The sequence below is a fragment of the Rousettus aegyptiacus genome, unplaced genomic scaffold, assembly GCF_014176215.1.
Source record: "Rousettus aegyptiacus isolate mRouAeg1 unplaced genomic scaffold, mRouAeg1.p scaffold_m13_p_2, whole genome shotgun sequence".
Lineage (NCBI taxonomy): Eukaryota > Metazoa > Chordata > Mammalia > Chiroptera > Pteropodidae > Rousettus > Rousettus aegyptiacus.
This window is the reverse complement of record NW_023416295.1, coordinates 55,532,062-55,676,240: the sequence shown is the minus strand read 5'-3', so window position 1 is coordinate 55,676,240 and position 144,179 is coordinate 55,532,062. Positions and strand designations below refer to the sequence as shown.

The 144,179-nt window shown below is 35.3% G+C and overlaps 1 protein-coding gene across 15 annotated transcripts; it reads left to right on the top strand.

Moving 5' to 3' along the window:
• Positions 1-58,780: 58,780 nt before the first annotated feature.
• On the top strand, positions 58,781-138,502 carry TANK (TRAF family member associated NFKB activator). 15 transcript variants are annotated; one of them, XM_016124460.2, is made up of 10 exons: positions 75,539-75,639; positions 76,099-76,253; positions 78,582-78,684; positions 92,938-93,085; positions 109,180-109,288; positions 110,391-110,509; positions 128,924-129,000; positions 129,632-129,747; positions 133,689-134,269; positions 137,728-138,502. In XM_016124460.2, exons 4-10 carry the CDS (start codon positions 92,987-92,989, stop codon positions 137,902-137,904), a joined length of 1,278 nt encoding a protein of 425 aa, XP_015979946.2. In that variant the 5' UTR covers positions 75,539-75,639; positions 76,099-76,253; positions 78,582-78,684; positions 92,938-92,986; the 3' UTR covers positions 137,905-138,502. The 15 variants fall into 15 exon arrangements, 12 of the variants coding, with proteins under 12 accessions (XP_036092307.1, XP_015979950.2, XP_015979949.2 ...); XM_036236414.1 differs by lacking the exons at positions 75,539-75,639; positions 78,582-78,684 and adding an exon at positions 58,781-58,917; XM_036236415.1 differs by lacking the exon at positions 78,582-78,684 and having other exon boundaries at positions 76,099-76,249.
• The last annotated feature ends 5,677 nt before the right edge of the window (positions 138,503-144,179 follow it).

Here is a 144,179-nt window from a genome sequence, read left to right as displayed (position 1 = left end):
AATATTACAAAATGTTTTTAATTTTACCATATACATAACTATTGCTTATATTACATTTTTTATCATCTCTTAAAGCAATGTGTAGAGCCATTCAGTCACGTAAAGAATCAACGTTCTTTACATGCTTCATGCATTTTAAGTTTATACCTAAATACATACACATTTGAGTAACATAAATTATTTAACATTGCAGAATTTCTGTAGCCTTGGGCAACTGTTTCAAATATTGCGCCAATTTATGAGTACTTCTGGAGCCACGAACTGGAACAAGAAGTGAAGCAAGAAAATAGACTCTTGGTGCTGCTGGGAAACTTTATCATGTAAGAGTCTATTTTGTTCATACTAATTAAGGGGAAGAATTTGACAAAAACATTTTTTTTTCTTTCCTTAGTGTTTCCACACCTTAATTACCCCTAACTCTAAGTAATGTATATTTCCCATGTCGATGGTGGTTCAGCACGTATATCTTCATGCCATTTGAACAGTTGACTGTTGTTTTGAGGACATCAGGCAGATTTAGAGACGTGCTCTCTCTGGGGCCTGAATGGTGTTGAATTGTGAGAACAAATGATTAGCATCACCGAGTGATAGAGGCACCCATGTATTCTTTAATGACTTTATTTTATGTGTAATACAAGGTTCCCTCTAAGGTGTAGGACATGAGAAGAGGCTTCTTTTGCCTGGGCTGAGAGCTGTACTGCTGAAGATCCATTGCAGCAATGCTGAGGGCCATTGCAAAAGGGATAAGCCACTTCTGTAAATGCCAGCCCCCTTTGCACTTTCTCTGTTCATTATCAATTATTTGTGGCTAAGAATATGAAAGAAAAATAACATAACAATAGCAATATTTAGCACATATAAGCACATATATTCTCAAGCATCAATACATGCTTTTTACGTGCATTATTACATTTAGTCCTGACAACGACAAATGGGGTAGATAGTCTGACTCTTCCCTTTCTTATAAATGAGAAAATTGAGACACACAACAGTTGAGCAAACTGCCTCAGGTCACAGAGCCAGTAATGTGGAGCTGATACTTAAGGAAACTTGCTTCCAGAGCCTTCACTTATACGACATAAATTAGTCCTGATCCTTTTATTTGGAGACTTCCTCCTTTTTCAGTTCTTAATATTGGATTGCTTTTGATCACTTACAGTAATTATTCAAAAAAGTGCATGTAGATGAGCATGCAGAGAATGTTGAAAGTGTTTGAATTCAAATCCTAACTCTACCACTTACCAACTACCTGACCTTGGAAGTCACATTCTGCAAAGCAAAGAGAGTCGTAGTATAAACAGCATTGTGTTTATATAAGGAATGAATGAATACTAATGCAAAGCATTCATAATGTAAAGCACTCATAATAGTAGTGCCATGTAAATGTAAATATTTTCTTTTGTTGGTGTTGTTATATATGGTTTATTTTCTGAGATCTCCAATAGGGATAAAAATAGTACCTTCTTCAGAGGTTTGTTGAGTATTAGATGACTGGAAATAGGAAAGGCACTTAGAGCAATGCCTGACACAGAGGAAATGCTGTGTTTGCTAATTATATCATCATTACTTATGATGATGATGTGTAGCGTATTTTCTGAGCCTTCCAGCACATGACAAAAATTTTTTCATTTCTTTTACTCTGGTATGAAAATTCAGCTCAATATAAATAGTTGGGTCATTGCTTTCTGTGCCTCAAGACTTTTCATATCAGTGGCACTCATCTCAAACATTTTTCCCCCCCGAGCACTGAGGCGTGAAGCTATTAAGATATTTTGAAACTATTTAAATGGTGAGCAGTTAAGAACAAATAAAGAGTGGGATAGGGGAAACTTAAAAATGATTTGAAACTATTTAAATGGTGAGCACTTAAGAACAAATAAAGAAAGAGTGGGACAAGGGAAACTTAAAAAGGAAAAAAAAAAAAGAACAATAAAAAGAGTGAGTCCTTGGAGGACCTGGGAGGAACAAAATTTTAAGCAGTTATTAAGGAATGAACCTTAAGAAAGAAGAGGAGCACGTCTTCATTTGCGACACGAAATAACAAAGAAAGGGTTGTGAGAATGCAATTGATAGACTTGTTGATGGAATGAAGGAAAATTTCTCTCTGGTGAACTCACTTTTCCCCACAAAATAGGAAGTGAAGTCATCTGCTGGTAATGAAAGTGGGATGGTGATGTTTGGGTCTTGAAGAAGAGGAAGTTTAAAATAATAATTGTGGAGAAGGGGAGAGATGATGGACAATATTGAGGGCCTAAATAACTTTAGTATAGTACAGCAGATGTAGTGTGGTTGTGTGGTTTCCTTTAGCAGTGTTCGGAATTGCTGTATGGGCACAGGAAAAACAGACAGCTTGCAGGGGATGTTGGAGGTTGCAAGACTGTTACAATGGAAGGAAAATAAAAGCCTGAAGGTATTGACAAGACATAGGATAGAATGATAAACCATAACATCTAGATTAAATTGAGAAGGGAAAAGGCAGGAGGGAATGGGAAGGGAGAAAGGGGGTTTATCTTGGGGATATCAGTGAGATTAAGAACGGATAAAGTGGAAGCAGCCTTGTGAGAAGGTTGCAAAGCAGTATAACTATGGTCAGAGATTGGCAAACAATACAGATTTGAATATACTCTTTCAGAAGTTAGCAGTTCTGGATTATGACGTCAGGGTGCTGCCCAGAGTTGGGAGAGAGTGTACTAAAGAGGAACAAAGGTGAAGGTCATGGAGATGAGAAAATAAAGAAACTGAGAGTCCAGGCAGTTGAATGGTATACTAGTTTTAAGACTGCCATAACACAGTGCCACAGACTGGGCAGCTTAAACAACAGAAATTTATTTCCTCATACTTCTGGAGGCTAGAAATCTGAGACCAAGATGCCACGAAGATTGATTTCTTTTGAAGCCTCTCTCCTCCACTTTGTAGGTGGCTGTCTTCTCCCTGTGCCTTCACATCATTATTCTATGCATGTCTGTGTCCTAACGGCCTTCTCATGAAGACACCAATCATTTCATTCCCAATTTCAGTAATCTCATTTTACTCTTTGAAAACCCTATCTCAAGTAAAATTATATCTGAAACACCAGAGGTTAAGACATCAACATATAAACTTTGGAAGGACCCAATTCAGCCTATAACAGATGGGTCACCCTGGAATAGGGTAAAGGTACTTGGAATGATGGTAGAACGCAAGGTAGAGATGAAGAAGGTGAGTGAGGGGCTACGCACTTCAGTGATTGAGGGGACTGACTGACTAATCAGTTTTCTGCTGTTTCATAGAGGTCTTGTCTTCTATTTAGGATTCCAAACCATTTTCTTCTTGTAGTATTTTTCATAGACCCATAATTCATGTGCATTTTTTGTTGCAGCATTAGTTTCTATCTTTTACCAAAAGACAGGGTGTGTGGTTTCACAGCCTTAACCACTTGTGCATTTTGGTGAGATTCCCTCATTGGCCACACAGCTGAAGATCCAGCTGATGGGGAGAGTCCCTGGCGGTGCCCAGTATCTGACAGACATTCATCTTATGTGACAGTGCAAGACTGAACTAGAACTCTTTTTCATTCCGTGACCAGATTCTTTGATACACTGAATATAGAGAGAGGGCATAAAAGAAAGCTAAATCTTCAACACACGCACACACACATGCACACACACACACACACACGCATACACACATGCACATACACACACTGCTAGAACTGCTAAAACTCCCATTTTCTGCCCTTCTTTGTCATAATAAAAATAATATCTATCATTCATTGAACAAAGCATTGTATCAGGCTTGGTTCTTTGAGCTCTACATTTATTATCTAATTTAATACTTATAGCAGTCCCAGATGAGGAAATTGAGTAAAAAAGAGGTTAAAAAAACAACCCAGAGTCACCCAGCTGGTAAATGGCAAGTCTATCTGGTTCTCAAGTACTGCATTCAACAACAATACTTTATTTGTTGGGACCAAATCTTCCCAGATACATGACATACCACGAATCCCATTTCTTGCCAAGATGTTAATGAATTAATATAGAAAGTGGGAATAAAGGAAAACAGTATGCGTCTAAAAAATATTTTTATGCAGTCTTTTTTTTTCCTATTGTACTAAACCCTGAATCAACTCATCAGGGGTCAATAGAAAAATACATGTTGTTGGAGTTTTTTAGCTTTCAGCTTAGATAGCCTGTTTTATTTCAGGAGGCAAAGATTAGTTAGGTCACAAATTATTTTTCTCAATCTACTTTTATTTGGCTTGTGGTAACGGGTAAATTCTTCACAGACTTTTAGTAATGGATTATCTAACAGTGTTCGTTTTCAGCATGAGATAATGGGAGGCTTTGTCATTTGTCAATGTTTTATAGACATTTTAGTGTGAGATTCGAAGAAACTGAATCTGGGACTAATATTTTTATTTGTATTATAGAATTTGTATTCTTGTGTTTTCATCCTCTTCCTTTATTAAACTTTCTATCATCTCAGAAAATCATTGGTGTCATTGACATTTTGGCTTTTGAAGATGCTGAACTAATGCTGGGGGGGAGACCTCCATGTTAAATCATAATGCGAATACACCTACTCATTAATTAAGTCGTTTTTTCTCTTTGTAGACACTTTGGGATTTAGGGATTGGGGATAGAAGGATTCAGGCAAAATACAAAGAGTAATTTCTTGCTATGGAAATTTGCCTTTGCAACACCCACTCTACTTAACTTGGGTTCAGATTAATGACGGAACTCATGAGACAAAAAAAACTTCACCCTCTCCAAATTTACTGTGTTTTAAGAAAGAATCAGAACAAATAACAGCACAGGAGCAGGCTTCCTCCGACAAAATGAAGGACAGTGTAATAGAGGTATCGTGACTCCCAGGCACAGCTCCCAATGTACCAGTTCCTACATACTAGGGATTTGCGTGGTCACAATGGATGAAGTTAGGTGGACACAGACCCACTCAGCCCAAGGAAGCCATCAGTTCTGGGGTACTTTAAGCTTTTATACTTAGCTAGTCATGCAACCCCATTCTTTGATGCAGCTACCTCTCATCAATACAGGTTACTCCTTATTTGATAAACAATCACAGCCATGAGGTGCAAGCTCTTGGTTTGGTATGTTGCAGGATTCTCATTTACTTTGGATCCGGTATAGGACAGCTCCTAGCAGTTCATTGAACTGTGTTGTAAGAAGGATAGACAGAAGGAGACTAGACTATGGGTGGTAAGTACACAATGCAATATACAGATGATGTATTATAGAGTTGTACGCTTATGTAATGTTATTAACCAAGGTGTAATTTGTTTAAAAATAGACCAAGGGTCAAATTCTCAGGCATCCTGCAGCCAATGAGCCAGAACTGAATGTGAACTTTTCCCTTGTGCCTGCAAAGCCAACTATAAAAACAGGCTTCCATTACCCAAAGTTCACTTTACAAGGGAGCACTTTTCATTTTTCGAAAGACAAATGGACCTTTTAAAAAACAGGGAGACAGGAGAATTTCAATTCCTAAAAATTCTTTTTCTTTTTTAAAAAAATAAATACTGGCTCTCTAAACCAAAACATGTTTTATTATAACCAGTGTTCTATCAAGTGAACATCCAGTAACATAGTAGTAATTGCATTAAAGCTTGAGGGAATCTAATTGATCAGAAAACTCTATCAAAAATCGGACACATACATTTATGGATAACTCATTTCTGCTATATTGCTGATCTTGCACAAAGAAAGATATTGCCCATGATGTACATACTTTTATTTCTATACTCATTTACTGTAGGAGAGTATGTGCACGGGATATTATATTGTATAGTCTATAAGGCATATAATAATAGCTTTCTTTTATATCCTCTTGTCCTCAACCATCTGTTACAGTTATTTATCCTAAAAAATATATGTAATTAAAATTTTACGCAATATATAAATAAATATATATAACCTGAATTTTAAAACATTCTTAGGGAAAACTTTATTATGCCTTTAAAATCTTTATTATTTTGACACATTTTATTGCTAAATAAAACTGTTTTAATTTAAGCTAAGAAAACTAATTGGCATCAGATACTAAAAGTTCTTGTAAGTTGTTGGAAGTGTTAGTTCTGGGAATAGCATTTTTATATTTTCTGTATTGATTTGCCTTTGAGACAAACTGCAACCAGAAAGCAGGTGATAAGCCTTTGTTAATGCCTCCGGGAGAAAATGCTGTAGCTACAGACTACTGTTGATAAACAGATTTTGAATTAATTAGTTCTGCATAATTATGTGAGCCATCAAGTCTCTAAAACCAAATGCAACTGGTCTTATATTGCTTTATATATAAACAAGGAAGGGGAAAATATATTGCTTCATAACTTACCGCTTTTATAATTTTAATTTTTTAAAAGCAATGATAGAAAATTTTAAATGGCATATGTTCAAGGCATATTTAATTTTTTTTTTAGATTTATAAAATGAGATAAGAAAGGATTCACTTTTTATAAATTGTCACTATTAGTGACCGAACTGGGACTCAGAGTATGCTGTTATTCCTGCTTCATATTTAGTGGATGTTATATTTTGTTACCAGAAAATGCCAAGGCAAATATCTTGAGAAAAATAACCTGAGAATAAAAGGAAAGAGCTTTCACAAAGACACTAAGAATTTTGCCCACACACCTACAATAGCAACTACAAAAAAATTTTAAAGAAAATGCTAATAAAGTAATAAATAGGAAAAAGCTGCAAATATTTCTGACATAAAAGAAACTTCAGTAAATGGAGAGATATATGAGGAAATGACATAAAAAAATTTAATAGTGTAGAGATGTTAATTATTACCAAATCAATATATACATTTAATACGACTTAATCAAAAGTTTACCTTGATTTTTTCAACTTTTGGCCAATTTTTAAAGAAAGTATCTAGGAGAAAAAAATGAGAATAAGAAATATATTTCAAAGAAGATTTGTGTGGGGTAACTGCTCTATTATAAACTAACATGTCATAAACTACAATAATTTTAAAGAAGTGATACTGACTGATGTTAGAATATGCAGAAAAATCAATGAAACAAAATAGATAGCCCAAAGACAGACTAGCACAAATTAAAATTTACCTTAAGGACATAATCCAACGTTTGTACACAAAAATATGTTTTAATATTTTCTTAAATAACAAAAATCTTAAGGAATCCCTGAAATAGCCAACCAAAAGAAATGATTAAACAAAGATGGCTATCTGGGTGATGGAATATTGTATAATCATTTGAAAGCATAGTTTTGACAAATAAGTAATTGCATGGGAAAATGTTCATAAAAAATATTAAGTGAATTACACATGATTCAAGGCTATGTATATACTTATATATTTTTATATATGAATATATTAAATGAAAAGTAAATATATGTTCATTTGTATTAGACACATTTGATTTAAAGGAAACTGATTATTAAACTTATTAAAATTAACCATGTATAATAGAATATGTTACTTTTTACTTTCTTTTTTACATTTATTTGTATTTTTCAATTTTCCTATAATCATTAGCATCTAGTAGACTTTGTGTCTACCTCTACCTCAATAAAAGAATGAGATACATAAAATATTTTAAAAGCTGTTTTATTGTATTTTATTTTATTTTTATACTTAGGCTATGGTTTATTCAACTCTGTAGATACTGACTTTAGCAACTTAAAATAAAAAATCTCATTTCTCTCATTTGATACACAAGTATCAAATGTCATATTTTCCTTTGGGTACAACCAAACAACCCAACAAGAGCATATAAATAACATATATGCCAATGTAAGGCAATAATAATTTGCCATTCTAGATCTGATTATTGTACAATTATAGTAAGTCCACTGTTATACTTCTCAGTAGAACAGGATCATAGTTCTCAGTAAAACAAGACCTAATTGTAATTTGTCTTTGAATCATTTCATATGTATTAAGCTATAAATAACAGAGATCTCTAACTCAAATTTATTTGAAAAATGAGAAAATTTATTATCCCATATAAGAAGTCTGGAGCTTGGGTGGGCCCCAAGTGGTATGATCAATGGCTTAGTTAAGCCAAAAAAGGGCCCAAGTCCTTTACACTTCTCCACTCAGACATTGTTAATGTGTCAGCTTTGTTCCCTGGCTGGTTCCCTTCATGGGAACAAAAGGCTACAGTGGTTTAGTTATAAAAATGTCAAGAAGAATAAAATGGACCATCTCTTTCTGCTTCTGTTTCTTAGAAGCAAGGAAATCTTTAAGGAAGCCCTCATCAGACTACGCTACAAATCTCCTTGGCAAGAACACAGTCATGTGGCCATTCTGAAACCAACATCAAGGGGAAGGAGATTAACATAATTGTTAAAGACTTGAGATCAAGCCTGGGAGTCAACTTCCCTGGAAACACTTGAAGGATGGATAAATGAACACAATCCAGGTTCTACTGTGAAAAAAAGAAGGTTGAGTGTTGAAGGCAGGGGCAGGGGTGAAAGTAAGGGTGGGAGGTGGCATGAATGTTGGGTAAGCAATCTCTTCTACTCCCATCCATGTTGTTAATGACATAAGAATAGAGAAACTTCTTTTTTAATTAAAGATACTAACAGACACTGTGATCACTGCTCAGGATGTAATGGTGGACAGGATCTCATCTCTCTCCTCCAGGAGTACAGTTTTAAGAGAGAAGATACACAAGTAAACAGACAATTACAATATACAGTGTTACATCACAGTGCCAAGGAAGCTCCTTGGACGGAGCACTTAAGCAGCTTTGAGTCCCAAAGAAAGCAACATATGAGCTGGGTACTGAAAGATGAGGAGCCAGTCCTGTGGCAATCAAAAGCATGGCATATCTAGGGAACCAGAAAGCATTGAGGCTAAAGAAGTAAGCAGAATAGAGACCATATAAACATTTCAAGGCCATGCTAAGAATTTTACATTTTTATCTTGAAGACAACAGGACTCCAACAGAAAATTATAAACAAGAAATAACATAATCTGATTCCCTTTTTAGAGCATTTGCTCCATCTTCAGAAGAGAAAATGAATTGGAGGGGTCAAGCTGAGATTTGGACAGATCAATTGGATTTTTTACGGTAATCCAGACCAGAGATCCAAAAAGTAGAGGATGATTTGAGTTTATGGTTTAGGCAACTAAATGGACGCTGGCACTATACACAGAGTTGGGAAACTCAGAGTTAAAGCAAATACAGGAAAAGATCATGCATTTAGTTTGGGACATTGTGTGTTTGAAGTGCTTATGAGACATCTAAGTGGATATGTTCAGTAGCTAGTACTGTTTGGTTAGACTTCTAAAAATTATAACTAACATTATTAAATTGCTATTAAATATCCACGAAAATCTCATCAAATAATATTAGTAATCACCAGATTATCCAGGCAATTTTTTTCTTTCTAGCTGACACGATTTGAGTGATACGATGAGAAAAAGTCATAGCAAATGTTTTACATGCTGACAATTTAAACTAATAGATATTTTTAGATGTTGTGTAAGAAAAGAGCTCTGGGCTAAAAATGATGCTGACATTTAAAGCTTTCTGTAAACTTCAGAAATGTGTAGCCTTAGACTCCAAGGCTAGTAATTTAGAAATAATGTTTAGCATCTAAACTTAATGCTTTTCCAACTTTGCTTTCTGTCTTGGGCTCAGATGTTCCCACCCCTGTGCACTTTTAAGATGTTTACTCTTCTTGGGCCTTAGGAACCTCACTTTTTGGGGGGTTCAGGTCTGACCTTTATAACAAGGTCCATTGTCCCTCTTCAAATCCCTCTGGAGAGCAGAAAGTCTGGGTCTTATTCCCCATTTGAGACAAATGTTTCTTCGTATAAAGAATATGAATATAAACCTACTTGATGTTCATCTAAATTATGTTTTCAATAATATTTTGTTTTGCATATTTATGTTATAAAGGTTCATGGTAGAAATTTGAAAAATACTGAAATGTATGAAGAAAGTAAAATTGAATCATAATGGAACCACCCAGAGATAACAATGGTTAATGTTTGGTTATCTATTTTTATAATCTTCTTTCCACATCAATGCATAAATATATTGTTTCTAATAAATTGGGATTATATCCTACATAATATTTTTGCAAACCTTATTTTTGTTTACCATTCATCATGACCATCTTTAAATATCTTTAAGTGTGCTTCAAAAATATTATTATTTAAATGGCTAAATTATATTTCATCATATTACATTATAGAAACAGTATTTTACCAAGCAATCCCCACTTCTATGGACATTTAGACAATTTCCAATTTTTTATAATGTAAATAAATGCTGGTTGAATGTTACAAGTCTTTGTGATTTTCTCTGGTTATTAGGAAAATTCCCCAAAACTGAATTACTGTGAACATTTTTAAAGTTTTTGGTACATATTGCCAAATGCTTATTTCCGGGAAGTCTATACAAATCTATAGTCACACCACTAATTTATAAAACCATCTAGTTCAGAGTAAATGACTTGTATTTTTTGCTTTTTAATAAATACTATATAAACAAGTCTTCTTTGATCTTTTCATAGTTCAGCTTTCTTAAACTGTGAGATTAACCAGTGAGATTCTTTGTTTCGTTCTGCAACTGTAACCACCTGGGAGGAGGAAAGAGCCAAGGATTTGGGGCTGAGGAGACAGGTTCCAGTCTTAGCTCTTTAACAAACTTACAGTATTGATTCTGGCATCTTAACTTCCCTGAGCCTTGGTTTTCTCCGTCCCACAGATAAGACTGTATGTACTAAAGATCTTTATAGTCTCTTTCAACTAAGTAGAACGACAATGACAACATTTTTATAAGTAGAACAACAAAAATTTTGCAAACACATGAATAGTATTGGTAAGTAATGTAGAATCTGATCTATGAACATGGCCTAATGGTCTTCTCCAAGTAAATATTTACTTTTTGACAACCTAGTATGCTTCCTCTGCAAGTAGATTCTGAGGCTTAGACATGGCTAAACTTGGAAGTAGTGGAGCAGTCAACCACCTAGGTAATATGATGTGGGTAGACCCCGAAATCTCCACCCCACCTCCTTTATTCCACCGTTAGAGCTTTACTCTTTACATCTTCAGGGCAAATAATCCTAGGAGAAAATTCATAATCAAGGCCTTGAAGAGGCTTCTCTGCTACTTGGAGTAGGAATCCTGGGTCCATTTAAACTAGGCTGTAGTGAGAACCAGTGATATAAAAACAATACTAAAATCCCTTAGAAATTATAAGACGATGTGTATAAACATTCAAGAGGGTTTGATAGTACAATCAAAAATCATTTCATTCTATTTCTTCCCTTTTTCTACATCATCACCCAGGGGCAACCAAAAGTGTTTTCCAGCATTTTTATTCTTGCCAGATTTTCAAAGCTTTTAGCTCATCCATATTTAAATCCTAAGAGGCAATGTATCTGTTGAGCAAAATATTTCAGTTATGTTTAGTTGACAGATTTTGGATAAGTCATTATTTTTCAGGAAAAGGAAAAGCAAAGCATTAACAACAACACAAAAAATCTCAAAAGATTCAATGAACTATCAAGTAATCTTATAGATAATAAGGTACCATAGCTATCTTTGGTTCCTAAGAATCTCTGCTTTGCCCATTATTTACTCATAATAAGCAAGCAGATATGCAATCACCAAGTATCTCGTGACTACGATGAGAGAATGTAGGATTATTACAAGTGTTTATGGTGAAAGGCAAGCAAGCATCATCATGCCAAGGCTACTCAGACTGGAACCCAGAGGGAACCTGACCCTGGGTTGTTACTATGTCTCAAACATGCACCGCTTAACTCTTGAACCTTGGTAGCATTGAACCCTATAATGCTAGTATAAAGCTAAAATGGATTTTTTTTACCTTCTTAAAGAAAGTGAGTTTCAATATTTTTGCTTAAATAGACTCAATGAAGGTTATAAGCAGTGGTTTTCAACCTTAGAATCATCTGTAGAGCTTTTCAAAGTCCCAAAGCCTGTGTTGTACTCCTAACCGATTAAATCAACACTTCTAAGAGTAAGACCCACACATCAGTATTTTTTAAGTCTGCCCAGGTGATTCCAATAAGTAGTCAAGGCTGAGACCCACTAATATAAGATTTATTCCAAGTAATTATGTTATATACTTGAGCTTATTATGTTTATTTGACCAATATATAGCCAGAAATAGCGAGAATAATTAATGAAATGATTCCCCCTCCCATCCCAACTATTTTTGGTTCTCACCTTCTTTACAGGGTATCAGCTGTGGTGTTTGTCATATCCTAACCTGAATCCTCAATGCCCTGCTTGGGAGTCCTGAGGTTATCCCAGGGGTTCTAACATACCTTATAACATTTTTTTGACATTTTTACAGCTTACTTACTCTAAAATCACTTAACTCCTGAGAGGGCCCAGAACCGTCTCTACCCCTGAGATGCTAAAGTCAGTTAAGATGGATAAAAGCAAATGGATGTAAATCTTCTGGGCTTTTTCAGTTCTATGAAGCCTTTAGAAAAGTATAGGTCACGGCAACTTCAGGAAATAATTGGGTAAGAGGGGACAATGAAGGAGAATCTCTAGACCTTTCCCAGTCTTCTCTCCTCTATTCTTTGATATGAACAACTCAGATTTTCTCTACATCTTATATATTGCATATAAGGTTTCATAAGAGTACAGCTTCTAAGTGCTAGAATGAGTCACTTGGCAAAAAGACAAGAACGCACCCAACCTCTCTACTTAGTCACCTATGCTCTCTGCATAGATGTACACAGGTGTGGCAGTTCCAAACAAACAAACAAAAAAGTGTATTTGAATTATTTTGTTAGGACTTTTTTCTCATGACCTATTTATAAATATTCACTTTGATTTCTGTACAATTGGCCTTCCAAACTCAAGGCCAGAAATTTTAAATGTTGTAGGTTATTTTTTTAACTTAGAATGACTACAGTTACACCCGCACATTTAGGAAGTAGATAAATGTTGTTGGTATGCTGCAATTGTGGTGAGCATATTAGATACGATGATTGTCAAGCAAAATTTCCAAGTGCAGTATCAGACAATAGACTCCAAAATGTGACCATATACATAACCACTCCTTTTCTACTGAGTTATGACAAAGCAGGTAGTTAAAAATCATGTTTAGACTTGTCTCTTTATCTCAGACAATAGGAATCTTCTTAGCAAAAATCGGTTTTTATTAAAGAACAACTTCAGTTTCCTGGAAGAGTCACCCAGATTTATAGTTCAAACACAGCAACTCTCTATTTCTATCCAGCCTTTCGTTTTTCCTAGCTTTGTTTGTAGGCAGTGGTCACTGCAATTAGGTCTTCTCGCCTCATCCTTTAGTTTTATACATTGTATATACACTGAATCCTCTGGCAATAAAACACCAAGTTAGTCAAGTTCCTGACAATTTACCTATTATGTCCGTTTGCTGAATTTTGTGCTTCCATGCTTATGACTCGACAAAATTACAGCTCAGTTCAGATCTCAACAATATGGAAAGAGGTTTGCAGGGTTTATTTACAAGTAAGGATGCCATATGCTCTTCTAAGAAAAAAAAAAAATGCCAATTACCAAGCAAGAAATGAGGTAAGAAAACACAGAATTGCTGCAGACCTACTAAGTAAACAAGAAAGATACTTGCTGTGCAACAGGAATGAATATGATGAATTCATCATTTCGTGTTTTCTTGTTTTGTTGAATTTACACGGAAAATGTTAAAGACCAAGGAAAAGGCACTTCTAGGGGTTATGTAGTATATTTGTAGATTGATTAGTTCATGTTTTAAGATGAAACTGCCTCACATCCTAACTTTAAATATAAAGTATTGAAAAAATATCTTTAAAAATCTGTGTAAAGAATAACCTGAACCTAGAAATTACAACCGACCAAACAGAAGTAGGTTTTTCTCCTTCACTCCATGCTGCTTTCTCCAAGGTTTGTCTTCACACTAGAACTTGTTTCCGACAGGAAAATGTTAAGTTCAGTCAACCACTTGCTTTCAAAATTTTGTTTGCATTCAAGCCATCAGAGTCTTTTTCTTTCCTTCAGCTGCTTTGTGATTATGGGTAAAGCTTTGTTTAAGGGGAAAAGAAAAGAATAAACCACACAGATTTTTTTTCTTTTTATGCCTACAGCACTTGGTCTTCGTAGGTGGTCTCCCATCCAAGTACTAACGATGGCCCAACCCTGTTTAGCTTCACAAGATCACACATCAGGCTTGTTCAGAGCGGCATGGCTGTAGACCATGAACTGTTGCTCCACTGGGGTGTGAACCCAGGACCTTCTGCATGTAAAGCAGACATGCTCACCGCTACACTATGGAATTACATCCACAAACAGATTTTTTATTCAACACATTGGCAGAAAAATCTGGCTCAGTGAGCTCTGCCTTCAAGTAGAGTTTTCATACCAAGGAACCTTTATCCATGATATACGCACTACCCAAATCCCTCTCTTCAAACATGGCGTCCACACAGAACTTCCTCCAGAAGTAAATCCAGGCACCGTGTCTTAATCATTTATAATTGGTATCCCCACAAGTTAGGACTTGCATGCTGGCAGTCTATAGCAAGAGCCAGCCCTCAGCAATTTTGTAAAGCAGGCAAATAGGCATGTAGGTTTTGTCTTTTTTTGCTGGTAGAACTAAAATTTAAAAAAAAAACTACAGGCAAGCCTTTAGTAAGTGGCCCCTAATGAGGAAAAAAATTATGAGTGTTAACTCCACTTCCAGTCAATTTTGCCTAATATTATGTGAATTCCGAAGGGGCAAACCCTTAATAGTAAGCCATGAGGTTTCCCAGGAGACACAATACTTCCCATCTTCCTAGCTCTTAATATTTTATCCACCAAGGAGTCAGGAAGATATATAAACCCTATGTGTCTTGGAACCATATAGACCCTACTTCAAGCCCTCTAAGTAGGTCTCAGCCTCAGTTTCCTCATCTTCAAATGAAGATGATAATTTTAAACTAGCATCATGAGTGTTTGGGGGATATTTGCTCAGCACTTATTTGCCTCTGCCTAGAGGGAGGATATAACATTCAGCATGCTCTCTGTCTTCAACAAGAGAGTAAGTGTTGTGAGGAACAAATATTGCTGTTGGCAAATTCAACCATAGTGTATGGAGTCTTCTGCATGGGAATTTTCAATAGGTTCGGTGACACAGTAAGAAATAAAGTACAAAAGAAGATAACTGTGGCAGGGCAAGACTTTGTTTTATATGGGAATAGAGTGGAGCCTTAAGTACTGTCATGAGGTCAGCCCATAATGCCATCCTAAATTAGGGCAGAGAATCCACATTTCTGGCCTACTTTGATTTTGTGGGGTCCTCACTCTGCCCAGATTGCTGAGATCTCCAAATTTCAGTACACATCTGTTTGCCAGTCAGAAAATAAAACAGAGCAAAAGTGACCTTAAACAATTTCGAGTCATTATTCTAGCCAGTTCTCAAATATGACTGAATTTTGTGGTTAGGAGTCACTGTTCATGAAATTCTCTGTCCCAGTAGCCAATGAAGTGGCTTTGTCATTGCCCCTTTTACAGATGAAAAATGTGGCAGAAATTGAGGGGTCCAATGGAGATTCGATACTCACTAAAATGTAAGTTCTTTAAGGATGGGAACCATGTGCTATTTACCACTGTATTCCATACGTATATCATAGTGCCTGGCTCATAGTAGGTGTTCAATATTTAGTTTTCAGCTAATGAATGAACTAATGATTGAATGAACAAACTGTCATCGCTTTCTCTCTTCTAAGCTCGGGTAGGGTGGGTAACCAGTAGCACTGGAACTATAATCTAAGGAAAGGACACTGGACATTCCTGGCTCAACACTTATTTTATTTTTTTAATTTAGATAGTTAATGCCTTAAAAATGTTGTGGAGTTTTTTATAAAGTAAAATGTATACCTATACTATAGCCTAGCAATTCCATTCTTAAGCATTTACACAAGATATATGACTAGAATTTTAAATCTTTAACAATGAACAGAGCCTTATGATTACTGGTATAAATGCAAACCTGATGTTCATAGCATTTTTGTGCAAGAATGTTCATTTAAAATAGCCCAAAACTGGAAATAAGCAAAATCTTCATCAGCAGGTAAATGGGTAAACAGAGGAATACTACTTGGCAATCAGATAGAACATACCTCTGTTATATGTAATACGATGTCTCAATCTTCATATAAATGAAACAATACAGTGTGTACTCTGGCTTCTTTGGCTCAACACAATGATTTTGACGTCCATCTAGGGATTGCTAGAGTTTATTAGAAACAGTTTACAGCTGCCGATTGTGCACATCTCTTCCCAACTCTATATGCAGTGGTGTCACGTTGGCAGTTTGAAATTGTCAATGCTGGGAGCATTTACATCATGAAAACTGGCAAATGTTATGCAAACTCAAGCTTTCTTGGGGTGGTGGAGGGGAGTGGGGAAGAACCAGAGGAAACTAATATTTTATTTCAATATTTTTAAGTTAAAAAGAAAAAAGATACAGAAGTCCTGAAATCTTTCCACTCGCTCATCCTGTGATGTTTGCACATTTAAGCCATCTCTGAAAATACAGTGCCTTGCCTAGGATCCAGTGAGTACTCTTAGGTGCCTTTTGCATAGTGGAGTTATAGTCGCAAACTCTCAACCAAGCTGCTCATCCAGGATGTGTGCCTGGTTTACAACGCCATGCTCCTAAAGATACCTAAAGGCTTAAAAACACAGATGCTTCAGACACTAGTTCCTAATTGTATGAGCTAGGCCCTTTAGAAGCAGCTTTTGTGTTTTGCCACTGGGACCCCCAGCAGCGGAAACTTCTCAATGATGAAGGAAATCACCTTCCTGACTGCTTTGCCTATCAGCTTACACTTTGACCTCTTTATACTTTGGTCCTCGAAGCCTTGATTCCATAACTTCAACCTGGACCCAAACTCTAGTCCCAGACTTATTGTTCACCCTAGCTGTCACTCCTGGATTTTTAGACATTGGATCGCTCTAGAAACTGGGATTTGGCTCACACCAAGCCAAGTCACATCTTTTCCTTTTTTCCTCAGTAATTCACCCAATAAGTCATATGATGAGTCACAGTACAACTTCCTACACTATTGCTCTAAATACTAACAAATTCCTATTTGTGTGATTCCTAAGGCCTTGTTATTAATGATTAATGGTTAAGCATCACTTCGCATCTTACAGAATGCTTCTGTATTTATCTCTTTTAGCCCTCATACAACCCATAGAAATAAGTATTATTATTGCATTCTCCCTTAAAAGATAAAGAAACTGAGGCTGAATCATTTAACTGGTAAGAGGTAGACCTATGACCAAGGCACTCAACACAGTTCCTTTTATTTACCACGTAGCTGATCTTAAAAAATGTAGAATGGATTCAACTTTGTGAAGAACATATACTGGTTTCAATGTTATGAAGTATGTATGGTGACTTCAACCCTATAATTTTGAAACATCTCCAAAGCTTAAAGGCAATTGAATAATTAAAGTTTCTAAACTTTATTACAATGAAATTGTGAGGAGATAGTGGAGAGGTTCTTTGTAACTTTATTTCAACACTTTTTATTACAAAATAATGATATTAATCATCATAAAGTAAATGTAACAGAACTCCCTGCTTCAGTTCCCTTTTCGTGTATCGTTACAGAAAGTGTATTTGCATATATAAGTCCATATGTGAGAAGGTGGTGCTGTGTCACTGGCCAGGCCGGCCAAAGTACATCTGCTGAGCTTTCCCTTCCTGACTTTCAGTGCCCTTATGCACATTGAAGACCTTGCACTACATTTCTAGGAGGGAGGAAACCACATGGGACAATCAGATGGGGCTGCACAAAGTATCAGACCACAGATAAGGGCGCAACTGCTGAACAGTCCACACACCATGTGCAGGCAACTTTCCATGCAAGACCTTTGCCAGAACAATAATATAGAAACAGCCAAACAGTCTGTCAGCGCAGGCTATGGGTGGTGTTCTCTGGATGGCGACAGATAGTCTACACTGGCTAGCTGCCATGGGAGTCCCTGCTGCCTGTGACTGGCAGTACTCGGCTGCCTGATGGTAGTGACTCTGCTAATCTTTGTATGGTTCCCAAAAGTCCAGTCACTTCACCTTAGGTCCCACCAACCTATTTCAAAGTTCTTTTCCACGTGCTTTTTTCCTACCTCTCCTGTCCTGGGTGACTCTCCCCTGCTCATGTCCATTGCCTACTTTTCTATTGGGCATCTTTTTCTTATTGATTTGCAAGCATTCTTTGTGTATTAAAGGAATGAGTTTCTATTTGCCACAATTGCTGAAATGATTTTTCCCAGTATTTGTCTCTTAGTTTTTTAACAGTGTGGGGTTTTTTTTCTATTTAGAAATCTTAAATTTTTGCTCATCAAATGTAAGACTTTTCCTTTATAATTTCCGTCATGCCTACAAAAGCCCTCCTTGCTCCGAGATTTTTTTATTACCCATGTTTTTGTCCAGTATTTTTTACAATTTCAGTTTTTACATTCAATATTTGAATTGTCTGCAATTTATTTCAACTATAGAGTAAATTAGGGATACAACTTTATATTTTTCAGATGGCTAGCCAGAACCTCAACATTTTTGCTGAATAAAAGATATTTGTTCCTCTAATTTTAAATACCAACATACCGAATTCCTTACACATTTGAGTCTATTTCTAGACTCCCATTTCTATTCCATTGGTCTGTCTAGTTTCAAATTTTTTCAATTGCTATAACCATAAAATATATTTTTTGGTGTGGCTGTTCACTTCTGGCCCCTCCCCAATCATTACTCTTTTGTTTCATAATTTGCCTAGTTCTTTCCCGACCCCAACACTGAGATAAACTTCAGTATCATTTTGCATGATGTCTGACCATAGGAATGCAACAAGATGTGGAAAATAAGAGATTAGTGCCTGCTAGTGAGGTATCATATAGACTGCAGACCTTGACCCATGAACTGTAACTAGTTTCCCTTATACAGTTTCTGAACAGCAGGGCTAGCGCTCAAAATTGAACCTGAGCAATAATTCACTGGCCAGTCCAAGCACGTGATATAACTGCTCCTCCAATTGCTGGCAAACAAGGAGACTATATTGAAATCAGCTCTTAGCTAGATTACAGGCTGCAGGTAAGTCTGAGTGTATTGCTTCTGCCACTGCAACGCTGGCGGGAAACACAAGTGAGTGTGAGAAAAGATAGGCAATGAAAATTATGTTTGCCATTCAAAGACCATAGTGTTAAGAGAAACTATATTCTTGTTCTTAAATCCAAGACAAGGGAACCAGGTCATTGCCTTGCTTTCTACAACAAAGAGGAAACAGATGGTCATCCTATGGAGTCACAATGGTATAAAGCAAGTTGGAGTGGAGAAAGTGGAGAATTTAACATGCACACTACTATGTAAATCTGGTGTACATTTCGTAGGACTTGAAACCCTGCTAGAAAGTCATCTTCTCTCCTACGACAGATAGCATTTACAGTGATTAGAATAATACAATCTTACTAATCAGAAGACTTCTCAGAAAAAAATAAAAATATTTTTTTGTGAAGTGTGGTTGGAAAAGCTCATCGTGAAATCTACATCGAATTTGGTTCTGCAAATTATAATCTAAAATAAGGAAAAAAATTTTAGAGTAGGAGCTAATGGCACGTCTGTATCATAGAAACAGCAATGCCTTCCCCAGGCTATAGATTTTATCTGTGAAACTGAAGCCTCCAGACAGTCACTAATGTTGTTATGGGCTACTAGAACTAGGGCTGCTTCTGCCACATTGAGCTAAGTTTTACTTAGGTTTTCTCATCAGAGTAAAACAGAAGTTCTAAGCCAAGGCTATGCTCCCTTTATTCCCTAACACAGACAACACTAAAAAATATTCAAATAATACTTCACAACTTCTAGGCCTCTGTAGACAATGGGCTACTTCACAGCCTAAGGCCCACTCTGGACAGCCACTCTGGGTTTTGGGAGTAAATGCCAGGAAAGCTTTTGACCTCAGACTACAGCCAACCTCCAAGGTAGCAAGTGGGCAATTGCTTTAAATCGAAAGAGGTTATTTCCCCTATTATCGCCTTCACTGAAGCAGAAATTGTGCGATTGCAGGGGTCTTACTTATGTAAGCCAAGATCCATGGTGATAGTAATCTCAATTTTTTTTTATTTATTCGATGCACTGAAGGTCCCACTCTATTCTCTAGTGGGAACGTTAAAGCATAAACAAGAGTAATTTCTTGATAATGAGGTACTTTTCGTGATCCTTGTACAAAGGTTACATGATCCTTTCCTTTGCTGCCATACATATAATTTATCTTTGGAGAAGAGACTCACAGATTCATCCCTAGCATCTCACAGTTGTGGTCGCAGTTCATTAAACCCAAAAATATTTCGAGCATCTTTAAAATGCTCATGCCTTTTGACCTAGTAATTCCACATCTAGCATTTTATCCAAAGTACAAAATTATTAAGTCAAAGTAAAGAAAAAGTTATATGTACCACAAATTATTTCTAATAAAATCGAAAACAACTAAAATGTTCAATAAATAACTACTTATCCATATGATAAATTATTTATAACAGTTAAAGAGCATACTTTCAAAGAATAATTAATGATAGAGATATATAACAAAACTAATATACTTATTAAAATATTTACAGAGTATTTATACATGTATAAAGTATTTATAAAAATATTAATATATAAATCTAAAATCTCCTAAATCCCATCAGCTTGTTTGTTAAGAAAGGCCATCGAATCCAAGAGATCATCAGCTCTTAACTTCCAAGTTACAAACCGTCAGGCTTCCTTTTTGCCTAGTACCTCTTTGGAGTCCTCAAAGGGCATGTATGTTCTCTAAGATGAAGAACATGGGCAGGACCCAGGCTATGATGGATGCGTGTTCCATTTCCCACTTAGCTTGGAACTTCTGCTTCCTCCTAACGACCAAGTCCTGTGAATGGGAATATAACAGAGAAGCAGACCCCCAACAATCACCTTACCGAAAATGACTCAAAATTGCACGTAAGACTTCTGTTCATCTCATTGGTAGGAAGTTTGCCACATGCCCACACTCTGCCTCAAGGGAACCTGGGAAATGTAGATTTTAGTTGGATGATCATGTATCCAGGAAGAAGAGCAGAATGAATTTTGAAGTCAACCAGTAGTGTACCACATCACATCATATACACTTAAAAAAATGCAGAAAGGAAATATACTCAAATGTTCACAGTGGCTGTCTCTAACTAGTAGGGTTTGGTGCAATATTTCTCTTTACCCTTTATGAATTGTCTAAGCTTTCTACAGTGACTGTCTATGTCCTTCATAAGATAATGAGAAACATTGTTAATTTAAAAAAAAAAAAACTAGAAATAAATATTCTAAAATATTATCAGCAGTTGTCTTTAGGAAAAGAAACTACATATAATTTTTTCTTTATATTTTCTGAAATTGTTGTAATTTATTTGGAATTTCAGAAAGCAGTTCATCAAATGATTTAGTTCCTTCAGGGGCGGGTAGAAATGACATTATGGCCTATTTCTAGGTTTCATACAAGGTCACAATTACAGTATGCTCTTTCAAAGCTCTCTGTTTTCTTTGTTTTAAAATAGAAAATAAGCCTGTTTGTATATGACTTTCAGTAAAAGTGTGAATGACATGAAATTCTTCAACCTGCCCCTCAAAGAAATTTATGTAAATTATCTGTTCGATTCTAGAATGGAAGTTATATTCGACTGCTAGCTAGTTCTCTTCATAGCAAGTTACAACACTCCTTATCTACAACAATTTCCCACCTCCTGGCTCAGCTGTCCTCTTAGAACATTGCTGTCTCTTCTATCCTCACGCTCAGACTATATTACATTCAAACAGGTTGATCTCACTGAACTAAGTCAATCCCCACCCACTCACCCTGGTTTCCACTGTTAGAAGATCAAGATGTTATCTTCCCCAGTATAATTAAATCAATAGTTAAACCATAGAGATTGAAAGAATAAGAAAATAAAATATTTCAGAAGGAATAGGATTCTCCTAGGAACTCTTAAACCCTACTATAAGGTAACATCCCACTCAAGGATAGTTCTGTTTAGGAGCATGTACAACAAAGAGAAATCCATTAAAGCAAACTTAAAAAAAAAAAGTAGGCATCAGTACTCTGGAAATGTTACAAAATTGTAAAATATTTCTATTTTTTTCTTTCCTGCCCATCCTTTCATCTATCTTCCTATCTTTTAATACTCAGTATTTGAATATCATACAGAATACAAGTATTATTGCAGTACTTACAAGCACAAAACTCTACCTTTACGTTTTTAGAGGACAAGTGATATAGTTCATAATGTGGCATTTAACCCTGATGCCTACCAAAAGATTCAGTTAAATAGCGAATGTGTATTTACTCAAGCATATTTATCAAAATCACTCTGAATAAGGATGCTGGCATCATGGATGACTGGTATACATCATCATGAGAAACTCGTCCAGATTGACTGGTTTCACTGACCTTCAACACGATAATTTGGTGGAGAGGAAGGAAGTGAGGAGACAGACTGACAGAAAGAAATATGGTTCTATTTCACTTTTCTTCTTACATTGTTTCCAAAATGTTTCTTTCTTTATTACCTTTCCGCCTTCAAACCCTACTGACCGCTTTACTCTTCAGCAATTTTTATTTTCTCATTCAATTGTTCTGATACTACAGTTCTTTTGAACGTCACAGTGTTGTAATTTCTTAATCATTTGACCTGGCATAGTTCTTATTTCCTTCAATTTTTCTTCTTGTTCCCTGAGACTCACAGATTACACTGATTCCTGGCAGCTGTTCTGAATCTCTCTTTGTAAAGACTGAGACAAAGAATTAGCTAGGTCCGATACAATTGTCAGTAAAATTATCCTGAGATTTTCACTAATAACTAGTATTTCATTTATAATATAAAAAGAATAAACTTTCTATTGATTTCCCTACTTCCAGCTTCCATTTTCCTGAGCTAGGCTATCATTTGGGAAATACAACAAAGAACTAAAACAGAGGTTGAGAATCTACTTATTTAAAAAAGAAGAAGAAAAGGAAGAGGAAGAGGAGGAGAGCCTTACTTGAAACATCTAGTAACTCAGGACTTTGTGGAATAAAACAAAGATTACTGATGTCTTTGTAGACATAGCATTTTATAATTCCTAATCCTTTGGACTCTTCAGGTCTTAAACCTTTTTGACTTCCTGAATTAGAAATTATTATAATGTTTGCATCCATACCAGTAAATACCCTTTACAAATGTTGTTCCAGGTAACTGTGCTAGTTAAAGTCATCATTGTCTAGAAAATATTTTTAAGAGCCTTTTTTGCAGTCTTTTTAGCATAAACTGACACGCCGGGTCACTGCCAAGTTTTGACTGAACTAGGAACCCTTTCTTTCCAGCAAATGGATCTTCAGCAGAGAATGGCGCACCCAGAATGAGGTGTGTGATGCTAATGAAACATACTTCTTTGTTTCAACAGAGCCCTTTTCCATTGTTTCCCCCAAAGGAAAACAGTCACCACAGGTTCCAGGGCAGCAGAAGAACAGAGCGCTAAGACATGGAAAAAGGCCAAGTCATTTAAGTGGTGGACTCCTTTCTAAAATAAAAAACATCATTGCCATTCCTTTTGTAATAGGGAAGAAGAGCATTCTTGAGGTAAATTTTGTCAAATCTGTGACCTGATAATAAATCGTTAATCAGGGTTAAGAAATTTTTTTAAAAGATAAGCTCTATGAAATTATGAATACAGAACATGTGGAGGGAAGTCAGTTGCTACTGCCATCTGGAAGGCAAACTAGGGAGCTCGAAGATATCTAAGGCCTAGAGAAATGTAGATGAGCCAACAAGATGAATAGCTGGTCCTTTTGGGAAGCTGTTGATTTTCTCAACAATTAGAAATTCTAGACTTTTTATTAGATGCTTTATTGATTGTTGTTTATAGTAGCATACAATGAAAAAATAGAAATATGCAGACAGGTTCTGAACAGTGAAATGCAGGGGGGTGGGAATATAAAAATTTTAAAATAAATCTGAATAGGGAACATAAAAGAGAGAATTCATTTTTGACATCTAAAACATATTCCACATTATGAAATAAAATAAAATTCACATTTGCCTTCATGTGATAAATGCTGCCCAGATTTGCATGGCCCTTATACAATAAGATTAAGAATATTTTATCATTGTTTATCCTTTGTGATCAGTTGTTTATCCCGTGTTAAACAAATATTGTGGGAAGAATAAATGGGAACAGGCTCAAAAGTATTCCTTGGATCCCCATCAACAGAAACACAAAGAGACAGCCTAGCTTAGAACTTGGACAGATAAAATCCAACAAGAAAACAGACTAGAATTTTAAATTTTTAACAATGAACAGAGTCATAGGATTACTGATATAAATGCAAACCTGATGCTGCATAAAATAACTTTGGATTTTTATTTTAAAAAAATAAATATATCAACTTGCTTTTCCAAGGAGATCCTTAATGATACAAGTGCCAGGGTAATGTATGCATGTATATATATATAAAGTGTGTGTTTTATATATAGTCTTTTTTGAAAAAAGCAGGATAAAAAAAAAAGCACGAAGAACATATAACATATGGCATTCCCTATCGCCTCAGCTGGTGTTTGCCATTTCCTGCTTGTAACTTTCTTAATTTTACATCTTCTCCTCAATTTCAATATACTAGACATTTTAATCAGATTTGCAAGTTGGCCTTCCCGGTTTCTTCATTTGCTGCCCCTGCTCCTATTAATCTTTTCAGTTATATGACTAAGCCTATTCGGGTTGAAGGAAAACTAATAATTACAATGCCCAGGGTGTTTTCATGAATAATCAATAATGTGCTCATTGTGATGTGGCTATCTGGGTAAGCCATGCTCAGATGCAAAAGATAATAAAATAAAAACATATCGTAATATTTTAATCAAATTTTATAGGCTTAACATATGTGATGTTAGTGAGAATAAAAATCAATGAGTGGTGTGGAGGCGACCCATGAAACAAAGAAATATAACTTATTTCAGGTAGCCCCTCAAAGTTGGACCTCAATTTTATTAACTTCTAGCACCAGCCAAAGCTAGGCTACATAATGAAGCAGTTCTCCTTAAGAAAGACAGGAAAACAAAAATGGCCATTTACCCTTAGGCAAATAGGTTGACTGTCTACCACCCCAAAGCAACTAGTAATGATACCCGGCCATTAGGATCCTATCCATGGCTGGCAAAACCTTCCTCATCGATTCCAAAGCCAAAAGTGAAAGCAAAACAAAACAAAAGCTGAAAGCTGTTCCACGGTTGTTCTCTACTATAAATCAGAGTTATTGAGAAAAGTTAGCAACTCAAGGTGATTCCCCATTCCAAAGTTTTTATTAAAGGCCTGAGAACTTTATATAGTCCTCAGAATTCTTGTAGTTTGCTTTAGCGATTAACTGTGCTTCTAGACACCCCCAGAACTGTTACTGGCAAATGCAGAAAGAAACCCACCCCAAATGCATTATTTCACATTCTGGCAGCAATGCCTACGGTTAGACAATATGAATTAAGGAATTAATATGACCCACCAAGTTTCATTGGTGACATCTCAGATGTTAGAATTTTCCTAAGGGACTCTGAGCTAATTTCCTAAAAGCATACATTTATGTATAAGGATTCCAGCACATTTTCTCGGCTTCAATAATCAAAATGGTTATTAGAGAGCTGGGACTTTACATTATACTAAATTTCCCAGCACACATGATTGCAAATTCACCCCAGTACCTTCCTTGTGTACCTTCTCATAAGATTATCTAATGATTACCTCTTCATAGGTCCTTCGTTCCATGAAGATGATCAGGTATTAACAAAATTCTTTGAGATAATGTTGAAGGAATCTATAAAATTTGAGAAGTGGAAGATAAGAGAAAAAAAGATACACCATCTCTAGGCAACCAGTTGTAGTGTGTTACTGTCAATAGATCTTTATCATCTAGCCCTCGATGTAAAAAGTACATAGGTCAAATCATAAGTCTTCAAAAACAGAACCAGGATTCCATATATTAAAAAGTATAGACATACTTCCTCAATTATAAAAACAAAAACTCTTTTTTGATCATAAATATCCAGTTTAGAATTTTAAAATTTACTCACAAAAAGAGCCTTCATTACCTTATATCAATGTAAAATTAATTTCTCTACAAAACAAAATTGACAAATTCAAAATTAAAACATCTCAGATATCACATGGATAAGAGTTCCACAACCAGTAGCTGTAATTAAGACTAGAAGTGTCAGAATGAAGTTCTAAGGGAAGAAAATCTTCAAATCTTTAAGAAATCATGTCTAAATAATGCTAGATATAAGGATTTACGTTAACAAACAAAACAGGCAAAAGGATAAAAATTACACATTTAAAGAAAGCTAAAATGTAGCCCATCCTCAAATAAAATATAGTATGTCTATCTCTGTCCCTCTGGCCTTACCCAAGCCTAGAGAATTCATAAAAAACTGAGACCTAAGGAAATTAGGTACAACCATCCCCAAATCACCCAGAGAATGATTGAAAGTGTAATATCAAAAGACTGACAAGAAGGAAACTCTTATGATGAGAATTTACAGCATTCAAGAAAAAATAAAGCAGTGAAGCCAGATGTCAAAATATGTATTTAGTGACTCATAAAATTTCATTGCCCCAAAGTGAAAAAAAAATACCACACTTAGGCAATGTTTTCAGCAGATGCCCCTAAAATACTTCTATCTTTAAAATAGTTTCTTAAATCTTCTTGAAGTGCTTCTTATTTATTGAAATTTCTCATACTTTATAGAGATTTTCTTACCATTGTTTTACAGGATTAAGAGTGAATCCAGGAGCACAAGAAATTGAGATAAACTAAATGTCAAATTCTCCATCCTCTGCTTATCTGCATTTAACTAAAACTTGTACTAAACATGTCATCATATGGGTTAAGATGGGGGATGCAAAGAGAGAAAAAAATGAATTCATTTTAATCATATTCCTCTCCTTATAAAAGGCAATCTACAAGATATATCTCCTACATTAAATGTTTTAACATTGGTTTAAAAAAAGTCAAAAAGAAAATAGTACTGAGTATTTCTTCAAACTGAAGAAAACTCCAGGCAGATGCATCTCCCTAACACCTTCAAGCTCCAGAAGGCTTTATGTGCAGGTGAAATTGTAGATCCAAGGGCCAAACCTGTCCACAAATGTGTTTTGTTAACTGGGATGACTTTCAGTAGAACTTCACCTTTTAATTTGCCACAATCCCCACCACTACCTATTATATTTCATAGAGCCACATTACACATTCATCTTACCTATTAGTCCCTGCATACATTTCAGATTTTGACCCCTGCGAATGAAGATTTCTTTTCATACACTCATATAAGCTCAACAATGGTGGGGCCTTAAAGTTTGTCTTCTAATACAATCATCCATTAGGTAATTAAAGTTTCCAATACATTTCTGCCTAGCTTTTTGCACATCAGAAACACCAGAAAACCTTCCTACAAATATATGTAAGCCCCACCCCTGATCTAAGGAATTAAAATATCCAAAGGTGGAGGTGAGGATGGTGGTGGGGGAATCCTAAGCATTTCTACCAGTGAATCTGATGAGGAACTAGGATTACAAACCATTTCTTTATTATATTCAGTGAGAAGAACTCACTGCCTCCCAACAGTTTTTTTTTTGGATTACAATGTAAGAAAGTTCTTTCCTCAGGCAAGTCTTTGTGTTCAGACTAGAGATAGAGAAGAGTTACCTGCCTTTCAGCCCTCGGGTGGTTTGACAGTATATCAGAGAGCCTTGTCAAAACTCGCAGAGGTTTGTTATAGAAACGAGTCTTCACTTCTTCTACTTCCTGCCATATGTTTCATTCCCTGCTGGCTCCATTCTGAGAAATTTTTCCATCTCTACATCCACGTGAAAGCTAAAGCTACCTATTCAGGTGTTGCAGCTGTCACCAACAATATCCTGGTGATGGATGAAATAGATTTTGCTTCAAGAATTATGAAAAGAAAGTCAGTGTGCAGAAATGACATGTTATGAAATGATGAAATACAACATCTGTCTCAAAAGTGAGTCATACAGGTGTCATTAACAAGACAAACAGGAAACTTCTTTGTTAAATAGCAAAGTTAAATTTCCAGGCTATTTTGGACTTTCTCTACACAGGCTTATTAATCAATCCAGTCAAAACAACATTACAATGGATTCAACCAGATATTTGGCTGAAGTAGGTTATTATAACGTAACAAAGATTCGTCCACATAATTTCCAACAGAAATTTGATAGCTATAGATGAAAAAAATACATCTTTATAATACCAAGTCAAAACTGTTCAACACCTTATACCTTTCAAAGCACTTGCTTACAAACAGTCTCTTTGAAACTTTAAAGAAATCCTTTGTCAGGTGATAATAAACCCATATGATAGATAAAAAAACAGACTTCTGTCAAATGACTTACTCAACTTTATTCAATTAGGATCAGAACCTGCACAGATCCCAGATTCCCCAAATCTAGGACCATGCTTAAGTTCTGAAAACCATTTTAGAGTATAGAGGAAGCTTAAAAATAAACAAATAATAGAAGATAAATAATAGATGATAGATGATAGATAGATAGATAGATAGATAGATAGATAGATAGATAGATAATCATGATTTGGTAAAACATATAATGAAGCAGGAAGAATTGCAATAAAGAAAAAAAATGTGAGAATCATCCATCCATAGCTGCCAGGGGATCATGTCAGTTTTCAAACTAAGTCCTAAGGTACTGCTGGTGACATAAACATCTGCCATCAATTCTCAGACACATCAGGAGACAGCTGTCAAAGGCACAGATGTAGAGCAGAAACAGAAGAACGAAACAACCTTACAGTTCTATAGAATTTTGTACAGTTACATGGAAGAGATGAGACCCATTTTCTTGCCAGGTAAATACTGGAGGCACAGGAACATTTGGGGGAAGAACATGTGAAGTACAGCTGAAAGGGCTATTTCAACCTCATCCTGAAAATGCTTTCTGATGGTCAACCATGATGAGAGGTGAAACTGGGGTCAAAGACAGATACTTTACTAGGTAAAAACATAACTTTGAAAACATAGTACAGGACGCATTATTTGATCCTAATGCCCTAAATGATTAAACCCCTAGGTCATAAGCTAAGAAAAAAAGAAATTGAAGTGAAAACAGCAGGGGATGGGTGGGGATAAAATTAAATGTGGATAATTCCTTGCTATTTAGGAAATTTTATTAGAACCCTGCTATGAAATTGTTAGCAGATTGACATTTTCTTATGGGTATGGGTTTAATTTCTTTTTACTCTCTGAATCTTATTTTCAGTGTTAATTTTTAGAAAGGGAGAACTAACTCAAAATGTTATATATCACTATACTAATTTTTCTTAATGGGATATACTTCTATTTTAGGAAAAGCCAATTTAATTATATACATATGTATTCCAATTTAAGGGATAAAACAAGGTAATAAAATTCAAACAATAAAATGGAACATTAAGAGTGATTATTTGCCATCATTTCAACATATATTTATTAAGAACTTGTATCAGATACTATGTGAGATATAAAAATGCAAAGATGACTAATACAGGACTCTGCCCTCAAAACGTTTACTATAGGAGGAGAAGCAACTTAATACTAAACGGGAAAAAATGGTTTAGGGTATAGTAGAGATGCAAACCAGTAATCAAAACTCAGATGGTAAATAACCTAATATTCTGCACTCTAGAATCTAGACTTTGTGTTGTAGGCAAGCCATCTGAAAGTTTTAATCAGTGAGGAACTGTTAAAATAATGTTTTGTAATAACAACACTCCAGCAACAGGGAACGGGATAATTTGAAATGATCAAGACCAAAGATGGGAAAACCAAGTTGAAGACTTTGCAAGAGTTCACATGAAAGATGATAAGGTCTTAAAGTAGAATCATAGTAGTGAAGATGGAAGTTACGTGAGAGCAGAGTGGAGAGTAGGAAATAAATGCCATTAAGATATTATACTGAATATTCTTTTCCAAGAACCATAGTATAGGAGAGGTAAAAGTGTTCACAATGGGAATTTCCTGACCCAGGATAGTGAGACTTCTTCCACTAGGTGAGAGAAGATGTCCACAAAAAGAAGAAAAGAAAAATGGGGGAAGGACTAGAATAGATATTTTCAAAGAAGATATACGAATGTCCAACATGCATGTGAAAAGATGCACAGCATCACTAATCATCAGAGAAATGTAAATCAGGACCACAGTGAGATATCACCTCACACCCATGAGGGCAGCTACTATAAAAAGAAAGAAAAAAAATAGAAAATAACAAATATTGGCAAGAAAATGGAGAAATTGGAACTCTTTCTTGTGCACTATTGGTTCCGATTATAAAATGATGCAAATTTATGCAGAACGACATAGAGGTTCCCCCCAAAATTAAAAATGTGAGCCAGCGATGTCACCTCTGGCTATATATCCAAAAGAATCGCAAGCAGGGTCTCAAGGAGACATTTGTGCACCCATCTTCATAGCAGCACTATTCACAATAGCCAACAAGAGATAGAATCTAACTGTCTAATACAGATGATTAGATAAAGAAAGTGTGGTCTATACACACAATGGAGTATCATTCAGCCTTAAAAAGGAAGGCAGTCCTGCCACATACCACAACATGGATGAACCTTGAGGACATTATGCTGAGTAAAATAAGCCAGTAACAGAAAACTGCATATTGTATACTTACATTTATATGAAGTAACTAGAGTAGTCAAATTTATAGAGACAGAAAGTAGAATCGTGGTTGCTAAGGGGTTAGAGCACAGGAAAAGGGGAGTTGCTATTTATGGGTACGGGGTTTCAGATTTGCTAGATGAAAAATCTCTGGCAATCTGTTAACACCACTGAACTGTACACTTCAGAAATGGTTAAGATGTTTTTTAAAAAAGGAAGAAGGAGGGGGAGGGGAAGAAGAAGAGAGCAAGGGATCAGATCAAATGTGCTCACTTCTCTCTTACTTTCTCAGCATTAAACTGTACACGGGCTATGTGGTTGACACACTCAAATTGGTTGAGGAGAGCAGGTTTCCTGAGCAGGAGCATTTCTCCTGGACAGGTGATAAGCCTCTCAGAGAAGCCCCATAGTCACATGGGGCCTTGCCCACATGGCACCTGAGCAATAGAGGAGAAATAACTAGACAAGACGGGCCTAGGAGAGTACCTTGTTCCTTAGACCCAGCACATGTATGGAGAGGTCAGGGTGTTTGCTGTCAAGCTCATGAGAAGTTCACCAGGATCATGGGTGAAGAGACTGTAATGGAGCCACTACTAAGCCAGGGATTACAGCCAGACCTCAGGTATTTCTCACTGTAACTAGGTGAGGGCCAAGCCAGCAAAGAAAGATGTTACACCATAGTTACCAGGGCCAAGGGCACTTCAGAAGCTCATTCGGTAACAATCCAAAGTATAGCACAAGGGCAGATATCCCTCTCCCATTGCCAAAAGGATAACTAGCATTTCCTCTCACCTAGATGTCATTTTGAAAAGAGGAAAGGAGAAAGAGAGGGACTCTTGAAAAGGGGAAGGGAGAAGCAAATTCAGATTTTGCAATACCTGAAGCTTGTACAATTTAAGGGCTCATCTTTAGGAAAAAAGAACACAAATTAAAATAGAAAATTTCTAGAACCCCTCCCAGGAACTTTAAAGGGTCCCAGGCAAATGAGGGTCCTGAAACATAAGGTACCCTTAATTTGCTTCTGAAAAACTGAGTAATTGCTGAAAAGAGTGTTTTGAACTTGCAGAGATGAAGTATGTGTTACTGACATGACCAGTGAATTCTGCCATTATTTGGAATGGGGTCTCCAGAATACAGTGAAATCAGTTGTAGAAAATAAAGTGAAAATATGAGTTTTAGCATGTAAATTTTTACACCTGCTTCATTTTCTGTGTTTGGAGATTTAAAAGTCACTTTGTAAATTGCTCAAGAAGGAATAAGCTACTGAAAGTCAGATTTCAGTTTTATTACTACCTGAGCTTTAACCCCATGCATGCTTATAACAATGAGAGATATAACACCCATGAAAGTAATAAATATGAGGATGTTTAGGATCACCAGGTATCTAATTCCCATGAATAGTTTTCACTTTTCCTGGATTCATAACATAGACACACTCTGCTAAAAGCTACTCTGTGACAGTGGATTCTTAGAGGGCACATGAGGTCTCCCCTTTTCCAATTACAAAGCTGTGTCAGGCTGGATTTTTTAAAATATACACTTCAACCAAAACAAAATTTCACAACAGATTGAATGCAGTAGCAAACATGCGAATCCAGCTGTCTTCCATTCAGCCAAAAAAAGATGGAGATTTGCAAAAATGTAAAACAATATCACTCTCCTCATGAATTTTTTTGATTTAAAAAATAATGATATATATGAATGTGTAATATGTAACATAAATTATATTATCTATGTTAATAATAATAAACATCACATATTTTTTAAAAATTAATACATATGTTTAATTTTCTCTAATTGCTAATATGGCAAATATTAATATAACCAAAGCTCTTTGAGACACTCAACAATTAGTAAAAGTTCAAAGGTATCCTGGGAACCACTGGTCTATGAAAAAGAAGATGTGTGTTATGTAGCAAGCTTTATTCCAAAGGAATCAATAATGAAATATCGTTCTACTTTTACTGTTTAAGAGAACCAGTAGAGAGTAAGCAACACATAAATAACACAGATATTATATTAAGTGTCTTCCATTCTTTTAGAAAAGTCTTCCCTGACCACCTTGTCCAAAGTGGCCTCTTCCAGTCTGTGTGTGTGTGTGTGTGTGTGTGTGTGTGTGTGTGTGTGTGTGTGTACCAATTCTTACCCTACTTATATCTGGGTCTGGGTCTGCATAGATCTGAATAGTGTAGGTGCTACGAAGTTAAACCACTTGGTGCATGTCCTATATCCACTTGACCTTGCTTAAATCACTGAACTCTGTGCTGTGGTGTTTTTATTTGCAAAACATAGATAGTAATACCTGTCTGTCCCAGGCACTCACCCTATAAGGATGTTCTAAAGACAGATGTGATTAATGATGGCAAAGTTTTGTTTGAAAGGTACTATTTAAATCACAAGTACTATTATTAGGGCTCTTTGCAATTTCTTTGCTAATGGACTATACAACAGATGGGGCCTAGAAGACGTTTGATATTATTGATATTTCCCATGGAATTTTTTTCCTCTTCCCACCTCTCTAATTTATTAAAATTCTAGCTCTGATCTACATAACAAGAAAGAAAAATAAAAAACAGAAGGCTTCTGTGTTGGGGCTGAGTTTGTGAAGATCACCTTATCCAGGCAGTTTAAAATGTATTACTCCTGTGCCTTTGTAAATGCATGGAGGTCTTATCTGCGGAAACAACTGATCCAGTTGCATTAAACAGTTATGGATGTGCTAGGATTTAATGCATGTGAGTGGATGAATTATGAGTTATTTTTCTTTTGTTTAAAACACTCCTTTTTTGGTGTTTGATGTTTGTAAAAAAAAATTTAAGTTCTACCAATACTAAAATGCTTATTTAGGAAGTCCAACATGAATACTTAAAACTAAACTAATAGAGTAGCATTAACTACTGACCAGAGACACATCAGTCATTTACAGTTTCCACAAAGGGGGTTCAGAAAGACTCAGTGATGCAGGCACTGGCCACACAGAAACAAGAGGAGAAGAAGAAAAGGTAAAGAGTTAAATCTGGCAGGTGGAGGTGTGACAGCAGAGATACAAAGGTTTTTTCAAAACAGCCTGATTCATAGACCCAACGTAATCACAGTCTTATGCCCAGCAGCCTCTACCACAAACTTTCTTTCTGCTCAATATCACCTCTGGCCAAACCAATTCCATTTTGAGTGTGATTTAGTCTTTCTTTTAATACAAGTTATTTCAACAGTCAACTCACTGCCATGATGCAACTTTAAACTGAAAAAATACATCTAAGATTTGAGAGAGAGAGAGATGCCTAGCAAGACACTTTATTTGGCCCCAATGTGGTTTAACTCAGCCACCTAAAGGATGCCAATGATGAAGCAAGTCTCCAATAAGCAGGCTGCTGCTGGGCAGAATAAGAGAGAAAGGAACAGGGTGTGCCTGTTTATTGCTGCTTGGTGTTGTTCCCAAATAAATGGAAGCTAATTGAGAGGGAGTGTGGCTCCATATTTTATGAAGCCCCCAGTATATGTTAGGAAGTCTCAGGATGGCTGCTTTAAATTAAAGCTAATGTTAAACTCTGCTTAATTAGCATTGCTATAGCAAGTTTCACTTTCCCATGTTAGGAGAAGAATGTGCTATATTACAGTTTTCCTGTTACAAAATACTAAACTATATGATAGAGGTGAAGTGAGTTGGGAACTGAATAACTTGCTGGCAAGGGAGAACCAGACAGGATGGCATTTTACTAATTAAGATGAGTGGTGTACTAACCAGATGGGAGAAATATAGATGGGAACAATGGAAAGACATTCTCAGATTAAGACCATTATTTTGGAAACTATTATATATCAGTTGGGGTTGGGGACCTATAAGCAATTTCCAATAAAAAATGAGCCAGTCATTCTTGAATATTTTGTGGTAGAAAGCATTAAGAATGCGAGGACTAAAACTCCTGAATTCCATGTAAATCATCTGCACCTGGTGGGAGTATAATAGGAATACTAGAGGAGGGAATAGCCCCTCCTTTTGCCAAATATCACTGCCAATCAGTACACTGATTCCTCTACCTTTCACTTTTCTTAAGCTCATCTCGGACACTTGTTTTTGCTTTGCTCTCATTTACCCATAAGCTGTGTGCAAACTTTATGCATTAGTTCAAGCTCCTTCCTTGAGTGCCAGAGCAAGAGGTGCCACACTGGCTGCTAGTCCCCCAATCTGAAGATGACTTCATCTGCAGCAGATGTGGAAGTGCAAGTTTAGTTGTTTCTGCACTGGCCACCAGACACTAAGCTCTGACCATTGTATAAGACACAGCCAGGCCAGAGGGGCTTTCACAGGTTGATAGAGTGCTAAGTTGGCCAGAAAAAGAAATCCAAGCTTGCAGTTATACCTAAAATGGTTTATTAAGTAGACTGTCCTGCTCACAGTCTCAGGAGAAAGTTTCTGAAGATGACCAATACACAGCTGCCTACCTCTAGCCAAAGAAGACTACTGTCATCCCAGAATAAAGAGATGATTATTCAGCTCTTGATGCAGATCAAAACACTCACATCTCCTGCTCACATGGAGCCAGCACAAAATGGGTATTGAGCTGGGAGAACAGGTGTGTTTGCACTTGGAGGAAGCAGCTAGGGATATGAAAATGACTTAGCAGCTGGTGAAAAAAAGATTGAAGTTGTGCCAGGCAAAGGGTGTTTTTCCCCTAATTGTGCAAAAAGCCTTCATTTCATTGATCATGTTGTTCTCTTCTTTCTCCATCTAAATAATGTGAAATCTATGTAACAACTCTTTTAGGAAGTCAAAAACATGACCAGGGATGCTTATTAAGGGAATGAAGGTCAAGAAACACTCTTTAGTGGATAACCTTGCCATTTTCACAGGGTGTGTGAACGACAGTAAGCTTAATTAGGAAAAATAAAACATGTAATAAAGTGAGATGCAGTCATTAGAGCTAAAAAAAAATGGCATAGAATGATCTTGAAAAACAAAACTCAAGAAATGTGAAAGGTTCTTTTTTTTTTAATTTGCACTGTTATTTAATTGTTGGTTGGCATTTATTCCTTCAGTCAGTTGAAAAAGAATTTATCAAACATGTATTTTGTGCCAGGCACTGAGCCACACTTTCAGAATACAAGGATAAAAAATGTGTTTTCTGCCGTCAGCAATGGTTCACAATCCAGAGGTGAAAAAATGATTCACCCTAATTTAACTGAGGTGGTGCTTGGGGCAGCCGCTTAGATAGAACTTTATTCTGAGTAGGAAGGTTACTCTGACCTTTCATTGTAGGTGCAAATTCCATTTTTTAAAGTTGAGTCTTAGTTGAAGTCTTCAAATGATTTGTGAGAAACTTAGCAAATGATTTGAATTGAGGACAAGGACCTTGCTCACCCAAATATGACCATGTGACTCAGAAGGCCCACGTCTCCCCATGGCTTGCTCTGTGACCCTGTAAGTGGTCCCACATGAGCATGTAACTCAGATATTCTCATCTTTTCCAAACCCAAATAAAGTAAATGACCAAAAACAACAAAAGAAGAAAACAGCCCCAATGTTTACACATGAAAGAAATGCTCAAAAATGTGTAAGTGCCATCACTGCCCTTTGCCTCGGTTCTCTCCCAGTCAAGGAAGCAACCTGTGCCAAGCAGCCAAGGTGCTGAGGCTACCTTCTCACTCTACAGCTTGTAGTTGTGAACCAACATTACACATCTTTCCACACTGTCAGAAACTGTATCAGCAGTCCTCAGAGCTGGAAACAGCCGTGGCAGTATGAGGTTCCATGTCTCTCTGTTTGACTTACAAAGTGTCAATCATTGTGTGGTCTCAAATACATTGACTTGCTCACTGTTTGGTAACATTGAAATGACAATGTGTTTTAAATATATGCTGGAAGGACAATTTAAACACTTGACAGCAGTGAGAGTCAAGACAGACCATATTTTCCTTTCTGAATCTAGTATGCAAGAGAATCTGCACATACTGCCAGTGTTTTATTGTCATTTACATAGTCTTCAAATGTAAAAGTGTTGGCTGAGCAGTCATTTTGCTGGTTAGTTTTACCTTGAGAGTCTAATTGAAGAAGGAAATTTTGCCAGTTGAGAACAAAGAGGGTGGGAGCCTAAGGCATCAACCAACCTCCAGGTTTCCGATTCATTTTGTGGCTCTCTGGATGTAGCACCTCTTTCCTTAAACCCACTCCTACCTCCCAGGCTAGTTTCCTGGAACTTACACTCTAAAAAGTGTCATCTGTTTTTATTAGGGAAAGAAATCCAAAGAGAATGTAAAGAAAGAAAAGATGTAAAACACAGTGTGGCGGGATAATTCGTTGAGATATTAAATCATGCTTTATTCTCAAATTACTTTTCTGTCTTCAGTTCCCTTCCAGAAAAAGAGCTATGCCCTTTGGACTCTTTTGTTCCAGAAGTCCAAATATTTTCTTCTTGACTTCGTTTTCCAAAAATTGTGAGTTCCTTGAAGGTATTATGTTATGAGGATAATGAAAAAGAAGTTGACTTGATAGAAAAGATTTAACCTCCTCTGGAAGGAGAATGAGGAGTCTGCCACCTGCAACTTCCTCCTTATGTAGAAGAGCTTCATCAGAGATGTCCACAATCAGGTCATCATAGAATGAGCAAGGTCAGCTGCTTCAAAGGGACTTCACTGACTTAAACAAAGAACACATAAATGGTGACCATAATGGACCATCCTGGCTGTGCCTCATATTCTGAGCAAATTTAGAACTCTGGCAGGAAGGAAATGAAGCACAATAATGACAAAGATTGGATTTCCTACCAGTTCAGTAACTTACAGAAAATAAATATGACATTTCTTGATCACAGAAGTTTATGATTCTAAATTCAACAGTTTCAAATACAAACAAGTAGATGAACCACATTTGTTAGCAGTTCATTCTACTAGGTGTCTTTTCCTGCTAGGAAATGTGTAACTGCTATTATTCCTTTTTGGCTGTACTTTGTAGGAAAATGCTGACTTATCCAAGGGCCATAAATTTATGGTCTGAAGACCTTTAGTCTATTATTTGGGTCTTGATTCTAAGCCACAATGTTTAATTAAACATCATATTGTGGTTGTCAAGAACTGTTAGAGGCTGTGAGTTTTAGCCTATTGATCATATAACTAGTTAGCCCATCTCAGTCTAATGGATGTTGGCTGATAACATGAGACTCTTGGGGCAAAGACAAAGGACTTTATTACTCATGGCATGGCAAGCAGCATGAGTAACATATTTTTGTCAGTCCTTCCTTATCTTCAAGTCCTAGAGAGGCAATGTAGATGGGCCAGATGAATGCCTGCACATGCAGTGGCTTGCATTTCAGGAATGAAACCTTAAAATTAGGGAATTGAATCTTTTATACTGGACAGCAAGCATGCTTATCTTTTGCTCTAGATGGAAACACCATCTCCATCTTCAAAGACTGTTTGCTATTCAAATATCCTTGAAAAGACATTCCCGAGCAAAGGACAGTTCACGTCTCTGCTCCCAAGATATGCAGAAATGTGAGAAACATATGGAAAATCATCTCCCCTCAGTGCTAGAGACGTCTGTAGCACTTATAAAAGCTAAAGAAATATGACCTCTACCCTCAGAGAATCCAATAAAATAGATCAATTAGCTGGTGTGGGACTACAAGCAAAGAAATTCACTTTTCGGTGCTTCTCTTTCTGTGATTATAAAATAGGAATGATATCTTCCCACTCACTGCTTATTTTGAGAAATAAAGGAAAAAGAACAGTCTGACAAATTCTGAGTTTCATGATGGACACTCTAAAATAGAAGACATCATATAAAAAACATACTGAGTTCTAATCACACTTTTATTCTCTGATGCCTTTGCAGGATGTGTGATAAACATACAGATATTTATTCTGATAAGGTGGAGATACTGATTTTTTTTAAATGGTAAATGTGAGTTTAAGTCATTAATTTCATCAAAACTATAAAGCTGACTAGATTTGTTTAAATACTCTGATCTTATTAAAATCACCATTTAGATTTCTTAAGAAATCGAATAGGTTTGCTGTCTCTATATAAGATCACTTAGCAGCTGGAAAAGAGTATTGATCCGTGATCCCAGAGTCCTTCTTACAGCATGTTCCCCACACCTCTCACCATCTCACACAACACATTTGGCAGGACTGCCTCTGAGTCTCTCTCCCAGCTTAGGCGTCATTGATCTCTCTGTTCCCCCAATTTTAACTTCCTCTTTGCTGCCTGGTTTTGACATAAAATTAAAACTAGACTTTATACTTATAGATAAAAGACTCATTATACTATGCAGGCTGTCTTTAAAATTTACTTAAATTAAAATATAGAACCTACAGCATTCTGTGGTTAATTCTACAACAATTGTGTTAAAAGATAACCTAAATTTCCCTGAAGACAGTGTTTATCACCTGTGCTCCATAATCCTTACAAGAGAATACCTAGGCCCACACCTCAGATCTAATCAGAATATTTAAGGACAGAACCCAGAAATATGCATTTTAACAAGTACTACAGGTGATTTTCATAGCTACTAAAGTTCGAGAACCACTCTTTTAACATAACCACCACTAGAACTCCAATAATTATGTTTATCTTCTAAATTTTAGAATATAAGACAGAGGCATAGGCCATTCATTAAAAGGCAGGAAAAAAAAAAAGCAAGAGAAAAAATATTTTTTAGTTAAATAGAATGATTTCTAAAGACCAATTGTATTTTAATAATATACATAAATAGCCTGATTTTCTTTATTAAAAGGCAGAGTCTAAAAAGATTAAAATCCAACAATAAGAAAATAGTTAATCAAAGCCCCACTCCATGGAATATTTTGCAGTTGTTATAAATTATCATTATGAAAACTATTGAGCAATATAAAAGTATCCATAATAAAATAAAAACACAGAGCACAAAATTGCATGTATATAATGATTACAAATTAATATATGTGTATTTCAAAAAAAACTAAGGGAGAAAAGGTCGGATTATGGGTTGTTTCCCTCCCTCCAGTTTTTTTTTTTTTTTTTTGAAAAATATATTTAATGTTGTATTTACAGAAAAGTTAGATTGTGATAGAGCTTGGAAATCCAAATGCAGCATCTGGAAATTCTACCAAATAAATTACAAATCTATTTTTTTAAGTACTACGAAATAAGGAAATAGATGAATGTTTCACTTTAATGTTAAGATCTTTTCATTTCCCATCATTTCCCACTAATATCCAAACTAGAAATCAAATACTCTCCCTCTTCTCTCTCCCTAACAGCCTCAAGTGTCTGCATCTGCTCACTGTCTCTCAAGGGGCAGCACAAAGACCCGCCCTCCATTCCTCTCTCTAAAAATTTACAGATCATCTAGCCAAACTTAGAATTCACAATAAATTGGATTCTGCAGTGCAAAATCCACTGACTGGCCTGTCAAAATTGGACATATTTGAGTTTTGGTTGCAATTGTTCTTAGTTTCAACTTAGAATTTTTTCCCTTCTACTTACAAGTTGAAAATGATATTGAGGATCCCAAGACAAAATACTTGTATTAAACCATCTTCTTATTTCAGAAGCAGTAAAATAACACTAATAAAATAAAATCTTGTGTCAGAGATGCCATGAAAGTCTGGCCATTCAGGAGGTGCACTACATAAGAGGTCAGGCAAGGGATTGAGTGGAGGTCAATATCTAGCCTGAATTTTGCTCAACAGATCTGCTCTTTCGTTGATATAACACCAGGAAAGGTGTATACATTTCTCCTGGAAGAAGAAACCTGTTATATGATTGTTTATTTTTATTTATTTATTTGTTTATTTATTTATTTTTACACCTACAGCACATGGTCTTCCTAGGTGGCCTCCCGTCCAAGTACTAACCAGGCCTGACCCTGCTTAGCTTCTGAGATCAGACAGAATCTGGCTTGTTCAGGATGGCATGGCCATAGTGATTATTTATTTTTAAAGCTCCTTGATTCCTTTTTCTTAGTGCTTTTACTTTTCCTGCTCTTTTTACTATACTGGGAAATGAAGGAGCTAAATCAGACCTTGCCCAGACTACTCCTAGTGCTCAATTTCTTCCAGGCACACAGACTCTTGAACAGAGTATGACTTGTACACATTTCCCTGACTTAGAGAAAATAATCCTCAATTCTAGCATCTGTCCTGCCAAGCACAATTTCAAGGAAACTCAATAATAGTGAGGCTGGTGTCTCTGAAAATGGCACAGCTCCTTCAGGATATGGAGTAAAAATGTAAGCTGGCACTATGTGCCCACCACAAGTCCTCTCTCTTTATGAGCTTTGACATCAGAGCTAATGTATATCAGTGCCTAACAATACCTAAGAAAGTTGTGCACCTAATGAATTATTAACATTATTATCATCATTATCGTTTCATCTAAACTCCAGAGTGGAGAGGAAATCAGTCAAACATTAAATTGGAGGTGGGGAGATTCCAAAGTAATGCACTGAGTAAATTTCAGACCAGTTATAAAACTGTATTTCCTGCTTAGCTAACCCTTACCCAATTAATAAATGCTCATGCCATACTTAGTACTGAAACCATAACTTGTGACAGTCATGTGCCCATATAGCTGTCCCAAAACACCATGAGACCGTTTCTATCACCAAATCCATTTACAACTGTTATTAATTCTTCAGTCACTGGGTTTTTTTTTTAATAGAATAGCTCAGTTTTAGTACTTTCTCTAGTTCAAATCCACCAAAAATTACAGCTTTCATTTTAATAATTTAATATTTAGTGTCTATTTTGTGGAGTTATCAAAAAAAATTTTTCCATAAGCTCAGCTTTAGTGATTCAAGTAGTCTTGAATACGTCAAATTATAGAGAAGAGCCAGCCTCAGAATTAACCTTTAAGGACAGCTTTATTCTATCCCATTAGTAATTTAGAAATACATAGCGTTTCAGAAACCTATACATTAACTATTGAGAGTGTTAAGCCTAATCTCTGAAATGAGGTGTTCAAAGCTATATCTATTCTACCTGGGTCTAACTCAGATCAAGGCTCCAGCAGCTCACTGGATTATCTTGGGTGTCTCCAGGCTTGGGCCAATCTGATCCTTTCAGACAGTCAGGCCAGAATCAGCAGCTACAGGATTTATAAAGAGTCTAGGAGTCAGGCTGGCAGTTTGTTCTTCAACTCTGCAGGGAGAGAAGAAGCGTATCCTAGGATGGGAATAGTTGATCATCAGAAAGAGAATGATGGGTGGTAATAAGAAGTGAGAGGAACCAGATCACAGCCCACTGGCACAATGGGAAGCACAGCTGTGCACATTTCCCTCTCACAATCAATGCAATTGTTGATTCTGAAAGAAATAATCGTCAGCCAACTATCATGTGTAGGAAATAGATGGATATAAAAAAATGATCTAACAGGCACCCTCTGCCATCTGGGGAAAGAGCATGTGTGCAGTACAAAGACCCTAGGCCCTGGAGACAGACATACCTGAGTTCAAATCCTGATCTGCCACTTACTATATATGTCCAAGTTACTTAGTCTTAGTCTGCTTTATCCTCTGAAAAATATCTAATTCATAAGGTAGTTGTGAAAATGAAATGAGAAAGCCTATCTCAGCATAGAATAGGCACCCAATAAAAGTTACCTTCTTATCTTCATAGGAAGATAAAGTAATAAAAGGAATCTCCTTGTTTCCAAGATTAGCCTTTTGTGGAGCTGCTCCACTTCAAGACAGTCTAATTAACACCCATTCTTCACCTTCACCCACATGTTCATCAACTTCAACAATGGTTAATCGGTCAGTCGGTCAGTCGCTAGCAGGAGACCACAGAGCAGATCCAGGCCTCCTAATTCTTAATCACAATGTATACGTCTGAGTATCTGTTTGTGACAGAAATTTTAAATAAAATGAAAACACAATACTTTATTTGTAGTTTTAAAGAACATATATAGATCTTCTCATTTATGGTCCCCCTCACCCTTCTATGTTCTAACACAATAAAATGATTTCTAATTAAATATTTACTCTACCTTTCATATTAATTTATATAGAGTATATTTATGCTATGGTAGAGCTGCTTTTTTATAAAGTGTAAATACTTATTTTTTCCCCTGAAGTTCTTCATTTTAAAAGTCTTTAAAGAAATAAAATATCACAGACTTTGCAATGCTGTTTGCACATAACAATCATCTAGGGAAATTTTTCGAATACCAATGCTTGGGACAAACCTCAGACCAATTAAATCAGACTCTTGGGGTGGTACCCAGACTCTGGAGGATTTCAAAGACTCCCAAGATGATTTTAATGAGCAGCCCGAGAGAAGCAGGATGGAGGAGACACACTACTTCTCCTTTTGTTTATTACACCTCAGAGTCCTACTTTCCACTGATTAATCTCTGAGTGCCAACTCCAGCCAAGACACTGGTTGGAATTTTAGAAGGGGCACATCATCTCTTCCTAGGAAGAAGCCTGTGAGTTTGCATTGACTTTCCAGGCCCAGCCTGGCAGCATTTCCTATGATGCAGCGGTTTTTTTCAACCCTTCAGATAACTTGGCCTGGCCCTGTCCCTATAACACTGGGCTTTTCTCCTAGTCTTGTGCTAACAATGTACCCCCAATCCATATTGTGGTTATAAGAGACTTCTTCTGTCTGCTAGTCCCGCAGGTCCTGGTTTCCTAGAGAGAGCAAGAACCCCATAGGGATTTTGTTAAAATGCAGATTCATCAGTTTTAGATTGAGAAATGGAGAGGTAGTGCCCTGAAATTCTGCATTTATAATAATTTAATGGTGCCGATACTGCTAATATGCCAACCACACTTAGTTAGCAAAACCATAGGTGGTCTTTTTTATCTCTAAATTCTAGGGCAGAACATAACTCTACTATTTAAGGCCCTTTTTTCTTCTGCAAGACATACTCTGCCATTTTTGGTATATTCCATTTTTGGTGGAAATGCATCCCAAAATTAAGGCATTATCCCTATGGAAAATCACAATCAATTTTATTACTCAGTTCATAGGAGGCATCATGATGAAAAGGGAGAGTTTCTTGTATAAATAGACTGATAACTACCCTGGAGCAGCATTTGCTGAGTACTGACTTTAGATGGCAAATACATAACCACCAGAAATATGACCCACTATCTTCCTTCTGGAGCCCTTGGCAGACATCAATGACCGTTCATAACATTCTTTCTCTTCGGGCTCCCAGTTAGCCTTAGAATCCTTCCTAACATAGCAACCTACCCAATACTCAACATTGGCATCCCTGATGTGGATACAATGAGAGCTCAGAGGAGAAAACGATCAGCTCCAAAGTAGGAGCATTTCCCTCATGGGGTTTTGATTCAGCCTGAACAGGCAATTTAATAGCATCCCTTTCATTGTGACACCAACCTCCAGTGATAATAAACAAAAATGTTTAAGCATTCACACACTTAAGATAACATTAACTATTCATTTTATCTGTAACTATGTAATTATAATGGGTGCTTTACAGATACTTCTCAAGAAATCCTCGAGCTTCCTGATATACTTTTAATAATAACAAAACAATGACATTTTCAAATGATATTCAGAAGTAGCATTGATAGAAAACCCATAGGTGACATTTATGATAGGCTCAGCTCCTGGGGCTGGAATTTGATGCCACTCTTGTTCCACAATCTGTTTGCAACCATCCAAAGAACATGGTCCGTTCCTGATTAGGTTCCCTGTGTCCTTTGTCAATTGGTGTATCACTCACTGTACAGTGTGTGGCTTACATCAGAAGTTCCAAAATGTTTGGATTTTATGAACTAGTAATACTTTCAAAAATATTTTGGGGACCAGTGCAAGGTTGTTGATCTTTAATTTGCTAAACAAAGATATAAAATCAAATAACTAATACTGTTGTTTTATTTCTAAAAAACACATACTAATACCAAAAAAGTAGGAGGAAACTAATCTCAGAATAAAGAGCAGTTCTTTAAAATGAATAAATTTAGCTTTAGAGGAAAAAAATCACTACATTATCCTTCTCATTTCATTTTACATGAAAACTTTATCATAGACAACAATCCAAACACGCTCCTTTGAGTACTACAGGCTTAAGTAACTGGAACTTTTGGCAGCAGGTAATGTTTTCCTCATCAACAATAAAAATGAATGGCTTTGCTCAGAGAATGAATTGAAATCAGCCTTGAAGATCAGTACCTGCTAATTACTCTTGCACATATTGTACATTTTGTGCTCTTTGCAGTAGACACCCAGCTGTCCCTGGAAGGCCAGTTTCTATTTCCATTTGTTCCATCTCAGCTTCCTTCTCCTACCTGCTGGTCCATTATGATAGGAACCATCAAGCCCAAGTTGTGGCAATCCTTTCTCCAATCTATTGAGGAAATGCCAGGCTTGGACAAAAAGAACTTTTCCTTTTTTTCGCTTCTTCCAGAATGTGAATCACTGATTTCCATCAACTTGCCACAGACTGATTTACCCTGAATGCACTGCATTTATAAACCTATCTACGAGCAGCCCACACAATACAAGTACCTAGAAAAGGAACAGGTGTCTGAGTCTCTGTCAGGATTTAATTCTGCCACTGTTTTTAAGAAGTTGTGTTGCTTTTGAAAAGAAGGCAAAACTATGCTTTCTCCCATATCTTAAAAGTCGCTTCAATAACATTAGGTGAAATCAAAGAAAAGACTTTTCCAATTACAGATATGTTAACTTTTGAAATCTTTATTAGTCAGCAAGCTATGGAAGCAATGGCAGGATCCTTCCTTCTGAATCATGATGAATCACAGTGAAGCAAATTCAAGGCCATAGATACCAGAACTCAAGCAAGGAGGAGTATAAATCAGGCCCAAATTGGAAATATGATCAATGAAATCTAAATAAAGCAGAAATAGCACAGAAACACAGGCTGTTGGAGACTGGTGATTATACAAAAGTTAGTAATACAGTAGGAGAATTGGGTCATTATTTGAGGATCGGGAACACAATAAACCAGAGATAGTCAAATGTGAAGTGAAGAGCCTTGAGTCAGGCTTTCTGGGAAAGAAAGCAGAAAGACCTTAAATCTACCTCTTGGAAATCTTCTCTGTCAGCTCTTGCTTACAAATAATTCCCATTTGCTCAGTCTACTCATTCGCCGGTCTGTAGGAACCGCCCTGAAAGAACAACGAAAGTCACTGAGACTAATTCTACACACCAAACTGGTCTGACCATATTGACTGAAGCAATACATAGAGAAAACAACTCCATAAATTAAGCCATCTTGTTCTGTTCATAGATATATGCTGATTGAAACTTTGTGTTTAAATTATCTCAATAGTAAAATTACTGATGTGTATAATAGTATAAGTAGACTTATTCCTGTTGCCTCTGATTTTTATTTGAAGCCCTAGAGCAGAGAACAATGTTAAGAGCTCATGTTATCCATAAATTTGCTCGGGGGTCACCCAAAAAGGTGATCCAAAAATTCAACAAAAAAATAAATAAAAGGATGCAAGGTGATGAGTCCCAGCAAGATTATAATAGGGGAGTTGTTCAGAGAGAGTAATCAGAGTATAAGGTATTTTCTTTACCTGTCTCATTGTAGAATCTTGGAGAATAGTCACAAATACACAACCCATGCAGCCAAATAACAGGGAGAGGGAGCCAGTCCTGTGTCCACTAAAGTGAGTGGGGTACAAAGACTCTTAACTGGACTTGACCTTGGAAACAGAGCAAGGAGAGAGGGTTGTTGAAGTGACCCACACTTCTACAGTTGAGCAGAGCAATGACACAGGTTTTCTGGTGGTCTGAGTGGACACCATAGGAGGGAAACGGGTCTAAGTCAAGATCCCAAAACAAAGAGTCTGTGTAGGAGATACTGTTGCAACAGGAACTGAGGAGCAATAGTGAGAAGTCACAGAGTGCATTGTTTACGCCGAGAACAGGACAAGAGTCTCACAGACAATAGGGCACCCACACTACTCAGAGGCCTCCTAAGTCAGATTAACACTCTAGCCAACCAGCAGCACATCTTCTGTCCCACACCTCTCCTCAATGCCCACAATCCCACACCCATGTCTGTAAGACACAGATGTAACATAGTGAGATGGGGATCAGGGAGCTAATGAGTAAGATGGAAAAAAAATGAAGATGCCTACCATGCCCCTTTTTTCTTCTTCGCTCATTGAAGATTCTGAGCCCAAGTCTGGCCCATACTGGGAGAAAAATTAGTACTTATTTAGATAGAACAAGACTTTTAAAACTTGAAACAAGACCATACATTAAAAATAGCAAGGAAGCTGGAGATATTTTGGAATTTACCTAGACTCCATCAAGGGTCAAGGGGAAATACAAATAGCACAGGTAAAAGGCAATGGTGAGAAAATAAATTATATTGTTTTCTACTTTTACCATGCCAAGTTCAGTTCATGTAATGTTATGAGCTAAATCGTGTCCCATCAAATTTATATGCTGAAGTCCTAAGCCCCAGTACCTCAGAATGTGACTGCATTTAGAGATAGGACCTTTAAAGAGGCGACTAAGTTAAAATGAATCCATTAAGGTAGACCCTAGTCCAACCTGACTGGTGTCCTTAAAAAAGAAGAAATGGGACAAACAGAGACTCATGGACATGGACAATAGATTAGAGGTTACCAGAGGGTGGGGGGGGGAGGGGGAGAGGGGAGGTAGATGGGGTAAAAGGGGTCACAAATGTGTGACAGAAATAAATCTAACTATGGGAAGTAAACACACAATGCAATACACACACACACACACACACGCACACACACACACACACACCTTACTGTTAAATTGTACACCTGAACCTTACTGGATTTCATTAACCAATGTCACCATTAATTAATTAATTAGTTAAAATTAAAGAGGAAATGTTAACACACAAAGAGACACCAAGGGCATGCCTGCATGGTGGGACCTCCATGTGAAGAGAGAGCAAAAAGGCAGTCATCTGTAAGCCAAGGTGAGAGGTCTAAAACGAACCCTCTGATTCTTGGGAAATCACCTCTACCAGCACCTTGATCTTAATCCTCCAGGTTTTCTCCAGAACTATGAGAAAATAAATTTTTGATGTTTAAGTGAGCAGTCCCCAACCTTTTTAGCATAGGAGCACGGGGACTGGTGCTCCTATGAGAATCAAATGCCTGATGATCTGAGGTGGAGCTAAGGCGGTGATGTTAGCACTGGGGAGTAGCTACAAATACAGATGAAGCTTTGACTGCTTGCCTGCTGCTCACCTCCTGCTGTGAGGACTGGTTTCTAACAGGCCATTGACAGGTACCTGTCCACAGCCTGGCGGTTGGAGACCCCTGATTTAAGCCACATCGCTTGCGGTATTTTGTTACAGCAGTCCTAGCAAACTAATATATCTAATAAGCTACTTAATGAAGAGAAAAAAATCTTCTGCATCTTAAATGCTACTTATCTTATAGCTGCACAAAACTTCTAAACCATACTTTTACTAGATTTAAAATTAGTCTAGTAAGTCAAATTAGAATTCAATTCAGTATCTTTTTAGAGATTTTACCATCTTTCTAGGAGTGAACTCTATCTTCAAATCTTCTAACACATAATGTCTGAAATATTTTAGCCTCATATTGCATCATATCACATGTCAGAAAAATAAACAATTTACCCCCTACACACCATAAGTGAACTTTGTTCATTAACATAAACATATGTTTAGACAAGAGTGCTACCTTCGAGGCTTTAATCTTGCTTTTGTAGCTAGAAAAGAAGGAGAATATTCTGAGAGCTCAGCTTGAAAGCATTTGTTCAAAAGATTGAAAAAGCAATGATGATTAAGATACAAATCTTTTGTGAAAGCCTTCTTTCTCCTCAGACTCTTGGTAGTATATACCATCCTAAGACTTTGTGGGTATACTGAAGTCCCGATAGACCCAAGTCCAACTACTTGCTAGCTTTCTCTACATGAATATTCTACTAGTTCCTGAACACCACTTTTATAAAACTAAACGTCTTTTCTTCACCACCACGGTCCTATTCTCTCTACCTTTCATCTAGGTTCTAGTGTGGTTGAGAAAATTCAGTGAAATAACAGTTTTCTGTGCAGCAGCTAGAACAGTGCTTGGCACAGTAGTTGCTCTCACAGTCACTGGCTGTGACACCAACTTTCCAGTTACCCAAACTAGAAACCCAATAGCATCATCAAAAACTTTGTTTCCTTGGTTTCCCACATTTAAGCATCCTTCATATTCTGACATTTTTATAGTCAAATAATTATCCCTAACTGATCTCCCTTCATTTACTCTCTCCATTTCATCAGATTAGATTATAATGTTTTATTCTTCTCTGTATCCCACATAGTAATACAAAGTAATTTATTCTACCCAATTAGAGTTTTCGACTATTAAATAATCATTTCCTCATAAGCTTCAGAAAGGTATGTGTACACAATAGGTGCCTCTTCTAGTTGAGAGAAATCAAAAATAAAAACATAATAGGAAACTCCAAGAAATAAATATTTAAGGTACTTTTATCTTCAAAAACTTACAAGGCTCCAAAGCTATCCCAGCTGTGTCACCACCTGTTTCTAAATCATGTCCCCTCGCCTTAACGAGGAGCACCCAACTGGAGAAAATCTTCACCAGCACACCTTTCTGGGCCGCCAGATGAACTAATGCTGTGGTTCTTGTCTGGGCAGCTTTTCTGACTAGCCCCAACTCTACTCTGGCTAATTTCATTCAAAGCTACAAACTCAGTTCCCATGAAAATTTTCTCTGCTTTTAGAGTAAACTAGTAAGTAAATTTTTCACTCATTCTGAAGTCTCTTCCTAAAAGAGACTGTGTCATGTGGTAGAAAGAACACGGGCTCCAGAGTTAGACAGGTCCCACATTAGTAGCTATATAACCCCCCACCTCTCTTTTCTCATCAATAGAATGAGAACAAAATCTACATCATGTGGTCGAAATGGTTCAGTAAGATAATGTATTCGTATATAGCAACTAGTATGATACTTGGCACAATGAAGTTACTTAATAAATATGTTTCTCTATCTTCTTTAGTGATATTTATTTTTGGCTCTCTCATCTTGTGCCTTGAATTACTTTGAGGATCTTGGAAGAAAGACTAGAGTCATGCCAATGACTTTAGCTTGGACAGGGTATTGTCACAAGGCTCTTTTGTTTAATACTTGGACTACAATTTTCATAGGTGGGAAGAGCCAAGGTATTAATTGGGTAGTTTACTCAAGTTTCTGTGTGGGACTCAATTCAAGAGAAGAGTGAATGCCCAAATCGTTTAGCCTCTTGTTTCTTCGAATAAAAGTCGTGTTGCTATAGGGAGTTTTTCTTTACATATGATACCAAATAGGAAATTATTCCTTTAGTAACATAAACTCATCTTGTGTGGCCATTTTTTTCAGTAGTGATAGAGAATGTCATGTCTCAAACCCTAATCCTATATTCCTTCATGTACTAGATATATCATTAATTATTAAATGCCTACTACAGCACTTCTAAGTGCTGTCAGGATACGAATTGTGTGCTAGTCATGGCCTCTGCTCTCAAAAGTACTGGAATGATTCTACAACAATGAAGGAATAGATGAGATATAGCTAACCGTGTGTTTCAGAGTCTCAGTTCTAGAAAAGTTCCAAAGAGACAGGAAAGTCTTCTGACTAATGGTAGGGGAAAGTTTCATGGGACAAAAAAAAGACATCTAATGCAAGAAAAGAATATCTACAATGAATGTGCCATCAAATACTAAATACATTGTATTTGTTCCCAGTTGAATAACCTTATTTTTCTTCACAAGAACCCCAAACTCAGACTTCCACACTGAGCAATAGCCCATCTCTCTGCAGTCCACCTGCAAGCAACCATCCTTATGCACATTCTTCCTTCTCCCACATTTACCTTCACTCCACTTTATTTCGTTCTCAATTTTCTCCTGTGTCCCATCCCCTCATAAGTAAGCTCTGTGTAAGAAATTTAATCATGGCAAAAAAACAGAATCACAAATTATTGGTATGTTAGAGGTGGACGGCATCTTAATCATCATAGAGTTACCTTTCCCTTCATTTGTTGTATGCAGCAAGGATTTTTGATCTTCTATTATCTTGCAGTCATTCATTATTTTCCTTAAAAATATATGTCACCTATCATATACAAAATTCCCACTAATTATATATTTCTGGTAAATTTCTTTTGTTCTGAAGAACCTTATCTTCTGCCTCTTCTCCATGTAATCAGTTTAGTTGAACTGATTAAGGAAAGGGCAAAACTGTCTTTTGTACTCGTAGCCTTTTCATTTTTAGACCACATTCCTCTTCAGTGATCATTCTCATTTTAGTTCCTTAAAAATTTCTTATTTCTCTCATCAATGGTTATCATTAGAGTCTCAGTCACCTTAAGTTGAATGGCTCATAATGGTATAATTGTTCTCCTTTGTGAGGTAGTTACATTTTAATAATGGTCAAACTCTTATATTACAAATAAAGGTCTAATCTATTTCAGACATCAGTCAAGGAAGATTTGGGGAGCCTAAAATTTTGGTGGGGATCACACCTGGCATGACATTTTATAGTTAACACTTGCTTTACCTAATTTCAAGTAATATAGATGATATACTAATATAAAAGTTACTGTTGAATACTGACATAAAAAGGTATGAAAATCAGTTCCTTATATTCAAAAGTGTGCCAGCTAAAAATGTATTGTCTTCCAGTTCCAAAGCCATCCTTTGTTGTCTGCCCTGAAAAAAATGGAGCTCAAAATATTTCTCTTTTGCAGTGCACATGATGTAAAGCTTTGTCAGTGTAAGAAACTGGAAAGATACTACAAGAGGAACAGGACTTCTCTTCCCAATTCTGGGTTTTCCATTTGCTTCTTCTTTTTCCTGTCTCATGGCTTCCAGCTTCATGTGTGGAGTTCATCCGGTGGCGACCACCTCCAACAAGTTTTTGTGCTATCCCTATTGAAAGTTTCCCAATCAGTCCCACAGATAATCCCAGAAGTCAGTTTCCCATCCTTGGCCCACCTGCATTTTGGGAAGGGTGTTTCCTGCTTGCCCAGTATCTGTGGATCAGTTCCAGCCCAGGCAACTCAGTAAAATTCTCTGAAATCCAAGCATTTATAGCCATATCTTTTCCAATGTGGCCTTAGTCCCAGCCTCAAGGGGGAGGGCTCTTTTCCCTATTTGTTCCTTACTTGGGTACCCTCTCTGAGCCATAAGTCATTCTTTTAAGTTATCTTTACCCTTTATAGATAGATTACCACCTATTATAATTAACAATTCTTTATATTAAACTTTCCTTATTCAAATTACTATGTGGAATCTGTCTCCTGATTGGTCCCTGGCTGATATAAGAGGGGAAAGAGAAGATTATCATTCCTTAGGAATAAATCTTCAAAGCATTTGTTTAAAAACCAAAGTGTACAAACAACCCAACCGGAGAGATAGTTTGACTTTCTGCCAGAGTAATGCATGCAAATGAGCCTAATATCTTGGTTACAATAAATAAGATAGGGTGGGAAAAAAGGCAGTGAGCATTCAAATCTTAGAAAAATAGAATCTCATATTAAACCTGCAACTAAAAATACAATAAAGCAAAATAAATAAACTAAAAAATTCAAACCTAAATATACAAAAGCCTTAATCGATTGTCATTTTTCAATATTGTTATGCCCAAATAAATATCTTCTTTATTTAGTTTTAAAAATTATCTGGGGGATAAAGGATAAGGAAGCCTGACTTAATTAGGCTTTTACATTTGCTTTCTGCAAAAATATTAGCACAAAATAGGTCACAAACAGGCCAAGTTGGAAGTATCTTGCTTAAAAAATTTAATTTCCCTCTCTCTAGTTTTTCTGCAATACTTATATAAATTCACATTATGATTTTAAAGGGACAGTGAATAAAAATATAACAAGGAATAAAGAACAACTTCTTATACAGCCTCGCCATGTGCTCAGTGTTTTAAATGCTTTACATATACTTACCCATTCAGTCTTCAAACTACCATAAGATTTAGGCAAGGAGCTATTCAAGAATGGAGTCAGGATTTGGAAGCTGGGAAATATGGTTCCAGCACCTTTTGCTAGACTGCCTCTCAACAGAGGTGATTTTTAATTCCCCTGATGTGCTTGGTTCTGTGGCGCCCTCTTCTAAGGGGCAATCAACACAGAACAATTGATGACATGGAAAAGAGGTGTTCCTAGGTTATTTATTTTCATTCAAACAACATTTTAAAATCTGAAACCCAATGACAAGAGAAGAGACAGGCCTTTCACCAACAGAGTAATTAAAAAAGTTCTCCAATCACACCACACTCAGCTTCCAAATCTTAATGGCATCCTCAAATTATAAAAACTGAAACCTGATGACAAGGAAAGAGACAGGCCTTTCACAATAGAGTAATTAGAAAAAGTTCTCCAATCACCACCCTCAACCCCTTAGCTTCCAAACCTTAACATCGTTCTCAAATTATAAAGTCAGAGGTGATAGATACTTTGGAGGTAGGCTCTCTAAGCCAGTGGAAATCTGTTGACACCATCAATCAGCTATTTGATATTAAGAAAATCTCTCTCTTCGCGTCTCAGTTTCTTGCCCTTTGAAATGAAGGTATTCGATCCAGGTTATCTAAAGAATAGCATGTGCATGCAATTATTACACTTCTAGCACTACTTCAATTTTTCTCCCTCAAATAATACCTTACGATTTCACTTGGAATGAATGTTTACTGAATCTTTCATGATGTCTTTGTCATCCCTCCAAATATGATCAAATTAAAAGGAAACTTAAGTGGTAAACCAAAGAATAAATAACACAAAAGGAACCCTGAAATCTCTGTGAGCTTCAGCTACTCAAACTTCCCAACCACTTCCCCCACCCCACCCCCTACCACCCCCGGAGTCAAGCTAAACAGTTTTCAAAGGTCAAATCTTTTTGAAAGTCTGACTTACTTTATTAAAGTCATAGAAAAACTCAGAATTTATGGATTATCATTTCTGTAGCTCCCTCTTTTTTCTTCTCTCTAATTTACCTCTTGCTGTCATTGCTATAGATGGGCTCACATGTTCGCTCATCATTTATAGAGAATTACAAGTATGAACTATTAATCCTACTAATATGAGAAACCATATCAGGACTAAATTACTATACTGTGTGTGTTCACATAGAAAATTATTGATGGCTTTAAGCATCTCACAGCAATTTCAATTTCATGACTTTATAAATCCAAAAGGAATATGTTTTACATAATGCAGATTTGTTTTCTACCATTTATAAATTCTGGACCTCTGTGAGGAAGCCAAGTAATTTCTATTTTCTTTATTCTAATATCTAAATCACTTTCCTCTGTTTCACAGTTTACAAAGAAAATGCCTGTGAGACTCATTCTTTTGGTTGGTGTTTCTCATTAACCTTTCACAGGAGAAATCCTAGTTCATAAATCAAAATAAAAGGACTATTTGGCAATAAACTAAATGTATTGCTACCTTGGCCACTAAAAGAAAAAGAATGCATTGTACCTGAAGCGTACCTTTCTATAGTGAGGTGCCTTCATTCCCTGATGAAATTCTGTCAACTTACAGAAATTTTTTATGGAGCCTTAGATAGTTCACCTTGTACCCTGAAGAAAGTATCATGTTTATGTGTGTGTGTGTGTGTGTGTGTGTGTGTGTGTGTGTGTTTTGATGCAACTTACTAAGCTATACATAACAGATTGAAAAGGAAAAAATTGAAAGGTAAGTAAATCCACATAAACAAAATGTGCACTGTCATCTTCCTTAACTAATAGTATTGAATGTGCTCCAAGGCTGCCCTATTTCCTAAATTGATATTTGAGGAATGGCAAGAAGTCTAGTTCCCTCCTCCTCTTCTCAACACAGGCCCCATTGTCTGCATCACTTCTCTTTTTCCTTTCCCATCCTCTCGCTGTCTCCAGTCATAATACCATCCTAATACCAGACTGACAGATGTTGAGCAGGTATTAGAGGTGCATACTTTCAGTTCACTAACTTCTTGACAGGCTGTAAGCTTTCAAAATCTGGCATAAGCGATAGAGTAAACATCTGAATTTCTTTTCATCTTCTCTAAAATTCCATGCTCTCAGTGAATGAGGGAATCTGTATTTGATAGAGCACACTGTGACGGACATCCCACCTGCATGTTGTTAGGGGCGTGTTGTTTGGAGACAGATGCCTGGTTTTCCACTGACTACCTGCATGTGCTTGGTTAAGTTAGGTTCTTTCTGCCTTAGTTTTTGCATCTACAAAAGAGCACAGTCCTCAAAGTGTACTTATAAGGATTAAATGTAGTGATATGTATAAAGTACTTAGAATTGTGCCGGAATCACATTAAATGTTAATTAGTTATTAGTCATTATTATTTCATCTGAGATGTTAATACTCTTTCAACATTCCAAGCAGTGGTCATTTATCTTATACTTGATTTTTCCTGGGAATATGGATCTCATTACCTCACAAGGTGACTTAGTATTGTTCTTACTAGAGGAATGCTGATCTTTCTATAGTGAACTAAAACTTGTTTTCCTTTTAGTTTCCTTTTAGATCTGAGGTCTCCCTTTTAGCAATATAGAATGTAACTGATATCTGAATACTGTTATTTCTGCTCATTTTCTCTAAGCTAAACGTCCTCTATTATTGCAATCACATACATGTAATATGGATGAGTATTTAATAACTAGTTTGTCTATGGTCTTCTTAAAGTGTGGTACCCAGAAAGAGAGTCTGAAAGCAGGATTACTGTTTTCTTCATTCTAGAGAGAATTTTAAGTTCCAATTAATTTTAGAATTTTTTAACATCTGCCTATTACCACCTCAGGCAAAACTCATTTTTGTATAACTACTACTAAATTGCTTCTCATCAACCCTTTCTGTGCTTATGCAACATTTTCGTACTTTTTGTTTGTTTATAGGATGGTAGATGGGTGTGGGATGGTTGTAGAATGGTGTAGGATGTAGGATGGGAGTGACAACTTTATAATTACTCCTTTTAAATTTCATGTTGTATCAACCTTCTTTTCATCATATATCACTGTGTTCTCTTTTCTTTTGAGAGCCAAAAATAGGTAGCCATCATACATTGAGGATAGCAGAATGCTGGGGAAACCAGGATGCTACCTTTATTCCTCGTCTCAAAAATAACAGGCCTAAGGTACTTCTTAACTGCTCAGGCTATCTGTGCACCTCACAGATCTGTTTTTTAAGAATAGATGCCAAGAACACTGAAACGATGTCTATTTAACTATCATCAAGAATATAAATAATCCTCTACAATGTTAAAAAAGGAAATTAAGATTTTTAGAAAAATGTTACTCATAAAGCTATAGAAATGAGCAAAAAGCCACAAGTTTAGCCTAAAAGAAATCAGAGTGAATTTACCGAGAATAAATAAAAAGGTATAAAATAAATATTTAACCCTTGATTATTTTGTTCGTTCAGCTCCTGGATGTCTAGGCATCTCTTCATGAGTCACTCCAGCAGAGAACTGCCTCTCTGCCCACACAGCACCTTGCATATATCTCTGCTCTTGTTTTTGGCAATGGTCACGCAAAACGTTGTTGCAAATCTGTCTCTTCCTCAATATCATGAGCTCCTCAAGGGTAAGAAAAAGCATTTTAATAATCCCTACATCAAGCATAGAACCTAATACATAACAGGAAATAAATGTTTCTTGAATAAATAATTGATTGAGCAAGCATACTAATTACATGTTCCTACTGATATAAGGCCAGTCATTAATTTAGGTTACACCTTAAGTAGAAGAATTATAAGGAGTAAGGACATTTTCTCTTCCTTACCCTATGCCTACTTCCACCAAATCCCCTTCTCCCATTCCCTGGCCAGAAATTTCCTTAAATGAGGACACCTTTAAATCTACACCTAAGACATAAAATTCAACTATCCCCAATGAAGAAGCGATACTTCGGTGTAAATTTACATTAGCTTGCAAATTTGTGATATCAGCTACTCACCCAATGCAGTCTGCTGCTCCTACAAATACAATGTCTGGAACATAGATTCATCCTGTGTGAATATCACCCACCCATGCAGCCTGGCTGCCTAACTAATTTCTTGGCCTAAGTTGCATCTACTTGGGTTCCCTCCTGAAGGAGAAACCCCATCCCTGAATCCCAATCAGCAATTAAAAGCCCTGGCTTTCTTGCCCTCCACTGTCTCCAGGGAAGACTTTGCTTTCCAAAAATTCTTCTTGGGGAGGCCTATAACCAGACCTGCCCTGAGAACCCTGCTGCCCATGATGGTGATCTTTTTGTTCTTTGCTTGGCAATCCCTTGGCCATTCACCTCTGCCTGAATGGAGACCTGACTTTTGCCTCCCATTCTCTAATTTGGGCTTGCAGCACCCTCCCTAGTCACTGCACCTTAACTCTTGCCAGTTCTAGCTTGGTGCCAGTTTACACCTACTTCCACTGTAAGAATCTCTGCACTTCTACCTGCCTTGGTCACATGGTTTATGATTCTAAGAGGATGAAGAAGGGGGAGGGAATAGAAAAAGGAACCACTAGACACAACAAGGATAAAACTTCTATTTGGCTCACATGTTTTGGGAAGAGCCAGAACTGTTTGATGGCACTGGATTTAAATTCCATGTACTCAGAGAGGATTTCCTCAAAAAGATCTCTAACTATAGCTTCTCTGTCTTGGCCTGAGAACCCTCTTGCAAGCAGTGACCCTACAGGTTAAGGCCAAATACTCAGGACTAGCCAGTTCCACTGGAGCGTGGGCATCAGCCAAGCTCACATGCCAAAGCAAATAGAAGAGGGAAGGGACGCAAATGGAGAGATCAAAAGGGCATTTCCCAATTCAGACAACAGCACCACTTTTTTAAAGGGCTGTGTTTTTAAAATTCTGCTCATTCAAAAATGTAAACGCTTGAGAAGAATGTTTTTCTTTCACCTGTAGCTATCTCAATTTTTGTTTTGTTTTGCTATATTTACAATATTAGGCTTTATTTTTCTGTTGCACATAAGAAAATTTCATGTTTGATATCAGTAAGATACTTATAAAACACAAGGCACTGAAGGAAATTAATTCTTCATATGTCAGGTGAGTAAATGGAATGTTTTTAATCATAAGCTTATTTACTATTTTAAACACTTTTAAAATTATTTCCCTTTGTAGAATAATTTTATCATAAGTAGAAATATCTAATTTAAGAGAGAGTAGTGTTTTAAAGTGGAAAGGAAACTAGACTCAGAGTCAGAATTTCTAAATTCTAATCCTTTTACCTACTATGAACTTTGAGTAAGGGTTCAGACTCCTCATCTACAGAATGTAGAAATAGAACCAGGAGACTCAATCTTTTCTTTAGTTACAGTCTTTTTTCTGTTTAATAACTTGATATACTGAGAGTATAGTTCAGCAAAAAAAGAAATGCACTCAGATTCAAAAATTCAGATTTTAATTTAAATTTTGCCTCTAACTTTCTTTGTGACTTTGAGCATTTACCCTCTTTCCTCATCTGAATAAAAAGGAAATGGAACAAATGGTGACTAAGGATATTTCCAGCTAAAATTTTATAACAAAAAAAATCTGTGGTATGTATGCTGACTTTCATTTGCACATTATATTTTATGTTTAGCTCAAGGTAGTCTTAGAAGAATCCATGCATTTGTAAAGCACTTGCCCAGTGTGCGGGAACATACCCTTATCCACATGAACCTCAGTTCCCAAAGAGAAAAGCTATCTTAAGAGCATCTTCACCTCTCTTCCAAGTACCGGAGGTCAGGCTCTAGAATCCAGCATAAACATTATTGTTTTATTCCAGGGACCTCTGTAGTCCATGAAGCAAAGATAACTACACTCGAATCTAGTCTTTGTCTTCGGTTTACAAATAGATTGTTTGGGGGAGAGGGAGAGTGACGTCTAAAAAGCTTTTTAAAAAAACCATCGAATAAACTTACTTTTACATTTTCTCACATGAAAATGTGCTTAATCCAAAAATATTATTGTGATTATGATTTCTGGATTTTTGTTAAAATGACCTAAGTATTTAAGTAAAGTATCTTTGCTTCAAAAGGAAGTCAGAGTTACAGTCATGGGTGGTTTACAGAACATTTTCTGGTAGTCTTTGCTTCATTTCAATATTTTGCCACGATTGGCTGTTGATAGCTACAAATAAGGAAGTCTTCAAGTCAGGGGATTTCTCAGTGGAAGTTCCCAGTTCAACACAAGAGAGAGCTCAGGGAGTTTTGAGTGACATTGCTAGAGCTGTAGATAAAGCTTCCAGACCTTGTAATCGCCTACGTCTTTGAAAGAGCAATATTTTGTGAAGGAAGACTTGTAACCCGGAGAAGAGGTAACCAAAACTTCAGTAGTTCCTACTGATTCTCACTCAGCCTAACAAGGTTGCCTGGATGTCTTAAACTAAAGTGTGGCTGATTTGTTCTTCTCTTGCTTCTGCTAAGTGAGTAATTTATGACATGATTCAATAATGCCTTTGTATTCACTGTCACATTTGGAAATTTGACCTTTAAAAAGTGGAGTCCCAGCTAAGTAAGACCAAAGGATAATTTAAGATACTATGATCTTTTTATATTCTTCCCAACTTTTAAGACAGAAGTTGTGTCTTTACTCAAAATGATTTTTTTTAAGTTTATGTCTGGAATATGAGCCTTCTCTAATGAGTGGTTTTTATAACATAATGTTAACACTTTTAAAATGTATGTATTTAGCATAAGTTAATTTCTATATAACTTACTAGATTGAAAAGTACACTAAAACTGTATATATTCATGTTTATTTTTGGCTAAAATCTTAAAGATCAATTTTGGTCTGATCCAGTGCATCTATTCAAACATTAACTCAAGTTTAGTATTTTTCCATTTCCTATGAGACACATATTAATGAATATATCTTTACAGTAAAATATTAACCCATACACACCTTTGCATAGCCTATCTTGAAACATTTAAACTTATACAATTAAAATAATCTAGTCTTATTCTATTACCAATTGGCTTTTATGTTCACAATCAAAAATGAATACTAAAGATTGTGTAGTATTTTCTTAAAGATTTTCTTAAGGATAATCCTAGGAAGTATTGATTAAATATCAAGAGTCATTATCACTATTATTATATTAGTATGAGTGTATGCTGGAGGAAAACAATCACAAGACCTTCCAGCTAGTGGCAAAGACAGGACTTAAACATGAATTCACATCACTTCTTTTTTCATGGCTCTTGTTAACACTGCCCTGCCTTCTTACAACATTAAAACAGTATTTTGAGATGCCTTATCCAAATGCAAAATGTTGGGGAGGTGGGGTGAGGTTAGGAGATGACTTGGCCAAGGTCACAGAGAGCCAAGTCATTCACAGAAGCTTAGAAGTAATTCAGTCCTAGGTCTCCTTTCTCCTCACTCAACCACCACATCTCCTCAATCCCTGTGCTCAGGTAAAACTACACATGAGTCTGCCTCCATGCAGGGGCAGGGTCAGAGGTGGGGGATGGGGGGACATGGACTGTATACCAGGTCCAACCTGACTGAGGTTCCTGCTAGCAGTAACATCCTGTTATTTCTCTTAAACATTTGTTTAAGAGAAATGAAAGAGATGGCCAACTTGAAAATTTAAATGAATTGTTAAATTCCTCCAAAAAAGTTCTGGTTGGAATTTCATGAAACTTATGCACTAATTTGAGGGAAATGGTTGTCCTTGTAGTAGGGAAACTTCTTGTCAGCAAACATTCTTTCTCTCCATGTATTTGAGAGCTCAGGAAATATATAGGTTCTTTGTTTATTGTCAAATGTATTCCAGTATTCCTTGTTTTATCTTCTTTGTGTGTGTTATTTGATATGGGCATTCTTTCCACTGTACTTTCTACTAAATACTGTTGGTATTTACGGAACTTCTTGAGTTTATAACTTTATCTTGCCTCCACCATTGTATTGATTCTTTATTTGTTCTAAATTATTTTAGGTAATTCTCATGTGATGCCTAGACAGGATAAATATAATTTTTCTCCTCTTTTTTTCCTTCTCACTACATGGGCTAGAACTTCTAAAACAATGTTTAATAAGAGAGAAGATAGCAGCCAATCTTGTCTTGTTCTTACCTCAGTGGGGATTTCCCTAGCGGTTAACATTAAAGATAACATTTGCTGTTGGTTTCAGATAAATAAATTTATCATAAAAACCAAATAACTGCCAAATGTACTTCTAACCCTAGTTTACTAAAGGTGTATCAAGATTTCAGGTTAAACTATATTTACTGTCTTTTCAGTATCATTAGAGACAACTGTACAGTTTTCTGCTTTAAATTATATAGTGCTCTGCTGTTACACAATACAGTAATTGCATTTTCTAAAATTTCTATGTCATCAAAAATCATGTCTCAGTAATAAAGGTAGGTTTATAGTTAAAAAGTATATTTTGTTTTTGCTCTGGTTAAAATAATAAATTGCTTGCTAAAAACAAACCAAACCAAACCTATACATTTCCTTACTTTCTCTTCAATTCACATGCTTAGATACCTGTCTTCTATTATTTCAGCTTCACAATTCAATTCACAATTCATATTAACAGAAAAGAATGAAAACAATATGACATAGGCAAGAAACCCTATCCAGGCAGAGTAACCTGATACAAAAACAAAGCAGCTGCTCTTGCACTTTGTTCAAAAAGTTTTTTTCCCCTATTATGGCAGTGCTAGTTGCAGATCACAATTAAGTTACAACTAACAGTGATATGCAAAATGTGTGTCTAGCTTAATTAATCTTATACTAATTTATATTAAGAATACGTATGCTGAAAAAGAAATGTCTATAATTTACTGAGAATTTTTACTTTCATATTCATAAGTGAAATTAATCTGTATTTTTATTTTCTGATAAAAATATGAAAATTTTCCATAATCTAAAAAAGTTTAATGGGTGTTATTTGCTCCTCGAAATGTTTAAAGAACAAAGCTTAACACTGCTTGTTTTTGGCACTCACTTTTTGAAATAATTCTTCAAAAATTTTCTAATGTTTTCTGTTGTTGATCTGTTCAAATTTTTTGCTATTTTTTTCACACAGTGTAAGTTATTCGTTTTGTTTATAAATGATCCTTTCATCAAGATTTTCAAATGTATTACCATACATAGTATTCTCTTGTACTTTTTTATAATCTTTGTAACTATATGAATAACCTTTTTGTGTGTGTGTGTGCATTTATGTTTTCTCTCTCTCTTTTTTCCTGATTGGACATGTCAAAGAGTTAATGTCTTATATGTATCACTTTTATGGTTAATTCTTTTAAAAAATTTTTGTTCTCATCTTTATTACTCTCTTAATGATGTTTTAGAATATTTTACTTTTCTTTTTTTCAGTTTTTGAGTTGAATGCTTAGTTCATTTATTTTTATTCTTTCTTGTTTTGAAATGAAAGTATTTAAGTCTACGAATTTTTTCTAAGAACACATTTTAATTGAATTTTTGGTTTTCTTTTCTTGTGGTGTCTTTGTCTGGCTTTGGTACACATTAATCCTGGCTTCAAAGAATGAGTTAGAAAGTATTTTTCCTTCCCCTATTTTTTCAAGAGTTTGAGAAGAATTGGTGTTAGCTAATCTCTAAGTAGTTGATAGAATTCTTCAATGAAACCATGCAGTCCTGAGCTTTTCTTTGGTGGGGATTTTCGAGTACTGATTCAATTTCTTTATTTGTTATAGGTTTGTTCAGATTTTCTATTTCTTCTAGATTCAGTTTGATATCACTTTTACATTACCATTATTTTATGAGTTTTAATTGCAATTTTATGTCCTCTTTGATTGAAGTTATTTAGTTAATAGACTTTATTTTTTAGAACAGTATGAGATTTATAGAAAAATTGAGCAAACACTAGAGAAAGTTTGCATCTACCACCCTGCCTCGCCCTACCCCCCATCACACAGTTTTCCCTATTATTAACGTCTTACATTAGTATGGTATATTTGTTATAATTAAGGAAACAGTATACATACAGTTTTATTAACTCACTCCATAGTTAATTCAGATTTCCTTATTTTTGCCTTTTTTCACTTTTTAAAAAATTGAAGTAAAATTCAAATAACAAAATTCTTTTAGATACTATTATAAATTGAATTGTTTCCTTAATTTCCATTTTGAATTATTTATCGACGGTGTGTTGAAACACAGCTGATAATTTTGAGTGTTAATCATCTATCCTGCAACTTTGGTAAATTCATTTATTAGATCTAGTAGTTTTCTTGTGGATTCTTTGGGATTTTCCATATATAGAATAATGTCATCTGCAAACAGAGATATTTCACTTCTTCCTTTCTAATTTGGATGGCTTTTATTTCTTTTTCTTGTTTAATTGCTCTGACTAGAACTTCAGTACAATTTTGAAGAGCAGTGGTCAAAGAGCATTCTTCTCTCATTTCTGGTCTTAGAGGGAAATCTTTCAGTCTTTTCATCACCGAGTAGCATGTTAGCTGTGGGTTTTTCATAAATTATCATGTTGAGAAAGTTCCCTTTTATTTGCGGTTTTCTGAGTCTTTTTTTTTTTTATTTTATCATGAGAGGACGTTGGATTTTGTCAAATGTCAATAAAGAGGGGAGAAAAAAAATGGCGTAGATTATAGAGGCTCTTTTCATCCCTCTGGCGACCAAAACAAAGTTGTGATGGAAACAAGGAGCAGCAGCAAAGAAAAACCACCTGGGGTCTAGATGAACAAGCCATACAACTACAGAGAAATCCAAGAAAGCACCCTGCAACAGCAGAAAGTAGGACAGAGCGAGGATGCGGGGTGACTTGATCTCAAGCAGCTGAGTGAGATGGAGCCTGAAGCCTCTTAAAGGGGCTGTGTCCATGAGCAGATTTTCATAGTGACGGACCTGCTCTCTCTGAGCACCAGTGCCAATTTGGCTGTGTGCAGGGGACACGAGGGACTTACAGAGAGATATTGTCAGTATGAGAATCAGGTAGAGCTCTCTGAGTATAGAAGTGCCGGCAGTATCCGTTGTTCCCTGTTGAGCCCTCCATGCTCCCAGTGCACGGACACAGACCACCATAGCTGTGACATCATCAAACTGGATAACAGAGGTCGCTCTGCCCAGAGGATTCCCTGAAACCCTGCTTTCTCCAACCTGGGTCCCACCCAAGCCACATCCAGGCATATCCTCAGCAAGTCGGATGTGCCTTTCTGAGTAGCGCCTAGACACACACTAGAGGCAGCTGGCCTCAGTTTCTGGTGTGGCCTTTTGAGGCAACTGTAAGTACAGCATCTGTGGATTGCTTGCTGAATCTTGACAGGTGACCCTGGAGTGGTAGAGGCTTGGGCTAATTTGGCCTGTAGCTGAACCCCTCTCAGGACTGTGCCACTGGACGATTACTTCACAAATCTACACTAATAAGACCAGTAGACTTAGGAGCTTTGCTTAGTACATAAAAACAGACACAGAAAGGAAGCCAAAATGGGAACACAAAGAAGCAGAAATCATATGACAAAATAGAACAGAGATCCAGATATAATGGAGACAAGTAAGTTAACAGATGCAGAGTTCAAAATACTGGTTATAAAGATGCTCAATGAACTTTTGGGAAATGTAGAGAACTTTAACAAAGAGATAAAAATAGAGATGGAGATTATAAGAGGGGAACCAGTCTGAAATGGAGAACACATTATCTGAAATGAGAAGTATATAAAATGGAATAAACAAAGTGAATAAAGAAGAGGATTGTATGCCCTATCTAGAGGACGAGAAAGCCAATCAGGACATTCAAACAGAATGGGAAGAAAAAAGAAGCCAAGACTATAAAGATGATTTAAGGAGGATATGGGACACTATTAAGGCTCCAAGTATTTGTCTGATTGGTATAAGTGAAGAAAATCAAGATGTTGAACAGTTATTTGAAGAAATAATGATAGAAAACTTCCCTAACCTGGTGAAGGAAATGGATGTAAAACCCCAAGAAGCTCAGGGATCCAAAGAGACCCACATCAAGACACATAATAATTAAAATGCCAAAGTTTAAATATAAAGAAAACATTGTTAAAGCAGCAAGAGAAGGACAAATAATTACATATAAGGGAACACCCATGAGACTGGCAGCTGGTTTCTCAAGAGGGACTATGCAGAAGTGCTTGGCAAAAAATATTTGAAAGAATGAAGACCCAGGATATACAACCAAGAATAATTTATCCAGTAAAGCTATCATTTAGAGCTGAAGGACAGATAGAGCTTCCCAGACAAAAATAAACTAAAGGAATTATCACCACCAAGCCAGAATTACAGGAAATGTTGGAGGGACTTTTAAAGAAGAAAAAACATGTATCAAAAACAGGAATAAAGAATGGTAACTACATTCCTATCAATAAGTACCTTAAATGGAAAAGAATTAAGTGCTCCAACCAAAGGATGAAGTGGCTAAAAGGATAAGAAAACAAGGCCCCTACATATAAAAAGGAAGAGAATGGAAAAAGACATTGCTGTGATGAACCTAGACAGTATTTAGGTCAGATAGAGAAAGATAAACACCATATGATTTCACTTATATGCAAAATTTAAGGCATGAAAAGAACAAACTAATCAAAAACAGACTCACAAATATAGTGGACAATTTGATGGTGGACAGAGGGGAGGGGGGTTGGGGCGGCTGGGAAAATGGGGTGAAGGGTTAAAGAAGTACAAATTAGTAGCTGACAGATGGTCATGGAGATGGGAAGCACGGTATAAGTAATGTAATTAGCATTAATACATTGGAAGGTCAGGGAAGGGAGGGAACAATTGGGGGTATCATTTTGCTAACTATATAGATGTCTAACCAATGTACTGTGTACTTGGAACTAATTAAAATTTAAAAATAAATAAATAAATAAATAAATAAATAAATCAGCACACATGGCTTAAAAGAAAATGTCAATGGAGACGATCATGTAGGATTTTTTTTTGTTCTATAATGTAGTAGACTGCATTGAATAATTTTCTTATGTTTAACCACCTTTACATTCCAGGGATAAATTATACTTGATCATAATGCATAATTCATTTAATATACTATTGAATTCAGTTTATTAGTATTTTGTGGAGAATTTTTGCATCTTTATCTAAGTTGTGAATATTGTTTTTTAGTATTCTTTTCCTGCGATGTCTTTGTATGGCCCTGGTATCACAGTAATCCTGGCTTCATAGAAGGAGTTAGGAAGTGTTTTTCCCTCCTCTATTTTTTCAAGAGTTTGAGGAGGATTGGTGTTAGTTATTCTCTAAATGGTAGAATTCACCAGTAAAGCCATCTGGCTCTGAACTCTTTGTTGGGGGGTTTTGATTACTGATTAATTTCTTTATTTGTTATGGATTCATTCATATTTTCTACTTCTTCTAGATTCAGTTTTGGTAGTTTTTTTCTGGGAATTTGTATTATTGCATCTAGATTATCTAATTTATTGGCACACAATTTATTCATAGGATTCTCTTATAATTTTTTTTATTTCTATTTGGTTGGTGGTAATATCCACACTTTCTTTCATGATTTTTGTTATTTGTTATTCTCCCCCTTTTTCTCATAATTCTAGCTAACATTTTGTCAATGTGATCTTTTCAAAGAACTGACTTTGACTTCATTGATTCTATTGTTTTTCTATTTTCTGTTTCATTTATCTCTGTTCTAATCCGCTGCATCCCATAAGTGTGGGTATGGTGCAATTTTGTTTTATTTTATCTCTAAGTAAATCTAAGTTCCTTTGTGATTTCCTTTTTGACCTATAATTGTTTAAGAACATGTTGTTTAATTTGTGCATATTTGTAAAATTTCCAGTTTTCCTTCAGTTATTGATTTCTAGCTTCATTCTATTTTGGTTGGACAAACTACTTTGTATGATGATTTCAAGATTTTTAAATATATTGAGACTTTTTTGTGATCTAATATTTGATGTATACTGCAGAAGGCTCCATATCCATTTGAGAAGAATGTGTATTCTACTATTGTTGAGTGTTCTAAATATATTTGCTATGTTTAGTTGGTTTATAGTATTCTTTAAGTCCTCTATTTCTTTTCTGATATTCTGTTCTTCATCTACTATTAAAAATTATGTAGTAACATCTCCAATTGTTATTGTAATTCTGTCTATTTCTCCCTTCATGTATTCTGGGTTTCTTTGTTTGGTGTGTATGTGCATAATTGTTATATCTTCTTGATCAATAACTCTTTTATCACTATAAAATGGCCTTCTTTGTCTCTTATAACAGTTTTTGACTTAAAAGCACTCTTTCGGTTAGTGATTGCATAGAAAACCTTTTTCCATCTTTTAACTTTTAACTTATTTGTGTCTTTTGATCTAAAGGAAGTTTCTTGTAAACATCATATAATTTGATCATTATATCATCCATGCTTCCAACCTTTACCTTTTGAATGGAAAAATTAATTCACTTATCTTTAGAGTAATTACTAATAAAATAATTACTCTGTCATTTTGCTATCTGATTTCTGTATGACTTATACCATTTTCCTGTTCCTCACTTTCCTCAATATGGCCTTTTTTGTTTTTAATTCTTTTCTGTGTACCATTTTATTCCCTTCTCATTTTCTTTTGTTTTTGTTTTTTAAGATATTATCTTAGTGGTGACCATGGTGATCAAAATTAGCACCTTAAACAATCTTATAACAGTCCAATTTGAATTAATATGAACTTAACTTTAATAATATGTAAATACGCTACTGCACAGTTTGGTTCTTTCCTTTCTGTTGTTGTAACCACGAATTTCATTTTTATACATTGCATGCTCATTAACATAAATTTATAATTATTTTTAAACATTTGTCTTTTAAATCACATAGGAAATAAAAAGAGGAGTTAGAAACCAAAAATATGATTATGCTGAATTTTTTATTTCCCTTTGTAGTTGTCTTTACCAGCGTTAATTTTTTTGTAGGACTTTACATTATCTATTGATACCGAAAGACTTTTTAAAATGTTTTTTGTAGTAGAAGTCTACTAGCAATAAACTCCTTCAACTTTTGTTTATCTCAGAATGTCTTAATTTGTCCTTCATTTTTTGAAGAATAGTTTTGTCAAAGAATTCTTGGTTAACATCTATTTTTTTCCAGCAGTAAATATGTCATCCCACTGTCTTCTTTCCTCCATGATTTCAAAGTGAAATTGTCTGTGTTCTTACTGAGCATGCCTTGTACATAACGAGTCACTTCTCTCTTGGTACTTTCAGGATTCTTTCATCTTTAGCTCTCAATGTTTTGATTATAACGTACCTCTTTGGCTCTCTTTGTCTTTAGTCTACTGTAGTTTATTGATCTTCTCAAATATACAGATTGGTATTTTATCAAGTTAAGAAGTTTAGGCCATTATATCTTCAAATACTTTTTCTGCTCCTTTTCTCTCATTTTCAGAGCTTCCATAATGCATATGTTGTTTCACTGGATGTTGTCTCACAGGTCTCTCAGACTCTTCTCACTTTTCTTCTTTTTTCTTTCTGTTCCTGCATGTAGATACTTTCCATTGTCTTATCATCATATTCAGTGACTCTTTCTTTTGCCTGCTCAAATCCATTGGCAAACCCTTCTATTAAATATTTTGTTTCACTTATTATACTGTTCAGCTCCAGAATTTCTATTTGGTTCCTTTTTATAATTTCTATCTCTTTATTGATGTTTTCACTTTGTTCTCATTATTTTCTTGATTTCCTTTGGTTCTTTGTTCATGATTTCCTTTAGCTCTTCGAGCACATTCAAAACAATTGATTAAAAGTCTTTTTCTAGTAAGCCTAGGTATTTTCAAGGTAAGCTTTTGAAGACATTTTCAATAATAATTATGACTACTTATTTACATTATAAATCAACTGCATGTAGAAGCTCTTACTTAAATTATAGAAATTAACCATATTAGCTAATATTTATTGAGTTCCATCTATAGAGCAGGCCCTGTTCATATATTATGTTATTGTACACACATATATACACACAACCTTTGAAGCAAGTATTATTGTAATATGCATTTGACAGATGAAGAAACTGAGGCATAAAATCAGTGAAGTCATATTGTTAGTAAATGGCAATATCAACATATGAATGAGACTATTTTAACTCAGAATTCTCATTTATAAACATCATAAACTAGCCTATCTCAGCTTGAGTTTGCTTTTTGGGAGGAAGGGTGGGAAATTACCACTTAGGCCTTAGATTGGTGGTTTCACATTTCCTTAATATTAGCTGTAATAGCCATCCTAACTTCAAAAACATCCAAATGTGCAACTTAGAATTTCAAGTGTGATGCATGTCATAAAGGACAGAGTGAACTAGGAGTCCACAGGCGAGGTCCTGTTTACAATCAGATTATTTATTTGAGGACTTGATAGACCAAGTAAAACATGATGGAAAAATCTAGGATGAGGAAATCACATTAGCAAACACCTAAAAAGGATAGAACAGGAAGCATTTGAAGTATCAAAAGAAGCTCAAAAATCACCAGGAGGAAGAGGGAGGGTATGAGTCTACAGAAGTAGGAAGAAGACTCACACCATGCTTAAATTTTGGATTTTATTTTAAGAGTAATATGAAACCAAAGAAAAATTTTAGATGATACAGAAACATAATAACATTTAGAATTTGATGAAAATGAAGGTGAGAACAATGAGGATGCTCATGTGGTAAATATAAATTTGTGGTGGCTTGAACCAGGGGTGGCAGGCAACAGAGACATAGTGACAATGAGGCCAGAGTGTCACAATAGGGACACAGAGTATATGTATATAAGGAATGTTACAGAGCAGTATTTACATGAGTTATCTTATTGAGTAATTGATTGAATGTTGGGAAGTAAGAGTTTTATATCTTTGTTATATGGGCAATGTTTTCTTTCTTCCTCTATTTACATGAAAAAAGTGAACATTCAATTTTTAATTCTGATTGTATTTACCATTAAATTCAAAGAAACTAAAAGTATGTTCAATTGTTACAGAATAAGATCCTATCTATCATTTCTTCATTTCCACCCGTAGAAGCTAAGAAAATGAGTAAATTAGAAATTTTTACTTCCTGCCACTTCTCTTTCACTCACTTGAGTTTTTATTACTATAATCAGGAAGTTTAGAATGCATTATTATTAAAAATTCTTTTAAATATTCTCATATTTGCAACATTTTTATTTAATCTAATATTTAAATTATTTCAAATATTTACAAATATTTCTTTTATGTCAGAATTTCACCTTTGTTTTTTTAATTTGATTCCCTTATTGACCAACTAAAATATATCTTTAATTATTTCAGGAAATAAGTGGTATATTTCTGAAACTTGAGGTATCTTAGAATGTCTTTGTCTTTCTTTTCTATGTGAATGATAACTTGGGTGGCTATAGATTTTGTAGGTAAAACCTTTCCTAGGCAACTGTAGATGTTATTCTATTTAACTTATTAAGTTCAATGTTGAAGATAAATCTGCTTTTCTTTAGTTTTATGACTAATTTTTTTTCTACCTAGAAACTCGTTGAATTTGTTTTCATACTTTAGATACAGGCAGTCTTCCCTCACCCTCTCAAGCCTGGACTAAGGCCTCTCCAATGTGTTTTCAGAGTATCCTACCCTTTCCCCTATTATAATATTGTAATACCACATTGTGTAGTAATTGCCCGCTTCTTATATGTAGGTCACCCACAATAGCACTAAGTTTTTTAAGTAGGACTGTGTCTTGGTCATCTTTATATCCCTAACTTTAAGCATATGTCAAGTACTCACAAAATATTTGCTGATAAAATGAATTAATTGGTAAATCATTTAATATCAAATTATTTTACTATGATAAGTCAGTGTTTGGTCTCTTTAATATGTTTCATAACTCATTGAGTCCTTTTAACTCTGGTTTGGATCAAAGTATTACTTCAGATATCTTTTGATATATTTTTTGTCATTATTTCTGTTCCATTTACTCTGATCCCTTCGGGAAGTTAGAGCACTATGTTTCTGCTTCTCCATTTAATGGTTTTCATCTATTTGTCCTTTCCAGTCACATTTTAAGAGGGTTTTTCAAGCTTTAACTCTAATCATTGATTTAATATACTGCAGTATTAATTCCCTACTTGATTATGTCCAAATAATGTTTGAATTTTGCCATTGCAAGTTCTATGTCCTTAGAGCCTTAACTTTTTCAACTTTGTTTTTACTTCTTCCTGCATCTTAACTAGGTCCCTCCTTATCTTAGTCTAATATCTTATATTTCATTTCTTATTTCATAGAGAATGCAATCAGTTATTTCCATTTACTTATGCTTCTGGTAAACCATTTCCAAAGTGTTTACTTTCTCTGCATCTTGAGGACTCTGTACTTCCTGTATGCAGCATAATCTTTTCAAAGGGATACTTTGCCTTGTATTTACTCATTCTAAGCCTCGGGTATGCTTTACTAAACAGATGTATGGATTTTCCTTGGTTCTTCTCATTACCTCCCTTATTTCTATTAGTTTCTTGACCTGAGAAGCAAGTAGACATGCACACATCTCAGTTAAATTTAGGCCCGAAGCTGATATTTATCAATTTTGTCACTATTGGCTTTGTTCTATAGTGGTATCTCTCACCTTTATTGCCTAGTAATTTTACTATGAAGAGAAGAATTTCTGGTTAATCAGAAATAATCATTACTCTTTTCCTTGATAGGAAATAATAATAAAACTCCTAGTGGAAGTCAAACACACAGCTGTCTGCCCAGCCCCTTTCATTATTGGCCTCACATATCCTTAAATGCAAAATATCACATCTATCAACTCCCACTGAAGTTATGTTGGTATATTTCAAATCACAGGTCCAAAATGGATAATAGAGAGAAATATTAATGGGGGACATTGAGGCAAGGAGGTGTAAAATACTACTTGTAGGTAATGCATAGTAGTGGGGTTCCTGTCCAATTGATTAGAAGGTACCATGAGACAGATAGCTTTCTTACTATCCTTCAGGCCGTCAGATTTACTCACCTACAAACAACAAAGTTCATGTCCATTTCAGCTTCACCGCTATTACAAATAGTGAAAATCCTGTCAAATTTCATCACTAGTTTACTTGTCAGCAGGGTTACAGCCAGTCTTTTGATGACTTTTTGTAAAAGGAAAAGGCATCCCTTTGTGGAATATTCAAGCCCAAAGGGGCAAGGCTGGCAAGTGAGCACCTCTTCCAGCTGGGTGCCCTGTCCAGGGCACAGCCTGCTCAGCCGTACACACTGGGCCTGGTCATCAATCCTACCTTTCAATGCTATTATGAGTTCTCATATTTTTCTGATTTTTCATTAGGCATTTAGTTTAGGGAATCTGAGACACAAACAGCTAGTCCAGATGTCAGCCTAAATCGGAAGTCAACCAGATTCTATTAATAGTGATATTTCACATGAAAGATTTGAGTGAGATCATTGATGTATACCTGACATTCCAAGTTGTAGTGTTTATATTGGCAGCTTTCCTTATCCCAAGATTTGTATTCAGAATTCTCAATAAGATATTAAGCAGTATTGAAAACAGGTCCTAAAATATTTTTAATAAGCTTGCAGCTCTCATTTCCACAGTACTGCTTGTTAACCTAAGGTATATAAAAGTATGAGTAAAGAAAAATTGAAGTAAAATGATATCATTAATTTAAAAATAATTTTAAAAAAGTTTTCTCAAATAAATGTCTTAACTCAAGCCCTACTCTTAATAAAATATACTTTATGTCAATTCTAGAAACTTCATCATCATTCTAGAAAAAGGAAAATGTTTGATGCTATTTTAGCACAAAATTCATCCATCTATCCCAACATTCATACATGTTTCACACACTGAAGAAGTATGCAACCACTTTTCTACATAACTACAACATCATGGGAGTAGAAAGAGAGAAATATATATATTTCATAAATGTGTATGTTTAATGTTTTCTTCCTTATTCAAAGTTTTTAGCACTTCCATATTTTAAATTTGTATGCATTCAGTTTTAGATTCTAAATGTATTATTAAATTCTACTATTTTAATTAGAAATCACCAAGCATCGCCTTCAATATTCTCCAAACCAGTGCTGGATAAGTCGGACTTCATTAAAATTAAAATTTTCAGCTCTGCCTAAGACATTGTCAAGAGAATGAAAAGCCAGACCACAGACTAGGAGAAATTATTTGCAAAAGATGCATCTAATTTTCTGGAATAAACAAAGAACACTTAAAATTCAACAATAAGAAAACACAACCAACCTAATTTTGAAGTGGACCAAAAACCTTAACAGATACTTCACTAAAGAAGATATACAGATGGCAAATAACCATATGAAAAGGCACTCCACATCATTTGTTACCTGGAAAATAAAAATAAAAACACAACGAAATACCGCTACATACATATTTAAATGGCCAAAATATGGAACACTGAAACCACCAAATACTGACAAGAACATAGAGCAACAGAAACTCTCGTTCATTGCCAGTAGGAATGCTAAATGGCACAGCCACTTTGGAAGACAATTTGGCAGCTTCTTATAAAACTGAACATATTCTTATCATACAATCCAACAATCATGCTCCTTGGTACTTACCCAAAGAAGTTAAATATTTATGTTCACATAATAACCTGAACATTAATGTTTATAGCAGCTTTATTCATAATTGCCAAAACTGGGGAGTGACCAAGGTGTCCTTGAGTAGGTGAGCGGACAAACTGTGGTACATCAAGACAATGAGATGTTCTGCAGTGCTAAAAAGAAATGAGCCAGTAAGCCATTAAAAAAAAAGGGGGGGGGAGGAAATGAAATGTATAATACTCAATGAAAGAAGCCAATATGAAAAGGCTATATATTGTATGATTCCAACTACGTGACATTCTGGAAGAGGCAAAACTATGGAGACAGTAAAAAGATCAGTGATTGCCGGATAGGTGGAGCACAGAGAAATTTTAGGGTAGTGAAACTACTCTAGTACAGAATAATACTATAATAATGGATATATGTCATTACACATCTGTCCAAACCTATGGAATATATATATGTACACATTAAGAGTGAACCTTAATGCAAAATATGGACTTTGAATGGCAATGATATGTCAATGTAGGTTCATCAATTGTGACAAATGTGCCACTTCGGCAGGAGATGTTGATAATAAAATAGGTTTATTTATGTGTTGATGAAAGCGAGTATATGGGAAATCTCAGAACTCTAAAAAATAAATCGTCGTTTCTTTGTTTTTGTTTTTTTTACACCTACGGCACCTGGTATTCCTAGGTGGTCTCCCATCCAAGCACTAAGTAGTAACCAGCCCCAATCCTGCTTAGCTTCCGAGATCAGAAGAGATTAAAAAGTAAATTCCTTAAGAAAACAGTTTTGTATTGTCACATTTAACTCAACTATCACAAGAAAATTGTTCAACTGGTCACAGTGTTATATTAAAAAAGTTTCTGTTTGTTAAAAAAAAGTTTTTAAAACTATGTTTGGCTTTGGCTTTTAAAAATAAGTCCACTGCAACTTGGCAAGTAAGTAAATCCTTGAATTTATCAGCTTAAGGGAAAAAGTGCAAATGTCTATGGTTCAGAAGCATAAGTGGGGCAGCCAGAACCTGATCCTCCTGCTCGAAGAGAGAAAAGATCACAAGATGCTGGACTCCCTTGGGGAAATAGCAGCTTCTAAGTTAATGGACCACATAACCAGAAAAGAAAAGAAGCTCAATAACTCCAGACCTAGGCTTGAACATTTCAGAATGAATAAAAAATCACGGGCTGAAGATCTCTTCAGGCACATCTTGGCTAAGATCATGGGGACAGGAGAGTTCTCAACTTAGGAAATGTCATCAAGTCTATGGATATAAAGTTATTTTCTAGAGCAGGCTCTGTCTGACAAAAACATGGTCATATTATTCATGGTCATTTTAATTTTGCCTATCAAATTGCTGCTTCAACGAATTTAGTATGCTTATCGTTGGCTGTGAGGTCTTTTCGAAATGCCACTAACCTATGTCAAATTATGTGCAAAAGCAGTGAGAGTTTAAAAAATATTTTTGAGTAATAGGTCATCGCCATGGAAGATTCTGGGAGTGTGACATGCATTCAGCCAGGTACACTCATGCTCAAGGCAGTGTGAAGAGTACCTGCCTTCACTGTTCTCAGAAAGCTTTTACATGTGCTGTGGATTGGACTGCTCTCTTTTCCTGAAAGAAATCCCAGGAAAAACCTTGGTTGTGGAAAGGAGCCAGCATAATATGAATGACTTGGGACAATATCTTTCATTTGCAGAGCCTTCTTAACTTTACCACATGCTTTTGCTTACATTATCGGATTGATCCGTCAAGTGAAGTATGTTGTCATTGTCCTCATTTGTCATACAAAATTAAGGTTCATTAGGTTAAGCAACCTGCCTTTAGCTCTGATATAGCAGGTATCAGAGCTAAAACTGGGAGTATAGTCACTTTTCTTGAGTTGTCTAAATTTTCTATTTTGGAGAATATTAAGCATGGCTAGGAAATGGAAAAATGGGGAGGTCTAAATTCTTGGGAAATTTTCTAATAAAGGTCTTGCTTTTTCCAACTATTCAACTTTGGCAAGTTCATTTAGTGAAAGGTGTTACTAGTTGGGGAAAAATCAAATGGGTGTGTGTGGGGCGGGGGTTTCTCTTAGTAGGGGCTTAATCACCTTAATCACTTTCGCAGGCGGATCTGTTGAAAATGCGGGCTACTAGGCTTTCACTAAGTTGCTCTGAACGCTAGGAATCTCTAGGGGTGAGTTGGTAGAATCTACACCTTCAACAAGTCGTAGGTGTCCGCTAACTACCATAAAGGGTGATGTTAGACCTGTTACTTATTGTTTAACAAAAAACTTGCTAAGAGCTTCAGGTGACCTTTAAATTTGACATTTGATGCCTTTCGGTGGTTGCTTACCCGGCGAGGCGGGGCGGGGCTTGGTCGAGAGGGGCGGGAGAGGCGCGGCCGGGGCGGGAGGGGCGCGGCCCGGCCGGGCGGGGTGTAGGGTGATGGCTTAATGGCACCGCGCGCAGGCGCTGCCCTCTGAACTGGAACGGAAAACAACTTCCGGTTGGAGTCACTCGGCCAGGCGTCGCGGACCCGAAACGTGAGCTTGGCGCGGAATTCCCGAACTGTGAGTAAGAAACTTCGTGAGCGAGTTCGTGTGTCCCTCCCGTCGAGTACGGCGACGGAGCATTTGTGTGTATGAGTGAGAGGGATGCGAGAGCAGTATGGGAGCCGCAGGTAGAGAAGCCAAATTGCTGCGGAGATCACCGGGTCTCAGAATGAGGAGGGACTGTGCGAGTGAAACCACTGGGGTCAGCGTCTCGGAGCGGACCCAGGAGGGGCTTTCCGGGCCCGCGACGTCAGCGTCGCAGCAACGTCCTCCGCCGCGACGTTCAAGGGGGAGGGGAATTCTGCCCCACGCCGATTTGACTTGGCTGAGAAACCGGGGAGGCAGGGCTTGCGATGTCAGGGCGAATAGTGGGCCCCGCCGGCGTGTCACAGGCGTCTTTCGGGTTAGGGGCTGCCTTCCAGAAGCTAGTACTATCTTTCAAAAACTTAATAGGTTCTTTCTGTTGTTTTTCCCAAGGTTGTTGCACAGTTCTCTCTGCTTTCCTGTGGGGTGTCAACATAGCCTTGTCAATGAGAAGTTGGGTAACTTCCCCGAGGGTCACGGAGAGAATCGGTGGCCGAGGCGGAAAGAGCAAAAGCAAACCCTACGCCTAGTGGGAACCCAGGCAGTAGGTAAAGTCCCCACCCCTGCGTAAACTGATTAGCACGGAGTTAGAAGTGTAAAAAGCTGTGCTTGTCAAGAGGTGAGGATACTCAAACGAAAGAGTAGTACTTTGTGAAATACATCGCAAATATTTTCAAGAACTACCAGTCTTTTGGTTTAAAATGCCCAGGGTTTGTATTGCTAAAAGTAGTCCCCACTCAAAAATTATTAAAATGTTTTCCTATACTGTCTGTTAATCCTTTTTATAGTGTTTTTATGCTATACTCATTAAAACATCTGAAAGTTATTTTTATACATCGTTTAAGGTAGGGTTTAGCTATTTCTCTTGAAATCAATTCCTTCCCAACTAGAAATACTACCTTAAAGTAGGAATTTTTATGAGTACATAGGTCTTTTTTTCTTCTATTGCTTTGTTTTTTTACAAATACTAATCTCTTTGATTATGGCATTTTTTTAGTAACTCAAAGCAAGTCGTTCTTCATTTGTCTTTTTCAAAATTTTCTAGAATATTCATTCTCTTTCAGGTAAAATTTAAAGTAAACTTCATCTTTCAATAAAGTAATCTTTTGGTATTTTAGCTGTTATGTATTTTCCAAGGAAGTGTCTTTACTGTTTCTAGCCTACTAGGATTTTTGCAGAGAGTGTATTTTGAATTGTATCCAAAGTCTTTATTTTTTTTTAATCTGTTTGCATTGGCTAGTGTTGACTGTTCATTTGATCTATATATTTCTTGTTCTTAGGACATTCTTCTTAAGTATTCCTTAACTAAACATTTTTATCAGGAATGTATTTGTCACATGGCTTTTGGCACCCATCATGACCTAGAATGTGGTGTTCTTTGACCTGCTAGGATAGTGAGTTATTTTAGTGGATTTCCAGTTTGTGAATCAAGCTTACACTTGCTCATGGAGTAATATTTAAGCATATAGGTTCCTTTTGGGGAACTTTTTTAGAATCAATACTTGAGTTTCATTTGTAGTCTTTTTCTGTGTTATCTTTGTCAAAGTTTGATATCAAGCTTATGCTGGTTTCTGAAGAAGAGCTGCAAAGAGTTCCTTCTTTCTCTGCTCTGAAGTAGTTTAGGTAGCATAAGAGCTTTCTGTCCTTTGCAGGTCTGAAAGAATTCACTCGTGAAACCATTTTGGTTGGCCTGAAAGTACATCGTTCTTAAAAAAGCAACAATATTGAGCAAAAAGGTCCAGAACTTTAAACAAACCTCTTTAGAGTAAATTAAAATAATAAGTAAAAGGGTCTGAAACACAAGTAATGTTGAGAACAAAGGAGAACTGTTGTACTGATCTTCATAGTGTTTTTTACCCCTTGCCCCAACTGCACCACTTTTTTTCCATGGTCAGGGAAAATACTGTACCAACTGAGGCTGATGATAAAATATATTGCTATTCTTTGTCCTCTATTCCAGTTACATTATAAAATAAAGGGTGTTGTTTCTACGTAGGTAAGTTCTTCTATGCCCTGAAAGAAACCATGAGTGAAACTCAAGTGGAAAAGTATGTTTGTTTATTGTCATTAACTTCCCATTTTTGCCTATAGATTTCTTACGTTAGAGATAATAGCCAAGCTGGCTTTCTACTGTAGCCAGATCCCATAGAGTGGTTTCAAAATGAATGGGTGAAAAAATACACAAACTCAGCATGCTTATACATATTTAAATATGAATTGAGAATCATTAACACAGTGCAGGTATATATATATATTGTCTGCGCAGGTATATGTGTGTTGTGTGCTTTATATGTGTACACACATATAAAACAGGGCTGGCCTCTAAGGAATACAAACTCACCAAAGCTCACCTTTTTACTCCACTAATAGTTTACTGTTAATATGTGGATAATCACATTATGTAATCTTTGGTAGAGTTATTAACTTACATAAAAGATTATTTCAAAAATATTGACACTATTAAGAATATGACCTTAGGCAGGTAATATAATTTAGCGTTGTAGATCTGTGAATTGTGGAGGATACTTCAAGATCCTCATAAGTGTATTTTACAGAGGGATGCAGTCATTATGTGAATGTTTAGGTATTTGAATATTTTAATTGATCCTCTGTTAATTTAGAAAAAAATAATTATAATGAAGAAATATTGCATGTTTCTTTAAAACAATACCCATTATCCAAAAGTAAATGGTAAATAAAAATAGTCAATTGATGCAAAACTTCACTATTCTAATATTCTGGTGTGATGCATTAGCTGTTACTACTATATATCCATTTCATTCTCTAATACCTTATAAGCATGAATATTACTGTTTCATTTCCGCTCCTTTATGTGTAATTATATCAAGCCAAGTTTTAGTTTCTATTTCCTCTAGGATTTATGCCTTGGCTGCCATTTCCCCCCTGACATCATCTATGCATGCTTCTATGATTTTCAATTGTGGATAGAGGGAAAGAGGAAGCTATTATCTTCAAGAGGTAACAAAAATCTCTTTAAAGTCAGGATCAAGATTCTGAGTCTTCATAAAAGGATGACAGAGGAAATGAAATGAATTGCCTTGCGGGTGGGTGGCTAGTTAATGTACCGAGCTTTCTGAACTAGGTGCAGTTTTTGACAATTTGACAATTGTTCAAAATAGTTAGAGAATCGGAATAAGTAATGGTACCAGGTCTTTTGCACCTGAATATAAGTCTTTGAGACCTATATAATACATGTCATGTAATCCCTAGTTTGTAATCCCTAGTCTAAAGAAACATTTTTTATTGATTGTAAAATACACACAACATGAAAGTTATCATGTTTACCATTTTTAAGTGTAGTTCAGTGGTATTGAACGTATTCACATTATTATGCAACCAAGAAAATATTTCTTAAAGAACTTATTTGTTTAAGAAAAAGAGTTTGGGAACTAAATAATAATGATGTTTGTCTTGTGGGGGAAGTGTCCTGTACAGTAACCTGACTTTTTTCTTTTACCTTCAGAAATACACTCTCTGTGATGGTAATCACTAGTCCTAAATTATGAGAGTAAACAGTTTGAGCATCAATGATCTGCAGTAGCTTTTCCTTAGCACCAGTACTTTTCCTTTGCCAAAAAGAAGGGTCTGTTGAAAATAGGTTGTTAACAATGAAAACAGTTTTTTTTTTCAAGTTATTGCAATAAGGAATTATTGGAAATTGAGTGAACTAAGAAAATAATATGAGTTCCATTTTTATGGTTACTTATTAAATTGAAGTTATAAGAATCCTTGACATATTTGTATAGAGTGCCATATGAAGAATTATTCCCTTGAGTGGCAGAACAAACACAATTAGGTAATTTTGAGATGGAGAGTGACTGGCTAAAATGACAAAAATCAGGGACTCAGGTCCCCTCAACATAATATATTAGTTAAAATTGCTTGAAGAAAAATAACCGTATTTGTGGGATATTTAAATAGTTTTACTATTCATAGTCATTTGTTGCGTGGCGTTTACTATGATGTAATTTCATGACTTTATGTGTTTGCTATTCCTAAACTAGAAATGCCTTTCCTTTGATATTGATGTTCCTCAACCTTTTTATATTCACATTTCCTTTTTGATAGACATCGAAATCTCATAGGTCCTAGGAGATTTTAACATGTGCCCCTCCTTCCCACAACCCTCTCTTAACACCTTCTCATACTAAATATAAAGTTTCCTTTGTAATTCTCTCATCCAAAAATATTTTGCAAGCCCTATTTTATATGATTTATGAAAACAGATTTTTAATATTCAGTAGCTGTTTTCAAACTGTATAACTGCCCACCTTAATATGGCACCCACTCAGAAGAGAGGACACCCCCTACATAGCTGAGCAAGCTGAGTATTTATGTTTACCTCAAGGGAAAGAACATCACATGCCCAGTTTCCCTTTTGAAGTTATATTTTTTAGTTGTGTACTTCAACCCATAGAATTTAATCAACAGTGTGAAAAAAAGTATGACTGGAGAATAAAAGGAAGTGAGGCGAAGCTGAGATTCATTGGTGTGGTCTCTGACTGTGAAGTTGACTTTTAACTCTTAGAAGATAACACAAAATGTTTCATGCAGTTGTAACATCCAGCAAAATGGAGAACCTGGTCAAATCTTTCGGTTTGATCAGTGGGGTTGTCTTACCTTGTTTATCTTGATGCATTTAGCCAACCAGCTTATGGAAAATATAGAATATCCAAATTCTGGCGCTGCTAGATCTATGAGATTTGAGTTTCTATTATTTCAGCTGCCTGATTGGAACACAGTAGTGTAGTGTACTATGGATATATCCATAACCCAAGTTTACAATTTGGAATGTGAGACTGGAAATACAAGCTGTCATTTTGGGGAATTGGTTGCTTGTATCATGGAACTCTCTTAAAAGTGGGGAATGATCATAAGTAAATGTTAGAAGTGACAGTTCTCTTCCATTTTCATCAAGTAAGGAAAACACACATACTTTTGAGTGTCATTAGAGGTTTACCTTAACTATCTAAGACATAGGATGTCCTTTATTTATGTGTATGTACTACATTATTGACTTATTTTCTGCTTTTTGCTTCTGTCACTTTTTGTTGATGACAAAGCAAACATAAAACTAAGATATAGAAAGATAGGATATATCCCTCACTTATTCACCTCTTTGTTTGCAAAAGTGGTAACTTTCTTGAAATAGAATTAAATTCATTTGTACCCCAAGGGTTTGGGAAAAGCAAGTGACTTTTCTAGGGCAGAGTGGAAGAGGTAGCAGTTACTCAAGGTGATTTCTTTCCTCCATCCTGAAACTGCTTTAGATTTAAACTGGCTACTCACTACAAGCATGACACTGGCAGAACCACTTACGCAGAAGCAAAATAGTCTCAGCAGTGGGGCAAACCCAGCGGAGGGCCCTTTCATATCTCCCAAATCATCCACACTCGTCTACCATCCTACAAAAAGCAGACCTTATTAAAGAATTATAAATCAGTCTGGGGTGAAGATGGTGGGAATCTACCTTTAAACCTGTGATTATTTTCAATCTGAAACACACACACACACAATCAAAGTCGAGCTGCTCTGGTTGAATTGGGCAATTGGTGGTGGAACATTATTTGGCTCACACACTTCCAGCCTCATTCGATCTCTGAAATACCACTACTTACCTTAATTATTAGTTTATTTATCTAGGATTGGTTAACTGTCATTTGGCAGCATTATGCTGGTTGCCAAAGACAACATGCTTAAGATATCTATAAAGTAAGAAGTTCATTAAAAAAGGAAAAGGAGACTGAGAGGAATTAGAGTACCACATTAGAAGATTGAGCATCCAGATAGTCAAAGTCCCAGAAAGGGACACAGAGGAAATGAAATCGCCCAAAAAAATAATTCAAAAGAAGTTCCAAAAACTGAAGGATGAACTTTCAGGTGGGTTAAGTACAAGATCAGGAATTAAGATAGCTCTGCATTTCAACAAAAACAAATGGAAGCTAGAGAAGAGCATAGGAAAGCTTTTCAGATTCTGAGGAGTAATTACTTTTCAACCTAGAACTCTCTTAACCTGCAAACTATCAGTTAAATCTGAGGTGAAGTAAAGATATTTTCAATTATGCAAGGTCTCAAAAAATTTACTTCACAAACACTTTCTGAGGAAACTACTGGAGGGTTAACTCCACCAATGGTAGGGTAAAACAAGAAAGATGAAGATTTGGGATACTGAAAATGAAGGATTCAGTTAGAGAGAGAGATGAACAAAGGGAATGCTCATATTCAAGGTGAAAGAAGGTCTCTCAAGATGAAAACAATCCTCCAGGCGTAGAGATCAACAGATCTAAACTGGAGGAAGTCAGAAAGTTCACAGAGAGATTCTTCTGAGAAAATGAAATTAGTAGAATAACAGGTGTCTGTGGGTCGAAGACATATTAATGATAATAAGAAGTAAAGCAAATGAGAAGTTTTTCCAGGGAAGATGTTTTCAGGAAAGAAAAAGGAGCCATAGTATATTATATGGCTCAGCAGTGAATAGCGTTTATGTAGTCTGAGGAAAGTAAAAGCTGAATGCAAATCTAACCGAAAATAGGGTATAACTATATTAGGAGAGTAAGAACGATGTAAAGTGGGAAGGGGAGCCATTAAAGAGAGCTTAATTCTTATTTTGCATAGTGGGAAGATAAAACTGAAAAATTTATGGTGTCAATATTAGCATGTAATTTGGAGTACAGAGATAAATACCAGAAAAAATCACCAAAAGAGTCGAAAAATTGTTGCCAAGGTCGAGTAGGAAATGCGGAGGGTGGAGAGGAGAGCAGACTACTGTTTTTCTTAAGCTTTATCAAGATATATGTATAGCTTTGATTAAAAATAAAATAAAAACTAAATTGGGGTGTAATGAGCCAGAGATTGGACTTTGATATCAGAGAGACCTGGATTCTTCTCTGTCTTTCACTTTCTAAATCTGTGGCTTTAGTCAACTTAAACTTTTGAAGCTCAGTTTCCTTATCTGGAAAGGGAAGACAGTATAATGCGCCTGCAAAGGAAAGATTAAAATAAAGCAGTTTATGTAAAAACACCTGGCAAGTAATACTGCCTCTGTAGGTGTCCCTCACTACCTATGTCCCTTCAATAATGGGAAGCTTGCCATTCAAACACAAGACTAAGATTGTTCTTCTGGTTCATGGCTCTGTGCCTCTTTGGATTCAAGGCATGTCATTGGGGTCTATGTCCTAACCCAGCCATCTGTAGATAGTTTGAAAAGTAAAAGAATTCGGACGATTACAATATTGGTAGGGGGAGCATCATGCTAAAAGGGCCACTACTTGTTGGTGGAAGAAGAGCTGTGGTCACACTCAAATTTCTCTCTCAACGTGAACATCAGTGCAAATGCCATTAATGCAGGAGTCCCCAACCCCTGGGCCGCAGACCAGTACCAGTTCGTGGCCTATTAGGAACCAGGCGGTACAGCAGGAGGTGAGTTGGTGATCAGTAAGTGAAGTTTCATCTATATTTGCAGCCACTCCCCAGCACTAACATCACTACCAGGCATTAGATTCTCTTAGGAGCACTGGTCCTTGGTGCCAAAAAGGCTGGGGACCACTGCATTAATGGAGTCTCTTCCATTAATAGATAAAACACTTATACAGACCCAAGTTGTGGAAATTTTATGGAACCAAGATGTTTAAAGGGTTATTGCTCTGGGCCATCTGCCAAAGTAACAAAAAATGGAAAAAAAAATCTTCTACCTTAGCGACTGCTATTTTTGTTTCCAGATTCTCTGGAACAATTCAAAAAGCAAATCACTGTGGAACCAAAGGACACTATGAAAGCCCTGCCATGCTGCATATTTGTTTAGTGTTTTACAGAGTACAGCTTTCCTAGTTATGACTAGATCCCCTATGGCAGTGATTCTAAATCTGTTTCACATCTGCTGCTCCCTCTCCCCCCACCATCAAGACGATCTAAGAAGTCTTGGACAGGATTTGCTGATCAATTTTTTTAACCTGGATGTGCTGATTGGTTGGGAACCCATGTCCTACAGCACGTTCTACCCCTTACATTCTAAACTGGGGCAGATGAGGGAACTGAGGTCCACAGAAAGATTAAATGACTTCCTCACTCTCACGCATCAACAAACATGTCTAGACTGGACATGTACTGTATCTGCCAATTCTGATTTTATCTTTGGTTGACGAAACTTTTTAATTTGGATTCAAATCTACAAATTGTCTCAGTAGAGATATTAATGCATTTTACATAAGATGTGGTCTCAGTTAAGAATTAAGTTTGGAATCTTTATTATATAGTATCTTTATTTTTTCCAGATGCAAAAGGAAGTGAAACAGCAGATCAAAAACTTTAATAAACTTTTACTTTCCTGTAGCAAGTTTTAGGATTTACTAGGTCTGAATATTCGTATTTGAGAAAAATTGGTGTGGACCTGAAAAGATAGGAAACTTGGGTAAATATGGCACAGGTTTGAGAAGTTGGTTTGTCAAGCTACCCAGGGATTTTTGGATCCTGTCTCAGGAATATTCAATAATTAGAGTAAGATGGTGTGTCACATGGTGTAAAAATATTATTGTATATGGTTTTAAACTTTTATCATGTTATACATTTAAAGTCCTACCCTAAACATCTTGGGAATGACTGGAAATGGTGAGCTGGAAATCTCTGAAACCTTATTTATTTTTTCATTAGAGTTCTCACAATTACTTCCAATAAAACAAGTTGTGACTTGCAAACATTTGCCCACCAGCCTTTAGGTGTCCTCAGGGAAATTAAAAGCAGGGGTTTGAAGAGCTCTAGAATCCTGCGCCAGTGGTTAAGAGCACAGAATACAGCTTTATAATTATGTATGCTTTTGCCTGTCCCCATTTATCATTGGTAATATTCTCAAGGCTAAATGACTGCTCAGCAATTTAAACTGTGATTTAAGAGAAAACAGGCCTTTTTGTGAAAAGGTCCTCTAGTCTATCTGTCTCCTGAAGTTTCACTCTTTTTATAGAAGAAATGTCTCCTTTCATAATGGTTTTATTCTTATACAGTAAATGACTCAGAGATGTTGGAGGGACCCCTAATCTAATCTGTTAACTTGTTAGATTTTCACTACTTTTTCAAAAACCTTATGACTCTTGTGCAGCCTGTGACATCTCTTACTTACATCATTGTCTTCTGTTTGGAGGGCCTTTTTAAGATTACTTGCAGATATTTTTTTCAAACTTTTCTGGTTAAGACCAGAAGATAGGTATAGTGCCCTGTTCTTATGAAAGATCGTTATTAATATTTTATTGTCATAAATTTGGTAGAGTAAAAGAGACAAGAAAAAATCACACTATAGAGAATTATTTTTCATGTTATTTAATGATGTATAAGGATTAACAGAACAGAACGTTAGATAACATTTCTATTTGGCTAATAGTCTCTTTACATAAGATAGTAGACTTCTACTAAAATGGTTCTTTTATACATTTTCTAGTTTTCGGTCTGTCTTCGTCCAGATTCTCTTTTTTTGGTTTATATTTGGGAGGAAAAAAGTGAACATCTTCTGACACAAAGTGGTACAACAATGAGTATTGCTTCTTTACTATTTTCTTTTTAAAAATGTAGTTTTTTCTGCCCCATCCTTTTTTTTTTTTTTTTATAAAGATATTGGTCTGGTTGACTATCTAAGGATTTACCAGTATCAGAGGACATTAAAAACAGCACTTTAAGAATATAGGCAGGTGGGAATGCATACTCAGTTTTCATTTCTTCCTCTAGATTTTGCTATCACTCAGTTGCTACTTTTTTCCTGCCTATTGTTAATTATGTATCTTAAAGCACTTTTGTCAAAAATTGAATTCAGTATCTTTCCCCCCAAATTTTTCTTCTTTCTCTATGTTCTGGCATTCATCACTGTCTGCCTAGTATTTTTGAAAAATATGACTTGTGAACCATCTTCAACAAATCGATTACATGGGTTACTTTGCCTATCAGAATGCAAATTCTGGGGGATCATCGCAGGCCAGGTGATTCGAAATCACAGGGACCTAAATACTGCCTTCTTGTCTATTGTGCAGATCCAGTTGGCCAGCAAATCCTGTTGGTTTTGCCTTTGAACTATCTTTTTAATCACGTCTCCTTCTCTAGTTCATGCCCTCATCTTTCACCCAGAATAAGCAGTAACTTCCTGTGGATATCCCCACTTTGTCTCCCTCATTAATTTGTATTCCATGCCATAATCCAGTTTGCCTTTCTAAAACATGTCCATCTCCTGCTTGAAAATTCTTTATTATGCCTTAATGTCAGCAAGTTAAAGCCTAAATTTCTTAGAGTGACATTCAAGGTTTACTACGATCTGGTCATAACTAAGTCTACTGCATGTAGTTTATGTAGTTAGTGTATCTAAATCTCTAGGGGATTCAGTTCCAATTAGTCTATGAGTGGTGTCCCTAGGGTTTTTGCAGTGCAGCACAGTCATACATGGTGACTCTTGATATCTTCTCTTAGCACCCTCACCTCCACCCTCTCTGCACACACTGGAGACCCATAAATAGTCACTTCCAGTCCCTAAATGATTACAATAGGGACTTATCAGTACTTCTGCTTATTCAGAGTGAATGTTCTTTCCCCTCTCATTCTCAGCTTCTTGAAATCATATTTCAGCACCCAGTTTACGTGTCCTTTCTGAAGCCTTTCACAGCCCCTCTCATTTTAATTGTTCCCTCTATTGAGCCTTTCTTTTGTTTATACCTTGTGTTTAAGTTCTCTTTTTCTTTTGAGGTTAAACTTAACCTACAGTTAAATTCACATTGAGGGATGAGTTGTTATGAATACTTCTACCTCTGCTTCCCTTTTCAAGATATGCACATACCTTTTTACACATTTATAATTGACTTGCTAGTATGGTTAACCATTTTCATTTATGTCTGCCTTATGAAATTATAAACTAACTTAAAAAAAAGAAAAGACTCTTTTTTCTCTTTCCCATGGAAGAAAGGAGCACCTGCTATGTGTTCATCACTGAACCAGTCTTGAATATTGTTCTAGTTAGGATATAGTTCAGCTCTTCTCTTGAGAGATCCCCAGAGACAGTGGCTTGAGACAGAAATTTTATTTCATCCAATTGTTACAATTCAAAGCAAACATTCAGAGCTGATCTGGCAACCCCACATTGTTAAAAATCTAAGCATCTTCATTCTTGTTTCACTCTCTCCTTGTTGTTCAACCATCTGTGAAGTGTTGCCCTCACCAAATTGTTCTAGGTGACTCAACACAACATTCTATCTAGCTGGGAAAAGGAAAAAGGTGAAGAGGAGAGCTTGGAGTTGTATTTACTTGCCAATGACCAGAACATAGTCACATGACCACACCAGCTAAAAATCAAGCATACTAGAAGAGAATGGATATAAGGAACAAATAACAAATATGCTTCACATATAGTCTGATGAAACCCTACAAGCAGTGTATAAGAAAACCGATAATCAGAGAAGCTAAGTAAATGGCTACATTAGTACCCTCAGACCCAGGGTAAAGCCCCAAGACTGAAAATCTACCTCCATAATTAGCAGGAAAAGACTGAAAAAAAGAGGCTGACCACTCCAGTCTGGTAATTAATAGAGTTTATTAAGAGAAACTTACATACAAGGCATGTCTTGGGAGGCTGCAAGACAGACTGGACCCCTGCATCGCTTGGCAGGTGCCAAAGAATTATAGAGGGTAAAGTGTGGGGGTGGGTGATAGTCAATGCTACCATGTACAAGAAATTGCATGCTTTCCCAGGTCAGGACAACAGCCTGTTCCAGGAACCAGCGCATAGCAGAAGGCAAGAGAGAAGTGTGAATTTATGTCAGAATTAATATCAACTATGATCATTCTCTAAGGGGGGTTTGTAGAAAGTAACCTTCATTCTGGCCTGGGTCCAGCTTCTGGAACAGACAATGGTCATGGCACTGAACAGTCTTTTCTCCACAGGCTAGAAAATTGTAGATCAGAGATCTGAATCCACAGCCTGTTAAATTAATAGTCATTAATTTTCATAATGTTATGTCACATTTTCATATCACACATTTTCACAATATCATATTATATCTAATTTATTTACTCTCAGGACATCCTATATAACTTTACTCCATGTTTTTCGCCATCTTGAAATGCCATATCAACTGGTTTGTAACCAAGGTCTAGTTTGTAATGCAATTTGAAACAAATTGCTGCTCTTTTTTAAAATCTATGATATCAGTTATGAGGAAAAATAAATCATCATATTAGCCAAGTAAAAATTTCTATTCTGTGTTTAGAAATGCTGTATAATTATAAAGTTGAAGGAGATTATATCATCTTACCCCTTCATTTTAAAAGCAAGTAAAATTGAGGTCCAGAGAAAATATAGGAATTATTCTTTAATTTATTCCCACTCCTACTTCACAAGCATCATGGGAAAAGCACTAGCCAAATCAGTCATTTCTATGTGTAACCATTATTGCTATACTTAAGAATTGTCTCAGATTTGTAGAGTTGTCCTAATCAGGAAAATCAAGGTGAACAATGCATATAATCCTGGCCTGTCTTTGTGAAGAATGGATATTATCTAATATTAAAAATATCTTTATAGCTATGGAGAATCTGTTTTAAAAAGGATGACTACTATTTGATAATCAGAAGGAATGGGTGAGGTCATTCCTACCCATAATTTAAAACCTGATTCAAATGCCACCTACCTCCAAAGCCTTTCCTAAACTTTGTAAATAGATGTAACCACTTTCCTCTCCAAACTCTATAGCCTTTGGATATCTCAGGATAGTCATATGTATGTTTTAAGTGGTAGCTGATGGTGCCTTAACGAGGATAGGTTTCATTTCTGTTTTGTTTCCACTTTGTCAGTCTGCCTAGCACAAGTTTTGCTCATAGTAAATGTTGCACTTAATTAATGTTGTAGCGAATGAACATGTCTACCATGGCACCCTGAGAGAATACAGCAAGCTTTAGTGAACAGTTTTTGAACTAAGAGTTTGTAGCTGTAGGCAAAAATTTAACTACGCTGAGCCTTACCAGTCAAATGGGAATATGAATAATAGGAAACGAAGAATTGGTGGAAAAAACTTTGTAAAAGGAACACAACTCTAAGGCGATACCACCTCTGAAGCTCATTGCTGCACCCAACACAGTGCTTTACAATGTAGTAAGCAAACATTTTTTTGTAATTGAATTTAATAGTAATGTGATATATTTTATTAAAGTAGAATTTTGGCCCTAGCAGTTGACAAACATTTGTTGGAACTGGGAGACTTTACCAAGGGAAGATAAAATTATCTCCTTTGTGCAGACCGTCTCTCCTACCCTAGTTTCATTACTGAACCAAAGAATCCAGAAAAGAGGAAGCAGCCTGCTGCCCAGGGGTTTTCTTGATGCTTCCACCTGGGCGGCAGAGCAAGAACTTGCTAACCTCCATTTTCCTTTTAGTAGCTACCATGCAAGGGATAAAAAAAGAAACTACTGATAAAGGTAGATGGGTAGGGAGAATTGCCCCAGGCTGGTCAGGAGTGCTTTGCTACCTTTCTAGGAGCATCAGTGACTTAATCTTTTCCTAGTGTGATGGAAGAAAACCAGCAAACCAGAACCAGAAATAAAGAAATTACCTTGGAAGGCATCCCTAAAAATACATTTAAAAGAGTGAACATATAAGTAGAAGAGTGTTTCCAAGGCAGAGGATGCTCTGTCTTGGACCTCCTGGGTTTGGGGTGTGACAATGGCCATAGATTTGGGTTTGAGCATGTTTATTATAAATAAAGCCATTTCCCTGGAGCCTGGCAAGTTTCGCAGAAGACATGCCAAACTGTAATTGAAATGTGACTGCCTCTTAAATTGTGAAATTAATTTTACACTTGACAAATCTTTTAAAAATGAGGAACAAGTGGCTTTAAAGTTCAAGGTGTTAATATTTGAAATCTGTCCAATTTAATTAGCTGGATCCCAGAGATTGTTTCCTTTTTCTCTGGTGAGTGGCACTGATCTAACACCCAATTCTCTTCTTGGTTGTGAGATAGGAATTAAATGTATCATTTATTTAGTTGTATTGACCTGAGTTATATCTCCCTAGCATACATTCTTATTTCAGGAAATAGGATGCATCCATGTGGAATTTACTCAGTAACTCTTCTTAGTGACATTTGTGGGATCTAATTCGAGGACCTGAATTGAAGGCTCCACATGATTTACTTGCATATGATGCGGCTATTTTTAATTCTGCATTTACATTTTAAAAAACAAGAATGCACCTTCTTGATGGAACAGACATGCATTTTTAGACTCACAGACTCAAGAACTGTAGAACAAAGAAGTTTCTTAGGAATTGATTTCAATATATCTTTTTTATATTGGCGAGAAAGAACCTTGGGTCCAAAAAGATTTAGTGGCCTTGAACTAAAGGTCACAGGGTCAGATAGTGATAGAATAATACAAGAAATTAGCTGGGTTCCCTAGTCAAGGCTCTTGTTTGTCACAGATTTAAAAATATAAGTGAGATTTAATTGACAATTTATCATGATGTGTAGCTTTTTAAGATAGTAGCTACTTAAAACCTCTAATTTCTACATTAGTGTATTACTGTATATTAGTGTCCCTGTAGCTACCTAACCTTATTTTTCCTTTCATTTGTACACTTTATTTTAATCTTGTGTGTAAGCCACCTTAAATCCTTCTTTGATTGATTTGGTGTATAAATAAAGTACTCAAAGTGATTATGTACTAATTATGTTTCCATAGTGTCTGGCATGTCAGAAAACCTGGCAATGTTAATTGTTCTAGCAGTATTTCACCATCTTCTGTCTATCAGAGCTAGCAGTAGAAATGAAATTCCTAAGTAGAATGCTTTTAAAAGTTACGATTCTTTAATTCAGAATCCCCATAAAATCTTGAAATTGTTTTTATTAAGCCTGAAAAATGACTTAGGAGTGTATTAAGTGTAGTAAAATGAAGGACTGGCTGATAGTATTGAAATACTCTCTGTATATTTAAAAGAACATTATGACTTATGGTCATCCAGTTTTCAACAAGGGTACCAAGGCCATTCAGTGGGAAAAGAATAGCTTTTCAGCAAATGGTGCCAGAACAGTTGGATAGCCACATGAAAAAGAATGAATCTGGACCCCTACCTCACACCATATACAAATCAATTCAATATGGACCAAAGATCTAAATGTAAGCACTAAAATTATAAAAATCTTAAAAGGAAACATTGGTGAAAATCTGTGTGACCTGGGATTAGGCAAAGATTTCTTAGATGTGCCATGAAAAGCACAAGGAACAAAAGAAAAACAGGTAAATTGAACATTAAAATTTAAAACTTTGTGCGTCAAGGATACTATCAAGGAAATGAGAAGACAGTCTACAGAATGGGAGAAAATATTTGCAAATTTTATATTTATCTGACAAGTGTCTAGTTTCTATAATACATAAAGAACTTGTACAATTCAACATTACAAAGACAAATAACCCAGTTAAAAAGTGGGCAAAGGACTTGACTAGACATTTCTCCAAAGAAGATATACAAGTGACCCATTAGCAAACACTGGAAAGATGCTTAGCATCATTAGGGAATTGCAAATCAAATTTGCAATTTGAAGAGCCACTTCACACCCACTAGTATACCTGTAATTTAAAAATGGACAATAAATGTTAGTGAAGATGGGAAGAAATTGGAACTCTTGTACATTGCTAGTAGAAATATAAAAATAGTACAGCTTCTTTGGAAACAGTTTTGGCAGTTCCTTAAGAAGTTAAATAGAATTATCATCTGACCCAGCAATTCTACCTGTAGGTATACATCCAAGAGAATTAAAAACATGTTTACACAAATAGGTATACACAAATAATGGGTTTATTCAAAATAACCAAAGTAGAAACAATGGAAATATCTATTAACTAAGAACTAAATAAACGAAATGGTGTATCCGTAGTGGAATAGGATTCAGACATGAAAAGTAATGAAGTACTATTACATGCAACAACATGGGTAAACCTTGGAAATTTTTATGCTACATTTAAAAAAGCAAGACTCAAAGGCATTTATATGAAATGTTCAAAATAGGCAAATCCGTTGCATTAGAAAGCTGATTAGTGGTTGCCAAGGGATGGGGGCAGGAGAGGGGAATTGGGACTAACTGCCAATTAGTACAGGTTTTCTTTATGTTGGGGTAAAAATGTTACGGAATCAGATAATGGTGATGGTGCACAACATAGCGAATATACCAAAACCACACAAGTATATACTTTAGAATGGTGAATTTTATGTCGTTATGAATTGTATCTTAATGTAAAATACTAAAAAATTTTTAAAAGCACCATGTACCCAAAAATAAGGCGAAAGACATTATGAAAGACTAGAGACTGAGATCATGAAGGATTTCCAGTCACACAGAAAGTAAATGATTTGGTACCCTCAAAACCCCCTTTGAGTGATAGGGAACTTTGTCCTGTGGCTTTCAGGAGATTAAGAGAAAGGTCCTGTGGTGTGGTTTTTGCAGCTGAACAAGAGGGATCAGAGTCATTAGATGGCCCTCTGCTCTGAGGCAAGGAATGTGGTTAGAGATGTTATACAAATTCAGATGATAAAACCATATTACTTCAACTAAGTAAATGCATGGAGTTCAGAAACAGCAGAGAGGTTGGAAAACTAATAGGAAGTAGGGCTAGGACTTGAAGGGATGTGATATTTCCTTTTTTAATATACAATCCCACAGCAATTCTCCTTAGATTTTGTGCTAAAATAAGTGCATTTTTGCACATCTTAGTTGCTCTGCTTGCTATAACAGCAGTATGAACTCCATCCACAAACATGTATTATCTATTTAATTTTGTTCTAATTTCAGTGTATCAAGAATTAACCTTGTAAGTGGGAGTAACTGTTTAGCAAAAATAAATCCTGAAATCCCATCCTACGTCACAAATTGTGCTGTGCATTTTTATAATATAGTATTAATAACAAGTTGTCTTTATGTTTCTCCACTTTTAAATTGTACTTATAGTCACTATTTTTGAAGTATCTATGAACTGGAACCCCACTTGCTCCTTAAACAGTAAAGAATATTAAAAAATTGTAGAACTCAAGATTTTACAGGATTTCTTTATTATGTTTGTAGGTGAGACTTCTATCCCTTTATAAACCTTTATAGTACTTAGTGCTATGATATTTGTGATAAACCACATAGAACTGTCTTTAAGATGCATTTTAAGAATGAGATTTATATAATTTAACAGCTATAAATTGTTCTGATTATTTTCCAGATGTGTCATTTACTCCATCCATTATAGTGATGCTACAGGACGGAGAGGAATGGATAAAAACATTGGTGAACAACTCAATAAAGCTTACGAAGCCTTTCGACAGGCATGCATGGATAGAGATTCTGCAGTAAAGGAACTACAGCTAAAGGTTTGTGGTTTTGCTTTTGAAAGTTATTTATCCTGGTAAATGGAATTTGAGAGTCTTTTGCAACTGAAAAAAAAAAGATTATGTTGTTAGAAACGGTCTTGAAGAACTATAATTACTGGAATGGGGATATATTAATGAATAAAATTCAAGGTTTTTATTTGTCTTTTTGAAAAACATTGCAACTTGTGGGAAGAGTTTATTTTAAGGTGATTGTGTTGAGAAAAGATGACAAATGTTATCTTTCATAAATAATTTTTAAATAAAATGACAAACTGAAAGTTAGAAGTATCACTGTCTCAGCTAGTTTTGTTTTTTGTTTTTTTTTTTTTTTTTACATTTTTTTTTTTTTTTTGGCTGGCAGGAAGAGAGTACAAATTTTAAGGAATCCTAGAACTAAACTTATTATTAGTTTATAATAGTCTCATCCTTTAACTAAACAGTTAAAAGTAGACTATTTCAGTGAAATCTTTAATGACTTAACCAGAAGTTTCAGCTTTTTAAAATTATCCCTGTACACAGTGTGTTATAAGGTGATCCTATGGTTCCAAAAAGAACAAGAGGGCAGTACAAGAAAAGAATCTATGAAGGTATATTAAGACACTGTCATGATCAATATGACTAAGTAGCTTGTATAGTATTTTTACTTAACTAAAATTTACTGAAAGATTAATATGTTTTAGAAAAGTCTTCCTGACAGTGGGATAGAAGATAGATAGGATAGAGAACAATGTGCAATTCACCTCAACAGACATATTTGATGCCAAGCAATGTTCTAAGAACCAGGAGTATAAAAATAAGTGGCAACCATCAAATTGCACTATATATAAATTAGGCATTTATATGTAATTAAATGTAATTTACATTATATTTACATATAATTACCTGTAAATATACAAATATTAAATATATGTACATATGTTATACTAATATTTTTTAAAGAAAAAATGAGTGGCAGTCATTTCAAACAATCAAAACGACTTAAGTAGTAGGGATGAATTGGAGAAGAGATCTAAGATTTACTTAGGAGACAGAATAGAAAGTACGTGGCAACTGAATACAGGCCACTTCTGAGAAGGCGGCATAGATTTTAGGATGATACCCAAGTATCTGGAATAGAAGACTGAATTAATGGTGGTGCCGATGACTGAAACCAAGAATGAAGAAGTTGCAGTTTGGAGGATAAGGAAAGAAGATGTATAATTAGATATAGTTACCTGTGGGGCATGCAGGTGAAAATGTCCAATGGATGATTATAGATATGGATCTAGAAGCCTATGTAGAGTTCTTAATTAGATTGTAGGTACAGATTATGGAACAACAGATTTTATTATAGCCATGAATGTGGGTAACATTTCTGAGTTAGAGGGTATAGAGTGAAGAAATAGTTGCAGTACAAAAGAAAATAAGGCCAACCAGTTGGTCACTGGAAATTCAGAAATAGGTTAAAGAATTTACTGTGAACAAAAGGAAAAACACATTCCTCTGACGACTGGAGGTAACAAGATGGAAACATAGCTGCATATGAAGATAAGAGGGCATGCAGAAGATGGTGGTGGCCAGGAGTTAGAAGGGTTGTCATGTATCACTTATATGGAAAATCAAAAAATGTCAGATCTGTAAAAAACAGTTAGATGGTGGTAACCAGGGAGATGGGGGTGGGAATAAGATTGTTGGCGTTTAAGTGTTCAAGCAAGGAACTAAGCCATAGAGATTTTAATGTATAGTACAATGAATATAGACAATAATATTGTACTATAATTATGTAATGCGATAAATATCACTATAATAAATAATATTACAATAAATGTATCAAAATAACATGCTATACACTTTAACTTACACAATATTCTATGTCCAATTTATTCAATAAGTTCTTCTGAGCCTTCAGTGAGTTATAATCTTTTTTGCTGGTGAAGGGTCTTGCCTCAGTGTTGATGAAAATGCAGTATCTACGAAGCTCAGTAAAGTGAAGTGCAATATAATAAGGTATGCCTGTTGTATAATAAAATAAGAGTTCTAACATTGAGTTTTATACTTTGATCTCATTCATTATACTTTTTAAATTAATTTTTTTCTAAAACTTTTTCTGAGAAGATATTTGTACTTATGACATTTGTTAGGATTTTATTTTATGGAACATTTATCATTTTTGAAATTATAGAATCACATGTACTAAATATAAATCACTAATTGTCTGCATGTATCTACTCTCAGAAATAAAATCGAACATTGGAGTAAAACAAGCTAGGTATTCCTCACTGAGAATCTTTAGTAATAAGATGATCTATACAACTTCTCAAACTTCTGTCTTCTAGTATGAAGATAAAGCAAAGGCTCTGAAGTCAGACCTGAATTTTTAAATACCATTCCTACCATTTACAAACTTTTCAGCCTAGATGACCGGAAGATTGATGATACAGCCACAGAAACAGAGAACTCTGATTTTGCTAAAGGAAATTATTATTTGATCAGGCAGTTGAAGTATGGATCTTTGGTATAAGGTACCAGTTTAAATACAGATTTGGGAGTTGTCTTTGTAGAAATGATACTTGAGGTGATAGGAGGAGGTACCAGGGGAAAAGAGGATAAAGCAGGAGATGAAGAGAAGCAAGAGGATAACCTTGGAGAAGTGGCCTGTCATTCTGATGACCAAAAGGCCCCAAGGGATCTTTTCTATGAATAAGGCTAGCTGTCTAACATTGTACTTAAAGAATTGGTTTATTAAGTGACATCAGCAAGATTGCAAACTAGGAAGTTCTAGGCCCTCATTACTCCACAAAAATGCCAAACTACAGACTGACCGAAATAACTTTATATGACCTCTAGCAATCAGTTAGTGATCTAGAGCAATCAAGGGAACAAGGAGTCAAGAAAAAAACACATTCAAAACAGAAAATTTCATGGCATTTCTATTTGCCCATGACTGACCTAGATTAGCAGAATAAATTAGCAGAGTAGATTAAAAAATAAAAAACAGGATCCCACCATATGCTATCTACAAGACTCATTTTAGATTTGAGAACATTCATAAATTGAAAACGAAAGGATGGAAAATGATTCAATGCAAAAAGTAACTAAAAGACATTAAAAGCGGCTATACTAATATCAGACAAAACAGGCTTTATGTCAAAAGTGATTACAAAAGATAAAGAGGGACATTATATAATGATAAAAGGATCAATTCATCAAGAAGATATAACAGTTATAAACCTATATGCACCAAACATCAAAGTTTGAAAATAAATGAATCAAACAAATGGCAGTATTAAAAGAAATAGATAGCTGTACGGTAACAATAGGAAACTTTAATATTCTGCTTTGTGCACTTTTAATAATGGATAGAACAACCAGAGAGAAAAGTAATAAGGAAATAGAGGACTTGAATCACATTATAGGCCAGTTGGAACTAGCAGACACATAATACTCGACCCAACAACAGCAGAATTCATGTTTTTCTCAAGTTTACTTGAGAAAGACTATATATTAGGCCATTAAAAAGATAGACTATATTTTAGGCCATTAAAAGTGACTCAAATTTGAAAAGATTGAAATCATACAAAATATCATTTTTAATCACGAGGGCTAAAACAAGAAATAAACAACAGAGGGAAAATGGGAAAATTCACAAATATGTGGGAAAACAGTGAGTCAAAGAAGAAATCACGAGGAAAATTAGAAAATACCTTGGCGACAATGGAAAATGAAAGCACAACATACCAAAACTATGGGATGCTGGGAAAGCAATGCTAAGAGGGAGATTTTTAGATATAAATGTTTACAGTAAAAAGAAAATCTGAAATCAAAAACCAGCATTACAGCTTAAGAAACTAGAAAAAGAAGAACAAACCAAGCCCAAAGTTAATAGAAAGAAGAAATAGTAAAGATTGGAGCAATGATAAACAAAATAGAGAATAGAAAACTAATAAAGTCAAGAAAACCAAGAGTTGGTTCTCCAAAGAGGCCAGAAAAATTGACAAAACTTTAGCTAAATTGACTAATGCGGAGGAAGAGAAAGCCTGAGATAACTAAAATCTGCAATGAAAGAGGGGACATTACTACCAATATAGCAGAAATAAAGAGTTATGAAAGTACTATAAACAGTTACATACCATCAAATTGGATAATCTTGATAAAATGGACAAATTCCCAGAAACAACCTACCAAGGCTGAATCATGTAGAAATAGAAAATTTGAATAGACCTATACCTAGTAAAGATATTGAAACAGTAAAAAAAAAGTTCCCAACAATGAAAGCGCAGAACCATGTGGCTTCACTAGTGAATTCTACAGAACATTCAAGTAAAAATTAACACCAGTCCTTCTTACATTCTCCCCTCAAAATTGCTTAGGATAGAACACTTCCTAACTCATTCTCTGAAGCCAGTATCACCCTAATACCAAGGCCAGACAAAGACACTACAAGAAAACTCCAGACTAATATCCCCTACAAATATTGATATATAAATGCTGAACAAAATATTGGCAAACCTATTTCAACAGCATATTACAAACATTACACACCTTGACAAAGATAGATTTATTCCTGCAATGCAAGGAGGATCAACATACAAAATCAGTCAATGTAATACCACTTTAACAGAATGAAGTGGGGAAAAACCACATGATCATCTCAATTGATGCAGAAGAAGTACTTGATAAAATTCAGCACCTTTTACAATAAAAGCACTCCACAAACTAGGAGTACAAGAAAACAATTTCAACATAATAAAGGCCCTATATGGAAAATCCATAGCTAACATAATACTCCATGGTGAAAGACAAAGTTTTTCATCTAAGATCAGGAACAAAACTAAGATGCCCATTTTCACCACTTCTATTCAACATTGTACTGGAAGTCCTACCCAAAGCAGTTAAGCAAGAAAAATGTTAAACAGATTTGAAAAGAAGAAAATTATGTTTGCAGATGAACTGATCTTATATGTAGAAAACCCTAAAAATTCCACCAAAAAAAATTGTTAGAACTAATAAATTCAGCAGAGTTGCAGGATAAAAAATAAAAAATCAGTGCCATTTCTGTATATTAACATTAAAATTAAAATTTCATTTACAATATTATAAAATGAATAATATACTTAAGAATAATCTTAACTAAGTAGGCAACAAACTTAAACACTGAAAACTGCAAAACATTGCTAAAAGAAATTAAAGAAGACACCGACATCTGGGGAAATTTTTCATGTTCATGGGTTGGATCCTTACCTTTCACCATATACAAAAATTAAATCAGAACCTCAATGCAAGAATTAATAATATAAAACTCTTAGAAGAAATCAAAAGAAGAGGCTTCATGACATTGGATTGGGCAATGATTTCTTTGATATGGTACCAAAAGCATGGGCAACAAAAGAAATATTTGATAAGTTGGACTCCATCAAAACTAAAACTTTTATGCACCAAAGGATACTCTCAAACAGAGGGAAAAGGCAATGTAAAGAATGGGAAATATTTGCAAATCATATATCTGACAAAGGATTGATACCCAGATTATACGAAAACTTCTACAGTTCAACATCAACAAAAAGCAAAATTGAATAGACATTCTCTAAAGTTACACAGATGACCAAGAAGCACATGAAAAGATGCTCAACATCATAGTCATTAGGGAAGTGCAAACCAAAATGACCAAAAATGAGATACTACTACACACCTATCAGGATGGCTATTATAAACATTAAGGGAGAAAAAATAAGTATTGGTGAGGGTGTGGAGAAATTAGCACTCTTTTACATTGCGATGGGAATGTAAAATGGTTTAGCCACTATGGAAAATGTATGGCATTTTCTCAAGAATAAAATAAACATAAAATTAGCATATGATCCAACAATTCCACTTCTGGATATATACTCAAACGAAGTGAAAGCAGAGAGTCAAAGAGATCACTCGTGTTCATAGCAGCCTTGTTTACAATAGTGCCAATTGATGGATGAATGGATAAACAAAATGCTGTGTATACACACAATAGAATATTATTCAGCCTTAAAGGAAATTCTGACACGTGATACAACATGGATGAACCTTGAAGATGTTACGCTAAGTGAAATAAGCCTATCACAAAAGGACAAATATTGTATGATTCTACTTATATGAGATACCTAGAGTAGTCAGATTGAGTGAGACAAAGTAGGGTGGTTCCTAGATGCTAAGGGGAGTGGAGAGTTAATATTTAATAGGTACAGAGTTTCAGTTGGGGAAGATGAAAAAATTCTGGAGATGGTTACTCAACAGTGTGAGTATAATTAATGCCACATAACTATACACTTAAAAATGGTTAAAATGGCAAATTTTATGTTATATGTCTTACCACACCTTAAAAAAATTATTACAAAAATGAATTGGTTTAGCCTGTATTTTCTTACTGTTTTATTATGCATATGTCATCAGTTTGAATAAACTCTCCAGCCTATTACCACTTAGTTCATACTCCAAGCCAGTTCTTCTCACAGTGTTTCTTTTAGTTCACAGCAATTTAAGACACTGAAGCTCTTTGAGAAGTCAGTGTGCTACATCCAGTTAAGAACATTCTATCAAGCAGAGGCATTTGAGTATTTCAAATTAATCAGGGCAAACAAAGACAAATAAGGCAGGTAACTGATTTTTAGAATATTAGCCAAAATTTAAAGCGCCCTGCTTATTGAAAAAAATGTAAATAATTCAGGAATACAGAATGTAAAGTGATGGTCTTCTCCTTCACTCCCAAAGGGCAGCCATTGTTAGTAATTTGATATGTGTTCTTCCAGAATATGTGAATCTTATTTTTTCAAAAATGGAGTCATCTTAATCTGAAAAGGTTTTAAATTTTTTTAAATCTTTAACTTTACTATCATCATCACTAAAATTTATTGAGACCAATGTTTGCCAAAGTGCTTTACAGTCATCTAATTTCATCATTATACAAATTGTAGAAGGAAGTATTATTTTCATTTTTCAGATGAGGAAAATGAAGTGCAAAGAGGTGACATAACATGCCCACAACCACACAGCTACCAAGTAGTAAAGTTAGTAGAGCTGGGATTTGAAAAAATGTGACCACAGATTTTATGTCTATAACTTCTTTACCTAAAATCATCAAACCTTTCAAGTTCATACATACAGAGCTACCTCATTTCATTTCACAGCTGACCAAATCTCTTGTACCTACCTCTCTTCCTTAAAACACTATTTTTCTTTAACATCATGGACACCATATTTGATTTTTCTTGTACCTTCCTGGACCCCATTCCTCAAGTCACCTTTATTAGATTCCTTTACTGTCAGGCCACTGAATATTAGAATTTTTCAGAGCCCTCTTTGCTTCTTAACTTTACATTATTGTATGAGCTATCTCATCTTCCCCTGTGGCTTCAGATACCTATGACAGTGACTCCTAAATTTATCTTCCTTCTCTAGATTTTCCCTCTGAGCTCTAGATCCATATATCTCATGTCCCCTTGGAAGGCACATTAAGCTGAATGTCAGACCTGAACTTATATATCCGTTATTTTTTTTCTCACTTGTACTATTTGAAGTGAGTTATGAGTTTTTATAAACTGGTGTGTAGAGTAATACTGCCTTTCATTTATCCTAAATCACTTCACTAGGCTACTACTAATGTCCTACTATTGATCATCAAGTATATTTACTTTCCCTGCCCCTTTAGTAGTGTTTTTCTTTTAGTCCTATACCAAAGTTTCCATTGTTATGCCTAGGAAGTCCTGCCACCATGCCATTAAATTGTTTGTCTTAGTGTCTAGCAAAATGTCACATCTTTTATATGTAAATTCTCCTAGCCCTACAAAGTCAACATCATTAGCCCCATTTTCAAATGAAGAAACTGAGAATCAAGTTAGTTTTTCAACCTAAGTGGTAGAATCTGTACTGAAACTCGGTTTATCCAACTCCAAACTCCATATTCATTATACTACCTAAATCACAGCCCATTCCAAGTTTTCAAATTGTTTTCTTCCCATCACTATGAAGAATCAAATATAGTCTCCTTTTCTTGGATGAATCCTTACTTTGTGATTTGTACATCTCATACCAAAAGCTTACTGTTAATATTTTCTTTCTTCATCCTGTGAACAATTTATGATGTGCCATGCACATAATAAATGCTAGGGATTCAAAGTTAAATGAAACATAGAGCATTCACTTAAAGGGTTCACAGTCTAATATTGTTCATTCTGTTTCTTGCCTTGTGTAAGAATTCATGTGCATCCATACTAAAGTCTTCTGAATGTTCCAAAGTAGAGGACTGTTTAAAACACAGTAGCCCCTGACATAGACAACTTTTAATATGCTTACAGAATAAGGGAAGAGACTATTACATAGGGCAGTGCTAGAGTTGGCTTGGTACCTGAGTTAGTTATTGTATAGGGCTAGCTGTTATTACAAAGAGACCGAGAAATATTGTGATTGATAGAAGTTGATTTCTCTCTCATGTAACAACAGTCCAGAGATACGTAGCCAGGTCTAGTAAGGCAGTTCAAGCATCCGTAAAACATGGTTTCCCTCTCTGGAATCACAATGGCTTCTTTAGTTGTTACCATTTCCCTGCCAGTGAGAAGAGAGAGAAGCAGGAAAGAGCAGGCAGCTTCCTTTTAATGATGTGGTCCAGAATTTGTACAAGTCACTTCTGTTCACAACCTATTTGTCAGAACTTAGTTACATGGCCACATGTAGTATTGGGGAAGGCTGGTCAATACATTCTCTAGCCGGATGACCATGTGTCCAGCTAATAGTTTATATTATTAGGAGAAAGAATGAGAATGCATATGAGAGAGTAATTAGCAGTCTTTGCCACTTGTGGCTGACTACAAACTAAAGTTTCCTGGAGAGTTTCAAATATCACAAGATTTCATAATGTAGAAATAAATATCTAATCAGTTTTATTACATATACCAAGTTGCTTGTCATCCATTTCTGCCACTGTTCTGTGAGGGAAATGAAATATATTTAGTAAAGATTTAAGTATCCTCTATTTTTTCTTTGACCATCATTTCAGAAGAATCCATAATAATTTAAAAAATTGAAAATTTTAACTGATTGCCATTTTAAAGTCAGGTTACCGTATTTATATATGATTAAATTACAGAAGACTTTTTATAGCTGATCTGCTTGTCCTAAGATCCTTTGTATTATATAATTAGAAAATATAAATCTTGTTGCAAAGAGAAATACAGAGTAAAGCAAATTTGTCTCTTCCTGCTCTGTTCTTGATTAAGAGAGAAAAAACAACAATTTCTTGTATAGAAAGGAAGAAATCTTAATTCTAAGATAGTTCAGGTGCTGTGCTATAAGTTACATTTTCTTTGTACTGGTAAGAAAAGTGAATGATACAGAATATTTATTTATAACTATCCCATTTGCTAAGCAAAGAGCCTTATTGACTAACCAGTGTGTCTAAAGTAAAGGCCTCAGATAAGACTAAATTTGAACTGTGCTCTTTTTATCATAAATTACAGATCCAAACATTTTTCTGACATAAATGTAAAGCCATAAAGACTGTCTTGTCAGATTGCTTTTTTTTAGCGCTGATCTTGACCCATCTTAAATGTAGTCTCAGTCCAAAGGCTTATGTTACCTCTAAAAGTCTAAAAAATATGTTTTAAAGGATGGCATGAGGCATAAAATGCCTTTATTGTAGATACAATTTTTTTTAATGCCTTTGCTTTCACTTGAGATGTTAATGCCCTCCCTCATTATTATTTATTACCCTTTTTTCCCTTTCTTTATACCCCCAAAACATATCTCTTTATAAAGTATTGGTGGAGATAGAGCAATTCACTCTGATCTTTTCCTACTGAAGCTACTGCTATTAGAATAAAAGTGCTTCTAGCTGTTTCTAATCGAAGGTTTATTTCTTCTATTGTACTTGTTAGTACTTTGTTAGTACTCATTTTCCACCTACCAGAATTTTAAATGATTGTACCCTTCATTTCAGATTTTTGTTTCCAGATTTTTATTTCTAGAACTATGTCCTGTCAAAACTTTTAGACAGGTAGGTTCAAAATCTATTAATAATTAGGAATATTTAAATTCTGATTTTTTTTCACAACTATTTTGAGCACCTACTCAGTATATTGTATCAGAAAATGCTCTAAGTTCTGGGTCTACAATGATAAGCAGACATGCTCCCTGCTTCATAGAGCAGTGGCACAGTCTAGTAAAGCGGAGACTAGTCAGACGATCTCAAATGTAAAGTTTAAAAATCTGAATATTAGGAAGAAAGCTAAACTGCTATTAGAATGTCTTTTAGGAACTCAATCTATTCTAGGAGGTCAGAGAAGACAATCTGAAGTAACTTTTGAAAGGGCAAAGTTGGGAGCTTTCCAGGTACAAGGACCTGTGTTATAAAGACCCATTGGCCTAAAAGAACTATAAATATAAGGGAAATAGTGCAGTGAAGAGAGTCAGGGTCAAGACTGTAGGGTCTTAGAGGTATGCTGAGAATTTTTTGGTTCTTTATTCTGTAAGAGCAATAGCAAATCATTTAAGGTTTTTTGGAGGAGGGGTGGGAGGAAAGAGTGGGTGATATGATTAGATTTGCGTTTCTCAAAGAACAAAGTAGAGTATAGAGACAATGGATTGGTAGATTTAGGGAGAGCCATTAAGCTATTGCAGTAGTTTATAGAGGTAGTGATGGTTGAACTGGCTACATTGGAGATCAAAAAGTGGATAGGTTTGAGAAACTTAAGATTAAAATTGACAGTTGGTAATGGATTGGCTGTAGAACAAGAAGATGTCAATTATGGTTATAGCTTTCTGGATAGACAGTGGTTCCATATACTGAGAGAAAGAATACTAGCAAAGGACCCAGTTTTGAGGGGAGCAGGGCAGGGTGAGTGGGAATGGGGTAATTGGAGGGAGGAGATCATCAGTTTTGAATGAGTAAAATTTGAAATGTTTTTCCAGTAGTACTTGGACACAGATCAGAGGATGGGTTTGAGCTACAAGAATCTTGAGAGTCTGGCATATTACCAGCCACTGGGGATGAGATTTCTCAAGGGGAAAATACATAGCAAAAAGAGGACCTTTGTAGAGCTAGGTATACTCACATGATATGCCATAGTGATTAGTTAGCAGCTTAGGCTCTGTGGTTGGGCAAACCTGAATTCAAATCCCAGCTCTAATACCTGAGAAACCTTAGACATGTTATTTTATACCTCTTTGTACCTCAGTTTTCTCATCTATAACCTTCTTAGAAGGTCAGTGTAAGGGTTAAATGAGAAAGAAGCCCTCTGATTTTGGTGCATAGCAAGTATTCATAAAAAAGATATAATGATGAGTTGTTGAAATCTTTGATTACAGAATAGTTTGCATTTTTTTGAAAAGTAAGATATACTTTGTACATATCTAGGTTTTTCAAAATGGTAGACATTTTGTTTTGCATTTTTTCAGCAAATGTGCCACTTTTGTAATTTTTAACAGCCATTATTTCTTTAATCATTTTGAGCCTACTTTTTATAGGCTTTATAAACTTTCTTTGCAAACGTCGAACAACCAGGGATTTTTTTTTTTTTTTTTTTTTTTGGTTGACAGAATGTTTTTGATTCAATGGAGATATCACACTGATTTCTCAAAAAGAAACTTCTGAGACCTAGGTTACAATGAACTAGAAGACAGAGAACTGGCTTAGAGCATGGGGTGGTTGTGTGGTAAGTCTGGTGACAAATTACCTGTGTTCAATGGTAATTAGAGCTTTCGTTTATGTGTGCACATAATAGATATTATGTAGGTACTTTGCTCATTATTAGAGGAAAAGAACTAGCATTTACAAAGAGTTTATTATGTACCAGATATTTTATACATAAAATCTCTTTTAGTCCTTCAAGTAAATATTATTTTCATTTTGGAGAGAAAGAAACTGAAGCTCAAAAAGGCTAAGTAATTTAATCAGGACCAAAACACAAGATTGTAAAATAAAAATAATTTGTGTTAGTTTACCATTTGACATGCTGAGAAATTGGTGGCAGCCCAGTCACCTAATAGTGGATAAGCAGATTGATAATCTTATCTATCAAACTGTAGACCTCCTGGATAAGTCTTGGTATTGGGAGCGCAAGAGAGGGCAAGGTTTATAATCTAGTTATAAGAGAATACAGCCAAGAATGGTTGACAAATGAATGAACTATGCCAACTAGGATCTCTGATTTGCTAATCCTACACAATCTCATTTTTTAAATTTAAAGTTGAAGTTGATGTTCAGTTCACCAGAGTGTCAAGATAAGACATTTAGTTTGTGTCTAAAGTGCTATATATCGAGATAATTATTTAATAATCTTCTTTCATGAACTATGGAGCTCCCTATTGAGAGCATTTGTGGCAGCCAAGCACATCCTTTAATACAGCTTTTGTTCTCTTTGTTACTATTGGAAAAGTTTGAAAGGTTTTTTAATTGAGACTTCTTTTAATCAAGTCAACATTTATTAGAGTCTTATTCTTTTTATACTTGAGGGAAACAATGGTGTATTTCAGAATATTGAGGTCTTTAAGGATGAAAAGAGAAAGTGTTTGCTCCATTACGATTGTTATAGATGACTTAAGGACACTTGAACCTTTTTTTCCCCCATCTAGGAAATAAATGCTTTAGAAAATATGAAAAATGAGAATTTTTGTTATCAACAATAAGAGGAAAAATTCAATTTATAGAACTATTTTAATATTAATGAAACTCATGAAAACTTGAGCAGCCGTATGTCCAAAATTATAGAGAACATGCTGCTTTAGTTTTGAAGATGGATTGAAATTTTGCCTGGATAAAGGGACATTTCTTAAGATAAGCTCTTCCTTGATTTATGATAGTCGAGAGTATGTATAGACAACCATTTTTAATAAATTTAAGTTGTGTACTATATTAATCACCATTGTTTTAAGTTTTGCATTTGAAGACTAAGAAAGAATACAAAGTACTTTATGGCACAAGTACCTAAGTACCTGTTTTACCTCTTTAGATGCTGGTAGACCACTTGTTTTGCTAGTCTTTAGAATTGGAAGGAGTGTCAAATACACAGAAGCCAGAGTCATCTTGGCCAGATGGTGTTTGATACAGATGGATGGTTAGTTGTCATGCAGATCTCTTAGTTGGTAACTTGTTGCTGCCATCTGACTCAAAGAATCACTCACACACACTGGCTGTCAAAAGCATCTTCTCTTCTGTCTGTTTTAGCTGTCATGTCTATGCTCTGTACAGAAGTGTTGACAAGACATTGCTGTTGTACATTTTCAATGTGGTTGTTAGTGATTTTTCTGTTTTGTAGGGTCTTCGATAGTGCTGGAATGTACTTGCTTTGCAATTTTTATTTTAAAAAATACTGTGACAATGCAATAATTACCTGACCTTTTAAAAGGACTTTTCAAGTTATAAGTTTATTCAGATTCATTCAGTGGACAAAAGCATTTAATTCAAACAAACAAAAAAACTTGTTTCTTTTAGTTTCCAAACTGAATTCTACCTGGTTATTTCCTAATTTGATATAACAACCTCTGGACTTTCCCTCTCATAGCCTTGTAGTCAAAATCTTTATACTATTTTCTGAATATGTGTTTTTCTTTTCTCAAATCATTACCTTTTTTTTTCTGATGGTATAAATTTCCCTTTTTTTTCAAAGAAAGCCAGACATTGCCTATTTTTTGCATTTATTTTCTCAAACATTACTTCTTTCTGTCTTATTCACCCACTGACCTTATCTCCACTTTTCCTGTTTCCCTTATAGAAATGTAAGCAAAGCCTTTTCTGCATTCTTTCTGGTCACTTCTGAAGGCATATCTATTTCTGTGATATTTCTTTAACAACTTAAAGTACTTTATGTATTCAGTATTTGCCAGGGACTCAGCTATACTCTGGAGATATCAGGAGAAAATAGACTCTGCCCTTGAGGAGGTCATAGTTTGAAGGGAAATCAGACATATAGACAGTTAGACTAGAATACTGTAATTTCTTTAAGTATGTGGAGAGAGCAGTGAGGGAATATGGACCAATGTTATTCTCTTTTCCTTGATAGTCTGTGAAAGTATTAGTTTTGAAATTAATATAGAATTTGCTTGAGTTTTTAAAGTACTTTATTGAGTGGTTTAAGAAATAGTTCAAAACTTCAACTTGAAATAGTTGTTCATCTATTGATTTTTCTAAGTTAATGAATACATTTTCAGCATTATTCATTTATTATATTATATGCAGATGTGTTAAAGTATGTTTTTAAGCCAGAAACTAGAAGATGAAAATTACCTGGAAGAAGCTTTTTCAGTTGGGTCCAAAAGAAAATACAGGTCACCTGGTTTTTCATTAAGTTGGTGAAAAAAATATGTATAGTAGATGGAGAATGGGCTGAAGCTCGAATAAACTTACACATTTATACTAGGCCTATTTCTAACTTGCTAAGTTTTTGCGCTGGTTACTTAATGTCTGAATAATAGAATGTACATACCTATCAAAATATAGCGAAAGAATGGGTAATTGTTGGTCATTGTTTGTAAAGAGCTTTGAATTCTTTGGAGAAAGTTCTTAATAAACAGAAATAGAGAAAACTGTAACATCAACTTACTTCTTTTCTGATTCCTCAGCCCTGGTGGCTGTGTGTAGCCCAGGTAAATTTAAGGTTGTACAGAATTTGTCATAGACATTTGAATCCTTTCAGTCAATCTACCCACTCTTTCTAGAGCCTTGAATGTAAATTTATATAAGGTGTCATGTCCTGGGAAATCTGACCCTAGACTGGATTTTGGTATTAAAGATACAGTTCTGATATTTGGTCATAGGGCTTATGGTCCTGAGGGACTCACAAAGGTTAATTCTTCTACTTGTAATAATAAAATTTACTTGGATTTTTTAAACTTAGATTCTTTATTTCCTTAAATTTTGTTTTCAATACGCAAGTACTGAATACGTCCTATAATTATGTTGCAGAGCTCTATAGGAGTATCAGGTAATGTAAGACTGCACTTAAGCGACATATAATGATGGCATATCACTTGTGTTATTTATCAGTTCTCGGTTATGTTTGAAGTGTATAAAATGTGACCTTTTATTTGGGAAAATGTGGGATTTTGCTTTAATTTCTTAAGCTAATTCATTTTGGGAATCTGGGAAGAGCTATGTGATTTATAAAGAACTTTAGGCTTATTCATCTCTGAAAACAATAGAGATTAACTGATTTTGAACTTTGATTATGAATCAACTCAAAATCAAATATTTAGTATCTACCAAAGTACATTCTGAGATTATTAGGACCCCATTTCATGGTTCAGGGAATTTATAATTTAATCATTTATTTATTTGTTCTTCCAATGATAGAAATTGGTCAAGAATCCTCTAATGTTTTTGGTAATATAGTTTTAAGACTGGTACTAATTTGATAACTGTAATGCAACATTTTCATATTCGTTTGAAGGTTTACAGTATCTGTATTCTCTAATGCAAACTTGTGTCTTCTTTCATTGCTTAATTCTCACAGCCATTGAAATAAAATAGCAAGATGACTGGATTAAAAATATAAGGAAAATTATGATATTCAAGATATCCACTAAAGATTAACCATGTGTTTTCTGGACTTCTTAAAACTTTTAGAAAAGAAGTTTATGAACAGTATAATTTTATAATTTGTATATGTTCCTTTAGTTTTCATACTGTCTTAGTGAGCACCACTTCTTTTTTGTTTTTATGCTCTAAAAATAAATTGGAAAGTGTGTTTGTTTAAAAGACATGAAATCTTACCCTTTTTAAGTTGGTATTTTTATAGAATAACAAGATAGCATCGATTTTATCATTTATGCCCTTTTAGTTATCATTAAGGATTAAATTCTAAATTACAATTTGTATTCTAACTGAAGGACCAAAAAAACCCTATGTTGAACTCTTAACTGAAATTTTCCCTTAAGATGATTTTTAAAATTTTACAGTGTTTTAAGTGTTTTAAATTACAGATGTTTGTAATGATTACAAATACATTGCTGGAGCCAGTTTTTAGCTCATAAATAAATGCTCAATACCTGGGTAAAAGCAATATGGGCAACTTATGTCTTTATAATCATTAATAGACAGTAAATGTATATACATATCTTTCAGTAAATATCAGACTAACTGGTTTTTCTATCAACAGACTGAGAACTATGAGCTGAGAATACGTGAGCAACAGAAACAGCTGTCACTTCAACAAACTATTATTGACAGGCTAAAATCACAGTTACTTCTTGTAAATTCCAGTCGAGGTATGTTCATGCAAATTTTTGTGTATTTTTTGAACCACTTCTAGAAAAGAAAGATGGAAGTCAAGTTTTTCTATTTTATTTTTTCTTTGTTTATCAATAGTTCTCACGCTTTAATAACTGTGGTACAGTTACTTACTATGTTTATTTAAGAAATAAACACTTGCAAGATATGGGAAAATGGACATTCACATATACTATATGGAGGAACTCTTAAGTTGATAAAATTTCCTAGAAGACAATTTGCCAATAAATAACCAAAGCTTTTTAAAATGTCTGTGCCTTTTAACCCAAAAATTTAAGTTCTAAAAATATATCATAAGAAAATATTTGCTTAAGTACTCAAAGATAAGTATGCAAGGATGCTCATCACAGCAGAATTTCTAAAAATGAAAAAAACTAGAAATAAAGAAATATCTAACAGATAAAATTATAGTCGTTCATATAATGAACAACTAGGTAGCCAAGAAAAGTAATGATAATAGATTAACTTACTACCATGACATGTACTCATGATATATAGCAAAATGAGCAAAACACAATACAAAAATAAGTATTTTATTTGTGCAAAAGAAATTATTGTGTGAATTTATATGTATAAGAAAAGAAAAAGTCTGATAAAATATAAGCCAAAATGTTAACAGGAATAATTCACAGATGATAAAAATTGTGGGCAGCTTTTATTTTTTCTTTTTAGCATGTCTGCATTTTCTAGTAGTTATGCAAATGATTATCTTAAACAAGAAATACATACCTAAAAATGTGACTTAAATCAAAGTTTAATTGTTATTGCTGATGGTTAAGCTGCAAAGAACATAATTCTAGTTTTCTAAATTCTATATATTTTATATACCACTGATTTTGTTAGAGTAAGAGTTTTGTGTGTTTTTTGAGGGATGGTGAGGGGGAATTGCAAGCAAATATGCCAAAATCTGAATGGGCAAGTCTAAATTGTCAAAGTAAGTATTTTTCTAAAGGGTTTTTAACATTCATAGTTTAATATCTCTTTAAAATTAGGGGTTTGGGTTTGTAGTCTTTTTAGTTTTCCATGTGGTAGCAAAAACAAAGTTTTCCTACTTATGTCCAAGAGGGTTTTGTTTTACAGATAACAGTTATGGCTCTGTTCCCCTGCTGGAAGACAGTGAAGCAAGGAAGAATAATTTGACTCTTGATCAGCCACATGAAAAAGTAAAATCGGGAATACCAAGAGAAAAAGAATCAAAGGTAGACTGCACTGCCAGTTTATTCCCTAAAGGACATAAAGAATGAGAAATCAGGTTCCACAGATTTCCTGTATTATTTAGTCAGTTTTCTATCATAACTTGGGTGGGCAGGAATGGGGGAGAAAGTGGATAAGATTCTTTTTAACCCTAACATTGTTTCTGTAAAAAAGCAACAATCAACTGCTGATACATAACACAGCTTCCTCATTTTATTTTCCTGAGATGGACCTGCCACTGAAATTCTAAGCAGAAGTTCTATATGTTCAGTTAAATGACTTACATGTTTCTAAATAGAAGCAATATTTCCAAGTAAATTAAAAGCTTAGTTCATATTTTCTAGTGTTCTCTTTTTGGTATCACCAGCATTTAATAAAGAAAAAAGGTCAAGCTAAGGTAGCTAGTAAGACAGATGTTCCTGGATTAGAAAACCAAATTCTGATTTTGTCCTCAATTGCCTGTGCTTAAATTAAACACACAAACAAAAAAATTCACCTAACCAGCTTAAGGAAAGGTCTTCATTGAAACAATATAGAAAGGAATATTCCCTATCTGCAAGGAGACAGGTACAAAGATATTCATACTACCTAAACATCCATCAGTTAGAAACAGCCTAAATATCCATCAGTAGCAGAGTGCTACATCGTTGCAATAAAACACTTTAGAAAAATTTAAATAAACTAAATATTTATATATTAATAGTAAAAAATGGAAATTTAAAAATGACAAAATAGGAATAATTTATGTACATTTTCAAACATAAGCGGTATGACATTGTTCATAAAAACACAGATATGTAGTAAAAGTATAAAAACATGGATAGGAAGGGTACACATCTTTAGAAAAACGATCATCTCTATAATTGAGGAGAAAAGAGATTGATTCTGGGAAGGCGATAAAGGAGACTTCCGTTGTATCTAAATCTTTTTTTTTTTTTTTTAAACAAAAACTTCTGAAGCAAATATGGCTGAATGTTACCACCTCTTAAATCAAAGTAGCGAATATATAGATGTATATTATTCTCCATGTTATTCTGAATCATTTAAATTTTATGTTTAAGAGAAATTCTTTAAATGAGATGAGTCGGATTTTAGTGGGATGATACAGCTTTTGAGTAAAATAAGATCTGACAAATGAGGACTGTTTTAACAGTCACAATACCAGTTAAGTCAAAAGTGCTTTATTCCTTTCCTCTTAAATGTAGATTTTAGGTTTGTGTGTCAGGGTTATTCTGTTATTGATCTCATAATTAAGACTGTCTTAACTTGTTTTTATTTAACATCTATCTGAAAAATTATATTTTGATGCTTTCTATAAATGAAAATTTTAGAAAGAAAAGTTTCTTATATCTCCCAGTTAATATTTTTTAATGCGAAATCTTTTTTTTTTTTTTTTTTTAGTTTGACTCATTCGGCTTTTTTTATTTGACTCTTCACCCCCACTCCAATTTCCATTTGTCTTAAAATGCTGATAAATACAAGAAACCATGGCACTGGAATACATTCAGGTTTATTTTGCAAAAGACAAAATTCAGAAACAATGATTCTGACTTTTTTAAAGTTTGTTTTTTATTGTATTTTATTTTATATTAGTTTCAAATGTGCAGCAAAATGGTTAGACATTTATATAATTTATGTAGTGATCCCCCAATTAGTCTAGTACCCACCTGGCACTATACATGATTATTACAATATTTCGACTCTATTCTCTATATTCTACATCCCTGTGACTATTTTATAACTAGTAGTTTGTACTTCATAATACTTCATTTTTTTACCCAGCCCTCCAAGCTCCCTCCTATCTAGCAATCACCAGTTTTTTCTCTGTATCTATGTGTCTGTTTTCATTTTGTTTGTTCATTTATTTTGTTCCTTAGATTCTATATATAAGTGAAATCATTTGTCTTTCTCTGTGTGACTTATCTCACTCAGTATAATATCTTTTAGGTCCATCTATGTCATTATACATGGTAAGATTTCATTTTTTTATGGCCGAGTCATATTCCATTTTGTGTGTGTGTGCGTGTGTGTGTGTGTGTGTATACATATATATACCATAACTTCTTTATTCAGTCATCTTTTGATGGGCACTTAGGTTGCTTCTATATCTCGGCTATTGTAAATAGCACTACAGTGGACATAGGGGTACGTAAATCTTTTCAAATTACTGTTTTGGTTTTTATTTTTTATTTTTTATTTTTTGGAGAAATACCCAGAAGTACAATTATGACTTTTAAAATATAGTTTTATGATTGGGTTTATATAGTACATTACAAAATCATTGAACTACTATAAAATGCTGACATAAATTTAATGCTTAAGTAAACAATATTTACAGTCCCTTTTCCTGTTTCAAGGACTTCTAAATGTCATTATTTACCATTAATTTTTAATCAGAGTTCTTGTATTTATTCTTATTATAACATTTCTCTGAAGATAATATCTCTAGTTCAAAATGTATTGAAGATATTTTTGAAAATAATATTGGTTAGAACAAAAGGGATGATGTGAAAGACTCTAAGATATGTCAGTAATTTAGTTTATTTTAAAATTGGGTAATTTGTCATTATTTATGAAAGTTTTAGAGTTTATTTTTCAGTCAGTAAATATTCAAAAGGAACCTTAACAGAATTTATTTTTAGTTATATTTGTTTTAATTTCGTAAAATGTCTTTTATCTATAAAATATATATTTAGGTACCTAAGCTGAAATTAAGGATAAGCAATAGAAATCATGTCAGAGATAGCTTATTCACAAAGAATTACTAATGTTACATCAATTGTAGCTTCATTTGTGGACAGACAGTAAGAGAAAAAAATAGAAAGCTCCTAGTAAGAAATAAATCTAAATTTAGTGAGTTCTTTTAATTATCTTTACTAATAGGGGAAAGATTTATGTGATAAGTTACATATTTAATACTTTGAATAGCTCATCAACTCAGTCTTCTTGTTCTGTAACCATTTAATAAAAGTAAAAATCAACTGTCTTGAATTTTAGCTTTCTCGTCTTCCACTGTATATATAGATCCAAAGTGCTAATAAGCACTGGATACATAAGGGATCAAAGAGAAGGGGAAATAGATCTAAAAGAACAGGTAAGTTGAATTTATTGAGTATTTGAGAGCTGGCAGTATATTCATTGTAAAAATTTAGGTCTAATTTAGAAAAACACTGGCCAATCAAGCAATTGAAATTAAAATTTTTCATTGGCCTATGTTGATCTATACTTATTGAGTTATAATTAAATTCACTATTAGCTAATAGAAGTAAAATCCTTCTCTAGAAATCTTTGAACGATTTGGATATATTAGGGTTTTTCCAAAATGAAAAAAAATTTGTATTGATTGGTTTCAATTTTGTAAAAGTATGCATCTGCATATAAGACAAGAACTAGAAGGTAATATGCAGCTAAGATAATGGCATAACTTTTTTTTCTATTTTTTCTATTTTTAATATACTTTTATAAGTCTTCTCAAAAATTAATTGATTCCTGGAAATCATTTTTCCAATCAATCGGCCTAGCCTCTGTAATGAATTAGTACATTAGTAGGAATGCTTTGAACCAGTAACAGAAGGAAGCTACTATTAACCACCCATAGGCCTTTCCTCCTTTTGTTTCGTGGGTGGTTTGAGGATTTGTTTTCTTTAGACTATTTTGTTTCAGATTTGGTTAGAATATTTGAGAGTGGTAAGACCCATGGACTTATGGCAAATGGCAACTATGGCTGCCTTGGTGAATGAGATAGAGAGTAGATAGAGGAAAGGGTTATGTTTAAGGGAAAGAGGGCCTTTTAGAAAATTTTATTAGAAAACAGGAAATGTATAGTTCAGCCTCTGTTCATGCTAATCCTACACTAACAGAGTGCAAGAATCCTTTGACTTCTAAAAGACATCAAGAAGTCAAGATAACAGAGCCTGTATCATTGGCCTTCCCTTAGTACTCTGCTTATAGTTTAGAGACATTAGAGAAGTACTCAGTTTAATGGAAAACCTTTCATCTCTTGTTCACCAAAGTAGAATACACAGTCTTTCTTGACAAAATATGACTTTGGTAAAGGGGGCATTGTATTATCTATCATGTCATATAGCATATATATTAAGTAACAAAGCACCCCAAATTTGCCTAAAAACTTAACAAATATTTACTATCTCAGTTTCTGTAGGTCAGAAATTTGGGAGTGACTTAGCTGGTTCAGAATCTCATATGATTGAAGTGATGAAGTGGGCAAGGGCTTCAGTTATCTATAGGCTTGACTGAGGTTGGAGGATCCACTTCTAAGATGATACACTCATGTGACTAAATGGCGGTAGACCTAACCACCTGGACCTCTTTTCACAACCTAGCAGCTAACTTCTTCAAAGCGAGAAAGTAAAATCAAGAGAGAGAGCAAGGAGGAAGTCATAGTGCTTTCTATGATCTAGTCTTTAAAATCATATACCTTCCTTTCCATTTTATTCTGTTCATTAGAAATAAGTCACTAAGTTCTCCAGAGACGAGGAAATTAGCTCCTCCTCTTGAAAGGAAGAGTATCAAAGATTTTGTAAACATATTTTAAAAGCATCACAGGGATTGTAGATTGTGGTGTACAGAAGAGGGTACCAAAGATCAAGGGTGTATTAGAGGAACTAGTATTTAATTTACCATATGATAAATCTTAATGAAGGGTAAAGGAGGTTGGCAGAATATAATAGTGAATTCTACTTCTTGAATACTATCATTATTCTCAATAGAAGGAAATATCATAGCTTATCATTTTAATAATTTCAAAAATCCTATAGACTTTCCAGAGGAGACTGGCTAAGCAGTGCTTTTAGAGAACCAAGAAACTGTTGCATGTTATTTCTAATTCTTTTTATAACCAATTTCAAAAATTAAAAATATTTGTATTTACAAAATCAAATAACAAAAATGCACGCACTTATTTTTGGCAAAGACTATTATCTCTTATTTGTAGGACACCATTATCAGACATAGTAACAAATGTCATGATGGCAGTTATTTTTTTTTAAAATCTCCGTAGATAAAAACTAAAATGCATTTATAGCTTTTTTTAATTTAATTAAATTTATCAGGGTGATGGTTAACAAAATTATATAGGTTTCAAGTGTACAAATTTTATAACACATCATCTGTATATTAGCAGTTATTTAAATAACAAATGTTATATTTTACTGTAAATATAAATTGGCATTGTTTAATTTACTTTTTTAAAACTAGGATTGTAATATACTGGATCATTTTTATGATCTTAGAAATAAGAGATTTTTATAATACTGCTTCTGGGAAGCACTTCAGTTTCCAAACTAAATGGTGTCCTGGGTGTCTAGTGCTTAACTCATCTTTGCATCCTACTTTTTTTGTGTGCATGTGGCAGTTATACAAAAGTCTAGGGTATTTTGTTGCAGGAAAATGTATAGATAACAATAATGTAGACTATATAAAAGAATTTGTTGATATTGATCAATTTTCTTTACTCTTTCATTCAGTAACTAAACTGCTCTGTACCTGACACTGCCAGCCCCCAGAAGAACAGACATATTGTCCTTGCCCTCTGGTTTGAAGTCTTGATTTAATAACCAATATAGAATTATTAAATGTTGTAAAGTTATTTCAGATTCTAGGATCCAAGATACAAAGTATATGTAGGATGAGTCTATTTGAATTTTTAACTTTTAAAATAGAGATTATATGTTCTTGTGTCAAGAGAGCTGATTTTATGTTTGATTTCTGATTTTCTATAGTTCTAATTTTTTCTTTATATGTATCTTTGAGTTATATGCTTTAAGCAAAAGTTTAAAAATACAAAGAATGCTGTTATTACTAAAAGATATTAATTAGACAGTTGGCAAATTTCTAATGTAGCTATCATACTGATTAGATCAGCAGGTGTATGGTAGCTTTTGAAGCAGAAAAGATTTTGTAGGTTTAGAATAGTAAAACAGTGATGTAGCTGTGAATCTGCCATCAGTGCTGACATTAAGGAAATTAATGTGCTGTACCTGGCAATTACGAGTAAATATAGATGCTCTGACACGTTTGAAGAAAGCTGATGTCTAAAAATTCACCTGTCAATCACTGAGACAAGACGTATTTATTGAACTCCTCCTATTTGCCCAGCCTTGCTTGTCATTGACAGGAATACCAAAAGAAGAAGAAAAAAAGTGAGACAATATCCATCTCCTTTAAGAAGCTACAATCTGGTTGGAGAAACAAAGATATAAAGACCCAAAGCAATTACCAAGCACTATAAGACAATGTGAAGTTTTAATTATATGATGAAATCCTAATAATAATTTTATGGCACAGATAAAACTTAGGACCTTGTTTTAAGAATAGCACTTCCCAGTGACCTCAAGGTAGGCTTGAGCACATACTCAACATTTAGTTCAAGTAGGGAAAAGAAAAGAAATTCTTACTTACCATTATCTTGGTAATATATGCATAGATGTGCAAACTTAATTGTCTAGAAGATTTTAATGGGAAAAGAATAATTTTTAGACAAGAACCAAAATTAATCCAGGCTACTTTAGAGAACACGATATAAACTAAAAGCTAAAACTGAGGCATTTGAAAAAGCAATTTCATTTACTAGAAACTTTTTTAAGTGACATAGTCATGGTTTCAGAGGGAAGTGAGCTCCTTTTTGTTACTTTATTCTATAGAGAGTCCTTCAGTGAGAGCCATTTACCCATTGTGAATTACTCCAATTATGTATGACAGTTCCAGCAGGCAATGTATGAACTTTAATCCTGTTCCACTTTCTGGCCTTCTGTAGCTTAAATACTAGCCTCACAAGTCTAGGTTTTGGGTGGCGTCCCCATCCTTGAACTGTTCATCTCTTACATACTCCGGACTTAGGTATAGCTGCCATATAGGGATCTCCATCTGAGTTTTAGGCCCCCATAGCTTCTCTGAACACTCTAGATACTTTCTCTATTGTAACTCTCTCTTAAACTATATTTATTTGTTAAGTTGCTATATATTGTAAAAAGCTTTAAAATAGAGTATAGTATATAGGTAGATGATAAATATGTTTTTCATCATTTGAACAAAAGGTAGAAATTAGACCATTAGTGAAAACTAATTACCAAGTGTAATTACCAAGTGATTTCTGTGGGGAAGTCAAATCAGGTTTACATCATCTAAACCCAGTACATTTTCTAAGAGAGGAAGTTGAAATAAATTTGACTGTTTGTTTATTACTCAACTTTGCAAAAAAAAAAATTGTCCCTGTATTCCTTTAATGCTACTTTCTTTCTTTCTATCACCTTTATTAGATAAAGATTGTGATTATGCCCACTGTACATTGGCACATGTTAATAACCTAGGCTGAGGCTTACAAAAGACTGGGGGGGGGGGGAGTTGCTGCGTGTGTGTGTGTGTGTGTGTGTGTGTGTGTGTGTGTGTGTGTGTGGTGTAGCACTTTGCCTTTTCACTTAAAGCAGATGTCCCATTCCCCTGGTTTTGTTTCTAGAAACTGGATCAAATATACCTTATTTTTATATATAACCTTTATTTTACTCCTCTTTGGAGACCAGTCTTTGTTTATAGACTCTCTGGTAGAATAATAATGAAAAGGAAAAAAATTATCTTTAACCAGTTCATTCATTAAAGTTCAGAGTATTTTGCAAAGTGCCATAATAATTGTATCACAAACTAAGAAAAATATATGTTGACATCCAAAGCATTTTAATATTTACACTGAAATTTCTGTTGTAGAAATTTTGTTTTCAGGTCTAAACGATTAATTGATCCTAACCCTTTCCTATTGTGGGTCTCTTTTTTAATTTCATACATCATTTTAGGGTTTTTTGCTTTGTTATAATACTGAAAATAATTTTGGGGGAGAGAAGAAAATGAGAAGTGGCATATCACTTTTAAATTCTCTTCCCCAACTTCTAACCAAATTTGAGTATCTCCAGTGCAGCTCTTCTCCCCTTATTTCCCCCAATTATACCCTTTCTCACATTTCCCATTTTTCTTTTTTCTACTCTTCTCCAGAACCTACAAAACAGAGCTTGTATATTCAGCCCTGATTTCTCTTGACCAAGGTGCAAAAGGCTGTTTGTTCTCTCAACCTTTGTAATGGGACTAGCCCCTCAAAACAATCTTGTTTATCTTGTTAATATAATCTGTCATCCTAAAAGTTCTCAAAATCTGTTTTGAAGATACTTGTTTTTCAGTATTACAAAATGCATCTGCATTGATCTGTCGTGGTATGTTGTGGGGGTCTTGTTTTGTTTTGTTATTTTTCTTGTTGAACTATATGAAGAAAAATCCAGCCTCATACATATGTAGTTGGGAAAAGGAATAGTATTTTAATAACCTTTTTAGAAATCATGGATATTCTTCTTTGATACTACACCAAAACTTGGTAAGTAGTTTCTTAGGTGTTAGCTACTGTATACAAGCAAAAATTAATGAACTTTTCTGCTACATTGAAAGCCATTGGTCTGTCTTGTACTTTGAATGTATCTTTTACCGATGTATGATTTTGTAACATTATGAATTGGTTATTTGGAAAATAGTGGTTCACTGAGCTTTGCAGATCTTTCAGATATTGACTTAGTTCATAATATAGTTTAAAATCACATTTAACATTATCACTGATCTTATCAGAAAAGTCTTAAGTATCAGGCAGCTGTCAAGCTTACTGATTTTTTTTTTAGACTACAAATCTTTTGTTATTTTTTTAAAAAATGAAAGGCTAACTTCATTTGCTTTTGAGAAAATGCCTGAATAACCATAGCTTGCGTGTCAGTCCCTCCAAGTGAAAATGACATTCCATTAAGAAAGAGACCAGTTCATCTTTTAATTCAAACTGTTCATTGCACAAGTGCTTTTTTCCCCCAAGATAGCCCTTTTATTTCAATGTGAAATAGAAACTTTTTGTGTATATTTCCCATTTTGTCACACAGAATATTAAAAGGATGTTAACTTGGGATCACATTCAATAAAATTGATAATCTTTACTGTTTTATCAAGGGCATCCTTAAGTAAAACTGGCTGCATTTTTTTTTTTTTTTTTTTTTTTACTGAGTATAGCATTAAAGAATGCAGTAACTACAGTTTGGTACCATGGCATTGGACATACTCAGGCACCAGCAGTTACTCACATTAGATTTTGCATCGTCAGTGTAAGTGCCAACATAGTAATAAAAAAATAAGCAAATAACAACTAATAGTGATAACAGTCAACCCCGTGGCTTGCAGGGTCTAGAATTTGATTTTACCCTACTTACAAGCAAATAAGTTAACCAGTTCCTGTTCCATGATGCTGGAAGAAGATATAAGTATCCTGGATCAGAGAAAAAAGTCTTTATTATTCATAACACAGCAAGCAACAAGAGCATTATATTTGTGTTGGTCTCATCTACAGGGTAACATGGTAGACCCAGATGGATGCCTGGATATCGGTGGTTACATTAAAGGAAAGGAGCATTGAGCTTGGACCTCACCATTTTATAGCAAGCAGTAAGCAGCCTGCTGTCCAGGAGGGAAACATGATACCTCATCCTTCAAGTTTGCCCATGTACAAACAGAACTCTGAGAAATGTCCAAGGCATTGTATTCTTTGGCATGCACAGCAAAAATGTGTAGGGACACTCAGGGCCCATGCAGATTCTAGCTCCTAACAGTAGATCTCTTGAAAGGTTCTCAGGACCCCCAGGGTTCCTAGACCATATTTTGAGAACTATTGGTTTTACCAGATTATAATTTCTTGTTAGAAAAATCATGTTGCCTTTTTCTCTGTGTGTGTGTGTGTGTGTGTGTGTGTGTGTGTGTGTGTGTATCTAATGTTCAGAATATCCTAGCATCTCCTCAGGAACCTTTATTTATGCATGAAGGTCAAACTGCTTGCTTATCAGTCCTTTTCACACTTGTCAGATAATTAATTGTTTTACATCTTTATTCTTTAAATCACAATGCCTGTATTTTACTCCCGGTTACTTATCTATATCTACTACGTTAAGTCCAGAGCAAACTCTGCTGAAAGATAGTGTGGTGCCTGCATGTTGTGTACTCTGTGGTCATTTTTAAAGGCACAAGAATATGAAATCAGTAGTAAGAAAATTACTTAGCTTCCTTTAACCACAGAATCTGTAGCTAGCACTTTTATCAGTATTGTATTTAACAACTTCTTATTGGATTTGTAGTCCCCTCTAAGATACTGCTGGAATTTGGCAGGGGAATAGAAAAGAAGGCTCACCTTAATTTTCATTTGCACCTAACGTGTTATGCTCTCTAAGCTGCTCTTTTGCTTGTTTAGATAGTCTTGCTATGTTATGAAAGCTGACTTTTTCCCTGAAAGATTTTTTTCTTTGCTTGTTATACATCTTTACAAACACTTGATATTTTGCTCTAAGATATAGATATATCCTAAAATTTTAATTAAACTCTTATAAAGTATATCCCAGGTATTCCGTATATCATTAACCTGTGATTTGTTTTTTCTTCTCTAATAAGTCCCTTTTGGAAAACCAAGTTTTTCTGAGGTGGATAGCTTTTGTTTTCTCTATTCTATTGTATTTATCAGTAGCAGCGTGATTTTTATATTTCAACTAGTTTTCATCTAAGCGATTCCGCATTGAATGGGTTTACCTACTCTTATTTTTATCCCTAACTGCTCTTCACTGTTTAACATTAAGGACGGCATGTTTCTCTGTACATTTCATCCAAATAATGCTGCAGGGAGTCACTGACTTGTCCATATTCCCTGAAAGTATCATCTAGAATGTATTCTGCTGGATGGATGGCCAAATGGCCACAGTAAATCTTACTTTCCTTCTTTCCACTGCTGGTTAAACATTGTCTCTTCCTCCTCTTTCCCCATGCTGCAGCCTTGGAGTCCCCATTCCTCGCCCTAGCTTTTGCTTTTCATCTTGTCCTGAGGACAAAGTGATATCATTTTTATAAAGCTGAAGCTACTTTTTTTGATAAATGTCTTTCCCTTTTTGACAAGAAAACAATAATAGATCTTGGTAGGTAGTTTTGACTAACTTCTTTTTTGGCAAAATGAAAAGTTGGTAGCCTATTGTCAGACCCCCAGTTTTGTTTTGGATTTTACTATTCTGGGAAATCGTAATATCAGTTTCTTTCAGGTTTTATCTTGCCTGAAGATTTTTTGATGCTAAAGAGGATGGTTTTACATTTAAAAAGGGAAATAAAGATTAGAAGTGTGAACCAGATTTGAGGAAACAGTGATTATATTGTATTTTAAAACTTGGTCTACAGTAGACAACAGAATAAGTGAAAATGTTTTAGATTAAAAGAGAATCGAGAGTGGCTGTCAAGAGAGAAGGTGAGCCTGAAGATACAGACTTTAGGGATGAATATTCAACAGACATGAGAATGAATGATGATAAGGGTATATAGTGAGGGAGGAACAATATACCCATGTCTGAAACTTAGAGAATACCCACATTTATGGCCTAGAATGAGGAGGGACCAATGAAAATACTAAAACTTAAAAGAAAAATATTATACTAGCAAAAAAAAAAAAAAAATCAAGAGGGAGAACCTGATCAAGCTGTACAACATACAAAACAACTATCTGAGGACTTTGGAGACTGAACTTTTCACATTTTGGAGGAGAGTCAAAATGTAGAGCAAGTAATGGCTCAGTAAATTCCCAGTTTTCTGTGATTTTTTTTAAAGGGTTGCCACAGTTAGAGTGGCTAAAATTCCAATAGAAAGCCTGCCATCATTCTGGCCGGAAGAACCAGGAGAGAGAATGAGCCCAGAATGTGGCCACCAGAGAGTGAGGGAAGGAGCCCCGGATAGGAGAGAGCCAGAAGAAGGCCCTAAGTTCTGTGTTTAAATTCATCCCAAGTCTCTGGCTATCTCCTGAACCTATGGATGTATGGGGCAAACAAACCAGTTTGCAGCTGAGGCTTAAAGGACTGAACCAAAATATGAACCTCTGCTCTTCAGAGGAGTAGCAGTTTGGAGTCTGAGCCTTAATTGCCTGCAAATTTAATTGCCTACAAAAATAGAAACATCAAAAAACTCTTTGGCACCATGTAACATAATGTCTCCACAACAAAATATTTACAATGTTCAGGGTACAGTCCAAAATTATTCAACATATGGAGAGTCAGGAAAATGTGACCCATTTTCAAGGGAACAGATACCATTGAGATGTTCCAGATAGTGAAATTGTCAGACAAGGATTTTAAATCAGCTATAACTGTGCCCACTCTTCTATTAGGAGATTATTAGGGAAGCAAGGAAAAGAGTTAAGGTTTTGAGAGGATAGATTTAACAATAAGATACTCCGTTGTCATGCTGTCAAATGGTTAACTTCTAATAGCAAGTTTGAGAAATAATTATACTATGAGATTTTGGTTAAGAAACTATTGCCAAATTGCCTCTGTCAACAAATGAACTGGTTTGGCAGGATTTGAGAGATTATCTATCTATCTTGGTTATTTTTGGATGTCATTTTTTACTCGGACATTCTTGAGCACACACACAAAAAAAAAGTCATACCAAAGCGTTTTTTTCTTAGGCAATATTTAAATAGCAAAACTTGGCTTATAACTACTCCTCAGTGAGCAATATATTTGTTGTATGGCAGACAGGTTTTAGAATCTTAAAATTATTTTGCATTGGTGCAATGTGTAAATGTTACCATTGCATATCTACCTCACCATGCTAGATAACTGCACTACTTTGCTTCTCTAGTAGCCAAGCCCTGTGCCTGAGAAGTTAAAGAGTCTGGATTCTAATTGGAGCTACTCCACCTCCTGGACTTGTAGACAAACTATTAGACTTCTCCGAAGCCTTATTACTATAGCAAACTTTAAAATCAAATTGAAGTACTTAATTCACAAGATTATGTGGGTTAAGTTAAATAAAACATGCAAATTGCTTAGATAATATATATTTTCATGAAGATATTTTCTGTTCACCATGCCGATGGTATAACAAAATTTGTGGTTAATGGAAAGGATTTTCCATTCATTTCAAATGTAGTGTTTGGAGGAGGGGTGAGGGGATTATGGGAAACCTTACTTTTTAAAATTGGTCTTTTGAGTTATTTTCTATTTCATACAAAAAGGCATCCCCACAATTAGATATGTATTCCTATTAAGAAAATAAACTCAAAAAGATATATGCAAAAGGAACCTAATTCAAAGTGAAAGACTCAAAAGATAGTGGGAAAGTATTAATCTTACTCTGCTTCAAATTAACTTCATAGAATTGAAATTATAGTAATTGTGGCAGTACTGGTAAAGGATTTTAACTTTTTTAAAAAGACTTTTATTGTAATATTGAACTGATAGAAATTGGGGGCGGGGGGGTCATATTAAACCAGAACCCTGTAAAGAACTTGGAAGTAATTGGGGTATTTAATTTTATTTTTATATTGTTTATTTTCATGCCATTTCCTTTACAACTCTGGGATGGATCCCATTTTGCCCTGGAATTGCTCCCGAACTGGCAGTGGCTTTGCCTAGCACACAGCATCATGCAAACAGACAAGGCTCCTAGGGCTTGTGTTCCTCTTGCTTCCCTTGTTCAGTAATGTTAATGAGGGTGAGAGAACTGAAATGTCACATGGTCATAAATTCATATAAATACAATTTCCTCATTTTTTTTAAATTTACCTTTTGTCTTCAAACATTTTTTATTCTGCTTTTATGTTTATTCTTATCAAATTATTTTTATATTTATTTTCTTTTCCTATTTTCTACCTTAATCTCTTCCCATTCTCAGCCCTTTCTTTCTCCCTCATTCAGCTACATTCAGTGCTTCATTTATCTGTAACATCTTTGTCTCAATGTATCTAAAACTGGTAAGGAAACATTCGGCCTCAGTTTGTCCTTCAACACTTTATTCTTAGTTTCAAAAATCTAAGAGATAAGTGAATCCTTATTTTCAGTTTATTTTTCCACTGTTTATTTTTCCTTTTACCATAGTAAATTTTAATCAAACTGGTATTTATAACTATTCCATAGTTTATGTTCTTCTTACTAGTTCATACCGTCTCACTTCAGCTTATTTCTTGGTTTACATTGTTTTTATTTTGTTTTAAAAGCATAATTCTATTAAGCCTCATCCAGAACCAAAACCAAATATTAGCTAAACTCAGGTGCTTGACCCACCTAAAAGTAATATTCCTTTTGCATGCAAGCACCTCCATTAAAGTTTAGAGGCAATCCTTGATATGAATATGGGAATAAAGTGATATTTACTACTATAGTTCAAATATGTATCATTGAAATCTCACCACTTATATTCGGTATTATATGAGAGGACTATACATTGTGTTAATGAGTTTATTATCATCAAAAGTTTCATAACTCAATTTTGCTGACATTAGTTGCTTAATATTTTTAAGAAAAAAACATGATTTTGAATTAAAACTTTTCATTGCAAAAAAACCTTTTATCATTGCATTTCTTTTTTTCCCCTCAGCTTTATGGAAGTATAATTGATAAATAAAAATGTACATATTTACAGTACATGATATTTTGATATATGGATATTATGAAATGATTAACACACTCAATCTAATTAATATACCCAGCACTTCACAGTTACCTTTACTTTTTAATGTGATGAAAACATTTAAGATTTACCGTCTTAGCAAATTTCGAGTATATAATACATAGAAGTATTAACTATAGTCACCATGCTATACTTTGGATCTCCAGAACTTATTTATTTATATAACTGAAGCTTTGTCCTCTTTGACAAACATCTCTCCAGTTCCCCAGCCCCAAACTCTGTGGCAACCACAATTCTATTCTCTGCTTCTATGAATTGGACTTTTTTAGATTCCACATACAAATAAGATCATGCAGTTTTTTGTCTTTCTGTGCCTGGCTTATTTCACAAAGCATAATATCCTTCGGGTTCATCTACTGTGTTTTGAATGACAAGATTTCTTTCTTTTTAGGGTTGATATGGTCAGCCTTAAAATATTCCTCTGTGTGTGTGTGTGTGTGTGTGTGTGTAATCATTCATATTTTCTTTATCCATTCATCCACCAGTAGACACTTAAGTCGAATCCATATCTTAACTATTGTGAATCATTTCCGTATTTTTCATGTTGGTTTACAAAAAGAGTAGAATACTTTCACTTTTAGTACCAAATATTTTAAAAGACAGGCATTAGGGATAATACACATTTCTTTCTTTGAGATGTTGATATCTAACAGATCCTGAACTCCAGAAAAAAAATATTTTCCATTACCTTTGCATTAAGAATAAACCTAGCTTTGGACTGACATTATCCACTTTTTGTTTTGTCTCCTTAAATAAGCATTGCTTATTCAGATAGCACTTGAACATATTTTTTTATATAATACCCGTCTATGAGATGGGTAAATTGATTTACATATATTAAGCTTAAATTGATTTACATATACTAAAACAAAATTCTCCCAATTTCACATAAAAGGAAATATAAGGAATCATTTCACATCTTCCAACTGTTTCAAGTGAATTTATCTTAATGATTTAGTTGAATGATTTATCCAGTGCCGTACTAGAAGTGTAAATGAAAAGTACGACGTGTAAAAAACTCTTATTTCAGTATTCATTCCACAAGTTCAGCATTTCCAAACTAGTACTTGGAACAGTTTATAATGTTAAGTATTTTAAGTTTTAGTACCTCAAGATAAATTCATTTGTTGAATGATTTAATGTTTAAAATATCCTAAATTAAAATATTCAAAGTTCCTTTGCTTTCTTATTGAAGTTGCAATAACTTCAACTCCCTGCAGTGTAGGGTCCACCAGGATAATACTTGAAAATAGAAAGAAAAATACAAGTTATTGCTTCTAATGTTTACTTACCCTCTGGGATGCTCTTAGTAATCAAACTGAGTAATTAAATTGTCTTTAAGATATTTAGCATTGAAAAGAAAGTTTGAGTTTCTGGGAAGTATTGGAGTTTCCATTAATTATACTAACCCTAATCCTTTGAAAAAATAATCATTTTCAGGAAGCTGTGTAGATTGCTGTAATGGAAAATAGCATTAACTTTAACATGCTACAGCCATTCTGGATAAATCCTACTTCAAAATGTCAGAGAACTGCTTGTCTTTTCTTTTCTTTTTTTTTTTTTTTTTTTTTTTTTGGGGGGGGGTGCCTAACATGTTAAAAGGTCCCTTTCTGGATTTTTTTCTTGGGATGCTGGGGACCTAAGGTGTAGTGCATTAGTACATTCAGTAATACTTTTCTTCAGTAATAATAACAAAAAAATATAGTAAGCAGAGCTGTATATCTAACCCCAAAGCAGCTGAAGACCTTAGATATTCCTCAATAAGTATTTCCTTTACCTGCTGCCAGTACACCCAAGGAGCCTTTTTCAGATAAATTTACCTACACCAGTAATCAAATCTAAACATCACAGAAATAAGTTGGCATCTGTTATTTCCTAAGCCAAACAGAAGTTTATCATTCTTTTTCTACCCTTTCCTTTACCTACTCTGCCCACCCCACTTAGTTTTCAAAGCTTCTTTAATGTCCGAAACAGACATTCCTAATTTATGTCAAAATCAGTGCTTTGAAAATTGAAAGTCTGTGTTACTTTCTGTAACTGTCTTCATTTTTAGGCTAAAATTACAGAGTACTTCTCTTTTTGGTTCCTTCTAGCTCCTAATAAAAAAAATGTTTCATATCAAGAATTTCTAGTAGTAATTTTTACAAGATTAATCATTCCATTTAATTATTTTGTTATGATTTGTTTAACATACTGTCAAATGTTTCTAGTCTCTTAGTATTACCTCTGATTTTTTTTTTTTTTATGGAGACTTAATATAATCTTTTAAAGGTTTGTTTTCATACTTGTAGCATCCTAAATGGTTGGCTAGGTTTAAAATGTTGCCTTTCTTCTTAGTCCACATTAAAAGCCATTGAGTGTTTTAATTGCACATAACACTAAATAAAAACTTTGTCAAAAAAAAAAAAAAACTTTGTCTGCCACTTTTAAAAACAAACTGTGAATGTGAAAATGTCTTCTGATGTGACTGCTTTATTAAGACCAATAAAGCAGTTTTAATCCAGAAGGCATGGCCTAAATGTTAGACAGAAAGTATGTGGCAGCAAATGATCTTTATTTTACCTCAACCTGACAACATAATATATAAAATCACAAATTGTTTGAGTTGCCAAGATTTTAACTAATTATTCTAAAGTAATACTCTATTTTAGAAAAGTAAACCAAACACTGGTATTTAGAAAATACTATATTATGTTAGAATTTATATTAGAAAAGCTGGAAAAGTAGAGCAATAAACTGAATTAAATTGGAAAAGATATTAATTTAAAGAAAAGCAAACAAAAATCAAGTATTTTTCTTGAAGAACAAATAGATTCCTAAGAACTTGAAAGAACTTTTTAAAATCAAGATTAAAAGATGTACTGAGATAATAAGAAACACTAAGGTAAAAATCACTCATTTTAATAATAGCTACAATGACCTTAATTGAATAAAATTTAAAAAGTCACTAAATGTCCACTGGTTTGAATAATAAGACCTATGCAGTTTTGGCTGAATTAAATTTATGATTGTATAATATTGGGACTCCTTAAAATCTTTGCATTTAACTTTATAAGGTACTCAGAGTTTTCTATGTATGATTGAAGATTATATTAAAAATCTAAACCACGCAGTACATTATCACGTTTTTCAATGTTGACTTTTAAATGTCAGAATAAATGTAATACCAATGTAAGCCACAGGGTGGGAGTGAAAGGCAAGAACTTGTGTTAAAGTAGCTTAAATACATAATTACAGTATCTTTAAAATGCTTGGTAAATGCTTGCTTAGGAGCTGTAGCTTGGTTTTCTTCCTCCAATACAGCTGCATTCCTCAGCAAAGACTATAACAAAATACAAATATGTAGATTTATATGTATAGACCAATAATGGAAAAGGAGTACAGACACACACAGACATGCACATAAACACACAGAATGATTTTTTTCCCCCTAAAGTTTCTGGTTATATCAGGTGTTACTGATATGATCAGAGTAGCAATTTAGATCAATATGTAAATTTGCAGAAATTCCTTGAATGATCAGTATTGGAAACAGTAACTTAAGAAATTACTAGAAATACTTTATATCTTCATCCGATTGTTTATTGTTCTACCTTCATTTTCCTTTTCCCCTGATAGTTCTTATTTAAAGAAAAAAAAAATCTGATGTACGATAAATATATCTAAATAAATTTAGGTAGCTTACAGACATATCTATATAGATCCATAGATATATAGTTACCTATATAGATCTATAGTTCTATCTCTATATATAGTTATATTCATATAGATCTATAGATAGAACTGCAAGCTACCTAAACTTATTTTTTATTGAGGAATATAAGTTTTCCATGTGTTTTGTTAACCCATTCTCATCTGAGTTTAGAAGCAATTTAAAGTTGTGATCATTTTGTATCTTTAAGGAAAGAAGACAAGAGGTTTCTTCTCCTAGAAAAGAAACTTCACCAGGGAGTCTTGGCATTCCTTTATTCCATGAAAGGTAGTTCTGTGTTCATTTTCACCAACTCTAAAAATCATAATATCAAAATATGTTCTTATTTACATATTTTTAAATGTTAGGAATTGTAAGAAAATAGCAGCTTCTTAGAACTAGAAGAGACCAGTCTAAAGCTCTTTCATGTTAAGATGACCTAAATAAGTCATACAGTTAATAGCAGAGATGAGTCTAAAAACTAGATTCTCTGAAGACCTAATATTTCAATAGACCAAGTATTATGACCACATTGTTTTATACAGTTGGCTCTTAATGCGAACCGTTAAGTAGGAATATTTAATTTTCTATTCAAGATGCTTATAGAGAACAAAAATCAATACCTTGAAATTTCTAACGTGAGAGTGAGGCAGTCAGCGCAAGTGTGATATATGAATAAGTAGATATGCTAGTGTGCATTACATACATGTATTAGAACTTTTCATTTTTCTCCTGGCTCTCCAAACATTAGAATTTTTGAGGGGGATGTTTTCTAGGAATTTAAAATATTTGGCTAACAAAAGTTAAAACCTTTCAATAATTATTTCGTAGTAATAAAAAGATGCTATGTAAGTTTAATTATGATTTTAAAATATTTGAAGCCGTAGCCTTACATTTTAAAATATTGATTTATTTTTAGCAGTTATATAGAGAAGACATTCTGGGATCTGAAAGAAGAATTTCATAGAATATGCATGCTAGCAAAAGCACAAAAAGACCACTTACGCAAATTTAATGTACCAGCCACTGCAAATGGTAAGTTTGACTTAATGTAATATTAATACTATTGGTAGTATTTATTAGTTGAAATTGATTTCTTTTTACTTGTGAAAACATTTCTAAGTGCTTATTAAGGGCTAAGGTTCTGCAACTTGAATCTCACACCACTTAAATTGGTATATGCTGTTTAAGTTCTGTAGTGTATTAAATTATGTAATTGGCTTTTTCTCTCTATTTTATATGGTACTATATATATTGAAATGAATGACATGATTACTAATCTTAATGAGAAGTTTCAACCTGGAAAATGTACAAAATAAGTATAGGATATATCTCTCAAATGTTCGGTTGCTATTTGGGGGTCTTATTAAACATTAATTCATATGTTAGTAAGCAACCTTGAAGCTGCACTACCATATATGAGCTAAGTAAAATTATAACATCAAGGCTTTTTTTAACTTCTGCCTGAAAGTTAATTGAACAATATGGATAGATTGAGAAATAAACATTACCTGTTTCATGAGGGCCAGTTCTGTTGGAGGCACAAAGTACAAATTTAGTATTAGTATAAGAAATAACTTAAAAGGAACATGTGTTGTACACATGTAATGTGTCTTTTAAAAGCTCCACCCTTCCCTAAAACCCCAGACTGGCTTTCTGGTGTTTGCATGAGTAGTTCAATATAAATAGCAAAATACTAGGGATTGAATCTGGCTACCAAGCACTTCTGTAAACAAAAGGAAGGTAAACTGATCACTTATCTTAAATTTGCCTTTACTCTTGTGACTTGAGATATTGCTGCATACAAGTCCTAAGAGATGTGATTTACCGTTTTCACTCTGAAAGGTGGTAGCAGCGCTACCACCCCTTTAATTAAAGATCACTTTCCATTTCTTATAGCTCTTATATCTAGGCTATTTAAAAGTCATTCTATAGTGTAAATTCACTTTTTGCTTACTACTGTCATTTTATTTTCAGAAAAGGAACACAATGTGGTGTTGGAAAAACAAAACAATCTTTGTAGACAGACATAATTTATCACTTCTCCTCCCTTCCTCCTACCTCTCCAAAAGGGCTCTAATTTTTCCATCTTAATTTTTGTCATTTTCATTAGAGATCAATCTTTTGTGCCAACTAAAGACAGAACTTCTGGAGTAAGAGAATTATTTTTACTTAAAATATACTAGCTATAGAGATGTAGCACCTAGAATTCATAAACACGCTTTTTTGAACATCAACATCTTATCAAAACATTGGAATGGTGATATATTCATTGGCCCTACCCTGTTATCAATGGCTTAATACTTTGACCATTTTTAAATTGCACAGGTCTAAATCTGAGTATGTATCTGTCAACTAGAACACTGAGTGTTTAACTTCAATTTCTTTCCCACTAAAACTGCTTCCTAACATTATTCTTAAGCTTTACATTAACTGTCACAAATAATAAATACAACGTTATTCTGGAAATGTTTTAGTTCTGTTGTGCTACTGGTTTCAGAGAAGTAAACCAAAATGTCAAATATTATGCTTCTGACAGTAGTAGATAAAAGGGGGAAGAAAGGAAAAAATATTTTGGGAAAAGATTTCTTCTGAGATGTTACAGAATTGGGTACTCAACAGTTGGTTTTCCTGACTGTTTCCTAGAATTTCCTGCTATTCTTAAGTCTACTACTAGGAAAATGAGTTAATGGATCTAAGAACCTGAGAGTACAAAGAAATCCTGCTAAACAATTGAGCTTGTTCTCAATTACTGTACCATTCCTACTCCCAGATTATCTAGTAAATGTAGACTATTACACTAAGCTCCATAGGGAAGAGAATACAGATTCATTCAGAATGCATCTATTGAGGGCATTCTATATGCCAGACACTGGCCAGGGTACTGGGGATAAATGGAAAACAAAACATAGTTTAGGACCTTGAGAAACCTTCTTTAATGGGAGAAAGAGAGGTATGCTTGCAAATACAATGTAGAGTGTTTAGTCTGCAGAGCGTCCATGCATCATGCCTAAACCAGTCTTGGAAAGCCAGAGAGAGCCATCCAGAGAAACTTCATGTTTAAGACAAGAAGTGAGAAACAAATAAGAGTTAGGCAAAGAGTAGTAGGAGAGTATACTTCAGGCAGTCTGCAGAGCATGTGCAAAGGTCAAAAAATAAGAGAGTAGGGCTGTTTTAGAGAGCTCTCACAAAGTTCATTATAGTTGGAGGACAGAGTGAAACAGGTATGGTGAGAGATAAGGGCATGGAGAGGTTACCAGAAGTCAATCATGAACAGTTTTATATGACTGAGGGCTGAGGGCCTTGGAAAGCCATGAAGAAATTTTATTAGGAAAGTAACAGGACCAGATGTGTACTTTAGAAAAACTAAGGGAGAGTGGGAGAAGCAATGTAGAAAATGGATTGAATATGAGATAAATTTAGAGGCAAGGAAGCAGTTCCAAGGCTATTGTAATCCAGTAGGAGAAGATGGTATATACTAAAGAGAGGCAGTAGATATATAACAGGGTGAACCAAAGAAGTTGGTTGCATTGTAATACAGTCATGTCCAGATAGAAAATATGTTGGAATGTGCTGTGGTGTGAGACTGCAAAGACTAGAGGAAGGGAAAGAAACTGACATTTGTTAAATGCCTACTAACCTGGACTGTGTATGGTGCTTTGTATATCCTGGATGCTTAAATTGGCATGATTGGTTAAATTTTCCATTTGTGAATGTACAACTTCATTGATGACTACCTTTTTTAGAGAGCTCATTTAAAAAATTTTTTACCATTTATCCATTTAATGGAAATACCAGCTTCCAACCTCACTGCCTTCTTGAAGTAACATTGTGGAACGTAATCGACCTTTTTCTGATGTCTCGGGATCCTCTACTTGGAGAGTGCTTTGATCACTGGGTTTTTTGTTTTGTTTTGTTTGCATTTAGAAATATAGCCCTTGTTGGCCCCATACTAGACTGTGGTGTTTTTCTGAGTTCTTAATCTGTTTTTTTGTTTTTCTTCTCTCCTCTCCTGCTTTTAGCTCTTGTTGATATGTGTATCTGCCCTCCGCAATATGTACCCATACCTTTTGATTTGCTGCTTCTAACCAGCTATGAGCTGGGTTAACCTCATCAAGCTTGTTAGAATAAATCTAAAATGAGAATAAGAGGAAAATGTATACGTCTATGAAGCTTGTGGCTCTAATTCTGACTCCTCAGAAGCTCTTTTTACTTACTTTTTAGTTTTTGCTTAAGTCCTAGAGAACTGGATACGTGGGATAAGTGACTTCTAGATAAATGAGCTACAGAGGCCCTAGTATCTACCTGAGATCTGCCTGTTATCTACAGAGGCCTTTTTAATCTATAAGATGAGAAAATCTTAATTCACATACAGTTTTCTAAACATACATCCCAAAATTTCATCTTCCTTTTGCCTCCACTGTCTTCTTTCTCCCCCACCACTACCACTCCATCACGTAGATTATTGAGAGTAGACAATAGCTAAATTGATTGGTGATATACTTTGTCACACAGTTATATTAGGGGAAATAAATGACCTAATCCATATGGATAACCTGTTTTATATATAGATATGCCTAGTAAGGATTTTCCCTTTTAACCACTTATTTGTCTAAGCAAGCTCACAGTTGCAGCTTCCATTACTGACAAAATGTTTAAATGTATACACTACAAGCAAATGTTTTTTACGTGTAGAGCAGTAGAACTGTGAACAAGATGCAAAGCTTACAGCAAAAGACCTGGGAAAAGACAAAGCAGTTAAACTCTAACTAATAAGCTACATTCCAGCTCACCCGCTGAAGACTGCTAATATTTCTGTGTAGGATGATAGCAAATGTAAAAATCCCAATTGTCTTCAGTTGCTATAAAAACCAGTAGGAAAAATAATGCTCATCTGTCCAAATCTAATTGAACATTCAGATTGTTAAGAATGATTGTAATGTGACTGTTTTCCCTTCGTGTTCTTTTCCCTGTAGAAACACAATGCTCGATGCCTATACAGTGTACTGATAAAACAGATAAACAAGAAGCGCTTTTTAAGCCTCAGGCTGAAGATGATATAAATAGAGGTGCACCATGCATCACATCTGTCACACCAAGAGGACTGGGCCGAGATGAGGAAGACACCTCTATTGAATCACTTTCTAAATTTAATGTCAAGTTTCCACCTATGGACAGTGACTCTACTTTCTTGCATAGCACTCCAGAAAGACCCAATGTTCTTGGTTCTGCCACAGCTGAGACTGTGTGCCAGGATAAATTTAATATGGAGCTCAGAGACAGCCCAGGAAACTTTGTTAAAACAGAAGAAACTTTATTTGAAATTCAGGGAATTGACCTAATAGCTTCAGCAATACAAAACCTTAAAACAACTGACAAAACAAAACCTTCAAATCTTGTAAACACTTGTATCAGGACAACTCTGGATAGAGCTCCGTGTTTGCCACCTGGAGACCATAATACATTATATGTAAATACATTCCCACTTCCGGACCTATCTGATGCACCTTTTCCTTCACTTGATTCCCCAGGAAAAGCTATCCGAGGACCACAGCAGGTAACTGTTTTGCATTAACAAATATATTATGTGTGAACACACGTTTTACCAGACATGCACAGCTATGCATCTCTTTCAGGTTTATCGGAAATCCTTTTTAAACTAATGACTAGCCAAAGTTAAGCTCTCAATAAAAGATTCTATAATAAATGTCATGAAATTATAAAAGATGAATATGGTAAAGCTCTATAATAAAGTATTTTACAATGGATGTCACATTTTAAAATACATGTTAGCTTTATCTATAACTAGCATGTGTCACTTCTTTGGTCCCTTATTCAAAAACTCTTTTATTTACCATTAGTGTTACAAGAGGATTCTTTATTAAATTTTGTACTGTGAAACACATGGCATTTTTCTATTAAAAAGTTTGTGTAGATCATACTCATCTTTACAAGAATGCATGATTTTTCATAAGTAAATAATTGCATGTATATTCCTGTTTATCAAAATAAGTGACCTGTCTTTCAACTAATACTTCTTCTACATTCTCAGTTATATAGTACGTAGATATGTAAGGTTTGGTTTCTAATCTGGCACTGAAGATGCAGCCTAATATATTTTTTAAATAGTTTCTGCATATGTATGATTTTAATCAAATAGCTTAATATTTCTAAAACTTGCAGATGACTCATGCTCCCCCAGTCACATCCTACCACCCCTTTTATTCAGGTCCTATCACAGATTGATTCTTTTAAAAAAAAAAAAATTTGATGCCTGAAGGCAAATGAAAATATATAATTCTTAGAATAAACAGACACTCATGAAAATACAGATTGGTGTAAATGTCTATATAACTTGCAAACGTTTGCGTGATTTCTCTGTCTTAAACAATTTGATGAATGAATGCCCTTTGGCTTTATAAGTACTCTTATAGGCTGTAGACTTTTAAATCAGCATACAAAGGAGGCAATAGTCAAGCTGTGATATATTTTAGTAGTGGGGAAAACTAGGCATTTCTGACAATAAGCTTTAATTATAAACTCACTTGTGTTCTACATTGTACCTTATTTCACATCATAGTCTCAGTTATAGTTACTACTAAATGAAGCAAATTAAGCAATTTCATTTATTGCAAATAGAGTGCCCGTGGAGCTGTGAAGTGCATCAGTTCTAATGCTTGTTACTTTTTTCTCCATTATGTCTCTTCCTTGTTCTTTTACTAGTCTGTGCATTCATGTTTCAGTAGATGGCACCCTGCATTGTGCATTTGCTTTCTATGCTACAGCAAGGGAAACAGCTGGTATGTGATTACAACTTGATGGAAAAGTATTCAGCTTAAAAAATGCAGGAGAATTGGTGTTGAGCTGTCACAAGACATGGGGCATAAGGTTAGATAATTGATATTTTGGCAGAAAAGGCAAAATTAGTTTGTTTTGAAGGCCCTGTTTAGGATTGAAAGAATATTTCTTAAAATGAGTTTTTAAAAACACTTTGATATTTTATTTGTATTAATAAAGCTAATATGTTAAATATAAAATTCTTGAGTTGTTGATAAGAGGAGTGAAATTGTGGTTACATATTTGAGATTTTTACTTTTTATCAATCATTATTACCTAACACTTTTTAAAATACATTCAGTTTATCATTACAAAATCTAAAATATATCAGCTTATATTTGCTCTATGTCATATTTTTCCTATATTTGCTGAGTCAGTGATTGGAGTCCCAATTGAATTCTATGAAGAGATCAAATCTGAACTAATAGCTCCTAATAGAGAACGATAAATACGGACTTTTTTACTTTGGCCGTAAAAAAATTAGCTCTCCAAATTTAGAAGCTAAGTTGCTTCTAAGTCTGTTTATTATTTTATAGATCTTATTAAGAATTATTTTAACATAATCCTTTATTTCTATGTATATCAATTTCCCATGAGGGTGGTGCATATTAATCAGTTGTACTTTTTGTTTAAAACTGCAAACAGTAAAATTTTAATCTAGTTAACTGATTAGGTTTTTGCTTATAGACTCACAATTATTACTACTTTTATTGGGGAAGAAAGATTTTTCTAAAAATCATTTTACCCCAAATTTCATAAAATATATTTTAAATTTTGCTATTTTTTATAATAAAATCACTACTTCTCACAAAAGGAATTGAGTCAGTGTTATTATAAGCCCTCTGTACCGATATTTGAATGTATCTCGGTACTTAGACAGATTTTGTATATTTACACCAACTGTACACAGCTGTCCAGTAAAAATGTTTATAAGAAGACAGCGATATCGTGAAACGGAAATGCTTCAATTAATAACATGTATACTGTTTATGTATCGTGAAACCGAAATGCTTCAATTAATAACACGTATACTGTTTATGTAAATGATTGGTTAAGTAGAATGAAAGAGATTGGGTAAGGGAATGAAAACTAACACTGTATCAAGTGTTAGATTAAGCCGTTACTTTAAAAACATATTAGTAAAACCAGCACAAAGGTGTCTCTTTAAATGACTTCTTGAGGTGATTGTCCTCAAAGTATCAGAATTTAGCTATGTCAAGGTAATTTACCTATGTCAAGGTAAGAAAGCAAATTTAAAAAATAATTTGGTTTATAACATTTTAGGAAAATAAAATATTCCAGTAAACAAATATTTACTGAGCACCTACTATGGAACTAAATGCTTCTTCTTGCCCTTCTAGATTTAAAAAAGTAAATAAATTTGATTACTTAAAGGTATTTATGTGCTGCGTATAATAGAAGTAATTCTTTTGAATTATGATTTTCTGTAATTCTTTAACTGGGCAACTATTGATAGGTTTCACTTCATTCAGCCTCAAGAAGGAATAAAGAAGGCCAAACTTTGTAACGGGAGGAAAATAAGAAATCAAAAGAATGCATCAATGTTAGATTTTATCAAATGATTAATTTAAGTATTTAAGGTTTCAAAAACCTGATAAATGGAATTTCTTTAGTACTTTCAAAGAGAAAACTTTTCAAAAATTCAAAACAATATTCTTAGATGATTTATTCATTGTGTATTTACTTATAAATAGTGAAATTTAAATAGCTCTTCAGCAAAATGCATATACACATACACTATTTCCAGTGCACTATGTATAAATAAAGGTCCTATAACTTAAGGTTTCTATCATAAAGTAGAAAAGATAGGATTTAATTTTTTAAAACTCTAAATTATTGACTGTTGTTCCAAAGCTACTGCCTTTGTGATAACGGGTATTAAAACAGGCTGGTGTTAAAGCTGGAAGATTTTTAAATATGTGAAGATAAAGTGCATAGATACGTATTTTAAGTGATTCTTCATCAAAGTTTAGTTGTGCCCTTTATAAAAAAGAGAATCGAGTCATGTCTCATGCTAACTCTGTGGAAAGGTAATTTGCTTTCTTTCATATTAGAGAATTTCATATATGTGCATATAACCCATTCAAAAAATTTGAATTTGAAATTTAATGCAAGTTGATTTTACAAATAACAAAATGTTTTTGTTGTTTCCTGCAGCCGGTTTGGAAGCCCTGTCCTAATCAAGATAGTGACTTATCGGTACTAAGTGGCACAGGCTCAGAACTGCATATACCTCGAGTATGTGAATTCTGTCAAGCAGTTTTCCCACCATCCATTACATCCAGGGGGGATTTCCTCCGGCATCTTAATTCACACTTTAATGGGGAGACTTAAGAAGCATTTGAAAACAGACATATCAAGCTCTGTGTGACGATTTTGTGTTTGTAATACTATAAACACTTGATTACAAACTTAGTTCAAGATCGTTTACTGAAAAATCTCAGATATTTGAATTTTTCTAAACTTATATTGTAACTTTTATTATCTTTTAAAAGATCATTCTGTATAAAACTAGTTCATTGTATTCATGTTCACAGTGTTTATCATAATTCAAAATCATGTATGTGATTTATAGAATTGTATAACCATAATTTATGTTTGTTTCAAATATCTAAGCTTATTGCTTAGATTTCTAGTTAGATGTATTGAATTTGGTGATGTCACATGTTTATAGGGTTTTTTCATTTGTTTTCACTTAAAAAGTTAGATTATTTATGCTGTAGGTGATGTTCTTTTTGAATTAACCTCTAATAGAGAGTAGCAGACAACTTAAACATCTAAATAAATACCAAACCTAAAACATTTGTCGCTCAGTGATAAGATCACTGGTAGAATTATTTAAATTCTTTAAGTTTTTAAAAATAATATACGTTTTTAATTTTTACTGTGTTTATAGCAACATGATGAAATGAATGAAGTATTCAAAGAGTTACTTATATTGTGTTCATTAATGTGTTCTTTGTTCCTGAGTAAAAAATATAAAAGAAATAAATTACATTTTTGGGAAGTTTATAAAATTTGTTTTCTTTCCAATAACTTAATAGAAGGGTGATACCAGATCTGGCAGTATTTTATTACAGGTAGATCACTCTGAATTTTTAAATTATTTTTCACACTAGACTTGCTAAAGAAACATTTCTTTTTAATGGGAGCAAATCTAAAACCCTATAAAGACTATATCCATGTTTATTAATTTATATTAGTAACGTTCACATTCTTGTTGAGAAATTTGTTATTCATTGTTAGCAGCCTGATTGATAGCCACAGGAAGACATTTAAGGGAAGATACCAAATTCAGAAACCTCCAGAATTTTATTTAAAATGACATTTTCTTTCATTTTTCTTCTCTGTGGTTGTCTTTTAGGGCCTGCCCCCCATTTAAAAAAATGTTTAAAAGCATGACTTCTGTTTTATGAAGTAAACATTGATTTGCAACTCTCAAAACAGAAATTTAAGCCTTCTTTGGAGAATGTGTTTTTGAAATGCTGGAGGGTATAGGATGAGGGAATTGGAGCAGGCCCCTGTGCCACAGTGAAGAGCCTTAACTTAAGGAAGAATGATAGTGGTGCCTCAACTTCTCAGGGTGCCAGGCACATCACATTGACATCTTCCTCACCAAGGTGACATAGTGATTATTAGATATTCACTGTGAAGGGTTCTGAAGCATATACATCTTTCTTTCATTGCCACTGGGGCTGAATGGAAATGCCTAGACAATTATCCAAGTCTTTTCCCTTCTCCCCCTGCCTTCCACCTCACTCTTTTCACACACCCACAAAAACTTCCCAGGGTGAACCAATGAGGATATACCATTGTACTGATCCTGTGAAAGAGGATTCTTTTTCCTTCTTTTCTAGAAGAGTTTAAGTCCCTCTCACACAGTTGACATCTGCTAACCAAAAGAAATTGTAGTCAGAAAGTGACTCAAATTAAAGTGTGTCCCTGATCCCTCCTACGGTCCACTCATTATTTCCCACCTTCGCAACTTTTAGTAAGGGCGGGGAATTCTTGTTTCCTTTTGGGTTCCAGTGCTACCCCAATCTCCAACTTCCGAGGCACAGAGGCCCCCTTGGGCCACAGGAGAGGTAGCCTGGTGCACGGGCTCCTGTCCCGCACTGCAGAGGTAGCGCTGGCTGTAGCTTTAAAGGAGGAGTGGGCACCCGCCAGGTAATCTCCCTCTGTCTCTTATTAGAGTCGTGCAGGGACTGTCTCTTGGCATCTGCTAAGCGTGGCCGGGTAAGAACAGCTCCCAGGTAAAAAAGCTGCACACGCGAAACGCTGAGTCTGAAAAAACCACCCCCGCCGAGGCGAAGCAGTTGTGAGCGGGATGCCTGAGAAGTGGGAGGTGAATGTCCTCAGGAGGGCCCCCCGGTGCAGCTTTCCCCGGAGGCTGAGGCTGCTGCCAGCGGGGACATCTGCTTTCTTACACTCCCGCCTGGCTCACCCCGCCCCCTCAGCCCGGGTTGCGTGGTTATTTTACCAACACGGGGGGAGGGAGAGCTCGAGGAGGTAGAAAAGGGGTGGATGGAAGCGCAGGAGATATTCTTCCCAATCCCCCATATCCCCTCCTTTTTCCTTCACATCTTTTAACCTTCAAGGTAAAGACTTTATAAATATGAAACGATAAGCGTGTCCGCTGGCTTCTAGGCCCGCCTTCGGCTCGCGGGGCTCTCGGGTGCCAGGCCCTCGTCCTTCTCTCCATCCTCCCCGGAGTCCGGCCGGTTCCGGAGGTTCAGCCCGGCCGGCCGGGTGCGCCCAGCCTGTGGCGCCTTGTCTCTCCGGCTGCTGCCTCGACAGCTGCTTGTAGCTACAGTAATTAGACTGTCAGTGCTTGTTAGAGAGGAGAGGGGAAAACACGCTTCTGACAGCAGATTCCGAGACTCCCCAGTTTGTTAATTTCTAAGAGATCTTTAAAGCATTAATTGAGGTCTCCCCAACTCTCCCCTCCCGTCCTTCTCCCCAACTCCTCCCTTCCCAAAAATATCTTCAGGAGAATTCTCTCCGCGTGGAAGCAGTATTTCCCGCAAAACTGCAAGCCCGCCCCCGACTCACGCACATACAACCCTATTTTACATCTACATATAGATGCACACACGTATACGCGTAAGGTTAACTCCGCGGAGGCCTCGTCCAAATAGGGACCGGGATTGCATTTAAAATAATAATAATAAATAAAGAAACTAAGAAGGAAAGGTGGGGGAGGGAAGCAGAAGTCGGGAAGAAAAGAGAAAAGCAGCAGGCTGATTACGAGGTGTCAAAACTGCCAGGAGCAAGAAGGTGATAGCAATCAGGGGTGAGAAGAGTGCGGCATTCGTGCGGGGCAACTAATTATCCGTCTCATTTGAGAAGAGCAGCATTTGAGGCAGCAGCGTTCGCCTGCTGAACGGTGACAGATTGGCGCGGAGGAGAGGGGAGGTGTTAAAACAATGGAGCCGGGCGCGCGAGCGCTGCTGCATGCTAATCAGCCCTCCCTCCGCCTGCCTGCCGCGCTCCCTCCTTCCTCCCGGCCTCCCTCCTCCGCGCTCCCTCCTCCCGCCTGCGGCGCTCCCTCCTTTCCAGCGGGCCCGCAGCCGCCGCCACCCGCTTCCTGCTCCCTCGCTTTCCCGCGCGTCCTTCCCGCCGCTGGCAAGTGGAACCCAGCCACCGCCACCGCGTCCCTCGCTGGCCGCCCCCCCGCTCCGCGCAGCCCCCCGCGGGCACCTTTCGCTGGCCGGGACTGCAAGTGCGCCGCTGAGGAGCGCCAAGCGGTGCTCGTGCGCCCGGGGCCCAGCCTGACCGAGGGCCCGCGTTCTGGGTTCCAGGTCTTGGAGAAGAGACCGGGGAATCTGCATTCTCGAGCCCACTTGCTTTCCGCCGGTGGGTTGCACGCGTTGGGCAGCAAGCGGCAACCCAACGAACTCAGGAAAGGGGAGAAACGGCCAGAGGCGTGAAAGAGTCGGGGCCAGAAAGGCAAGGAAGGCCCCTGGACAGACGGCCGATGCCCCCACCTGGCCCTAGCACGCTGCCACCACACAGGCCTCCTGCCGCCCTCAGCCCGCCCAGGGGCAGCTCTGGCAAAGTCTCCCTCACTCGTCCCCCACTCTCCCCCCCGCCCCGAAACCCCAGCACCCTCCCCTTCCCACCTGGCCAGAACTATACTACACGATTTTTCGATTTTTAAGTCCAGAGAGGAAGACAAAGGGCCTTGGCATTAGTTGTGCTTCCAAGGCTTAACCTCCTGACCCCGAAACTATAAGGAACCCTAGAGAAACATCATTACACTGTCGCCCGAAACCTTTAAGAAATCGGCCACCCCGTCCTCTGCTGCGGAGAGTAGGAGGCCCTCTGAGGGGGACCCGGACATTTTGGGTTATTCCAAACGACAGGGTCGTGGCCGCCCCTCGACAAAATTCACCAGAAACTTAGTCTCTGCTGAGAAGGGTCTCCCATACCTGTTGAGGCTGTCCGGGGACCTGAGGTTTTGCATACAATTTCCTCCTACTTCTTGAGTTTAAATGGTGATGGCTGAGCTTAAAGCTTTTGCTTAAAACACACTTTTAGTCTTACATTTACTATTACAGATTTACATAAACTATCCTTAGAGATTAAAAAACATTGAAGCATTAAGGTTTTTATGGCTTAAGTAGGTTAAAGGAAACAGCTACAGAAAACGGGTAGGAATTTGGACTGAATGAGAACGCAATTTATTCTAAAAGGTTCCCTGCTATTTAGTTAACCAGGTGTCTAAATTAACACAAAACTTCCTTCCCTCAAGCCATACATGGAAAAGGAAAGCAGCTGAAAGATAATGCATGCTATGTGATTTTTTTTTTCCTGCTGACCTTTACCATTGCATAACTTTACACACCCAATTGTTACTTTAAATCAATTTAAAATGGAAAGATTTGATAAAGCTTCATATATACATAAGGTTTCATTGATATCATTGTTTCTACCTTTCTGTCTGCAATGTTTCATAATAAAAGTACAACACACAAAAATCACTTGAATAAATGTTGGTATTTTATATCGTGTTTATTAATCTAGTCATATGAAAAACTACAGAAGCACACAGACTGAATAATTTTTTCTTTTAGAATGTGCCCAGGCATACTGACACAATAGCTAAATCTAAAATTGTTAGGATCTACTAAAATAATACAGAATATTTTACAGTTTTTAAACTGAGAATTTGTAAGAGTTACATAAAGAATTGTGTGTAAATAAATGTTAATGCCTTTTGGTTTCAACTCTTTGGAAAACTACTAAGCGGACCTCTCTGCCCTTACTGCATCACAGACTTTTCAGTGCTGGAGTATTCTCTGGCATTTAGAAAACCGCCTGGCATCTGAATCTGTTAAAATAGCAACCTATCTAAGAGGGAAAAAAATAACTTTATATTTATTAATGTACACTTAGAGACTCAGATGCTTCATTAGCATCAAAATTAATCAATTTATTAACTACTCAGCCTTTTCTTCATTAACTAATTTTACAGAAGCAAACTATATTTCTGAGGTGGTGAACCTATGGAGTTTAAATAAATTTAGTTCAATTCTATATTGTGTTATGTATTTCTAATGTCTAATCAAATTTGTTACTTTCCAACAGCTTGGTTGTTATGGGTTAAGTGTAATTTCTTCTCAGTCTCTAGACTTCGCAAATTTGCATGATTGTTTTAATGGTGTATTTACCAATAAGTTTTTATTTGCACATAAGGACAAAAAGGTGAAGTGAAATTTGGTCCCAATGGAAACCTGTTAGGTTCCCTGAACATATGGCTCATTGGGCTGTTACTTCCTTTTTGAGATCATTTTCCAAGATTTTTTAATATATACATCAATTTGACACCAGTTATAAAGAAAATATATTGGCTTCGAAGATGCTTCCACCTGGGGTATATCTCTTAATAACAAACCATCTAGTCAGGTGTACCTCTCAATGTACAGGTTTCCAGTCTCCAAGAATAGGGCATAATTTGAAAACATTCAGAACCAACAGTTGATTTACACTGTCTTTGAAATTAGGTGGTTCTTTGCATTCTGAGAATGCCACGATTGATTAATACAGTTTAAGGGTGATTGCTTAAATATCTTTTTTTGAAAAGCTATGCATTTGGAGTCCACAGTATTACAATGATTTCTCTCAGTAGATACAAGTGATGTAAGTATCATTTATTGGAAATGTGTGGTGCCAGCTTAAGACTTAAGGGGAAAATCACAGCACATTGAAAAAGATGTAAATGTTCAATTGGTAAAAAAGGGGGGAAAACCCGTGCTAAAACATGTGCCTATTTCCATTAAGCTTAATTTACTATTCAAAACAAGTTTTTCCTAATAAGCTCTATTGTTTCTTTCTGTTTTGTAAAATTTAATATGTGTGAGACAAAAACCAGATTCAGAATGTGAATGAAGTCTGTTTAGCAAAAGCTTTTTGGAGCTTACAGTTCAAGGAGGCCCTCAAATTAAAAGACACCTCACCTTATAACACTGATAGTACATAAGGGAGCGATTTTCTTAGGTCAGTTCTAGAATTAGTTACAACTAGATTGCTAACTTCCTCCAGCCTCTCAGTTCCTTGTGGATGAATCAGTACACTGAAAGTGCAGCCACCACCAGAAGATTCAGAAT

Excerpts from the sequence above, each read along its gene's own strand:
- TANK (XM_016124464.2), top strand. The coding sequence starts at position 92,987 with ATGGATAAAAACATTGGTGAACAACTCAATAAAGCTTACGAAGCCTTT. Across the intron at positions 93,086-109,179 it reads TAAAGGAACTACAGCTAAAG|ACTGAGAACTATGAGCTGAG; the intron begins GTTTGTGGTTTT and ends TTCTATCAACAG. Across the intron at positions 129,001-129,631 it reads ATTCCTTTATTCCATGAAAG|CAGTTATATAGAGAAGACAT; the intron begins GTAGTTCTGTGT and ends ATTTATTTTTAG.